The sequence below is a fragment of the Apodemus sylvaticus genome, chromosome 4 (genome assembly GCF_947179515.1).
Source record: "Apodemus sylvaticus chromosome 4, mApoSyl1.1, whole genome shotgun sequence".
NCBI classification, from domain to species: Eukaryota; Metazoa; Chordata; class Mammalia; order Rodentia; family Muridae; genus Apodemus; species Apodemus sylvaticus.
Window position 1 is genome coordinate 86,138,658 of NC_067475.1, and position 144,179 is coordinate 86,282,836.

Below are 144,179 nucleotides of genomic sequence, written 5' to 3' on the forward strand. Positions count from 1 at the left end.
ATTAATATGATTTACTATAACCTACTTCTAGAAGGAACAGTATGTGCCAAATAAATTCTAAAAAATAATCTTGAATCCCTTTATGTAATTCCTTTTAAAATGGAATTTTGCTACTTTCTTTAACAAGGAATACAGGGCACTCACTGACCCTTTAAATTTGATCTGATCACATGAGTTGTTTTAACCAATGAGTTAGCAAGAAGCTTAAACAGAGAGGGCTTGATAAATGTTTGTATAATATACCAATTTTAAGGCCATTCTTGTAAGCCAACTAACACATGACAAAATTCAAACTAACCTATTGGAAAATAAGAAAATACTGAAGGCTGATGCATACTAGTAGGTGACCCCATCCATGTATCATGACCTTAAAGAAGATCTCCCTACTCAATAGCCTTCTGAATACAATGTCTTTGCACTATTGTGCAATTATGTTCACTATATGTGCATTAAGAAGAAAATCAAAAGTGAGATGTGCCTAGAAATTGCCAGAGACAGGACTAGATTATGCAGTGGATGAGGAACAAATGAATGGGAACAAGTAATTTGTCCTTAGCTATACTAGTTTGTGCCTTAGTGTGCAGATCAATTATTAGACTTTGAATTGTAAAGGAAGGTTAGAATTATTATAGGCAAAATCTCATTATAGATGAGGTTCATGTAGCAAGGCTAAAACTGACCCTTTCATGCTGTTCTGTCACTCTATTAAGGAACTAAACAGGAAGCATATGCCATGAGATTAATTTTCATAACTCTTACAGTATATAAGCTTTTTGAGGACACTAATGTACATCTATAATATGAGGTAAAGAGAAAGTCACTGCTTTATGGTATTCTTCACCCAATCCTATATCCTCGTCTAATTATCGTGCAAACAGAACTGAAGTATAGCTTCACAAAATGCATTAGAAATTGTCTTTAAACTGTCAAAGTCACAAAGTAAAAGGAAGGTCTAGGAAGTCATCACAGGTCAGAAATAATGAGATAGCAGGTATAATCTGAATCCTTGAATATGTCTACTGGAAAAGCAAATGAAATCCAAACAAAGTTTGCTATTAACTAATAACATTTCTGTGTTAGTTTAGGTTAGGCTTATGGAAAATGTGTAATGGTGTTGTAAAAAAATCTCAAAAGCTTCAAATCTATGAAGAATGAAATTAAAGAAGATCTCAGCACATAGAAAAATTACTGATGCTCATGGACTGGAAGGATTAATTTGGTAAAAATGGCCATCTTGCCAAAAACAATGTATAGATTCAATGCAATACCAATAAAACTTCTAACTCAATTCCTCATAGAGATAGAAAGAGAAATTTAGAAATATATTTGGAATAACAAAAAATCCAGTATGGAGAAAACTATTCTCAACAATAAAAATTTTTCTGGGGGGAATCACCATCCTTGAACTCAAGCTGTATTACAGAGGAATAGTGATAAAAAACCTGTTTGAAATTGATGCAAAGACAGCTAGATAGAGGAATAGAATAGAATTAAAGACCCAGAAAAGAACCCACACTCCTATGGACACTTGATTTTTGACAAATGAGCTAAAACTATCCAGTGGAAAAAAGACAGCATTTTCAACAAATGGTGCTAGTTCAACTGACAGCATGTACAAGAATGTAAATTGATCCATTCTTATCTCCTTGTACAAAGCTCAAGTCCAAGTGGATCAAGGACCTCCACAAAAACCAGATACATTGAAACTAAGAAAAGAGAGAGTGGGGAAGAACCTCAAACACATGGGCACAGGAAATTTTCCTGTACAGAACACCAATGGGTTATGCTCTAATATCACGAACTGATAAAGGGTACCTCATAAAATTGCAAAGCTTCTGTAAGGCAAATGACACTGTCAAAAGGACAAAATGGGAAACAATATATTGGGAAAAGATCTTTACCAGTTCTACATCTGATAGAGGGCTAATATCTAATATATTAAAAAACTCAAGGTTAGACTCCAGAGAATCAAATAACTCTATTAAAAATGGGGTACAGTGCTAAACAATGAATTCTCAATCGAGGAATATTGAATGGCAGAGAAGAACCTAAAGAAATATTAAACATCCTTAGTCTTAAGGGAAATGCAAATCAAAACAACCCTGAGATTCCACCTCACAGAAATCAGAATGGCTAAGATCAAAAAGGCCGATGATAGCAGATGCTGGAGAGGATGTACAGAAAAAGGAACACTCCTCCATTGTTGGTGAGATTGCAAGTTGGTACAACCACTCTTGAAATCAGTCTGGTGGTTCTTCAGAAAATAGGAAATAGTATTACCTGAGGACCCAGGAATACCACTCCTGGGATATATACCCAAAAGTTGCGCCAACAAGGACACATGCTCCACTATATTTATAGCAGCCTTATTTATAATAGACAGAAGCTGGAAAGAACCCAGATGTCCTTCAACAGAGGAACAGATACAGAAAATGTGGTATATTTACACAATGGAGTACTACTCAGCTATTAAAACAATGACTACATGAAATTCTTAGGCAAATATATGGATCTAGAAAATGTCATCTTGAGTGAGGCAACCCAATCACAAAATTACACACGTGGTATGCCCTTACTGATAAGAGGATATCAGCCTGAAAGCTTGGAATATCCAAGATTCATAGACCACATGAAGCTCAAGAAGAAGGAAGACCAAAGGAAAGGGATGCTTTTGTCTTTCTTAGAAGGGGGAACAAAATACTCAAGGGAGGAAATACGGAGGAAACCGTGTGGAACAGAGACTGGAGGAAAGACCATCCAAAGACTCCCCCACCTGGGGATCTATCTCAAATACAGTCACCAAGTGCAGACACTATTGTGGATGTAAAGAAGTGCTTGCTGACAGGAGCCTGATATAGCTGTCTCCTGAGAGGCTCTGCCAGAGCTTGACAAATACAGAGGTGGATGCTCACAACCAACCATTGCACTGAGCACAGGGTCCCAAATGGAGGAATTAGAAAAAAACACTGAAGGAGCTGAAGGGGTTTACAACCCAATTGGAAGAACAAAAATATCAACCAACCAGACTATCCAGAGCTTCCAGGTACTAAATGATCAATAAAATAGTACATATGGAGGGATTCATGGCCCCAGCTGCGTATGTAGCAGAGGATGGCCTTGTTGGGCATCAACAGGAGAAGTCCTTGGTCCTGTGAAGGCTCGATTCCCCACTGTTGGGGGATTGCCAAGTCAGGGAGGCAGGAGTGTGTGTGTGTGTGTGTGTGTGTGTGTGTGTGTGTGTGTGTGTGTGGCGGGGAGAATAGCCTTATAGATGCAGAAGGAGGGTGGATAGGATAGGGGGTTTCCTAGGCGAAAGCCAGGAAAGGATATAATATTTGAAATGTGAATAAAGAAAATATGCAGTAATTTAAAAAAAAAAAAAACCTCATATAACTCTTGAAATTTCTTACCAGACTATATTCATGTATAGAAGACCAGCATAGAGGGAGACAAGTCAGTAGACGTCACTGCTTTATGTGTTCCAAACCATTGCAAGAGTGCATGTGAGCAATTGGCATACAAGGAGATCCCAGAGTTACCACCCACACTCAGTTCTCTGATTCCAGCATGCTGAAGAGAATGGTGGCTATTAGAGAAATAGTTAATTTTATAAGAAAATCATCTACAGATTCAGCCATTTCAAATTATTAAAGGGTACTTTTCTTTTGTGTGACTTCCAATGCCATCCTCAAAAATAACTAATATATGGCATGCAATCCTGCAATGTAAAAATCATAGGTGTAACTTAGTTGGTAAAGTGCCTGAGAACGTGGGAAATTTTCCCACACTGGAAAACAAACAGATAAACAAAAAGCATACAAACATGTAGGCACTCGAGGGACATTTTTGCTAAGCAGCAGACTTTCATGAATTACACTAAAAAGAAAAAAAGGATCTATTTGCATTGTTTTACATGTTGGCATCCATTTGACCAGCAACAACTGTTGAAGCTATCTTTCTTCCAGTGTGTTTTGTCTTCTTTATCAATAATCGGGTGTTCATATGTGTTCATTTATGTCTGTGTCTTCAATTTGGTTCCATTGATCAGCATGTATTTTTATGCCAATGCCATATGGATTTTTACTACTATAGCTCTGTATTACAACTTGAAATCAGGAATGGTATGGCATCCAGAAGTTCTTTTATTGTTTTGAATTGTTGTGCTATCCTGAATTTTTTGTGTTTCCATAAGAAGTTAATAAGCTTCGTTTCAAGGTCTGTAAATAATTGTCTCAGTATTTTCATAAGGTTACATTGAATATGTATTTTGCTTTTGGTAGATGTCCATTTTTAGTATGTTAATCCTACCAATTCATGAGCATGGGAGATCTTCCCATCTTCTAATATCTTCATCAATTTCTTTCTTTAAAGACTTTAAAAAAAAACTTTCACTTTTAAAAGTCTTAAAAAAGTCTTTCACTTTTTTAAAAAAGTGAAAGTGTTTCATTAGAATTTTTATGTTGTTTTATATTATTTGGGGACTATTGTAAACGGCCCCATTTCTTTCTCAGTTCAAGCTTCATTTGTATATACAAATTTTTCTAATTTTTTGCTGTTATCAATCTTATATTCAGCTACTTTGCTGAACATGTTTATCAGCTGTAGGAAATCTCTGGTGGAAATTTTGTGCTCATGTATACAAATAATTACATCATATTTGCATATGTCATATGCAAAGATTGATACGTTGGCTTCTTCCTTTCCAATGTGGATTCATTTGATCTTTCTTAGTTTTCTTACTGCTCTAGTTAAAACTTCAACTATTATATTGAGTTGGACTGGCGAGAGTGAACAGTTTTGTCTTGTTCCTGAGTTTAGTAGAATTAGTTTGAGTTTCTCCCCACTTAATATGATGTTGGCTACAGTTTGCTGTGAAGTGATAATTTCTATCATACTGATTTCTTTATATTGAACCATCCATGCACTTCTGGGATGACACCTACTTAAGCATAGTGCATGATGTTTTTGGTCTTGGATTTGCAAGTACTTTTTTGAGCATTAATTTGTATCTGTGTTCACAACAGAAATTAGTCTGTAGCCCTTATCCTTTGAGTATCAGAGTAACTCTCATAAAATGAAATGGACAATATTACTTCTGTTTCTATTTTCTGGAAACTTGAGTGTTGGCATTAACTATTTTTTGAAAGTCTAGTAAGATATGCTAAAACCATCTGGACCTAAGGTTTTTTTCAAGTTGGGAAACTTCTAATGACTGCTTCTGTTTCACAAGGGGTTATAGATACATTAAATTGTTTATAAATTATCGATTTCTATTAGATTTTCCTAGTTGTTGGAGTCCAAGTTTATAAAGTATATCCTTGCAGTTCTCTGAATTTACTTTTTGTTTGCTGTTATATCCATCATTTTGTTCCTGATTTTCTTAATTTGGATAGTCTTTCCTCTGCCTTTAAGTTAGTTTGGATAAGGGTTTGTCTACCTTTCTGATTTTCTCAAAGAACCAACTTTTTGTTTCATTCATTCTTTGTATGGTTCTCTTTGTTTCTATTTTATTGGTCACAGCTCCCCATTTTATTGTTTCTTGCCATCTACTTCTGTAGGGTATGATTAATTCTTTTTCTTCTAGAGCTTTCTGGGGTCTTTTTAAGTTGCTAATATGAGTTCTATCTATTTGCAATGTAGATACTTAGCACTATAAATTTAGAAGCATATTTATCATGGTGCACAAAACTGAAGTCTAAGTGGATCAAAACCTTAACAAAAAACACAGGTACATTGAACCCGATAGAAAAGAAAGTGTGAATTATAACCGGAAATATATTGGTACAGTAGAGTACTTTCTTAACAGAACAACAATAGCACAGACACTAAGAACAACAATTAATGAATGTGGCCTCATGAAGCTAAAAGCTTCTGTAAAGCAAAGGACACTATCAGTAGGACAAAACTGTAGCCAAGAGAATGTGAAGATCTTTTCACCAACTACAAATCTAAAAGAGGGCTAATATCCAAAATATAAAATTAACTCAAGGTTTCTAGAAATCAATAAGCCAAACAATCCAATTTTAAAAATGGGATAAAGATCTAAATAGAGACTTCTCAATGAAGGAATCTTAAACGCCTGAGAAACAGCTAAAGAATATTCAACATTCCCCATCAGGGAAATGAGAATCAAAACTACTTTGGAATTCTATCTTATATTTGGCATAAAGGCTAAGAAAAAAAGCAATACGTGTTGGCAAGGATGTGGAGCAAGGGGACCACTCCTTCATTGCTGGTGGAAATACAATCCTCTATACCCACTATAGAAATCAATATGATAGCTCCTCAGGAAATTGGGAATTGATCTACCTCAAGACCCATATATACCACTCTTGGGCACATAACTCAAAGGATTGCTCTATCTTACCATCAGAAAACTTGCTCAAACATATCCATTGCAGCTTAATTTATAATAGCCAGAAACTGAAAACAACCTACTTGTCCCTCAAAAAAAGAATGGATAAAGGAAATGTGTTAATTGTTAATTGTGAATAATCTGAGTATTCAGAGCTTCTGGGCTAATTAATATCCACTTATTAGTGACTGCATTCCATGTGTATTCTTTTTGATTGGATTACCTCACTTAGATGATATTTTCCAGTTCCAACCACTTGCCTAAAAATTTCATGAATTCATTGTTTTTAATTGCTAAATAGTATTCCATTGTGTAAATATACCACATTTTCTGTATCCATTCCTCCACTGAAGGAAATCTGGTTTCTTTCCAGCTTCTGGCTATTATAAATAAAGCTGCTATGAACATAGGGAATGGGTGGAAAGAAGAGGGCTTAACGGACTTATGGGGAGGGGAGAACTGGGAAAGGGGAAAACATTTGGAATGTAAACAAAGAATATAGAAAAAAGAAAATGTGTTACTTTTACATAATGGAGCTACACATTTATTCAGCTGCTAAATAAAATGACATAATAAATTTTATAGTCAAATGGATGCAACTAGCAAAGTTAAATCAACTTGAATGAAGTAACCCAGACCCTGGGAGATAAATATGGTAGGTATTCATTTCTTTTGCCATTAAGTAAATAACACCAAACTATAATCTGTAGAGCCAGAGCCATTAGTTGAAGAGAAAGGGTTTAATCCAGATCATGTATCTTCCATATTTGGGAAAGTAGAATTGATTTTTTTTTGATACACTGGGGATAGGTAGGGACAGGAGTAGAATATCAGAGTAGGAGAGATGTGGGTAGAAAGAGTGAGTGAGTAGAGGGACAAGACAGCTAGCTGAAAATGCAGATATTTGGAAGATGGTATGGAAATTTAATGCAGTGGAAACTTCCAGAAATTTAAGAAGGTAATTCTAATGATGACCCCTAGGATTTGGAATACAAAGTCTCTTTCTTACAGCAAGAGGAGGCTTCCACTGGTGGTACTATATTACCTTCAATTGATTTGTTGGCCCAAAGTATTCAATGCAAATCCTCAAACAACCCAAGTTGTTCCTAAAACAAAAATCTGTTCTTCACAAACTGACAGTGGGGGCTACGTTGCTGAGAACAACACCCACACAACTAACTAAACCCGGAAAAGTTGAAATGATGCCCAAATGTGTCAGGAATGACATGATTGCCAACCCAGCAGTATGACACAGTTTTGGCTGTGGGAGAAATGTCAACCTGAAGAATGCTACTCTGGCTTTCTCAAATACAGATGGCACTGCTGTTTCTTGTCTGTTTTGTTGTACCAGGAAATATTTGAAGCAAGAAATGTTTTTGGGAAACCTGAAGTTCTATTAGTTAAGAGAATTGAACAACCCAAGGAAAAGGAATAATGGATCTGGGTCATTAATTACAAGGATCTCCATAGAAAATACAAGGGTCAAGATGGAGGAAAAAATATTTAGGTCTACTGGATTGGTGAGGAATGGGGAGAACCCCCATGAGAGGAGGGAGATTTCTAATAATAGAAAAAAATTTCCAGAAATATTACTGTAGAAAATTGTGATATATATGTATAATAAAAGAGATAAAGGAGAGAGAGAGAGAGAGAGAGAGAGAGAGAGAGAGAGAGAGAGAGAGAGAGAGAGAGAGAGAGAGCGCCTGAAAGCACAGCTTCAGAATAGTGAGTCACCTGTCAGCTTGCATCTGCATCATTGCCTGAGATTCTGATAATGCGTTAATCCAATATTCCCATTCTTGTGAACTCCAAAATGACTGAAGCTTGTCCTCAACATACCTGGAGCTCTTACCTCTAACTTCCAGTCTCTTTGGTGTGGAGAGTTACTCTGCAGTCTACCCAAAGACAAATGTGGCCATCAACTCAGCCATCAAAACTTTGACCTAAAAATCTGTCCTGCTTCTAATATATACTAGAGCAATGATGCCACAGAGCACATAGGAATAGTTAAGAAATATTTGGTTTAATCTAAGACTCACTTGACAAGAAGGAACCAATATAGCTTGGGTAAATGAGGGACAAAACCTAGATAGCCTAGAGATTCATGGTAAAGCCAAACACTACTGGTTAAATAAAAGTTCAATAAAACGATTCCTAAAAATATTCTCCTCTACTCATAGATTGCTGTGTTATATATTCATCCTCACATTAGATTCTTCCAGCTAGGAAGAGATATTCACAGGCAGACATTATGTGAAAAGAGTCTAAATTGAAGGTCTCCATCGAATTCCTTCTCTCAGAGCTCAAGGAATACAATGAAAGAGGAGATGGATTCTAAGAGGCAGAGGCATAGGGGTCAGCCTTAGTACATGGCCTTCTGAATCAACAAAGCAAAGTACAAATGAGCTCAGAGAGACTGAAGCAGGAAGCATAGGGTCTACAATGGTCTTTGCCAGGTCTTCCGAGTACACATTTTAGCTCTTAGTTTAGATTTTTATGGGCATCCTGACTGTGAGAATAAGTGGGTCTCTGACTCTTCTGCCTGTTTTCAGTATTCTTTTCCTCCTGTTGGATTACCTTATCCAACTTCAATGTGTTTTATTTCATCTTATTATATTTTATTTTGTTATGTTTGGCTGTTGTCTCTTAGAAACCTGTTCTTTTCCAAAGAGAGACAGAAAGGGAGAAGATACACTAGAAGGACAAGATGGGAAAGTTCTGGGAGGAGTATAGGTTGGGGAACTATAAATAGGATATAGTTCATGAGGAAAGAATCTATTTCCAATAAAAGAAAAAACAAGGTCTGGGAGGGGGAAGAAGTTAGAAAAATAGGTATATATCAGATCACTGAGAGAATGAATGCATGTGGTACTGAAGCCTGCTCACCTGAGTTTAATTTTGAAAACCATACAAAAATGGAAAGAAATACTTGATTCCACAATTTTGTTGATGGATCTCCATGGTGGACCATGGCACAAACACATACATACACACATATGTACTCATATACCTACAATGAATATATGCACACATACGCAACAATAATGGTAAAAATAATATGAAGAATGAAATGGACTTTTTAAAAAAAGCAAACATTAAAAATGTTAATAATGATTGTATTATAAATTGCGAAGCTTATGTGCAAATAAATTAAGTATGCTTAATGAAAATAATTTAACTGTACCACAGTGGCCTTGTCTTATTCTTAAAACAGATATCATGGAGGAAGCAGCATTTTTGACCTTCCATAGCCAGTAAAGAGGGGAAACTGTTAACTTTATTTATTACTATTTAGTAGGATTTTAATATTAGATTTTATTTTCACTTTAACTTGGTATAATTCTACTAGTGTAATTTCAAACTTTTGAGCATCATAAATTCCAGAAATCATTCCACTTCTGTGAACTTTGGAATAACACTAATGATAATAATAATAATAATAATAATAATAATAATAATAATAATAATAATATAGACACATTCCATTATACTACCTAAAGGAAGATTTAGGATAGCCAGTTCAAGTTAAAATTTGTATTACATTAAAAAAATGAAAGGCCAGTTTGAGAAAAAATATCAAAAGCTTTTTTACTATTTTTAAATTTATTTTTAAATTGTGTGTGTATGTGTGTGTGTGTGTGTGCGTGCGTGTGCGTGTGCGTGTGCATGTGTATGTGTGTGTGCAGGTGGCCACAAAGTCCTGAGAAGCTGAGTGGCAGCCCTGAAACTAGTTACAGATCATCGTCAGCCAACCAACATAGGTGCCAGAAAACAGACTTGAATCCTCTATAAAAGCAATGTATGTTCTAAACTTTTAATCCATTGAGCCACCCTGCCCCAGTTATGAAGACTTTCAATATCAGTAATTAGCTAACTAGTAGAATTTCCATTTATTTATTGGGACACTACTTAAAATATATTTATAGTTTGATTTATATTTTAAACTTTGTATTCAGTATCTTTATTATATATGGGTCTTACAGATCATTTTGCAATAATAAATTCTGCTAAAGCTAGTCCTCATAATTCTGTAAATATAAAACTCTATGGTCTTCAAAACACATTAAGTAAATGTGGGCTTTCCAATGCATGGTTGTTGAACATGAATATGTTCTTTGCCAATTACATCATTCAACAACAATTTGGCAATTTTGCTCTACAAGCATTATATCAGAAACAGTGTTGAAAAGAACATACTGGTGTTTAGGTAAAAGGACAGCATTCATTTTTTAATATATATTTTAAATAAAATATAATGAAAGATTTTAATTCAAATTTTAATTTATTATTCATTTATTTTTAATAAATAACTATGGAAATTATAGTTAAGGAAGTTATCATAAGTAAGATTTACATTTCTGTATCATCACAGGTTTTAAACATTTTTGTTTAAACCACTGTGCGCACAGTTGCTTGAGACTCAGCTATTTGTCAATTTACAAAGATGTTTCAAGGCTTCAGTTCTGTTCCTCCCCCCCAATACCTGGTCATGTTTCCCCTTTCCCCTCCATGACTCCTCTCCCACCCAGGTTCCTCCCTCCCTCTGCCCCTCATGACTGCTTCCTTCTCCCTCCTAAGTGGGACTGAGGCATCCTCAATTGGGTATTTTGGCATATTAACCTTCTTGAGTTCTGTGGGTTGTGTCCTGGGTATTATGTACTTTTTTTTGGCTAATATCTACATATTACTGTGTATATACCATGAATGTACTTTTGGGTCTGAATTACTTCAATCAGGATGATATTTTCTAGTTCCACTCATTTTCCTGCAAAACTCACAATGTCCTTATTCTTAATAGCTGAATAATATTCCATTGTGCAAATGACAAACATTTTTTGTTTCCATTTATCCATTTTGGGACATCTGGATTGTTTTCAGCTTCTGTCTATCACAGATAAGGCCACACTGAACATAGTGGAACATGTACCCCTTGGCATGGTGGGACATCTTTTAGATATATGTCCAAGAGTAGTATAGCTGGGTGTCCTGAGAGCCATCAGGAAGAATGGAAACCTGCAACCTCTGAAGGTAGGAGGTGGGGATGGATCCTGTAGAAAGTACTGGAGACCTTGGAGGTGAGAGACTCTCAGGACTCAAAGGGAGGGACCTTGAATAAAGTGCTCTACAATGGGAAGGGGGAACTTGCAGAATCCACTTCCAGTGTAGAGACAGGGCATCAAGTTGGGGGACAGAGTTGCCATTCCACAGTCAAAAACTCTGAACCTAGCATTAATCCTTTCTGAAAGAACTGCAGAGTCAAAAATGGAGACGAGCATGAGGGAAAGAAGGTCCAGTGACCAGCCCAAATTGGGATCCAGCTCAAAGGGAGGTCTGGGGCCCTGTCACTGTTACTGATGCTGTGGTGTGCTTGCAGACAGGAGCCTAGCAGGCCTGTCCTCTGAAAGGCCCAACATGAAGCTGAAAGAGTCAGATATACATGCTTGGAACCCATGATGTTGGGTTGGGGAAAAACTGAAAGAAGATACGGAGGAGGGTGGCCCCATGGGAAGAATAGAAGTCTCAACTGATCTGGAGCCCAGAGATCTCTCAGACACTGAGCCACCAACCAGGCAGCATACACTAGCTATGAGGTCCCCCAATACATATGCAGCAGAGGATTGCCTGATCTGGCCTCAGTGAGAGAAGATGCACCTAACCCTTAAGAGACCTGAGGCTCCAGAAAGTGGGGGATACCTAGTGGGATAGGGGTAGAGGTGGAGACATCCTCTTGGAGATGGGGTTGGGGGGGGCAGGTATGGAATGTGGAGCAGTCAGAGGGGGAGCAGACCAGGACAAGGATGAAGTCTGGATTATAAAAAGGATTAAAGAATAAAAATAAATATATTTTTTTAAAAAAATTATAAAGACAAAATAAAAAAAAGATGGTTCAAATAAAAAGCAGTTGGAAAAATTACAAAGAAAAAGAATCCGTGAAAAAAAATACTCAAGAAGCTGCAATCTGTTAGGAAATAGTCTATTGACAAGATGAAGTCCTGAAATATAAGGTCATTTGCTAATATTGGTAGGTCAAACTTTTATATAATCCCAAAAGGTAGAAATGCTTTATCCAAGTAAGATGACCAAATCTGCAGGCCAACACATTATTAATGGATTATGTTTTAGTGACCTAAATAAGATTTTTAAAAATTTTGATAGTTCTTTCTTTTTTACAGTGACCCTTTTATTCACTCAGATAAAGTCTTTTTATTTTTGCTCACAATGGACTCTTGGACTCCAGGGATCCTTCTGTTTTGGATAACTGAGAGTCTGGGACTATTGGCATCAACATATTCTATCATGCCCACATTGCTTTAAAAACATCATTTTCTTTTATGTTTTGAAATTGTTTTATGATTACATCATCTCTCCTTTCTTTTCCTCTCCTAAGCCCTCTTACATACCTGACCTCGCACATCTCAATTTAATGGCTCTGTTTCTTTCTTTTACTCCACTAAATGTTGTTGCACACACACACACACACACACACACACACACCACACACACACACACACATATTCTCTCTCTTTATCTCCCTCTCTCCCCACTCTCTCTAAGTCTCTGACTCTCTTTCCTTAATACAACAGCTGTTTAAAAGCAAACCAGAAAAAATAATGGAATAAATTTCTCATTGTCTTCAAAAGTGCTGTCAGTTCACTCGGTTGCTTGAAATAGGACTTAGGAAACTAGCTTCACTTTTCCTTATTGCTAGACTGATTCAGGCTTAAAGAGTAGAAAATGAAGTTTATTTTAAATAAACATTTTATTTACTGCTTAGTAATCGTTAAATTTAGTTCAGAACATCCCTACATGCAAAATACACTCAAAGTCAATGCAGTGGAGATTTCTACAAACTTCAGTAATTTACTTTGTGCTGATAGAAGATACCCAATGTAAAAATCTGAGGCAGAGAAAGAGTTATAACTACAGTTTGCCAGTGTGCCAATGATTACAAAGGATAAGAAATAGCTGTCGGTAGTTGAGTCAGCCTGGGAATCAGGTAGGCCATCTTCACTATCCTTCCAATCCATTCCGCACACTCATCCCTAGCCCTGTACCATAACTCTTGAAGGTACCTGATCTCCCTTTCTGCCTTCTTTCTCTGGGGACTCCTCCCTTCCTGCTTACTACTCTCTCTAGTCCTTTTTTCATTATTTCAGCACCCAATACCTAAAAATACTGGCAGGGACTTAAGTAGGCAATCACATCCTCCCTTCCCACCCTTATGATCTCACCAGTCTTCCGCATTGCTAGGTCACAAACTGCTTACAAGTGCCTTTGTTCTCACCTCAGTTTCATTCACTGTAGACTCAAATTCTTGTTTCAGATACAGAGTTCCCCAAACTCTTCCATCTCTGTCTTTCCAGGTAACATTTGCCTTATTTCATCCTACTCACAGGAGCTCTTCTGCCCACCACAGCTCTAGTTCACTGTGAACCACACTTCTAGGTATACACCCAGGCTCCGCTTAGATCTTTCTTGAAGGACCTCTTTTTCCTTCTTCTAGGACACCTCTATTGCCTTCTGGCAACCACCATCATGTAGAAGCACACTCTACCAGACAATCCACATCAACCATATACTCCTAATATGTAGAGAGTGCAATGGAAAACAAGGAACAGAACACCCACTCAACAGAGCAAGGCCTAAATATCAACATTAGCATAAAATCATCTGAATCTCAGATATCTAGACAACAGTATAAAAACACAACCAGTATCCATAAAGACAAGCTAATATGTCTATACCAGTGCACAGTAACACTACTCCAGTAGAATCTGAGAAATTTAGCATAGTAAAAGCCCAAGACAAGAAGTTCAATGTACTTGTTATGAATATGTTCAAGGACCTTGAAGAAGTTAATGAAGTCTGTGAAGTAACAACAAAAGAAAATAAAACAGCAAACAACAGTAAGGTGAAAGAAATTAAATACATGAAAGTAGAAGTAGATTCACTAAAGAGGACAGGCTAAGATAAAACTGGAACTGAAAAATTAGAAGTGATGACAAAATGAGGTAAGATTTAACAAAAGAATAAAAGACATGGGAAAAGAATGCCATGCACTGAAGAAAAGATAGAAGAAATGAATACAGCAGTAAAATAATATGCTACATATAAAAATTCTAGTCATAAAATATACAGGAAATCTGGGACAGTATGAAAAGACCAAATCTATGAATAAAAGAATAGAAGGAGAAGGAGGAGAAGGAGGAGGAAGAGGAAAGGGGGAGGGAAAGGGGGAGAAGAAGGAGGAGGAAGAGGAAAAGGAGGAGGAGGAGGAAGAAGAGGAGGAGGAGGAGGAGGAGGAGGAGGAGGAGGAGGAGGAGGAGGAGGAGGAGGAGGAGGAGGAGGAGGAGAAATAATCCAGGCCAAGGCACAAAAATTATTTTTAACAAAATTATAAAAGTAAATTTCTCTAACCTTAAAAAGGTACCTATCAAGGTACAAGAAGCATACAAAACACTGAATAGACTAAACCAAAAAATAAATTCACACAACATGTAATACTTAAAACACTAAATACATAAAATAATGAAAGAATATTAAAAGGTACAAGAGAAAAGGGTGAAACATCATATAAAGTCAGATCCATTAGAATAACAACTGACAATTAAATGGAGACTCAAAAAGCCAGGTCTAGAATGAGTGGTCTACAAACTCTAAGAGACCAAACACACAAATCCAAAGCACTATCCTCAGCAAAACTGTTAATCACAATAGACAGGGAAAGAAAAACATCAATGATAAAGCTTAATTAAGTATATCTAGCTACAAATTCATCTGTGCTGAAGAAGCTAGAGCAATAATTTCAACTTGAAGAGGTTAATTACAGTCAGAACACACATGAAATAAATAATCCCAGACCAACAAATCAAAAGATGAGGCAAACAACAATAATAACAGATGAAAACCACACACACACAAGCACGCACACACACACACACACACACACATAAACACAAACACACCATAATATCTAAATAACAGGAATCAACACACACTGTTCATTGGTAACCTCATAGACTCAATTCCCCAGTAAAAAGGCATAGATTAACAAATTATATTATAAAACAAGATCTACCTTTCTATTGCATCCAAGAAATATAACTTCTAAAAATTTTCCATCAAGGATACACAATACCACAAGGAAAGAAAGAAAAATTAGGATCAGATATTCCAAGTAAACCCATAAAACAATCTTAGTTGTTTTAATGTATAAAAAATAGATTTTATACCAAAAGTAATCAGAAGAGGTAGGGAAAGGCAACACATAATAGAAATGAACTGAAGAAGTTATTAGAAGACAGATAATCTCCTATCTTAATGGATCAGAACAATTAATATAGTAAAAATGCTTATCCTAACAAAATGAACCTTTAGACTCAACACAATCATGTGATGGCTAACAATTTTACTTTTTAGCTAGGATCTTCAGTCCAGACTACATATTCAACTAACAGAACATATTAAAGGCCTAATGCCTATCTAGGCTCAGACCATTCATAAGGAAGTCTTTGGAGATGGAAATTCAACATTCATTTTTTAAAGTACTTTGTGGGATTTTAATATTCAAACAGGGCAGCAGCAAGTCATTTGCCTAAGCAGTGAGCTAAAGTTTCAGGATGTCTTGTCATCCGGCTTCTCAACTGGGAACAATTGTGCTTCTTTGGAAAATACTTAGCTCAGCCTGGAGATGTGTCCCATGTCACGCTTTGAGCATGCCTGGGTTAGTCGGAGGATGTTGTTAAGCAGTTTTCAATTCACTGCTTACCACAGAAGGAAATATTTGTACCCAAATGTCAGTGGTGCCAAGAAAGACAGAATTTTTTGACATACAGTTCCCTAAAGCTCAAATTCCAGGAAACTGAAATCATGCCCATTTTCATATACTCATTTGTAAAGTGTTTGCCACTTTATAGACTAAGGAGCACTTGAAGGATCTCCCTTGCCCTTGCTATTTTTTTCTGTTTCCAAGGCTATATCTTCCCTATTGCCAGTTTGCAAATAGATAAATAAGATAAGTGTTCAGGCAATTAATTAGCTAATTGAACAACTACTTTTTTGTATTTAAAATTTATTTTGAGTTGCCAATGCAACTGGATTATTATAGTAAATAATAACTTCCTGTTAAAGGAGAATGCAAGGCAGTCAGTAACCTATGATATGGACAACTGAATCCACAAAGACCAAGTGCTTGCTTATCTCTTCTAACTTGATTTTAATTTTATTTAATTGGTCAATTTGAACAGGAAAGTCCAATTCTATACTGAAACAGCTGCATAATTATTTAAACATAGAAATCTTTAAACTAATAAGCCTAAGAAAACTTAATTTTCAAGACATCTTTGGGAACTGCAGCTGATGAGAGATTTGGGGTTTGAAGGAACAGTAAAAGTTAGAAGAAGTTGGGCACACTTCTCCTTGTGGGAAAGAATGGTTGCCTCTCAAGTGTTCCTACTGAAAACAGCCCAAACAAGAGTACAAAGCTGGATACTGGAACTCTGCTAACAAAATAAGTAGGATGTGATAAAGAAACTGAGGATTAAATCCCAAAGTAAATACAAAAGTAGTTTTACACCTCCTGCTATTATAGTTAACTTGGCTGAGTGTATGTACTCCTTAGTAATCAAAGGATTTGTTTCACAGGAAGATAAAGGGGCAGCTTTAGATGTTGGTATATTTATTTTATTCCTGATTGATTGTAGGTGCATTTCCAAGTCTTTATCAAATATCTGTTTGGTTAAGACAATCTTGTTCCACTTCTTTCAGAAAAACAAACTGTAGATGTGAAGTTCATATGGTTGCTTAGAAGCTCTTGGTAATTCAGGTTGCCCAGAACTCCATGAAGTCAAGGAGATGTGCATAAAAGTTTAGACTAGCATCAGCTTACCATCCACACCCATTCAGTGAGCCCAGACCCACTGGGGACATTTAACTGGTGCCTAGCTGTGTTTAACACAAACTCCAGAGACAGCTTCTTTTCATAAATATTTTGTTTTACATAATTATTGCCCAATTCTCATAACTGCTTTTGCCTTGCACTTTTGATTTGAACTTTGCTGAGGCTGGAGACCTGCCCTGAACTCTCGCCCAAAATAGTTTTTGCCAGCTCCCTGATCCTCAGCTTCTGGTCTCTGAAGACTCCAGCTGAGCAGAGCTAGGTAAATGGAAAGGTTCAGAATCAACATATGCTTCCCAAGTGAGTGTGTGAGAGTTAGAGTGAAATCTAAAGAGGAATCTATGTGGTGTAGTGAAGAGTGGATACTGACTGAAAACCACCTTCTCTGGATCACAAAATAACAAGTCAACTTTCATGGTTTAATCCTAAATGAACAAAAAAACAAAAACAGAAGTAAAGCATTCACAGTGATGCAAGCTGGCATCGAAGTCAGGAAGGTTTTGGCTTGCTCCATTTCCCAAATTGGCACACTTTTTGGAAACGATGTTCAAGGCAACTCACAGAGGAATGGGAAATGCAGCTCCCCCTTCTCTGAAAGAATATACTACCAGGCTTCCATGTCAGGCATGTGCTCACTCTTCCCCTTCTGGAGGGCGATGTACAGAAAGATAAATATGTCCTCCATTCTAATTTGTTACTTCATCATTTTGAGGTGACAGAGCAGTCTGCAACAATGAATTCCAAAGGATCTGATAACACAAGCTGTGTCTGACTCATGAGGTACTCAGCTGGCTCTGTGAAATATAAAGGTATCCAACGGATGTTGAATAAAATAATCTTCATTTTATGCTTCCAGGTTATTTACTATCAAGATACCTAGTTTTATAGAACCAAGCAGAAGAAATGAGGTGGGCTTTTGGTGCAAATCTATGTCCTCTTCCAAAGACTGTGGAGCAATGGTTCATAAAATCATACTGCCCATAAACAAACTTGGTATTAGAAAATAGAATGTTAGAGATGATCCTTCTGTAGCCACACTGGAAAAGATGCTCATGTAGACTTAAGTAGTTAATGAGAGGAGAGACTTCACAGTGGAAAATTTGGAGACAGCATTATCGCTCAATAATGGTGAGCCTGATTCAGGAGGAGAGAACTGAGTTCCAAGGACCGAATTTCATAGGAAATCCAGCTAATGTTTAGAGAATTATTGTTGTCATGGAGCAATGGACTCTGCCAGCTCCTTACTGCCATCTTTTACACTTCTGGGTTTCTGGTTTTATTCCACTTACTACTCCATAATGCTTTCAAATGTCGTGTCTTAGTGTTTAGTAATCCCTGCTGAAAGGGAATATCCTTACGGTAAGTAGCATAATTATTAGAATTCTATTTACATACAAATTTATCATGTAACATTTTACACAGATTTATACTTTGACCACTTCTAAATAAAATCAATTTCTTTTAAGATTCCTGCATTTTACAAAATAAGCTGCTGAGTTCATCTCTTGCACAATCTTCATTCCCGAATATAGTTAGTCAATCAGTGCCTTCTCCTAAAAGTTCTCTTTGATGTAACCATTTCTGGGAGTCTATTGTAGACGGGTAACTTTCTACAGGAACACATGGTGGGGAGGACAGCAAATGAAAACATGATTTAAGAAAATTATGTCTGAGAAAAGCACAGCATCATGAACGCCAGACCATGTATTTTTTGAATGTATTACGAAGGTTTAGATAGAATCACACTTCACCCTGAGGTAAATGAGAATTGGCTCAAGTGCAATACAACTAAAACTCAGGACACATGATGCAATGGCATATGAACAGACAAACAACCAGTACGTACCAAGTTTATTTTTCCTTTCTTCTTGTTGAAATAGGTTTACACTAGCCAGACACAGTTATTCCCCTCTCGAGTCATGCTGCACAGAGTAATGCCAATATAAGAGAGTATAAACAAGAGAAACAGACCTTGATCAGGCAATGGAATTGACATAGTAATGAAAGTGTCTTTGAGTAAAGCTTGAGTCCAGATGGGCACGCTGCTGTGTTCTCCCCACATCAAAGATGGACTGAAACCAATGCTTTTGAAACTATGTGAAAAAATATAATGGGAAGAAATGTTACCAAACTATGAAGGAAGTGTTACTTTCATAACAAAACTAGATAGTGGCACAACTGAGAAAGAAAATCATAAGCTGATGATCATGAATCCAAAAATCAGTATTTCTCAATAAAACACTGGCAAGCTAAATTTCACAATACGTCATAAAAAGATCATTAACCATGGCCAGCTTGCCTCCATTCCAGGGGTTCAAGGATGTTTAAAAAGCTCCAAATCAATAATTGTAGCCCCACACACACCGCAAACTCAAGAATACATGTCCTATGATCATGTCTGAGGCTACAGGAATGAGCTTTGACTCAGTCCAGCAACACTCTTTACAGAAACCCTGAAAAGGGTTGGAGCAATGGCCAACTGTTAAGAATGTGTATGGTTCTTTGTGAAATGGCATTTGGTCTGCAGCATCCATATTAAGCAGTTTATAAACTATAACTCCTACCCTAGATTATCTGATGCCCTTTCAGGCTTCTATAGATATCTGCTCATATGCTTATACCTATATACATCTTCTCATGAATACACATACACATAGTAAGTTTGTTTTAATTAAATATACCTTTAAAACAAAAACCTAAAGAAACTAGGAACAACCAGAACATACATCAATATAATAGAGACTATATTAATAATAAACCTATAACCAGCATTAACTACAGCAATAAAAAATATACTTTTAAAATCAAGAATGAAATAAGAATGTCTATTTTCCTCATCCTTTCAGGTAGATTAGAAAATTTTCACTCTTAATGGTAAAAGATATTTTATTTTTAATAAAATATACATAACCTTTTAATAAAAAGATATAATTTTTAATATAATGTCTTTGTATGTGGATGCAAACATTTTTTCCAGAACAGAATAAAGAGCCATCTTAGCTGAATTCATTTTTGTTAAAAAATGCTACTAGAAATTTTATGTAAACTATTTTCCTCTTCCCTTTTTTGTCTCTTCCATTGTCTATTTTATAGAACATGATAGTTTGATTTTATTTTATGATTTATATTATTTTTCATTTTAATATTTATATCTTTGTTCTTCTTTCTAATGATGCTCTGTCAGTGATTCAAGACTAATAGTCTGGAATTAGTCCGGAACCACTGACAGAGCATAATTATTGATATATTTTGAATATATATGAATATCTATATACATATATGAATATATATGAATACCTATCTATATATGAATATGTATCTATATCTACCTCTATCTCAATATCTATATCTAATGTTTCCATACATCACTACATTTATATTTCTGTGGCAGTATTTTTCATAGGGTTTGTTTACTGATGGCTATTTCTCAGTTGTTTATTCTTTTTTTTTTATTCGATATAATTTATTTACATTTCAAATGATTTCCCCTTTTCTAGCCCCCCACTCCCTGAAAGTCCCATAAGCCCCCTTCCCTCCCCGTTTTCCCACCCAACCCTTCCCACTTCCCTGTTCTGGTTTTACCCTATAGTGCTTCACTGAGTCTTTCCAGAACCAGGGGCCACTCCTCCTTTCTTCTTGTACCTCATTTGATGTGTGGATTATGTTTTTGGTATTCCAGTTTTCTAGGTTAATATCCACTTATTAGTGAGTGCATACCATGATTCACCTTTTGAGTCTGGGTCACCTCACTTAATATGATGTTCTCCAGCTCTATCCATTTGCCTAAGAATTTAATGAATTCATTGTTTCTAATGGCTGAATAGTACTCCATTGTGTAGATATACCACATTTTTTGCATCCACTCTTCTGTTGAGGGATACCTGGGTTCTTTCCAGCTTCTGGCAATTATAAATAGGGCTGCTATGAACCTAGTGGAACATGTATCTTTATTAAATGCTGGGGAACCTTCTGGGTATATGCCCAGGAGCGGTATAGCAGGATCTTCTGGAAGTGAGGTACCCAGTTCTCGGAGGAACTGCCAGACTGATTTCCAGAGTGGTTGTTGTTCTTTTACCATATGCTCCTTTAGCCCTTTGATAACATTTCACAGTCTAATACTAGGATTCTGTTATGTCTCAGTATTTTTCTCTGTGAAACATAAAATTCTTTAGCATGGCAGTGCTATCCGATGACTTATAACATTTAAACTTGTCTAAATATTTCTGAAAATAACTCCACAGAATCAAAGCATAATTTCTTAGATGGTAAATCTGAAATCATTCTTTTCAATGGACTCTTCGCTATGACATACTATGCTTAATTAAATAAATTTCTCAGGAGATGGAAAGGTCTGGTAAGCTGAAAACAAACACTACTAATAAAATTAGGGATAATATTGTCAGTACTCCATTTAATATTAAAATTTGTAAATTTTCAGCCCATATTTTTTAGATTACTTTGTGTGCACCTCTTAGATAAATATGAAGCAAAATTTATAAATGTTTCTGTTCAGTTATAGTTATTGTAGGCTCTTTGTCAACATAAATTCTGAAAATAAAGACACAATAATCATACTCTAGCACAAGGTAAGATACAAAGATACAAACAAGAAACTCACCAAAGAACACTTTTCACAATATGGGTATTCTAAATTCATAATATTGCAAAAATAAAATTTTAAGCTCATCTGTAGCTCATAGTTATATTGTTGATTCTATTCTTATATTTTGCAGGAGTATACATTAGTGAATTCCAGTTTGGTTTTCAATAATTATCCGTACTTGGAAGCTAAGTACTTCCAATATCTGGTTGATTAATGACATACAGTAAGCCGAATTATTTACTGATGTGGGTCAGATAACTTTCTTTAACAGCAACTGTATTGCAGATATTTTATGAATATAAAAATATTCATTGCAAATACAGTAATGAATTTCTTCTATCTATCTATCATCCATCTATCTATCTGCATGTTTTATATTCCTTTTGCATTTATCTTATTTTGAGAAATTTGTATGCAAGTACTGAATTTATAGCATTTCCACTCCAGCTCTTTGATGTCTTCCCTACTCTCTCTCAAATTCATGACTTCTTTAATCATTACTGTTACATATGTATTTATACATGTGTATATCTGTACATAGGTGTATATAAATACAACTTGCTGAGCCTATATATTGTGTATGTGTGTGCATGTGTATTTGTGCATGCTCTCATGTGTGCATGCATACAGGCATAATCACTTTGGGTTAGATAAAGTGTCAGGTATCTGATACCTGGAGAATACAGATATACTGATTCCTCCTCCCTTAAAAACCATTCATTGTTGAAGATAGTTGAGGACTTCATAGTCAGTTATTTTTCTATATTCTTTGTTTGCATTCCAAATGCTTTCCCCTTTCCCGGTTCCCCCCTCTCCATATGTCCTCTGTCCTGGTATACCCCCACAATGTTGGATCAAGCCTTTCCAGGTCCAGGGCCCTCTCCTTCCTTCTTCTTGGGAATCTGGAATAACAGAAACCCAGGATAGCTAAAACTATTCTGCAATAGTAAAAGAATTTCTGGAGGAATCAGTATCCCAGACTTCAAGCAATACTACAGAGCAATAGTGTTAAAAACAGCGTGGTATTGGTACGGTGACAGGCAAGTGGATCAATGGAATAGGATCGAAGACCCAGATATGAACCCACACACCTATGGTCACTTGATCTTTAACAAAGGAGCAGAAAACATCCAGTAGAAAAAAGGTAGCCTTTTCAACAAATGGAGCTGGTTCAATTGGTGGTCAGCATGCAGAAGAATGCGAATTGATCCATTCTTATCTCCTCTTACTAAGCTCAACTCCAAGTGGATCAAGGACCACCACATAAAACCTGACACACTGACACTAATAGAAAAGAAACTGGGGAAGACCCTTGAGGACATGGGCACAGGGGAAAAGTTCCTGAACAGAACACCAATAACTTATGCTCTAAGATCAAGAATTGATAAATGGCACCTCATAAAATTACAAAGTTTCTGCAAGGCAAAGGACACTGTCAATAGGACAAAATGGCAACTAACAAATTGGGAAAAGATCTTCACCAACCATACATCTGACAGAGGGCTAATATCCAATATATTCAAAGAACTCAAGAAGTTAGACCCCAGAGAACCAAATAACCCTATTTAAAATGGGGTACAGAGCTAAACAAAGAATTTTCACCTGAAGAAATTTGGATGGTTGAGGAGCACCTTAAGAAATGTTCATCATTAGTCATTAGGGGAATGCAAATCAAAACAACCCTGATATTTTGCCTCACACCAGTCATAATGGCTAAGGTTAAAAACTCAGGAGACAGCAGGTGTTGGCAAGGATGTGGGGAAAGAGGAACACTCCTCCACTACTGGTGGGATTGCAAGATGGTGCAACCACTCTGGAAATCAGTCTGGCGATTCCTCAAAACTGGGCATGACACCTGCTATACTGCTCCTGGGCATATACCCAGATGATTCCCCCCCCCCATGCAACAAGGACACATGTTGCACTATGTTCATATCAGCCTTATTTGTGATAGTCAGAAGCTTGAAAGAACCCAGATGTCCCTCAGTGGAGGAATGGATACAGAAAATGTGGTATATTTATACAATGGAATACTACTCAGCAATTAAAAACAATGAATTCATGAAATTCTTAGGGAAATGGTTAGAACTGGAAAATATCCTAAGTGAGGTAACCCAATCACAAAAGAATACACATGGAATGTGTATTGATAAGTGGATATTAATTACTGCAGAAGCTCTGAATACTCAAGACACAATTAGCATAGTCAGTTTTTAATACGCATTTGACCACATGTGCATTTCTGTAATGGTCTCACTATGCTCCCAAAATAAGCTTCTTTAATGAAGGGTTAGAGCCATGTTTTCTTGTGGATATTAAGATAGATAAATACAGTTGCAAATTATACTGCTTTAGGAAAGTGATAGTAGCATGTTAAGGGTTAATAAGGTTACTAGCTTTAGGTAGTTGGTTAGATTTTCAGTATCACAGAAGGCATGAATCTTTTCGAGTGAGCCCAAATCCAATTGGATTGTTCCTGGTTATCTCCAAGATAGATAGGCCATTATTATGCCCTTGGTTATAAAATGTCACTCTGCCCCTGGTTCTGCAAAGACTCAGTGCAAGAGTATAGGGGAATTCCAGAACAGGGAAATGGGAAGGGGTGGATGGAAGAACAGGGGGACGGAAGAGGGCTTATGGGACTTGCGGGGAGTGGGGACCCAGAAAAAGGGAAATCATTTGAAATGTAAATAAAAATATATCAATAAAAAATAAATAAAATGCCACTCTGTCCATTGTGTGGTTCACAGGCGTTTCACCTGGGTAAGATTTTTAATTGCCTTCCTCCCTTGGTAGGAGGAAATCTGAATACCATGCAAGTGAGCTAGTTCTTAGAAAGAAGGCTTTCTGTTCAGTTCCAGCTCAGTTCTTCCACCTTGTAAGCATGGTGTCTTCAGCATTAAGGATTTACTTTCAAGTTTTGGGAAGCAATCAAGGGGAATGTCAATAACCTATATTATCTTTGAACTCTCTCTGATTCCCTTGACTGACAACTCAAAGGGAACTTTCCTATGCCACTGACCGGGCTCGGTTATATAGTGTATAGCTTTGGAGTGAGCATCATTAACCCAAGTGACATAACTTCATTAAAAAATATAATTATATATACTAATTATATTCCCAGAGATTTTTCAATCATCTTTAATGTTCTTTATTTTAATTGGCATGTAGTAATTAACACATGATCAAAGTTGAGAATAATTAAAAATATATATTTGTTGCTGTCTCCCAGGAAGAAGGCTGATTAGAGGTGTGGTGACATGGTTCCTCTAGCTTTCTGTGCAGTCTCTGGTGTCTCTGGAGAGGTAGACGAGCTGTTTGACATGAAGAATGCTTTCTACATAGGCAGCTACCAGCAGTGCATCGACAAGGCACAGCACATGAACCCGTACAGTCCTAAGAGAGAAGTAGAGATCAGGACGTCTTCCTGTACAGAGCATACCTCACTCAGAGGAAGTGTGGTGTGGACCTAGATGAAATTAAGCCCCCCTCTGTCCTAGAACTCCAGGCTGTCCACATGTTTGCTGAGTACCTTGCCAGTGAGAACCAGAGGGACAGCATCCTGTTGGACCTGGATCATGAGATGAGCAGGACTGTGGATGTGACCAGTACCACTTTCCTGCTCATGGCTGCCTCGGTCTACTTTCATGACCAGAACCCGGATGCAGCCCTGCGCACCCTGCACCAGGGCAACAGCCTTATGTGCATGGTCATGACGATTCAGATCCTCCTCAAGCTGGACAGGTTGGACCTAACCCATAAGGAGCTGAACCAAGATGAGGATGCCACCCTCACCCAACTAGCCACTGCATGGGTCAACCTGGCTGTGGGTGCTGAGAAACTACAAGAAGCCTACTACATACATATTCCAGGAACTGACCTACAAGTACTCACTCACACTGCTGCTATTCAACGGCCAGGCAGCACAGGGCAGCTGGGAGATTACAGAGGGTGTGCTGCAAGAGGCACTGGACAACAACAGTGGTCACCCTGAGATCCTCATCAACCTCATTGGACTGTCACAGTACCTGGGTAAGCCCCTGATGTGACAATCAAATATTTGTCACAGCTGAAGGATGCACACAGGACCTACCCCTTCATCAAGGATTACCAGGCCAAGGAGAAAGCTTTTGCTCACCTGGCACTGCAGTATGTGCCCAGTGCCTAGGTTGGGGATGCCCCCTGCTGAGCCCAATTGTGTGCCGTGGGATGCTGTTCTCCCTTCTTTGTCTGCCAATAAAGTCTGTCCATCATCAAAAAATAAAATACGTCTTTATGATATGCAGTGGTCTGAAAAAGGTAGCTAGCCTGCCTTCCTCCTTATTATTTCTTCATGTCTATACACAGTGAACTCTCTTCTAGTTCTAATTTAAATATGCAATAATATTGCTGTAAACTCATATCATCGCACTGCATTGTAGGAAGCCACAACCTATTACTCCTATCCAAATATATCATTGTACCTATTATTTAACTTCTTTAGATCCTCATAGACTCTATTTACAACTAGAGTTGAGATCAGGTTTTTGCACTCACAAAAGAATAAGAACATGTTATATGTTTGTTTTGATGCCACTTTTTAAAAATTAATTAGACGTGTTTGTTTCTATGATGTTTGTGCTCCCAAGAAATCCATAGGCTCATCTTACAAGAAAATGTAATAGTCCATGTTTGATCCATCACTCACTTCACTACACTGTTGAGATGTCAAAAGCTTCTATCAATGCAATTTAAAATCAAACAATTTTAGGGATAAACTGATTTCTTCCAGTTCAGGCATCTGATAATAATGATATACACTGCTATCTTATACATTTTTGAAACTCTTTGTTAATTTAGCTAACTCATCTCCTATTATCCTGTCTTGTTTCATAAAAGCTGGCCAAACTTCAAATGAAAAATGAGATGATTCAAATTAGAATAGACAGTTCTTTTGCTGTACTGTATACTGCAGCCTGAGTCACACACACACACACACACACACACACACACACACACACACACACACACAGGAGGTATCTCTGCATCCCTCGGTTTCCTATCTGGACACTGACATTTGAAGGAGTAAGGTGCTCAGAGGTTTTCAGCAGAACTATGTCTTTGATTTTGCTGTGGTCAGTGGCAGGGCCTCCATAAAGGATGTAAAAAATTAACAAATAATTTTGCAGGTTGCAAATTCAGCCTCAACTTTCTGAAGAACTGCAAATTCAGTACTAACACTGTGTTCTTACACTTGCAGTTTAGCATTTGAGGTCATGACCATGAGCATGCTTATTATACTAAATTTTACTTCCTGCACAGTAAAAAGCACATGGAATTATGGTACATGGAGGATAGAGGAAAACTCTAAACAACATGCAATCCTTCAGATAGAATCCAACCTTCCTCTGACCATGCATTTCAAATTTCAAGAAATAAAAAATGAGGGAACTGACTCCCACATCTAAAGTTCCCATCAAATACTGTTTTGCTTGGGGCCCTAACTCTTAAAACTCGTCTTTTAAAACCCAAACAAGGCAGTGACAAGAACAAAAACCTCTGGGAAATCTGCCCAGGAGCTATTGCGTATCCAGAAAAGTGAGAGTACTGAGATTTAATGTCCCTAGTGACAGTGTATAACCTCAGCATGGCAAAGTGCGCTTATTAGGAAGCTAAATGCTCTTTCTCCTTCTCTGGTTCCGGTGCCCACCTTGAATTGTCTAATATATACATGGGTTAAGGTCTCAAGCAATTTTATTATTGTTATGGTAACCTGTTGCATTTTCAAAATGGAAGTTTGAATCACAAGAATAATTTTTAAAAGAACTCTGATTTTCCTCACATTTTCTTCAGGATCTACTATGCAGAAATGTGAACATAGGCATTTTCTGAGCTCTAAAAATACCATCAATTTTTTCATTGTTCTCCTCAAAGCAAAACGGTCAGTGATACAAAAGGTAAATCAGAGTCTAAATCTTATGTCTTCTATTTATTTCCTATAATACCTATTTGCTCTATATTGTATTTAGAGCAATAGTTATGACGTTTTCTTCAAAAATCTAGCAATCGTTTTAAAGGGGAAATAATCATTTTGTGATGAATGTTAATGTAGAAAAATGATTATATTTGGTATTTATTTATTAATAATTAACAAAGTAATTCAATCTAGAGCAGGGCCATGCTTATCAACTCTTTAGGTTTCTCTCAGTTTCATACCACACATGCCTATACAAGTAGCAACTTAATCCATGTGAAACTCATTTGAATTATTTTTGATCCAACAAAATAACATTTAACCAAGTTCAAAAAATCTTATAAAGATAGATCTTATAAATAAATATAGACTTTTTTCTTTGTTTGTTTTGGTTTTTCAAGACAGGGTTTCTCTGTATAGTCTTGGCTGTCCTGGAATGCACTTTGTAGACCAGGCTGGCCTCGAACTCAGAAATCTGCCTGCCTAGATTTTATAGACTATTTTTATTAAACAAAAGTTGTTATACTTCTCTAGTATATAAATTATGTATGTATATATACATACGCACACGCATTTATATATGTGTATACATATATAAATGCGTGTGTGTGCCTTTCCGTGTGTGTGTGTGTGTGTGTGTGTGTGGGAATGTGTATTCGGGAAACACAAGGAACATTCTGAACAAAATGAAACCCTTCAGATGGAATTCTGTCCTCCCCTGACCATGCATCTTTTTAATTTCAAGACATACAATGAAGAAACTGATTCCCACACCTAATGTTCCTATCAAATACTGTCTTGCTTGGAGCCCTAATTCTAAAAACCTTTCTTTAAAAGTCCAACAATAGGTCTTGGAAAGATGGCTCATTAGTTAAGAGCACTGACTGCTCTTCCAGAGGTCCTGAGTTCAATTCCCAGTAACCACATGGTGGCTCACAACCATCTGTCATGGGATCTGATGCCCTCTTCTGGTGTGTCTGAAGATAGATACAGTGTACTCATCATATAAATAAAAAAATAATAATAATAAAAAAATAAAAGTCCATACAAAAAAGGAACAGGAGCAAAAGCCTCTGAGAAACACACCTATATCCAATCCATACGTGTGCGTGTCTGTGTTTGTGTGTGTACATGCATATGAATGTATATTTGCATTTGTGTATATGATATATATATGAATATGCATGTGTATTTGCATGTGTATATGATATATATGAGTGTGCAAGTGTATTTACATGTGTGTATGATATATGCATTTAATTGTGCAAGCATACATATGCTTCATACTGAAGTTCAAATATTATGTAGTATTTTTTAAGTTTACGAAAATTTAAAAATCCTGCTCAATGTCTCTAAACACTGATAACATTTTCACTTATTCATTTGAGTGAATGTCTTGTCTTTAGTCCATGTTGCCATATTAATAATAAATATTTTTGTAATGGTTTACATTTAGGCAATGCCACACTAATCTCTGTAGCAAATTTCTTCAAGAACCACATAATTTACTGAGGAAGTGTCTAAAATTCAGGAAATCTGAAAGAGTTTTTCATATTTCTGAAACAAAAGATCACTTCAAAATAATAGAAATGAACAAAAAAATTGAAAATTTGAAATACCATCAAATGAAGTTACATGCATGTGTAGAGGTCATTCCCGTGGAATATAGCTATCATTATTCATAAACTTAGCAAACTGTCATTAATTGGATTAGTCGCCATCACTGCTATTTATGTCTGTAATTAAAAATATTTCTAATTGGATATTTTGTTTACATTTCAAATGTTACACCCTTTGCCAGTTTTTTCTCTGCAAACATTTTTCATTAATCATTTTATTTGTTTGCATTTCTAATTATATTGTCCTTCCTGGTTTCCCCTCCACAATCTCCTGTTCCAATAGCCTCTCCCCCTTCCCCTTTGCCTCTCTGAGAGTGCTCCTCCACATACCCACCCACTCACACCTCACAGCTCTAGCATCCCCCTATGCTGGGCATCAAGTCTCCACGGACAGACTAAGAGCCTGCCCTCCCATTGATGCCATATAAGACCATCCTCTGCCACATATGCAGCTGGAGCTGTGGGTCCCTCCATGTATACTCTTTGGTTGGTGATTTAGTTCCTGGGAGCTCTGAGTGGTCTAGTTGGTTGATATTGTTCTTCCATGGGGTTGCAATCCCCTTTCAGTTCCCTCAGTCCTTCCGGTAGCTTTTTAGTTGGGGTCCTCAGGCTCAGTTGGATGGTTGTCTCTGAGTATCTGCATGTGTATTACTCAGGTGCTGGCAGAACCTCTTGGGTAAAAGTCATACAATGCTCCTGTCAGCAAGTGTTTCTTGGTGACAATAGTGTTGGGGTTTGGTGTCTGCAGATGGGATGGAGCCCTAGGTGGGGTGGTCTCTACATGGCCTTTCAGTGTCTTTTCCATTTTTTGTCCCTGTCTTTCCTTTGGGAAGGAACACTTCTGGGTTAAAAATTTTATTCTGCTTCTCTCTCTCTCTCTCTCTCTCTCTCTCTCTCTCTCTCTCTCTCTCTCTCTCTGTGTGTGTGTGTGTGTGTGTGTGTGTGTGTGTGTGTATGTGCGTGTACATGTGATTCAGTGTGTGTTTGTGGGTCTGCATCTCTGTGCCCATTTGTTTGTGTGCATACATACAACACGGAACACAACTGGAAATCAGAGTTCAACTTATGCGTGTTATGCCTTTCCTTCCACTCTCTGGTTTTTACAATTAACCTTGAGTCCACAGGATTGGCAGCAAGTGCCATTATGTGCTGAGCCCCTTTGTCTCTCCTCTAGGTGTTACTTTTTTTACTAACAATTTGCATATTAATTTTCCATAAATATCTGATGTTCCCATTAATATCAGTAAGATAGACTTTGTCCTAGATTCTTGAAGGACTCCTTTTATCTCTTGGCTGTTTTCTCCTGGGAGAATCATGTAAATGTTTTCACATTACTAGTTTTAATACCTCACCTAGTATGAATGAGACGAATGTGTGTCAGGAGTTTGTGTCTTATGATTCACAGGACATCACTGTATATTTATACGTTATGCCATGTCACCTGTTCTGCTACCCTGGCTTTGTTCATTTTTATCAATGATATTATAATTTAAACTGTATATATTGTCACATGGATATTGTTGACTGCTCCTTAGCTGATGCATTTAATTTTCTACCTTAGTTAATGACTATGTAAAATTACACATCTATACTTTATGTCCTTTTCTCCTTGGAGCCCATGACATGTGTAAATGTTCACCATGAGGACTGGAAATAGAAACTGTAATGACGATGAAGAGCTGAGGTGACCAGCTCACTAACAGACTAAATCTGTGCTCTGCTTCATTAGTACCAGGCTCACAGTGAGCAAGTTAATCACTGGTGGACTGACTACTTGCAGAGCATGTGATTACCCTCAAAGGTTTCTCCTAATTTTGAACTGTGCATGACTAGGCAAGGGCCCACCCACTTAAGGTATTTAAAGTATAATATGCAGTATTAAATAACTAAAAATGTTGTTGTTCTCAAGTGCCCATTTCCCAGATTTTCCAAATGTCAACATCTATTAAAATTATTTGTAGTGTTTAAGTTTGAATATGCTCATTACTTGGAAACCCCTTGGGGTAAGACACTCAATAAGTCTTCTTGTTGGATTTAAATAAAGTTGGTTATAAATAACCAGGCTTAAGATATTACTAAAATAGCACCGCCAGAATTAAATATTTTTTCTGCATGTATTTTATTTTTGGTGACTCAAATGGTCCTAAAGTGTACGCATATGATAATTTTGTACCAAATTTACTTATATTATTTACTTATATGATGACATTTACTTATATGATGAGAAAATGTCATACTGTAATTAGAGAAGAGAGTTCATTTTTTAAAAGAAAATCCCTTTGTATGGTTATATATGCACATGTGTGATCAGATGCTTGCATTTCTAGGGAAATATTTTGAATTTTTATGTAATGATAAGTTGAAAGAGACTAGAGCCAAGCCTTAGTTGTGTAGGGTAGGCATTCATTGCCCTGAGAAGTAACCATAGTGCCAGCAGACTATTGACCTTGATTGAAGTGCAACTATCATGTCTTCCAGGCATACAGAAGTGCTGAGGAGCGGTGCCATGCTCTCTCAGCTGGTGTAGAGGAAAAGGAGCCCTTCTCTTTTTGAACGATTTGTAAGGCAAAAGCCATTTCATTTCTACCACTCTCCAAGTGGTATCTGTCTACAAACATTCAGAAACAACACATTCCCTCATTTGTTGAAGCTTCATTTGTAGGCCAAGCTCCAATTCCTTTTTACCTTATAGGCAGAGTATAATCAAAAAACGGGTTTGAAAATTACCAATAATTTTCAAATGAATAAACTGAAATGCACAAAGGTTAAATTGCACATATATTGCTTGTTTTGTCTTCAAATTTTGTCTAAATCTCTAAAGGGTTATGATTTTGGACATGTGGAATATGTGTGTGTGTGAATTTAGCATATCCTACAGTGTGTGTATATGGGGTGCATGTGACAATCAGAGGTTGGGAGTCAGATCTCTCTCCATGGTTGAATTTGGGTATCACATACATGATGTCAGGCTTTCCTGGCAAGCTCTTGCAAAGCCGTCTCGCAGGTCCAAACTGTTTCTTCTTATTTGGAATATTTACCATACTGCAGATATCTTTTCAATCAGGCTTTGGTAATTCTATTGAAAGCAGATGGGAAAACTCCCTCTCCATAGGTGTAGGTACTGCAATGGAAACTGGGCAATGAATTTTCCACAAATAATAATAAGATTCAGAGTTTGGCCAAAATCCATTCCTGGTTCCACTGTGACTTAGTCATCCATGGGCCAGCTACTCTGGTAGTTGGTACTTTCCTTCTTTTGGCTGAATTAAAGGTTATCCAGAGACTCCATAAGCTGATATTCATCTGGTGAACTCATTCTGTGTTGACTTTATTTTATATAGCTTTGGTTTAAATAGAAAAAGAAAAGGTATAAGATAGCATAGGAAACAGTAATACATAAAAGAAAAACCCAAAGCTGGGACTGACTGTTGAGCTATGAGCCCTTGAGACCTCTGACTCAAGGGACCCCAGTTGATAGCCACCAAATCTATCTGTGATTATGCAATGGCCACTTGTAGTCAATGACCAGCATGAGTGATGCATACCATTCAGATCTTTGTCAGCTATGTCATAACAACTGCTGATTACTTTTAGTATGACCACTCAGTATTAGACTCCATTACAGGATGGATAAAATGATTGCAGAATATATTACAGAATGCCTCTAAGTAATAATATATCTCTGACCTGTATGTAGATAAAATCATATTCAAGCTCCAGAGAACATCATTAGAAAGGAATCTACTCAATAACATTTGTTCATGTGAGGGAAATAATTGAAAAGAACAACCAAGAGTATTGTTCATCACAGTTCACATCTTCTTTATTCTTATAGGGATAGTTGTAGTACTATGTTACAATCTTCTAAAAACATTAAAGACTTCCATTACTGTCAGCCATATTCTCTTTGAAGTAGAATGAGGGTTGAAATTTTGGGTGAGCATCCACAAGCAACTCTCTTCAATCACACCAAATCCTTACATTAGTAGAACACACTCTTAGCTTTTCCTGGGAAGCTGAGGTGAGAAAGCTGCTGATAGCAGCTGCAAACTTGTCTTAGATATCTCAGGCTGAGATTTCTCAATCTGTTCTCCATGAGTCCCTCCCAGGTGGGGTCCACATTGCTAATGAATTGTGCCTGACTTCACTAAGCTACTCCTGTGTGATTCAGGGAGGACAGACATTATTTCTCATTTGCACAATTGTTCTGATGACAACCATAGAACGTGGAATCAGCTTTATCCTGGGCTGTGTCTGCAAACACTATGTTCTTATAATGCAGCCAATTCTGTTAAAAAACAAAGCATTTTGTTTCATTTAGAGCTGTTTTTGTATGCAGCAATTTTTAATGCCCTTTCAGGGCCTTTATCCGGGAGAACTCAACACTATGTGCACGGTAGTTTACAGCTTCATTTTCATCTCTGTGGTTTTGCAATGCCTGTTTGTTCTCTGACTCTCCTTCTGGCTCTCAAAGCTTAAAGAAAATCACAAGGAGGAAAACAGCCACATCCTTTGATGACTCTCCAACAGTCTCCAGAACCATCACTTCTTTCACCTCACTTTCTTTTAATTTAGTTCCTTGACTGTCATAAACTGACAATTAAGCATTCAAACTTGAAAATGGAACCAAAACTTTTAATTAAACAAGAAATACAAAGATTTATTCCAGGAAAGAGTTTTCAAGATTTCATAACAGTTATACATGTAAGATGTAATCTGTGTTTTACAAAACTATGCACACACACACATATATGGGCAAATAATTTCTTTGGTGAGCTTTTAGGCTGTCTTGATAACTCATAGAGATTTAATTCTGTATACTATAATTAAGAATACTGTCTCCCAAATTGCCTCAGTATTTGAATTCCTATTTTTTAATAAAGACAAATTATTCATAATATTACCAGTTAGAGAACTTTAATTAAAAAGCAATCCAATTAGCACAAGGCATTGTATGTTTGTCTCAGTGAAAAAAAAAACTATACAATCTATAGTACAAGGAGCACAGGGAATCACCATATACTCTAAAGATTACCTTGCTTGTTCTCTTATAATGAATAATTGAAGTTATCAATAAAAATTGTACTTCTATTAGTTTCAGTGTAAGACAGGGAAACAGGAGTTGGTGGGTTGGTGAGCTCAGGGAGGGGGAATGGGATAGGGGGTTTTCAGAGGAGAAATGAGGAAAGGGGATAACATTTGAAACATAAATAAAGAAAATATCTAATAAAAAGAAATATCTACTCTTGAAAAAATAGTACTTCTAGAAAATTATTGATACTAACTTGTTACTGTGACTTTTTCATTAATAGAGTGTTTAAATTATATACACAATTTCTTGGTGTTACTGTGTAGAACCCATTCTGAGTTATAATACAGGAAAGATGTCTCCCTTAAATGATAAAATATAAAACATATTTTCTCGAGTAGCCATTATATTATTATGCTTAACTTTTCTGTTCTGTTGTTGTTCTTTTATATCTTGAATTTCTAAGTTTTTAAGTGAGAAATCTATCCTTTATAACTAAATGACTATTAAAAAGACAGATGTGGTTATGTCTGTTTTAGAAATACTTTTACAAATAGTGTTTAATATGCTTAATTAATATTCCCTTATTAATGAAATATTCAGGTTGTCAAAATATAGGTGAATATTAAAATTTATACTAAGTAATATGCACATTGATTAAATAATTATTTTCTAACATAATTGAATATTTTCAGGCACCAGAAGTATTCAATTACCCATATTACCATTTCTTAAATTGTATTACTTCATAATGTCAAATAAATGGGCTTCCTAATAGCTTGCTATATAGCTGCACATTGCTATAATTTGTTTTCCTGACATACAGTTCAGATAAACTCTCAATCACCATTATAAGCCTAAACCATGTTGCTAAGATAAAATGTGGATTATTAAGTCAGTCTCATAACTTAGAAATAAAGTAGTAAATATAAAACCCTTAATCCTATACAGCTTATGATGCCTCAAAAAAGGATTCCTTCATATTTGTTTTTGCAATAAAAGTCAGAAATTGTTAAACTGCTCTTAAAACAAAAATCTAATGTCTTTATATAGTACATAAAATTTTGGGTGTTTCATTGAGATGCTAATATTTATTTTAATAACCTAAATAAAAATGTTACTCTGAGTGTTAAAAAAAATAATTTGAATTATAAGAATATGTGGATTCTTATTCTGCTGAATGGGCATAGTATTAAACTATTCCTAACTATTTATCTTACATATATATATATAGATAGATAGATAGATAGATAGATAGATAGATATAGATATAGATATAGATATAGATATAGATATAGATATAGATATAGATATAGATATAAAATATCGAGTCTCTCAAACTTCAATGTATAAGTGGCTTATTTAGGTAGATGGAAATAAGTACAGAAACTCAAAATCACTCAAGATGCATTGAATAATAGATGGTGGAGCTGTAACTATAGAGATATCTCAGTTGTTTTTGAAGAGTCTTTGATGCTCTTCCAGAAGATAATCATTTGATTGCCAGCACCAATGTCACTACCACATGTAAATAAAGCTCCAGGAAATCTGATGCCTTCTTTTGGATTCCAAATGCACTTTAACACACATGGAAGACAATAATAACACAGACATATATGTCTATACTTAAATAAAACCCAATAACTCTTTTTTAATAAAGAGACTGTAAAATGCACCTCCATTAATGGAGTATCCATATCCACATCACACTTATGTCGTGAGAGCTCAGGCTTCCTTAATAAAGGCTGAAAGGATTGCTAGAGCCAGAGGCAGTGAATGACTGCACCAAAATTGTGATTGTCAGACAGGGAGGGCCACAACACACATGAACTCACATTAGCTGTGATCGCATACATAACATCTGAACATAAGCCCATCCAAATCCTAGCATGAACAGGAGAGGGGCAAATAGCTATTGGGAAGGCTAAAGTCAGTTGTCGTCTGGTACACAGCTCTTGAGAATCTTCCCTGTCCCTTTAACTCAAACTACTCTGTTCCAAAAACTTTCCAGCTTCACAGTAGTCTGGAAAAAATATGTTTATGACTGTGCTGGCTGTGCAAAGTGGCAGTTAAGCCTTCCCAAAGCACAAAGGATGCACTTGGAATGCCTCGGACTTTCCACTCCTCCTGCTTTGTCACTGACTGAACTTTGTAGGACTTTAAAACTCCTACTGGAATTAGCTTAAACTGATTTGATCTTGATAGAGAAGAAAAAGGCTAGTTCAAGGGCATTTGTCAAAAGTAGACAGTGATAATCTTAACATGACATCTACTGAGGTAGAAACAGCACTAGATGGAGAAAACAGGGTTTGGCCAAAAATGGAATGAGATATAGGAAAATGAGCAATTCACAATGACTATGGAAAGTTGTGATGCCCATCTGAAAATGTGCACAGGTAGGGGTGTTTGATGCACAGGAAATATGTTAAGGCCTCTAACTTTTCACCTCTGAGTTGTCTATGATATGAAGTTAAAACTAATCATGCATTTCCTAAGCAACGAGACTCCACTCTGCTCTCTCTGTCTTTGTCTCTGTCTCTGTCTCCATTCTCTCTCTCTCTCTCTCTCTCTCTCTCTCTCTCTCTCTCTCTCTCTCTCTCTCTCTCGTGCGCGCGTGCGCGCGCGCGCTCTCTCTCTCTCTCTGCAAACACAGCCAAATATATTTTTGAGATAAAAAACTTTTTCGCTATAATCACAAGGATTGTGCCTCCAACAGACATACACTTACCACACACACACACACACACACAGACACACACAATCACACAACTCACTACTCACAACACTCATATACAGATACACACACTCACTCAGATTTTCACACTAGTTTCAAGGTATGGAAGGTAATATCTTTAATGTCATGAGTAAAGCACATGGGGTCTTCACTGAATTCATATCTAAGAAGAAGAAAGCATGATAATTCCTTTGACAGAAGGATACAGAACAAGTAAGAGAATGTCACAAATAGTAGCTGTCTGACAACAAAATAACAATAAACTGGAGGGGCAGGAAAATACTGGTTTACTGAATTTCTATGTATGTTAAATGTTTCCTTTTCACAAATTAATATGTTTAGCTATATGAAGACTATATTAAAACATAATATGTTGAAACACAAAAGCAATGAAAAACTAGTGAATAAAACTAATCAAATCACAGAGAAAATACATAGGTTCTAAAAAATTCAATCAAGGTAAATTCTGTATGAAGGAAACAAACATTAGCTATAGCATATATTAGTCATAACTTAAAATAATTTAATAATATAATGACATAGTACCCAAAACTTAAGAAAATGAAGATGGTGTCTCACTAAATCAAACAATATAAATTTCAAAATGAAATCTGTAATGAAGATTAAATCGAAATTGTAATATCAACTGAAATGAAAAATCCATTGGAAGAGCTCTACAATGTATTAGATGTGGCAGAAAATTGATGAAATTTATTTTAACTTTGAAAATATGTCAGGAACATTATCAATCACTCAGATAAACAGAAAGAAAAAGTTAAGAAAAATGTTCACACATACAAAAACTACTGCTCCACCACAGTATACTAGCAAACACAGAAGATGGACATGTCAAAAAGAAGACAAAGACAAAGATACAGAAAAGCACTTGAAGACAAGATGAATAAAATTTCTGATGTTGATAAAGTTAATTCCTAAAACTAGTAAACCTTATAAATTCAAACTGTGATAAATTTAAAAATAGGACTGTCATGTGTGTGCCTGCACACTCATAATTTACACCTATATGCACATAGCACACACACATGCAAATGATTATTTAAATTGAAATATATATGACTCAAATCACATCCAAAACATGAGAGGCTGAATTCATAGCAACCAAATAATTATTAATATAGCACTGATAATAGCGAAAGCAAATGATATGTAATAATTATAAAATTACTACTCAGAACAATGAAATTGTTTTAAAAAGCATATAGCTAAAATAGAGAAACAAAACACAGTAGATGTCCATATATCTAGGCACACATGCACAGTACTAATTAGAATAGGTGATGAGGAAAAAGACTAGGATGAGGAAGGAGGGACAAGGGGAACGAGAAGGAAACAGAAGGGAAAGAGGATGAGGAGGAGGAGGAAGAGGGGAAAGGGAGAGAGAAAGAGGAGGAAAAAGTAATGGAGCTGGAGATAAAGTCTTGAGAGATACATCCATCTTCTATGAGTAAACTATTTTCCTTTTGAGAAATAGTTTCTGGCTTGCTACTGAGCATTAGTAAATACAGAATACTTGGTTGTGGTTGTGATTTGCCACGTTACCTTGTACTCTGAATTACTCACGAAAGATTGGATGGTACCTGCTTGTGTGGGACTTTCCTGGGTTAAAAATTCTTATTTTTGATACAGTTGCATTTCCTATCCACAGTGATTCTGCTGAAACCCACTCCTATTTCCTAAGAGGTAGCTTACAATAGCATCATTTTATTCCATGAACACTGTTTAGACCAAGGAACTCATAATGCAACAAACAAATTGAGATATTTTTAAAATTAGTAAGAAAGTTAGCAATTGATTCTACGTTTAGTTCTATGAATATATACAATTATTACTAAATGTTAAAATATGCATTAACGTCAATATACCTGCATTTCATAGTTCTGCTGTAAAATTGTAAGGATACTTGTATTTTTATTGAACTGCAAATGTATTATTGATTTCTATCAGTACCCAAGAATAGATAAGCTGTATTCTCTGCCTTAAAAAGCATAAAGAAACCCAAATATCAATTACAGGAGGTAACAGAAATCATATGCAAATTTTTATAAGTAAAGAGATTTATGCTATTTATACAACACATAGTATTCTATTATTTCAGCATGCCTTAACAGACAAATACTGCTTTAAGCATATTAAAATACATTTCCTGGAAGAAACAGGCTTCTGTCAACACTGTAACTTTATATCCTCAATTGAAACTTCACTTTTGAATGTAATTTGATTACAAAACTTATAAGCACTTATTTAAAATTATTTTACTCATAACTTTTAAAAAGAGTAACATTTGTTGATACTATAAAGAGGTTTAGACTCCTGTGGATTAGGCTTTCAGTCTTGAATCAGTTGGTGTGACTGAAGGAGTTCTGAATAGCCTTGAGTAAAATGCCTTTTATTACATTCTGTTCTATAGCCAACACCAAGATTGCATAAGAGAAAACAATAGAAGAAGAGAGGCGAGCCAATGGCTGCAACACAGTCTTAGAGGTAAGAAAGAAGGAAGCTTTCAGCATTTGTCTCATCTTGAGAGTCACTGAATATAAAACTTAAATTTATACTCTAATATAATTGTGTCTCATCCTCAGAAGATTTTTTTGTCTAGTATTTTGTTACCCATATATTTAGATTGCTAAAAATTAATCCATTATATCCTGCAAATGAGAGAATCCTACAGATACCAGTAACAGTATCCCTGGCCCCCTCTTCTTCGCGTATTTCCTAGTCAAATGGCCTGGTACCTGGCACATTTCTTTGTTAGACTAGAGGCACAGAGTAGCCCAGAATGAGCAAACACCAAGTAATGCTGCACTCTACTTTTTGAGGAGAGAAAAGTAGAATTGACATAAACACAGAGCTGACAGGATCTTAGCAGCTGAACTAATGAATATTTAAATAATATTAGCCTGTCAGAGTTCCAATCGCAGCAAGCTCTTTATTACCAACCAGGTGATGCTAAGCAAAGGAGAAATGTCTCTATGTCTTCACCATTTCAGAATCTCCCTAAAGTTGCATCGTAAATATTCCTGAGACATAACAAAAGCACATTACAAGTTCTGGTAAGAGCAAGGAAATATAATATTGCTGGGGAAAACAGCCACATGCATTTGTCATCTTTATTTCTAAGGTTAGATTGGATACATTTTTTGGTTATAATACTCTATTTTAATTTAAATTAAAATGTTAGAAAACACAACTACAGTTGAATAAAATTAAGTGCCAAGAATATCAAGTGTATATTGTTACTTGTAGGACAACTGGTAAATGTTGGTTAATGGCAAAGATGTGGAAATGAAAGATGCTTTAAATGATGCTAACTAGTAGATTATTAAGGACTTTCTCCTGCAGGGTTATTATGGATGTGATGAAGTACCACCATCAATAATTTCCCAAGGTTGAAATGGTTTCTTTGGATTATGCTTCCATATCATTTTGTTCATCACTGAAGGATATCAAGACAGGAACTGACTATATACTAACCGTAAAATCAAGGTTCTGAAGGACTTATCAAAGTATAAAGCAATTTGTAATGGTTTTCCCATTAAAATAGTTTTTTTGGTTTTTATACTCAGCTTCAGTAAAAACTTATGCATGTCACACCTTTCCTATCTACCATGATACTATACCATTGTACATATGCATCTATCTATGTATCTATCTATGGTCTGTCTATATATCTATATATTTCTATCTCTATCTCTATCTCTATGTCTATGTCTACATATCTCTGTCTCTATCTATCTATCTATCTATCTATCTATCTATCTATCTATCTATCTATCTATCTCTCTCTCTCTATCTATCTATCATCTAGCTAGCTATCTCTTTACCTTTATCTTTATTCTTATCTTTATCTCTATCTTTGCATCTATATCTTTATCTATATCTATACACATATAACTCTGGAATACTACCTTACTCTCTCTTGTCATTCAACTGTTTTCTACTTTATGAAAAGATATATTACAGGGACAGAAATGAACCCCATGACATTTTGCTGTTAATTATAAGGCATTAAATATTTTATTTTAATATGTAAATAAAATTTTAATCATCTATTTCGATGTTAAATGTAGAAAACAAAATGATTTCAAGTTAAACATAGAATTAGTATAAAAAGTATAACCAAAGAATATTATACATAGAAGTATTATAAAAAAGCATAATTGAAGACTATTATAGTCCTATAAACCCTTCACAGATGATAATCCTTTTCCCTTTTCACACAAAATCAATCATTTCTTGATGACTGCATATTTACTAACTTTTAGAGCAATTAATTAAGAAATGGCCCTTGCATCAAAGTTGTTTTGATAGCCTGAATTTATCTTAAAGCCTTTGAATTCTTCATAAAGACTATATGTCCTTGCAAGGGCTATTGCTCTTTAATATCATCATGATCATCATAATCATCATGGAGTTTAAACATTTTTTGAAGTAAGTTCAGACTTACAAAAAGTTTCAAATAGGTGATAAATATTTCCCATATGACTTTCACCCTGATGCCTCAGAAAACATGTTATAAACCAACAATGATATTTTTGCTAATCTACATAGTGAGGAACTAGAGGTCAGACTGATCTCTGGGTGGTAGACTCCACATAAGTTAATGAACTTTCCATTAAATTATCTATCCTTCTATTTTCTCTGCTATATGACAAAGGCTCGGTGGTCTTCTTTTCGCCGTTGCAGGGATCTGTCAAGCCAGGATTCCAAACCTCCCCCTGGAAGGCTCCTGTGGCGTAAACCACTGTACAGGATCCGTTCTTTGCTCAGGCTAGCTCATCCATTGCAATAAGCCACTGCCGCCACTTCTGATGGGAAAAAGGGACCTCATCTCACTCCCAAACAGATAAAAGCACAGACGGACTCAGGCACAATGTCTTGGCCCACTCCTAGTGTCCATCTCTTTTTGTGCCTTGCTCCTGCGTGCATGTGAGTGCATATACATGCTTTTACACAAAGTGAAACTTGGCTGAGAGCTGACACCTTGCTTTCCCTGCCTTTTCATTCTTTAAATCGGCAGAGAAAAATAACCTATTCCTGTATCACTAGGAAATATAATCCTGTCAGCATTAATATCCTATTCATGTTTCACCATTTATTTCACCCCTTTATGGTCCAAGATTTACTCCAATCTTATACATTGTACTTAAATAGCCATGCTCCTTTGCATACTTTAAATATGTGATAGTATATTGACTTTTTGATTTTTATAATATTGACCTTTTGAACTATAATTGATTCGTGGAATCCTGCAGAAAAGAGGAAGGTAGGATTACAGGAGAGAGAGGATCAAGAACACCACAAGAAAACTCATAGAATCAACTAACCTGGGTGTACAGAGGCTCACAGAGACTGAAGGAAGAATCACAGAGCCTATGTGGGACTGGCTTACGCCCTCTACACATATGTTAGTTGTGTAGCTTGGATTTCTTGTGAGACTCCAAACAGTAAGAGCAGCACTGTCTCCAACTGTTTCGCCTGCTTTGGGGACTCTTTCTCATACTGTATAATGTCATCTAGCCTCAATATGAGGGGAGGTGCCTAGTTTTACATCAATTTAATATGGATTTAGGTTCCTATCCATGAAAAGCTTGTCATTTTCTGAAGAAATATAGAAGAGAAAGGAATGGAAAGAGGAAGGAGAGGGAAACTGCAGTTGGGATGTTTGTATATATATGTGTGTGTGTGTGTGTGTGTGTGTGTGTGTATATATATTGTGTATATATATATATGTTGTGTATATATATGTTGTATATATATGTTGTGTATATATATGTTGCATATATATGATGTGTGTATAATAAATGTGTATATATGGTAAATATATCCATATATACTTAAATATGTGCATATGTAAAAATTAATAATTTTACATACTGTTCTCTATATTTGTCCTATCCTTCATTATATTTAGGTTAAACTACATAGTTTTATAGGTATCCCATAGTGCTTTTGTATGTTATTTCCATTGTATCACATGACAAGTAGAGATCTCATTACTGTTAAATTCTAGCGATACTTTGATCAAAATGATATCTGCAGCTGGTTTCCATATGAAGGAAACCCTAATCCCCAAAATCCAAAAGACAGTCCAAATATCCAGAAGTGAGATAATCTGAACTGTAGGAGAATTTCAGATGTTCACATAAAGAGCCAGTATTCCTCAGGAACTCGTGAAACTGAGTCCCACCTACCCAAAGGAGCAAATTCCATTATCTCTGACAGAAGAACATATGGTTATCTGTAGCTCCTTTCAGCTCATGCTGATTTAGGCTCCCTCAGTATCATAAGGAATCATTACATATTTCAAAATCCACTTTCACATCCTAACCCGTCTCAACTCTTCTTGCACCCTAAAGTCCCTCCAGTTTAGGAACAGGGCGCTACTACTTCCCCAGCTGCTGCTTCCTAAAATCCTGCTATGCTTGCTATGCTCTCATGTTCTCCCCTGACACACTTCTCTGTTCCTGCTTCTCTTACCATTTCCTAGCTCCCGATATTCTCGTCTTTTGTGCAGATAGCCCAGGCCACGTCCAGTCTGATGGATGTACAGTCTGCACCTTTCTCGGCTCTCCATTCTTCCACATAGCCTCATCAGTTCTCTCTGTCATATGCACAATACAATCTTTCCTCTTAGACAAATTATGGAGCAGTCATGTCATCATTTCCTACAACTGATTTGTCAGGATAGTGATGTGTTTTTAAAAAATGAAAGAGAAAAGAGGGACGGGGTGTAGTCAGGTATGGAAGAAGGGAGCGTCTCAATAGGCCAATACCAAGGCATCCCTTTCCTTCTGAAGGACCAGCCACACAATGGTATAGTATAAAAAAGAGTTTATTCAGGGTGTGTGGAGGGGAGTTAAGAGAGTAGCAGAGACAGAAAAAGGCAGAGAGACAGACGGTAGAGAAGTAAAGGCAGGCCATGAGCACTTGGAGAGAGAGGGGGAAAGGGAAAGGGGAGAGAGTGGGGAGGGAGGATCAAGGAAGCAAGAGCTCAAAAGAGCAAGGAAGGAACAACAGAGAGAGGAGGGGGCAAGCATCCCCTGTTGCCAGCTGTCAGGTGGAGTTCAGACAGAATGCTAACAAATAGTGCCGTGGAAATATCCTGCCTTTCATTATGTCTACGCCTGCAGTTTATTTTTGAGACAGTCTTGCTGCTTGAACTTCTGATCCTTTTGCTTCAGCTTTCTGAGTGCTGGGATTACAAGCATGCATCCTCTTCCAGAGCATGAGATAGTTCATCCCTAATGAAGTTATTTACCTAATAAAATGATACTCTGTCCCTAGTATTATGTTATTCATAAAAATACTAATGAAAACTACTAAATTTTGTTTGATAGCCATAATTAACTTCCGAGTTGACAAAAAATTTGACTTTCAAACGTTTTTCCACTGTACCTCCCTCAGGGTGGGATTGGTTGTGTTACTAAGATTCTCTTATTGAGGTATTTTGTAGGGAAATAGTAAGGATGCTATCTTATTTCTATCTCTCTTTGCTAGTTCTGTAGACTTGGTTTTATGAACCATTTTTTCTTCTGTTTCCCCCATTCTTTGTTTTACTTCATTGTTTCTCTCAGACTGAAGGTATTTACCATATTATAGAGGGGTTTCTTATGATACCATCTATTAAAATACTAACTAATTAGTGAGATTTTTGGTTAAATTTCCAAAGGCAAAAAAAAAAAAAAAAAAAAAAAAAAAAAAACGAAAAACAAAACCCCCAAAGCTATCACATCAGGAATGTGAAGGAGGGCTACCAGATGAAGCCAGAGGCTCCCTGATTTGTTTCTCTTTGCTGGCTTCAGTCCCTTGGAAGAGAAGGGAAACAAGTCACATAAACTGGAGGTTGGTAGGAAAAAAAGTGAACCAAACATGTTCTGAACAGAAAGAAACTGTTCCCTGAAGGGTTTTGAAAGAAGAATTTTAACTGCGTCTTGAAATAAATGCTTCTGACATTGAACAAAAGGAGACTCAGCCCTCTGGCCACACAGCAACGCTTGGGCTACTGGGATGTGTCACTCTGGAATGTCACAAGCTAGAGCAAAGCAAGGAGGCCATAAAGATGAATGGCTGTCTGATTGCTGGGATCAAAGGAGGGGGCTTGTTAAAGGACTGTTTCCATTCCAAATCTGAAAGTCCTCTAAATTCAGTTTATTTTAATCTGGAGAAGATTTAAGCCCGCATGTTACATGATAGCACATCCACATTTAAGGTTCATGTCCAGGAAGAACAAGAACCTCTTTAGAAAGCAGTAATTCTAGGCTGTCATTTTACTGTGAGCGCATAATAGGAAAATTTATGTTGTAATCTCCCTGATAAAGTTCAATAGCCCAATAAACTGAGTCAACACTAAACCTTGGCCCAGTCCTTAACCTTTACATACCTCTACCCCTTCATCTGCACAGTCTAAACAACAGGCGAATTGCACATTAACTACTCTATGTCTACACTGTGCTGCAGACTCAGGAGATAAAGCTTATTCCAACTCTAGGTACTGCGATCCATAGGAAGTCACAGTCAGGTTATCTGCTATTGATATGGCCTTGAGGCCATGCGGCTCTTAGCATCCTAGAGAGCAGCAGTCACTAGGAACAAGGAAGGGAGCTTTGCATGATGCTTCTAAACCACTGCAGACACAAAATCAACTCCCAGAATGCTTTCTCCCACTTCCTAAATATCTCCACCATACACTATACACCATACATAATTCCTAAATCATTTATCTTGTATTATATTCCATTATCCTATCCATAAGGGCACTAACAAGCCTGCAACAAACTCATGTATAGCTCTGACAAGACACAGGTTGTTCCTTTGATTGACAAACCTAAAACTAGCTAATATTTGTCACAGCTCCTTATGTGCAGTCATTTTGCATATCATCTGAGATACCTCATATATTCATTGCTTAAAATCTCACGACATAGATGGGGTCATCATTCCATTTTTCTAGCAAAGTACAAATGTTAAGCAATTTTCTCTAAGCTATGCAAGTAATATGGGCTCTAGAATGTGGGGAATCAGGTGGGCATCAGTGACCACTAACCCAATTACAGTACTGTAAAGGTTTTGATTTATATTCAAAATACTTTCTCTACCTTGTGGGATCTTTCACTAAAGAGAAAGAAAAAAACAAATGTTCATTTCCATGTTTCTTTAAAACTTTCTTTCTGAGCTGGGCAGTGGTAGCACATGTCTTTAATCCCAGCACTTGGGAGGCAGAAGCAGGCAGATTTCTGAGTTCAAGGCCAGCCTGGACTACAGAGTGAGTTCCAGAACAGCCAGAGCTATACAAAGAAATCCTTTCTCAAAACAAAACAAAACAAAACAAAACAAAACAAAACAAAAAACAAACAAATAGCCATTCTTTCTGTAGTTGTTTAAACTTATATTCATGGAAAACAACTTTGATGGTATGTTTTTTCTAAATCAAGAAAGAACATGTCACTTAGTAAGCAGACCATGAAGGCTGAGAGGGGCACAGTGCTGAGTTGTGAGGGTGGGCCCAGAAAAGGGGTGGAACTATGTGCACTGCTGGCTACTGGCATGTATGTAGTATAGTAACACCATCCACAATGTGCCTGACTGGTTAACGAAGAAACTAAACTCCTCTGGGATATTCTTTTTATCTTTGACTTCTGACCTTCCAGGATCCTCTTAAAACACTCTCTAATTGTATTTTATACCATGATAAAGTACAATGGCTTGGGCTCTGAGTAGAGCTTAGGGCCGCAAATGTCTTTACATTCCTTTGTTACGGGCATCTGAGAGAAGGGGTTGTGCTGTGCCATTTAATAGATGAGTTGTGCCTAAGAGTTGCTTGTAGGACAAACTGTCCCAGATAAATGGATGGCAGGGAAAGTGGGAAGAGTTCTTCGCTCTAGGGAATGTGTGTCTGTCAAGTGTTTGTACCACCTGTAGATACTGATTGATTGGGATGCTTGGTAAAATCTCTTTGAGGAGATGAGAAATATCTACTCAAAGTATCATAGGCTAGTACATGCCAGTTTTTTTTTATTAAATATATTTTTTATTTACATTTCAAATGATTTCCCCTTTTCTAGCTCCCCACTCCCCGAAAGTCCCATAAGCCCCCTTCTTCTCTGGACATGCCAGATTTTTTATTTCCACTGCGAGGGAAGCAGCAGATGAGCATGGGTGGTACAGCCCCTAACCAAACCTCATGATATGCATGTGGTAGCAGAAACTGCTTGAAAAAGAAAGACAACGTGTAAGGAAAGATGATAAATACATATTTTTGGCAGTGCAACTTAGGAAATATAAAGAGCAACTTAAAGTTACAAAATCAGTTGAAAAATGGGATACTATGATTCAATGTTATGGCACTCCCCCAACATTACATTTTTTTTCTTTTCTTTTTTTTAATTAGATATATTTTTTATTTACATTTCACATGATTTCCCTTTTTCTGGCTCCCCACTCGCTGAAAGTCCCATAAGCCCTCTTCCCTCCCCCTATTCCTTCATCCACCCCTTCCCACTTTCCTGTTCTGGTATTCCCCTATACTGCTGCACCGAGTCTTTCCAGAACCAGGGGCCACTCCTCCATTCCTCTTGGACATCATATAATATGTGGATTAAGTCTTGTGTATTCCATGTTTCTAGGCTAATATCCACTTATCAGTGAGTGCATACCATGATTGATCTTTTGAGATTGGGTTGCCTCACTTAGTATGATGTTCTCCAGATCCATCCATTTGTCTAAGAATTTCATGAATTCATTGTTTCTGATGGCTGAATAGTACTCCATTGTGTAAATGTAATACATTTTTTTATCCATTCCTCCATTGAGGGACACCTGGGTTCTTTCCAGCTTCTGGCTATTACAAACAGGGCTGCTATGAACATAGTAGAGCATGTGTTCTTATTGCATGCCGAGGAATCCTCTGGGTATATGCCCAGGAGTGGTATAGCAGGGTCCTCCAGAAGTGTCATGCCCAGATTTCTGAGGAACCGCCAGACTGATTTTCAAAGCAGTTTGCACCATCTTGCAATCCCACCAGCAGTGGAGGAGTGTTCCTTTTTCTCCACATCCTCTCCAACACCTGCTGGCTCCTGAGTTTTTAACTTTAGCCATTCTGACTGGTGTGAGGTGAAATCGCAGGATTGTTTTGATTTGCATTTTCCTAATGACTAATGATGTTGAACATTTCTTAAGGTGCTTCTCAGCCATCTGAAGCTCTTGATGTGAAAATTCTTTGTTTAGCTCCGTACCCCACTTTGTAATAGGGTTATTTGGTTCTCTGGTGTCTACCTTCTTGAGTTCTTTGTATATATTACATATTAGCCCTCTGTCAAATTTAGGGCTGGTGAGGATCCCTTCCCAAGCTGTTGGTGGATGTTTTGTCCGTTTGACAGTGTCCTTTGCCTTACAGAAACATTGTAATTTTATGAGGTCCCATTTGTCAATTCTTGGTCTTAGAGCATAACCTATTGGTGTTCTGTTCAGGAACTTTTCTCCTGTGCCCATGTCCTCAAAGGTCTTCCCCAGTTTCTTTTCAGTTTCAGTGTGTCCGGATTTATGTGGAGGTCCTTGATCCACTTGGAGTTGAGCTTAATACAAGGAGATAAGAATGGATCAATTCGCATTCTTCTGCTGTTAATGTATTTAATTCAGAATTCTGAATGGCAAGAAAACAGACAGTATCCTTTCAGAGACAAAGAGTCTATGCCACGTTAAGTCTAATACGGTTGGGTCATATCTTTTCACAGTCTGACATCCAGAATAGTCTATGTCATAGCACTTCAAATGACAGGAAAGGTTGGGGGTGCTATAAAGCAGAGCATATGGACCATCTGACAGTCTGCCACACCCTTAAGAGTCCCTGAGGTGCTATATCAGGGGAGGAAGCAATGGTCGACAAGTCCCACACGACATGCATAACACAGAACTATATGTAAGGACCAAGACAGATGTCTTCTTCATCCACAACAGTTAGAAAATTTCTATGGCAAAAATCTTAGAAGATTCCTTGATCTTGATTGCTCTCTATGTGTTGAATTATTTTTACAAACGTAGTCTGCATTTTCCTTCTTTCTTTTTCTTGTAGTTTTTCCTCTAAAAGCTTTAAGAGTGGAATTGGTTCTGGCTTCAGGACCAGCCCATGTAAGGTTAGTGTAACTTCAGACTCAGACTTAAAATTCAGGAGACAGCAGATGTTGGAGAGGATGTGGAGAAAGAGGAACACTCCTCCACTTCTGGTGGGGTTGCAAATTGGTACAACCACTCTGGAAATCAGTCTGGCGGTTCCTCCGAAAACTGGGCACTTCACTTCCAGAAGATCCTGCTATACCACTCCTGGGCATATACCCAGAGGATTCCCCACTATGTAATAAGGATACATGCTCTACTATGTTCATAGCAGCCCTATTTATAATTGCCAGATGCTGGAAAGAACCCAGGTATCCCTCAACAGAAGAGTGGATGCAAAAAATGTGGTATATCTACACAATGGAGTACTATTCAGCCATTAGAAACAATGAATTCATGAAATTCTTAGGCAAATGGATGGAGCTAGAAAACATCATACTAAGTGAGGTAACCCAGACTCAAAAGGTGACTCATGGTATGCACTCACTAATAAGTGGATATTAACCTAGAAAACTGGAATACCCCAAACATAATCCATACATCAAATGAGGTACAAGAAGAAAGGAGGAGTGGCCCCTTGTTCTAGAAAGACTCAGTGAAGAAGTATAGGGCAAAACCAGAACGGGGAAGTGGGAAGGGGTGGGTGGGAGGACAGGGGGAGAAAAGGGGACTTATGGGACTTTCGGGGAGTGGGGGGCTAGAAAAGGAGAAATCATTTGAAATGTAAATAAAAAATATATCGAATAAAAAAAGACAAAAAAATTCAAAAAAAATTTTTGACTGTGATAATAAAAATTTCATGCTGTGGCTAAAGCTGTATTTCTATTATGTATTTAACTGTATGCCTGTGGTCACAGTTGTATTTCTATTAGACAACCCTTCACCTTATTATCATTGCATTTGCTTTTTAGACCATGTAATTTTTCCAAAGTTCTTTTTGTCTTCTTTTGTATTTATTGTTCCTTAAAATATTCTTTTAATAATTTCACAGATGTAATGTACTTTTATCATATATTCCACATTATTCTTTTTTTTAATCTTGTGCTATTCTTCCCAACAAAATCCCCTTCCTACTCTGATGCCTTTTTGTTTTTGTCTATAACCAACTTCATTCACTTAGAATTGCCTGTCTGAGTATAGATAAATTATTTACTTCAGCCAGGATAACTTACCAGTGACTACTACATCAGTGGTTATATTAGACCACCCTCCCCTTCTAGACACCACTCAGTGCCTATTCTTCCCCAGGGAGAAGTGTGGCCTTCTGAGCCATCCCCATCTATGATGAGATGTTCATAGGTCAGTCTTACACAGGTCATATACAGGTTGCCTCTGCTGCTGTGAGCTCCAGCTGTTACAGGGTACAACAGCCCTTGGCATATCCAGAATCACAGCCCCTTCCTCAATGTCTGTCACTTATATTCTTTCCACCCTCCCTTTCATGATTTTGCCTGAACATTGGGGTAGTTGACTACGACCATTTCCAGACCCATCAATTTCTTGTTGACATATGTGCTGTCTTTTAATTGGGAAGGCTTTATATGGTGTTTGTTACTTCATCTTGCTTCTTTGAGACACCTCCCTTTCTTCTTCCTTTAGAGACTGATAATAGTACCTTCCTTATGTATTTGGTTCACTTAAATGTCAAGGATGACCTTGGGTTTTTTGTACCTGGGTATTTGTATCATTTCTTGGGTTTGATGAGTTAGTTTTCTGTTATTATCTTTCTGAAAAAAAAACGTTCTTCCCTATTTATCCTTTTTGCCATTCTAAAATTCTGCTGAATTCATACTTGCTCTTTTAATGCTGTCACAAATCCCCATGATTTTTCTTCTTTGTCTCCATTTTCTTTTCTCTACTTTTCATTGTGTGCATTTTCAAATAGTCTTGAAGTCACTAAGGTTTTCTTTGATGTATCTTTTGACAAGCATCTTTTATCACATTTTAAATCTTGTTCAATGTGTTTTATTTCACAGTTAAAGGCTTTCTCTTTGCTTCTTAAAAAAAATGCTTCTATCCAAATTTTGTGGAAATATTAAACCACCTTTTTGTATTTTCTGGAAGTGTATTAGTTTTCCCCTAAGAATATATTTTAAATTCTCTGCCACACCAGAATTTACATATATTGGTCTTTTCCTGTTGCCTTCCTGGTGGTGATGTTCTAGTTTTTGGGAGCTCCTGATGATTTCTATTGAAATACTTGTGTATTTATAAAAAAAAAATAGGTATTTATTATAGTCTGCTATTTTGTTATGTGACTGTTTTTTCAAAATACATTGCATATTAGTCTTAAAATAGATTGCATATTTCCTGTAAACTTATATTTACTTTTACTCCTTCAGCTTTAGATGGTGGAGTAAATCCAGTTCTGTGGTGAATTTGCTGTTACATGCTATTCCTATTTCAGCCCTAGAGGGCAAGCCAAGCCAAGGTTTATTTCAAATCTGCTGTCCATGTCCTTATCAGCAGAACTGAAGGAGCACCTCAAAAGATTGCATCCCATCAATGTCCTTCCTAGACATTGTACAAATCCAGATGGCTTTTCCATAATTTCTAGCCACTGAGCAGCTTCTGTGGCATTCTTCTTGGTTCTTAGAGAGTCAAACATGACAGATCAGTAGCAGGCTTCTGTCACCAATGCTGCAACCCTGTGCCACAAGGTGAGTCTACCACCATCACAAACATAGTAGTACTAGGATTGGACTAGGGATCCCACTTTAGGGTATGCTTACAACTTAGGTGGACTTGTGGCCTGAAATTGCTACAATTAGCTATGAGTGATGCTATTTAAGTTAGAAGTCCAAAAAATTGTATTTACCTGCCAGTCTCCATGTGTTGCCAAGACTGTTAAAAAGGCTCCAGTTGTGGACACCACCCTAACTGATAGAAGTCATTAAAATCTTCCAGTGCTACTTTTCATTACCTCAACAAGTTCAAAGATAAAGTCTTGTACCTAATATACATTTGTTTCTCCACTGAACTAAGCAGGGTTCCGTTCTATCGTACCCAGGCAGCTATATAACGTCCAAAATCATGCAGCCACAAAATCCCACAGATATTCACCTAGCCTAGTCCTTCCACCAAGCAGAGGACTTGTTCTCAGAGCAGTACTATTTAAACTAAGGTAACCATGGCAATTCATTTTCCCTGTCTTCTTCAGAGCATTTTTCCTTTTTATTTTATTAAAATTGGGATATGTGATCTGTAATCTGAGTTTGTAGCTGCAAAGATGGCAATTTGTTGTGTGAATGGTTCTTCAACCTGTAGTGTCTGCAAGGAACGTCTACTCTACCATTACCCTATCACTCTGACATTTCTCTTTGTTCTGTGCTCACTGATTAGCTCAGGCTGGCCTTGAACTCTTGGTCATCCTGCATCATAGTTTGAGTATGAGGGCTAAGGCCCTGTTACTTGCTATCACATGCAGGTGGGACTTCTTTTTATAAAGCAAATACGAATTTTTAAAAGTATAAAAAAATCTTCCAAGGTCCTCGGCAACAGTGAGGAAGAAATCTATCTTTATAGTACTTCTGTTGCTATGGAAACTTGCAGTTATCACTTGTTGATCCATGGTAAACACTTAGAAACATTTCAACTTGATGGCCAATCTGTTTATATATTTTATCTGAGATTTTAAAGGGACTTGAAGATTCTTCATATTATTTACCTTTCCTAAATAACTTCTTAGGTGTTTATTATCACAAAATGGGAAGATAGAAATGTTGCTCTTCAGTAACTCAAGATCAGTCTGAGCTTTGGTGTGGGAAACAGTTCAGTGGTGAAGTTCTTAATTAGCACGTATGAGGCCTTACTTCAGCTCAAGTTTCAGCATTAATAATACACATAATACACACACACACACACACACACATATACTTTTATACTTATATACTAAAAATAGAAGGTGGAATATAAGAAAAAATGAAGTTTATGCTAAATTCAGTTTTCATGGTCAAAGAGAAAAGCTAAATGCTGCTTTATTTTTACATTTTTAAATTAAATTATTTTATTTATTTACATTCCAAACATTGCCCTCCTTTCCAGTCCTCCCTACCAGAGGTTTTTTTTTTTACCCCATTTACCCTCTCATTTGCCCTTGAGAGGTTGCTCATCAACCTTCCCACCTGTACCTTACCCCACAAAATCCCCCTTCCCTAGGGCATCAAGTCTCCATAGGATTAGGCAAATCCTGTCCCACTAAGGCCAGACAAGGCAATCCTCTACTTCATGTGCCAGGGACCACAGACCAGCTCATGTATGCCCTTTGGTTGAAGTCACTGGGAGCTCTGAAAGGTCAGCTTAGTTAACCCTGCTGTTCTTGCTATGGGGTGGCAATGCCCATCTGCTCCTTCAGTCCTTCACCTGACTCTTCCATAGGAGCCTCAGACCTCAGTCAAATGGTTGGTTGTAAGTACCTGCATCTGTCTCAGTCAGCAGCTGGTAGGGCCTCTTAAAGGACAGCCATTCTAGGCTCCTCTCTGCAAGCACAACATGGCTTCAGTAGCAGTGTCAGACTTTGGTGCCTGGCATGAGATAGATGCCAAGTTAGCTGGTTACTGGATTGCCTTTATGAAGGCTACCTTAATTTTTACTGGATTTGTTGAAAAAACTTTGCCAATGTAGGCTTATCTGGCACTCCTTAAAAGATATTCCAATTTATATATAGCTTCTATAAATACAATTTTTAAGTAAAATGATATTAGGATAATTGGAACCTACTTTCTTCTAATCATTTGTAATGCCTACACAGAATTAATACATAGCATTACAACAAATTGAATTTGATAACATAATCTTTTTTCTACTTTAACAGATTTTATGATAATTCAAATATACCGTTAGTGTGTGGAAAGATTGAGTTCTGGAGGGTACCTAATAATGAGAGTCATTATAAGAAACTACAAGAGCAAACACAGATGAAATTATCAACAGAGTTGGCAGAGGCATTCAGCAATAGAGTGGCCAACAACAGTATGATGCTATTCCGAACACAAGAAGAAGTCTGACAATAAATCACAAGGTACGTGTTGAATCCAGTAACTTAGAAACAATGCTCTGGAACCCAATGGTCACACTTGAACTTCATCATTTTCAATACATAAAAATAAGTTTATGGATATGTGTGTGGTGAGTGTGTGTGTGTGTGTTTGTGTGTGTGTGTGGTGAGTGTGTGTGTGTGTGTGTGTGTGTGTGTGTGTGTCTGAACAGATGTCTTTAGGATACATATGCAGGTCAGAGGGCAATAGATAAGAGGCAATTCTCTCCTTCCTCTATATGAATCCTGTGAAATGACTCGGATCACTAGCCGTAGCTCTGTGCCCTTTTGCCTAATGAGCCTTCTCTCCCTTGGTCCTGAAACTGTCACCTTTTAAAGAGTAAGTACTAATAACCTTTAGAAATACACAATATTCAATATAATAATGAAAACCAAGAAAAGAAAAACACCATTCCTTTACTTATGATAGCAATACCAATTAAATGAGAATTTGATTTAAAAATGAAGAAACCATGGGGCAAGGACAAATTTTAAGTTTCTAATATATTGTGTTAGCTCTAATAATGTCTACCTCATAAAGGTTTACTTTCTTAGCTTGTAGAATCTTTGTTAAATCAAGTAATCAAGAGGCTAAGAAATGAAAACTTGACATTTTCCTGCTAAGATGCACAAAATGACAAAGGGAAATAATTGACTTTGTATCACAAATTAAAGAACAGCACAGGTAATGCTAAAGATTTAATGAATACCTGTTTTACTGAAATATAAAACAACATCATAATTATTCTTCAATTAAAATGTCTGTAAGTGGGGATATTATTAACATTATATTGTAACTTTGATAACATATTCCAGAGACGCTGACAGAGAGGAAGGGAGGGAGGGAAGAAGGGAGGGAGGCAGAGAGAGAGAGAGAGAGAGAGAGAGAGAGAGAGAGAGAGAGAGAGAGAGAGAACCATTACCTAGGCCCTTTATTCATAAAACAGGAAGAAATTGGACTAAACCTATATGCTGTTGATAGCCTTAGCAAAGTAACATCCAAGGAAATAACACACATGAAAGCATTTGGTTTCCTCCAGTTTTACACTTATTTTCAAATTCAGACCACAAACAGAAAACTAACATGATTACTAGTGACACTGTGTGCTAGCCACACTGCCTAAAATGGCTGTCAGTTTCATTAAATGTCCCAGTCTTGATCTTTTTAAAATTCAAATTTCTAAATTGCTCCTTTGAGGGAATCAGGAAGAACTATAGGATGCTAGTAGCACTTTTGCAAATGCACCTACTAACACATGCTGCTCTGCAATTGCAACCTGCAAAGCACAAATAAAAATTCCAGAAGAGAATAGTCTTCCAACTCTCATCATATAATAATCTGGTTACCAGCTCTAAAATGAAATGCACATTATGCAGTCACTTATACATAGATATTAGCCATAAAATACAGGTAGCATGCTGTATTCCGAAGACCCAAAGAAACTAAACAAAACGGAAGACTCAAGCAAGGAATATCGAGTTTCACTTAGAAGAAAGAATAAAATAGTCATAAGAGCCAGCTAGAGGGAGGGAACTTGGAGGGAAGGGGAAGGGGATGGGAATGGGGGAGGTCAGGATCAGGTGTGGGAAGGAGCTTGATGGCCATGGGAATGAATGGAAATCTGCAACTAACAGTAGTGAGGAGGTAGGGGGCATCTTCAGGATCAAACAGAGACCTAAGATAAAGGTGGCACCCAGGAATCAATGGGGTGATCTTAGCTATGGCTCACAGCACTGAGAATATGAAACTCAAAGAAGCCACTTCCAATAGCCAGGCAGGAACCCCAGTGAAAGAGAAACCAAACTACCAACAAAACTTTCAACCCAAAATTTATCCTATCTACAAGAAATGTAGGCAAGGGGGATGGAACAGACACTGAAGAAATGGCCAGTCAACAACCTGCCTGACTTGAGACCCATCTCATGGACAAGCACCAATCCCTAAAACTATTAATGATACTGTTATGATTGCAGACAGGAGACTAGTATGGCTGTCCTCTGAGAGGCTCCATCAGCAGCTGACTCAGAAAGATACAGACACCCTCAGCCAAACAGTGGGTAGAGCTTGGGAACTGTTATGGAAGAGTAGAATGAAGGATTGTGGGCCCCAAAGGGGATAGAAACTCCACAGGAAAACTAACAGAGTCGACTCACCTGGCTTCTTGGGGCTCTCAGACTCTGAACCACCAACCAAAGAACATACATGGGCTGAACCTAGGCCTCCTCGCAAATGCACATATGTAGCAGATGTGAAGCTGTGTCTTCATGTGGGCTCTGAACAACTGGAATAGGGACCATCCCCAAAGCTATTGGCTGTAAGAAGGATATGTTATTCCAGCTGTGCTGCCTGGGCTGGCATCAGGAGAAGAAACGCCTAGATTCTAAGAGACTTGAAGTGCCCGGGTGGGGAATTATACAGAAGGGCCTCACCCACTCAGAGAAGAAGAGGAAGGGAATGGTAAAAGGATTATTGGAGGGGTTGACCAGAAGAGGGGGGAGTGAGTGGAATGTAAATTGAATAAGTAAAGAAAAAATTAATTTAATTTAAAAATCCAATAATCTGGTTATAATGGTTCATGGTCATTTTTGATACTATAAATAATTCTGTAGAAAATTAAGGGCCATTCTATTGTCTTTCTCATATATATGTGTATATATATATATATATATATATATATATATATATATATAGAGAGAGAGAGAGAGAGAGAGAGAGAGAGAGAGAGAAAACTTATGAGATACACAGATACACAGATACACATATGCATATATACACATATACCTACATGCCTACATACCTACATACCTACCTACATACATACATGCATATATACATATATACATATATAAAAGAAAAACAATAGAATATATGTATATTGGTTTCTTCAAGGAAGTATTTAAAATCTTTGCTCATTTTCTCATCTAGAACAAACTGACACCAAACTGGATTTGTGAAATATGTTTGAGAATTTAAGGAGATTTTGTTCCTAATTTTTCTTCTAATAACATTATTCCTAAATGGACTTATTTGAAATTATTAGGAGAATCTGAAGTTAGATTATTTGAATTACTTTTGAGTATTCTCCATATATCTAGGTTGTGTGGGTTATTTGAATGAAGTGTACCCCAGTTTCCCCATTTGTACACGAATAGAGTCTGGAGTCAGACTACCTACTCCTGCACAGACAAGCTTCGCACCTGGAACAATGCATATATGATCACTTCTAAGCTGAGAAAAGATGTGATGTTTGCCTGATGTTACAGACAGTGCATATGATTTTATGGGAAAATGTGTGGGATCTACTAACTCAGGGATTGGGGTGACTGTGTCCTCTCGTAGTTTAAGGCCGGAATCTGCATCTTTAGTCTTTCATCTGTCAGGTGGCACCTCATTTCTCTATCTCTGGTCCCCTCATCCCCCTCCAACGATCAGAGCATCTTCTCTTCTGTTTCATAGTTCTCTTAGTTTCCTAGATACGTTGCTTCCACGCCTTGGAGAATGTGTGTGTGCTCACCCAGCTCAGCACTGTAATCTTTCTTCTGTTACCCACATATTTACATGGATCACCAAAACATCACCAAACCAACAACAGGAGCTGCAATGAACACAAAGTAAATAAAATCCTAGTGTTCTGTTACAGAAGGAAATCCATGTAAGCCTGGCAGCATGGGGGAGACACTGAGTGGGCAGTGTGCAGAACCTCAGATTCTTGGAGGATCTCCACTGCAGTTTACCTTCTACATGTTTGCTGCTTCCTTGGATTCAATGTTTGATGAGAAACTTCCTTAATATAATGCATTATAAAGAACTTATTTCAGAAACAGTACAATTTCATTACCTCCTAATAGTTACATTATTTAGATATTATGAATGGCATGGAGGCAAGTTTGGTTATATGTAAACACAGATTTATTCAGGGAAGGAACTGTGCATTTAGACATTCCCATTAGGAAGGGTTCTCTAGACTCACAGAACTTATGGAATGTCTCTATACAATAAGGGAATTTATTATAACGGCTTATGGTCTGTAGTGAAACTAACCAACAATGAGCAGCTGGAAATGGGAAGTCCAAAAATCCAGTAGTTGCTTAGACAATGGGGCAGGTTGTTTCACCTGGTCTTCTGTAGAAGCTGGAGTCTTGAAGAGCAAAGTTTCAACAGTTGTAGTGGTAGGTAAGTGCAAGCCGGTGAAGAAGAGTGATTCTTCCTTCTTTCAGTGTTTTTACATAGGTGTCCAGCAGAAGGCTAAGCTGAGGTGGCTCTTATTATCAGTGTGCACTGTACCCTTGGATCTGGAACTTGCTTTGTCCCAGGCTGACCTTGAACTCAGAGATCTGCTTACCTCAGTCTCTGGGATTAAAGGCATGCACTACCTTGTCTGGACCTAAGCTTTTCATGACCACTACACCTCAAAATCTCTATGTCAAGATTCAGGTCAGAAGCCTGTGTCTTCCAGTCTCAAGATCTGGATCATAGGTGTGCCCTCCAATTCTGGGTTGTAGTTCATTCCAGAAGCAGACTTATAATAATCATGGGGCCTCCTGAATCATAGGCCACCTAGGCTTCCCTCCTAACTTATCTATTCAAACAATATACTTGTCGTATTCTAAATTTCTTATTGTCTGTGTCACCAAAACTGTAGAAAGTTTTTAGAGGTTGAAGTTTGTGTTATTTTTCAATCGCTAAATGATTCTCACCTCAGTAGCAAAGACAATGTATTTCCAGTGCTCAGAACACACCCAAAATCTTTTGAACAATTTTCTCATAACAAAATGGTATGTTTCTATCAGTTAAGTAAAACCCATTTACTCAGTAAATTATGTAAGTTCCAGGTCAAAGAAAAAGGAATGTACCTCAGTTGCAGAGGAAACAATGGGATTAAAGAGATGTAAGTGGAGTACCGTATCTTAGATATGTCCACAGGATCTGCAGAGCTTACATCAGGGAAAACATACCTAGATTCACAAATATTTACACATTATATAGTTGAAAAAAAGAATCATGTTTTTTTTAAGTTGAATTTTTTAAAACATGAAATCACCTTGTTCTGATTAACTCACAAATAAATCATCACATAGCTTATAAAGGAAGTCACTCCAGTACTTCCAATTTTAAAATAATTAAGTGTAATCAACCATCTTACATAATCACTTTTAATTTAATCCTTTCTGAAATATTTGTAAGCTATCAGAAAGCACAATTTTCTGTGATAACAACCCTAGAAAAATGTTAAGGGCTAAATATGCCAAAGAAGGGGAGAAGGAATACTGAGGAGCTGCTCACTCAGTCCTTGGAGTAGGGGGCTGAAGCAAAATTACAACAAGAGATGATTAAATAGTATCATATAAATCATTGTATTATGACTTAGTTTTCCTTAAATCTGTTGGTTGTAGAGAACTCCAGTTACCGTGTGTTGTTGCATAGCAGATCTTCCTCTTTTTAAGCACAGAAACACAGTATGGGAAAGGAAGCTGCATTCTGAATTACTTCCCTATTAGTATGCAGATTCTCTCAGGTGTTCATGACCAATTCTGCTGGGGAATTTTATATGCCATATGTGTAGTCAATAGAAAAGGCTCTGAGCTTTCTGCAGGATTGTGTTCTGGATGGAAGGTCTGTGATCTGATCATAAAGGCTTTACTTAGGGGTTTATTTGGTATGTACATTTAGTAGAATGTGCTATCTAGAGTAAATGAAGACTAAACTTTGAATTATTTAGCACTTAGTGACCTGTATTGACCCCAGAAAATTAGACTATAATAACCATAATTGATGCATGAAGAATATAAACTATGTACAATCTAGGCAATAACATTTTATAGGTTAAATTACTACACTAATTAAGCATTGTAACTATATCACACATTTTATGTAGCCTTTAAGTATCAATCATTTCCCACTTCCTTCTGTGAACGAAGATATTTTTTTCAGGGAAAATGTATTTGTTATTTCTTTCCTTGCATCATTGACTTACTCCAAAATGTTGTTATTACCACCAGCCATGATCATTCAATTTTTCACCTTCAAATTAGTCTCTTTTTTCAGATTAGCCTTATAGTCACACATCAAAAAATGATTTTGCATTCTATCTTAACATCACTAATGACCTAAAACTTGCTTTCTGAGCAAAAGTATAAGGGTCTTTATCCTGTGAGTATACAAAAGAGTCAAAGCCAGAAGCATGTGACCTCAAAACAAAGGGAGAGAAATATTAGAGTGTTTAAGGGGTAACTACTGAAGGAGCTTCACTTGTGTCATTACAAGATATTTCTTATATGATGCCAATAAAAATATTTTCTAACAGCAATTTAACGTTTTTCAAAATTATTGCTCTCTTTCATTAACTTAACCTTCTATTTGTGATATACATAATTATTTGCCCATATACTATGATCATTATATAATTACTCCCAAAAGGTTGGTGCTTATCTTATTCTCTTTTCCTGTTGCTTTGATTAAAAGCAACTTAAAGGAAGAGGGGGCTAATAGTTCAAGGGACAGGAGCTTGAAACAGCTGGCCACATGACACCAGTCAGAAGAGAGTAATGAATATGAGCTTGCTGTCCAGATCCCTTTCTCCACATACACAGTCCAGGATCCCAGTCAGGGAATGGCTTCCCCAACACAGGAAAGTACAAAATATAATAAAGTAATCAGTGAAGATAGACAGCCCCTGATTTGTAATATCATTTTCCACTAAACCCAGTCAGGCCTTCTGAGAACTGACTGATGAAGAGTTTGGAGAGGGTGGGTACATGATGATCTCAGAGTGTTTCACTATTCTTCAAAGAAAAAGGTTATTTAAAAATTATATCACAAGGATACAAATTTCAGCAATTTTCTATTGCCCAATTAATAAAGAAATAATAATTATAGATCACTAAAATGTAGAAATTAATATATGTTTACTTACAAAAGTAGGAAAAGAAATAAGAGACTGGACAGAAGGGAAAAAGGGAAGAGGTGATGCTTTCTCTCACAGTTGGGTACCAAGAATGAGAGAAAAATAGGAATGCAGCATCTAGAAGAAGTGAAAATTCTGGCTGCTCAGTCTCTCTCAATCAATACAGTAAGATTTGATAAGGTTTCATCAGCAGATAACTCTTCATGGAAGTTTTGATGGGAACATAATTTCAAGGAGGTTTTGAAGTTGACCTTACAGTCTGCATGTTTATTATAATGGAGAAAGAGGATTGGCAGTGAACAGGCTTGGGGAATAATCAACAACATGTTGACCAAGTAGTGAACTTCTATCAACAGCTAAAGACACCATGAAAACGTGTTTCTAAATGGGTAGGATCAACCCAGTCTTATGAAGATAACACAAAATATGATTGTATTTAAATATAAAAGATTAGAGCAGCATCATTCTTGAAAAAAAATGTTAATGTCATGAGGACCAAAGTCAAGCATGGAGGTTTGTGTGCATAATTCCAGAACTTGGGGGATAGAGGCAAAAAAGAGTTCAGAGTTCCAGGTTCCATTAGCTACACACTACATTCAATGTCAGCCTGGGCTATATGAGTCCATGTCTCAGAAAGAGAAATAGAGTGATTAAAGAAAATAAAAAGTTACCACAGGCAGTTGTTCTGTGTCACATGCCTTGACTTGACTGACTTTGGTTGGATCTTACAAAGGAACAGAAGTGATATGAAATGGCATTTGGGGCTTGATTCGATCTACTGCAAAGGATAAAATGTTGTAGACAGCCAATTGCATAAAAGTGTTGTTGTATCATTGTGAACTTGTGAAGCTAGTCCTTGGGTTCTAGTCTAGAGTTCTGCCAGACTTTCACACACAGAGGTGTAAAGGCCAAAAGATAATTTACCTTCAATACAGCTTTGTGTTTTCAATATATTCTAACCGATTAAAAAACATGGGAGCATTTCTTACTTTTTCTCATCAATCTCACCTAACATTTCACCTCTATTCAGATAATTTTCATTATTTTTCTTTTGGAAAAAGTATTTAAATGTTCAGAACCTAATATTAAGTCATAAGAAAGTGGGAATATTATATGCCTCAAAATATATTGACAACACACACAAAAAAATGAAGTGATGTGTATGAAGAATTTTAATGGTTCCCAACAAATAGTATTCTTACAATTCCTTTATTTATTTTCCAGTTTTGCTTCCTTTTTATCTAAACAATCCTCAAATCAATAAACTGAAGATCAAAAGAGAGGATTTCTCTTTCCACAAGTGCTTAAATGTATCCACTGAAAAGAGTAAAAGTAAACCTAAAAAGAGTTCATGTTAAATTAGATTTGGAAAAGTACATAGACAGGAAAGCTTTCTTAAAAGGTCAGAAGGATTCAGCAATCAGACTGCTTCCTGAATGTCTTTGATTCTTGCTTACTTTAAAAAATACAGAATTTAAAAATCATAATGATGTAAGGCAGGTATGATTCATAGACAAACTGCAAAAACAAGCAAATAAATCAAGAAAAGCTACTGTAAAATCAGAAGGCAGGCAAATTGGTCTACAGTTGTATATTTTATACGTTACTAGAATTTATTTTATTTTTATTTGTATCAATTTATTTGCTTATTCACTGTACATGCCAATATCAGTCCTCCTTTCTTTCTGTTAACCCCTTACACAGATTCTTCTGTTCTTTTTCCCTCCCTTTCTCCTCTGAGAAAGTGGAGGGCGCCTGGATCTTCTTACCCACCCCTGCACATGAAGTTACTGCAGGTCTAGGCACATCCCCTCCTACTGAGGCCAAAAGAGGTAGCCCAGCTAGTGGAATGGGATCCACAGGCAGGCATCGGATTCAGGGACAGACCCTGCTTTAGTTTCACATGAAGACCAGGCTACACATATTCAGGGGGCCTTGGTCCAGCCTATGCATGCTCTTTGGTTGGAAGTTCAGTCTGTGGGAGTCCAAAAGCGTCCAGGTTAATTGACTCTGTTGATCTTTCTGTGGAGTCCCTGTCCTCCTCATCAGGTCCCTCAGTTTTCCCCACAAATCTTCCACAGAACTCCCTGATATCTAGCTAAAGTTTTGCTCTAGTTCTATGTATCTGTTTCCGTTGGCTGCTGGGTAGAGTCTCTCATAGGACAGTTATGCTAGGCTCCAGTCTGCAAGCATAACAGCGTATTATTAATAGTGTCAGGGGTTGGTTCTTGACCATGAGGTTGGTGTTGATGACAGTATCCCTCCTCTGGGAGTCCTTCCTAGGTACAGGAAGTGGCCATATCAGGATCCATATCCCCCAATGCTTAAATCACACATCAAACCTCACGCATTAATAGTGGGAAACTTCAACACTCCACACTCACCAATGAATAGATCATTGATAAAGAAACTAAACAGGTAAATAATTAAATTAACAAAAGTGACGATTCAAATAGACCTAAAAATAATCTATAGAACATTTTAGCCATATGCAATAGAATATAACTTCTTCTAAGCACCTCAGGGAACCATCACTAAAACTGACCATAAAATCAATCACAAAACAAGCCTCAACAGATACAACAAGATAGAAATAATCCTTTTCATCTTATTAGATTACCATGGGTTAAAACTGAACTTCAACAATGACAGAAACCACAGAAAACTTACATACCCATGGAAACTCAGATCACTACTCACTGGGTCAGAGAAGTAAAGAAATAAATTAAAGACATTCAAGAATTCAATAACAATGAGAGCACAACATAACCAAACTTATGGGACACAATGAAAGCACTGTGAATGGGAAAGTTCCTGGCACTAAGTGCCTTCATAAAGAAATTGGAGAGTTCTCATACTAATGATTTAAAAGTATGTATGAATACTCTAAAATAGATGAAGAAGGAGGAGGAGGAGGAAAAGTAGAAGGAGGAGAAGGAGGAAAACAAGAACAACAATAACAACAAATACAAGACCAAGAACATGAAGAAGAACAAGAACAAAACAAGGACAAGGACAAGGACAAGGACAAGAGCAAGAGCAAGAACAAGAGCAAGAGCAAGAGCAAGAGCAAGAGCAAGAGCAAGAGCAAGAGCAAGAGCAAGAGCAAGAGCAAGAGCAAGAGCAAGAGCAAGAACAAGAACAAGAACAAGAACAAGAGCAAGAAGAAGCAGCAAACACACCCAGAAGAGTAGACTACAGGAAATAATGAAAATCAGGACTGAAAACAACCAAGTAGAAACAAAAAGAACTATACAAAGAAACAACAAAACCAGGAGCCGATTCTTTGAGAAAATCAACAAGATGGGTAAACCCTTAGGAAGACCATCCAGAGGGCACAGAGACAGTATCCAAATTACCAAAATCTGAAATGACAAGACAGACATACAGCAGACATTGAGGAAATTTAAAGAATCATTAGATCTTCCTTCAAAATCCTGTTCTTAGCAAAATTGTGATTGGTAAAATGCAAATGTAGATATTTTCTGTGACTCTCATCATTGTGGATGTCTGAAATCACTCAGGATTTCATTAGCCTAGATCCCTCTTTAAAAAAAAAAAAAGAAGCCTAAAGTAAGACATAGTTTTTTCCATTAATGGGAGAATCAGCAAAATGTTTTAGAAAACTGATATTAAAAGATTTTTGCCTTGCCTTATCGTAGTTTAGTTTTTCCTGTTTGATTATTGTCTATTGGAGAGCTGCTCATTTCTGAAAGAAAACTGCTGAGCAGTGGATCTGGGGGAGAGGAGAGGTAGGGGAAGCTGCAAGAAATGGGGGAAGGGAACTATGGTCAGGATGTATTATATAAGAGAAGAATCAATATTTAAATAAATAAACAAATAAATAAATACACTATAAAGTATTTAGCACACTTTCAACATTTCTAGGCATCTCTTCTAGAAAAATACATATTTCAGTTCAGGAGAAAGTCATCCATGTAAAAATGCTTTAAATCAATTTCTTATAAAACAATAGATTTACAGAATTAGGCGATAGCATTTTCTCTCTCTCTCGTTTCCTCTCTCCCTCTCTCCTCTTTCACTATCTTCTTTGTCCTCTTTCATACCTCCTTCTCATACACTAATATTTGATGATTCATCTACATGTTCACATTCTGTAAACATAGTGAAGTACATGAAACATTCAGCATCAAAGAAACATGCTTTAAGCATTGTCATAATATAGACTACAGTAGAACTTTGTGTACAGAAGATGACTTCAATAAATTTCAGAAAGAGAAACTATGCCAAATCATATATTTTTATGACTTTTGCAGAATTAATGGTGGGACTTTAAATTTACCTTTATATAGTTTCATCCATTCCAAATCTTATGGGTATATAATATTTGGGTGGTAGTTTTTGTTTAATATTTTTATGAATTATTTGAGAATATGATATGCATCTTTATCATATTCACCCATTTTCCAGCTTTTCCCAGATTCTCCACTTTCCTCCCCTGCCACCTTTATGTCCTTAAGTGTCTTAAAAATTCTACCAAGTGCAATCTGTGGTGGCTGTGAACTCTTGGGTACATTGATATCCACTGGAGCCTGATCTTTGAGAGCCACAACGTTAAAGAAAACTGACTCTTTCCCAACAGCTGCCACTTCCCAATAACTTCTTATATATGGGTTGAATTTTGTGCTTTGTTTCCCACTCTGTGCTGGGATGTTGTCTGTCCTAAGATTACACAGGTCTTGTGCATCCTCTACCAACCACTGTGAGTTAATATGTGTGACTGCCCTGCTTTGCATGGGAAACCGTTGCTCTATTGTAAACATCTACTGCCTCTTACTCTTAAGATCTTTTCCCCCTTCTTCCTCTATGATCCCAGAGCCTAATGCAGAGTAAGTATAAAATAGATAACTGGCTAGAGATAAGTATTCCACAATCATATTCTCTGATTTTTGGTCAGTTATGAGACTAATTATAATCATTATCTACTGCAAAAGAAGTTTTTCTGTTCAAAGTAATTTATGGGCATGATGATAAATTATTAGTAGTAATTTTAATGCTATTTCTACTTAGCAAAATAATTCTAATAGCAGGTTATTACTAAAAACATATGATTTTTAAAGACATAAGTCCTTAGCCCACATAATTTCATCTTCAGAAGGGATTAAATATAATCAAAAGTAGGTGTTTACTACCAGTACACATATCTTGTTAGGCCATCCAGTTGCTATTGTAGATTTCAGGATTCACTGTTAGAGAAAATTGATTCTTATTTTTCTATCAAGTGACCTTCATAATACCTTCCAACACAATGAAAATTATGCAGTAATGATAAACTTTCATACCAGTGCAAATTTGACTTCACCACATTCTTGTGCTCAAGTATGGAGAACATCAAGTTCTAGGACTTCAGCAACAAAAATACCATCAAGTTCTAGAGGGTAACAAAGATTAAAGCAATGGCTTGTAATATTTCAGGGTCTATGAGAGTTCATTGACAAATAATTCCAAAAAATAAAAGCTATTTCTGACAATGGACCTTTTATTTGATAGTCTGTCATGTCGAGGAAGGGCATTATCACTACTTTTAAAGGCTAACTCCAAGAATACTCTTTTTTTTTTTTTGGCGGATTTTTTTTTTATTCGATATAATTTATTTACATTTCAAATGATTTCCCCTTTTCTAGCCCCCCCACTCCCCGATAGTCCCGTAAGCCCCCTTCTCTTCCCCTGTCCTCCCTCCTACCCCTTCCCACTTCCCCGTTCTGGTTTTGCCGAATACTGTTTCACTGAGTCTTTCCAGAACCAGGGGCCACTCCTCCTTTCTTCTTGTATGTCATTTGATGTGTGGATTATGTTTTGGGTATTCCAGTTTTCTAGGTTAATAACCACTTATTAGTGAGTGCATACCATGATTCACCTTTTGAGTCTGGGTTACCTCACTTAGTATGATGTTCTCTAGCTCCATTCATTTGCCTAAGAATTTCATGAATTCATTGTTTCTAATGGCTGAATAGTACTCCATTGTGTAGATATACCACATTTTTTGCATCCACTCTTCTGTTGAGGGATACCAGGGTTCTTTCCAGCATCTGGCAATTATAAATAGGGCTGCTATGAACATAGTAGAGCATGTATCCTTATTACATGGTGGGGAATCCTCTGGATATATGCCCAGGAGTGGTATAGCAGGATCTTCTGGAAGTGAGGTGCCCAGTTTTCGGAGGAACCGCCAGACTGATTTCCAGAGTGGTTGTACCAATTTGCAACCCCACCAGCAATGGAGGAGTGTTCCTCTTTCTCCACACCCTCTCCAACACCTGCTGTCTCCTGAATTTTTAATCTTAGCCATCCTGACTGGTGTAAGATGAAATCTTAGGGTTGTTTTGATTTGCATTTCCCTAATGACTAATGAAGTTGAGCATTTTTTAAGATGCTTCTCTGCCATCCGAAATTCTTCAGGTGAGAATTCTTTGTTTAACTCTGTACCCCATTTTTTAATAGGGTTGTTCGGTTTTCTGGAGTCTAACTTCTTGAGTTCTTTATATATATTGGATATTAGCCCTCTATCTGATGTAGGATTGGTGAAGATCTTTTCCCAATTTGTTGGTTGCCGATCTGTCCTCTTGATGGTGTCCTTTGCCTTACAGAAACTCTGTAACCTTATGAGGTCCCATTTGTCAATTCTTGCTCTTAGAGCATAAGCTATTGGTGTTCTGTTCAGAAACTTTCTCCCTGTACCGATGCCCTCAAGGGTCTTCCCCAGTTTCTTTTCTATTAGCTTCAGAGTGTCTGGCTTTATGTGGAGGTCCTTGATCCATTTGGATTTGAGCTTAGTACAAGGAGACAAGGATGGATCAATTCACATTCTTCTGCATGCTGACCTCCAGTTGAACCAGCACCATTTGTTGAAAAGGCTATCTTTTTTCCATTGGATGTTTTCAGCCTCTTTGTCGAGGATCAAGTGGCCATAGGTGTGTGGGTTCATTTCTGGATCTTCAATCCTGTTCCATTGATCCTCCTGCCTGTCACTGTACCAATACCATGCAGTTTTTAACACTATTGCTCTGTAGTATTGCTTGAGGTCAGGGATACTGATTCCCCCAGATTTTCTTTTGTTGCTGAGAATAGTTTTAGCTATCCTGGGTTTTTTGTTGTTCCAGATGAATTTGATAATTGCTCTTTCTAACTCTGTGAAGAATTGTGTTGGGATTTTGATGGGTATTGCATTGAATCTGTATAGTGCTTTAGGCAAAATGGCCATTTTAACTATATTGATTCTACCGATCCATGAGCATGGGAGGTTTTCCCATTTTTTGAGGTCTTCTTCCATTTCCTTCTTCAGAGTCTTGAAGTTCTTGTCATACAGATCTTTCACATGTTTGGTAAGAGTCACCCCAAGATACTTTATACTTTTTGTGGCTATTGTGAAGGGGGTCATTTCCCTAATTTCTTTCTCAGCCTGCTTATCCTTTGAGTATAGGAAGGCCACTGATTTGCTGGAGTTGATTTTATAACCTGCCACTTTGCTGAAGTTGTTTATCAGCTGTAGGAGCTCTCTAGTGGAGTTCTTTGGGTCACTTAGGTAGACGATCATGTCGTCTGCAAATAATGATAGTTTGACTTCTTCCTTTCCAGTTTGTATCCCTTTGACCTCCTTATGTTGTCGAATTGCCCGAGCTAGTACCTCAAGTACAATATTGAAAAGATAAGGAGAAAGGGGGCAGCCTTGTCTGGTTCCTGATTTCAGTGGGATTGCTTCAAGTTTCTCTCCATTTAGTTTGATGCTGGCTACCGGTTTGCTGTATATTGCTTTTACTATGTTTAGGTATTGGCCTTGAATTCCTGTTCTCTCCAAGACTTTAAGCATGAAGGGATCTTGAATTTTGCCAAATGCTTTTTCAGCATCCAATGAAATGACCATGTGGTTTTGTTCTTTGAGTTTGTTTATGTAGTGGATTGTATTGATGGATTTCCGTATATTGAACCAACCCTGCATTCCCGGGATAAAGCCTACTTGATCGTGGTGGATGATCGTTTTGATGTGTTCTTGGATTCGGTTGGCAAGAATTTTATTGAGTATTTTTGCATCTATGTTCATAAGGGAAATTGGTCTGAAGTTCTCTTTCTTTGTTGGATCTTTGTGTGGCTTTGGTATCAGCGTAATTGTGGCTTCGTAGAAGGAATTGGGTAGTATTCCTTCTGTTTCTATTTTGTGGAATAGTTTGAAGAGTATTGGTGTTAACTCTTCTTTGAACGTCTGGTAGAATTCTGCACTGAAGCCATCTGGTCCTGTGCTTTTTTTGGTTGGAAGACTTTCTATGACTCCTTCAATTTCTTTAGGCATTATGGAACACATGAAGGACATACTTAAAGAAATTCAGGAGAAAATGGATCAAAAGTTAGAAGCCCTTGCAAGGGAAACACAAAAATCGTTGAAAGGAATCCAGGAGAATACAAAAGCCAACAAGGAGGAAATGCAAAAAACACTTAAAGAAATACAGGAGAGCTTTGGTCAACAGGCTGAGGTCATGAAAAACGAAACACAAAAATCTCTTAAAGAAATACAGGAGAACTTTGGTCAACAGGCTGAGGTCATGAAAAAGGAAACACAAAAAACTCTTAAAGAATTCCAGGAAAACACAAACATGCAAGTGAAGGAGCTAAACAAAACCATCCAGGATCTAAAATCAGAAGTAGAAACAACTAAGAAAACTCAAAGGGAGACAACTTTGGAGATAGAAAGCCTTGGGAAGAAATCGGGGGACAGAGATGCAAATTTCAACAACAGAATACAAGAGATAGAAGAAAGAATCTCAGATGCTGAAGATTCCATAGAAACCATGGACTCAACAGTTAAAGAAAATGCAAAATGCAAAAAGCTTGTAACCCAAAATATCCAGGAAATCCAGGACACAATGAGAAGACCAAACCTAAGGATTATAGGCATAGATGAGAGTGAAGATTTACAACTTAAAGGGCCAGCAAATATCTTCAATAAAATTATGGAAGAAAACTTCCCTAACCTAAAGAGAGAGATGCCCATGAATATACAAGAAGCCTACAGAACTCCAAACAGACTGGACCAGAACAGAAATACTTCCCGTCACATAATAATCAAAACACCAAATGTTCTAAACAAAGAAAGAATACTAAAGGCAGTAAGAGAAAAAGGCCAAGTAACATATAAAGGAAGACCTATCAGAATCACAGCAGACTTTTCACCTGAGACTATGAAGGCTAGAAGGTCCTGGGCAGATCTCATGCAGACTCTAAGAGAACACAAATGCCAAACAAAACTACTATATCCAGCAAAACTCTCAATCACCATAGATGGAGAAACTAAGATATTTCATGACAAAACCAAGTTTACCCAATATCTATCCACAAACCCGGCCCTAAAAAGGATAATAGGAGGACAACACCAATACAAGGAGGGAAACTTCACCCTGGAAAAAGCAAGATAGTAACCTTTCATCAAACCCAAAAGAAGATAAGCATTCAAATTTAAAAAATAACGTCAAAAATGATAGGAAGTAACAATCACTATTCCTTAGTATCTCTTAACATCAATGAACTTAATGCCCCAATAAAAAGACACAGACTAACTGACTGGATACGTAAACAGGACCCTACATTTTGCTGCTTACAGGAAACACACCTCAGGGTCAAAGACAAACACTACCTTAGAGTAAAAGGCTGGAAGACAATTTTACAAGCAAATGGTCTCAGAAACAAGCTGGAGTAGCCATTTTAATATCAGATAAAATTGACTTTCAACCCAAAGTCATCAAAAGGGACCCTGAGGGACACTTCTTGCTGGTCAAAGGAAAAATACAAAAAGAAGAACTGTCAATCCTGAACATCTATGCCCCAAATGCAAGGGCACCCTCTTTCGTAAAAGAAACTTTATTAAAACTAAAAGCATACATTGCACCTAACACAATAATTGTGGGTGACTTCAACACTGCACTTTCCTCAATGGACTGATCAGGAAAACAGAAACTAAACAGGGACACAATGAAACTAATTGAAGCTTTGGACCAATTAGATTTAACAGATATATATAGAACATTCTATCCTAAAACAAAAGAATATACCTTTTTCTCAGCACCTCATGGTACCTTCTCCAAAATCGACCATATAATTGGTCACAAGACAGACCTCAACAAATATAAGAAGATCGAACTAATCCCATGCCTCCTATCTGATCACTATGGAGTAAAAGTGGTCTTCAATAGCAACAGAAACAACAGAAAACCCACATACACGTGGAAACTGAACAATACTCTACTCAATGATACCTTGGTCAAGGAAGAAATAAAGAAAGAAATTAAAGACTTTTTAGAACATAATGAAAATGAAAACACAACATACCCAAATCTATGGGACACAATGAAAGCAGTGCTAAGAGGAAAACTCATAGCCCTGAGTGCCTCCAAAAAGAAAATGGAGAGAGCATACATTACCAGCTTAATGACACACCTGAAAGCCCTAGAACAAAAAGAAGCTATTTCGCCCAGGAGGAGTAGAAGGCAGGAAATCATCAAACTCAGGGCTGAAATCAATCAAGTAGAAACAAAGAGAACCATACAAAAAAATCAACAAAACCAGGAGCTGGTTCTTTGAGAAAATCAACAAGATAGATAAACCCTTAGCCAGACTGACCAAAGGACACAGAGAAAGTATCCAAATTAACAAACTTAGAAATGAAAAGGGAGATATAACAACCGAAACTGAGGAAATCCAAAAAATCATCAGATCCTACTACAAGAGCCTGTACTCAACACAACTGGAGAATCTGGAGGAAATGGACAATTTCCTTGGCAGATACCAAATACCAAAATTAAATCAGGACCAACTAGACCATCTAAACAGTCCCATAATGCCTAAAGAATACTCTTCTAATGTATGTATAAGTATATACATTTAAGGAGGCATCAAAAGTAATATATCTCCCTATGACTTTTTCAAAAGGTTAGCTATTCCTTCCTCTATTCCTTTCCTCTACCCTACCATCCCCTATCCCATTAACAGTTCATGTTTTATTATTCCCATAGCTCCTTTAGACCAGTCTGTTCTATCTCCCCACACTTTAAAGTCCCTTTATATTACCTCTGTAGGTATTGCATATGAAACCAATACATCCAAAGATTCAAAGGTAACTCACAAATGAGAGAAAATATGTGCTATTTTGCTTTCTGGGTCTGCATTACATCATTCAGAATAATTGTTTCCAGTTCTATCCAAACTACATGAAAAATAATGTATTTTGTAATTTCTGCTGAGTGATTGACAATTTAACTTTTCTTCATATAATTTTATTATTTTTAAATTCAATAAGTTTTTAGTATTTCAATCAGGAAAGCTAAATAGTGCTATTTAACTATAAAATATTCTAAAAACTATTTGTATAGCTTTATTCAGTCCTTAAATAAATATTTTGTATGTTTTAAAATTTCATTCACTTTTAGAAATTTTGAATGCATAGCAGATATTGTTCAAAGTCACCATATGACTTTGTGTCTTAAGATACAATTAAAATATTCTAGAATATATTCATATCACATTATTTTATCCAAATGGGATACAAATATTAAAAACAAAGTAGCATTAAAATATGTCTTTAATGACAAATATAATTTTAATATGAAGCCAAAACAAATATTTTATCTTTTATAAAGATATATTTTATTTTTTATATTATTTTAATGGTTTGATGTCTACAGTCTTTTAATTAAAGATTATGATTCTAAGATATTATTTTGAAAATCATGGTTTATCCATGTATATAACTTTGCACTCTGTCATTGCCTGTGTAGAAGAGATGGGGGAGATTTGGCCTGCTGAAAGTTCTCTCAGCTGCTTGACCTTAACCCCTAAAGTAAAAAGCATCTTCCACTTCTTGTGATCTCAGTTTTCAGATGCTCTAGCTTCTATGGGAATTAGACTTATTCTTTTCAATAAGATTTTCAAGCTCTCAGGAGCTCTCCTTTTGGACTTTAATTCTCTAAGTTCTCTCCAACAGTTTTATTTTGTTTTGCTTTCCTTCTAAAGAGAGACCATACTTCCCTCCTTATTTCCCCTGTCATTGAAATAGCTTTGCAGTCTAGCCACTAGATGGTAGGTCTGGAGGACTTACCATATGTTTCATATAAAGTTGCCAGACTCCTCTGGTGTTATGTGACAGCTTCCTTGAGAGCTAAAGACAAGGGGCATGCACTCTTTAAAAAGAAGAAGACATCTGAACTAATGCAAATTTACAGTGGCCAAGGAAGGGGACAGCATAATAGAGAACTCTGTAAGCCCCAGCTGAGTAACAGTTATAAAGGGAAAATGTTCAAGGCAGAGATGGTTTAACTTGTTTAACAAGGCATAAGAGCCTGCCACCAGGGAGTCTTCAGAAGGAATAGAAAAGACCAGGAAATTGAAGTGGTTTAAATTTTGCACTGCCCTCCATAGGCAAATCAAATTAAAAATAATCTTAATGTCTCAGTAAGCAAAATAGAATCACACTCTTCAGAGAGAAGTGATTCTCTACCAGAAAGGCTTCCTTTAGCTCAATAACTTTTATGTGAAATCTTTACATTTTGCTCTCTACAGAATTAGCTATTTCTTGCCTGTTTCCAGGGTGTGTCCTTTCTTTTATAAGCTCATCACACGTGAAAAGTCCAGCATGACAGAGAAGATTCAGAAGATGGAATGGCTGGAAAGGAAACAGATAAATTACGCCTTAATATCTCATTGAATTCATTAATATTCCCTTTCGTTATAGTTCATGAAAATGTGCATGGAAAAAAATCATTAAGGAAACACAGAGGAGAGGAGAGTGTGGGAGTACTGGATGCAGACAGGAGGAGCTGAATCAGAAGTTGGGAGGCTGAATTGTGGCAGAGAGCTCAAAATTTCCATCTTCAAGAGGCAGTATTCCCCAAGAATAGACAATGGTGTTAAGGAGAATTTTAATAATTCTAAAAGAATGTTAACATCAGGATATATTTTTAAAATGTATTGCTGGAGCTTTTCAATAAGTTTATTGTCCAGATACACAAGACAAAGGAACTTTCGAAGTTTAAATATGACCTGATGAACATTTTAAAACCAATATTCAAACAACCCTTTAGTGAAATAACACAGCTCCAGGATAGTATGGCCTCCATAATTCACTGCTTCAAAACTGTTTGTACACAAGACAAACACAGGTCAAGGATACTGTACATGTTTGGTTATCACTGTAGGTACCTTGTAGGAAAAGCTGTAACTTTTTCATGAATCTGGAAGTCTTGACCCAAAGCTTCAATTTCTAACATCAGAGTTGTAGGAAGGCCAGTAACCATGAAAAATTTTACCCCTTGAAAAATAACATAAAAAAACATGGTACTTATCCAAAGAGAAAGAAAATCTAGAAAAGTTTGATAAGAAAATGGAATTTAAATGCTGTGTGTTCTGAATGGATTACCCAGCTCAGAATATTAATTCAGTGTAACAATACCACAAATGAAATCAAAGCAAATTTGTCACATTACTTACAGATATACACAGTCAAAACTACTAAATTATGGACAGAAATCACAGTAAAATTAAAACATAAATATTGAAATTTACAAATATATCAGATTTAGACCTGATCATCTTAGGGTATGGAGAATTAGAGTGAGATGCTATTACCAAAGCCAAAGGTTCAGCACCTGTGTGTTTCATTATTATCATTGTTTCCTGGGGTAGACCATTTTAGTGGATGCCTTTCCTTTACCTCTCTTTATATATCAAAGATCAAACAGGCAGATAGGTAGGTAGACTGATAGATATAGATATGAATGTATACGTAGATATAGATATTATAGATGTATCCTTAGTCATTTGTACCTCACTTTCCTCTCTTTTACTGCTTGATTTTTCTCAATAATTCACTATTTTTGGATACCAGGAAGGGCTCCTTAGCACATTTCTATCTTGCTCTTTTTTCCTTGAACTCTCAGCTCAGAAAAATAAGTCAGCCAACACCTTCACCTCATCTTCCTCTATTTTCCACCTTTTCTGCCAGATCGGAGACTAGTATAGCAGACAGCATCCATGTATCTTGTTTTCCATTGTAATTCTTCCCATATGTGGGAATATGTCCTATTTTAGGTTTCCTATTGCTGTGATAAAACACCATGACCAATTTGAGGAGGAACGGGTTTATTTGGCTTATACTTCTATATTGCTGTTTAGCACCAAAGGACATTAATACAGGAACTCAAGCAGGGCATGAATTTGGATGCAGGTGCTGATATAGACAGAGGCCATGGAGGGGTGCTGGTTACTGGCTTACTTCCCCTGACTTGCTCAGGCTTTCTCATACAACTCAGGATTAGCAGTCCAGTGATGGCACCACCCACAAAGGGGTAGCTGTCTCCTATCACTAATTAATAAAATGACTTACAGCTAGACCTTATGGAGTTATTTTCTAAATTGAGGTATCCCCTTTAGGATAACTCTAGTTTGCATGCCAAGCTGACATAAGACTAGCCAGCATAACAAGTTTAAGTTCCTTCTCAGAAGACAGTTGATTGTCAATTGAATGTCTTATGCACAAAAATAAGGTACTCATACTGTAGTATGAATAACTCTAGTTATGACTTACTTCATACCTGATATTTTCAGTATCTAGTCCATCATCAGTTTGGATGACATCCCCATGAACACATAATGAACCACATTCATCAAGGAGGCACACTACCTACCCCCTACCAAATCAGAGGACTACCTTGGGGACTATGCCCAAGAATATTTCACTGTCAGGTGACCTGGCTTTGTTTGCATATTCTGTTATTTATCTCTGTAGGCATACCTATCACTGCAGAAATGAGGTTCATCATCTAATACCTCATGGAATGTCCAGACTCTCAGGACAGTCAATGGGGGTCCCAGGGACACCTAGGAGAGAATGGGAGACAAGAGATGCAAAGAACCAACAGCAAGACAGTAATTCTGATCAAGCTGCAATTTTTATTTTTCTAACACTGGAATATAAAAGGGAACAAGCACGATATAGGGAGGGAGTAGACAATATCTCAGGAGACACACTGCAATATAGACGGGAGTAAGCAGTGTGTAGACATTATCTCAGGAGACATACTGCAATATAGAGGGGAGCTAGCTAGATGTAGATGTTATCTCAGGAGACTTGCTTTGACTTGTTCTCAGGACCTTAGAGTGAAGTTGGCCGCCACTGCAGGATATTGATTAGCTAAAAATCAAAGGAAGGTGAGTGCAGGCTATGTTGCTAGGCTACCACCCAACCATGGTTTGTTCTAACTTACTTACTTCGGTTAGCTAATTTGGCTAAATCAAGAGCTAGTATATTTTCAACTTAAATGAGTCTAAATAGCTGAGCCCACCAGTAACAATGAAAGGCGGCTGAAGATCAAAGTGAGAGTGGCTCCTGGCAATGGAAAAGGTTGCCATCATCAGGATTACCCACTAAGATGCTCCACCCTCACACTTAGACTGACTTGCATGCCTCAGCATTCATGGCAGCTGTCAAGCAACCACTCCAACTTACCTTTGGTTTTGCCAGTCCCTGATTGGGCACCAACTGTGTTATGTGATTCTTCCTGGGGAGACATGACTAAACATCTGGTGACTTCATCTAAGGCATTGAAAACAGACCAACTAATTGCAGCTAGAGTGATATAGTGGGAGTAGTAGCGGGTGTATTGGTTTGGGATTGCTTACAGAACCATCATATGTCAAAAACAACTGTATCACCCCAGCATGTCCAGTATAGCTCATATGATGACTCACATAAGCTTCATCCAATGGAGCTTCTTGCATGACTTGAACAGAGATCAACCAATTGGAGAGTATTTGAAACCCAGGAATTGTTATTGCTTTTATAACCTTGAATAGGAGCCTTGTGAAATGTCCAGGTTTCAGGAGATTTCCTATTATTGTTTACTTTATGAACCTTGCATGTTGTATGTCTTCTTGAACTTTAACATTCCATTTCAAAAGAGAATTCCATACTTAAGAAGGAATAATCATAGGAAATAATCCATGGAAGGTGTCCTTCGCAAGTGAACTGTTTGCAGAGGTGTGATATTAAAGGATCTCAAAAGAGTTTCTAAGAAGTTCAGGAACTCAGAGCAGCTAAGTACAAGAGCATGAATCCTGCAATAGCAAGAAACAAATTGGTAGGCTTGGCTTAAAGACTAAAGGGTCCCCAGGCCAGTGTCCTACAAGTTTGGATTGAAGACCAGAAGAGAAACAGAGCAGCATCCACCTGATCCTTTATTGCCCATTTCTTAATGTCAAATAGTGTAGAAACTAGTGCTAAACTCAGCTGCCCCATACAAAGTGAGGATGGAGAAAGACTGAAGGGGGCAGGTTAAGATACCCATGGTAAATAGATAGCACCAAGATAGCATCAGAATCTTGAAGGGCTTTTTTAAAAAGCAGCAAAATACAAGTACTGAGTAAATGAAATATGACTTGAAGGTATAAACCAAGCCAAAACTGATGAGAATTCAATATCATACATAGACAGAGAATATGGTGACATAATGATGATGATAGTAAATAGTCATAACAATAAAAAACAAAAAAGTGAGAGAAATCAATCCCATCAAACTCCAAAATATCATCTTGTAGGTTAAAATGTTATCCTTATTAAGTTAATCAAAAAGTAAACATAATTAAGAGTTGAAAAGTAGGGAACTGACATTTTAAAAGAAATAATTGCAACACATAAATGAGTTAGTAGCATATAATGGTTATCCTAAATGATTGAATGCCTTACTTTGATACAGTGGTTTCTATAGTCTGCGAAGTTTTACAATCTCACTCCCTGTTGTTCTAGAACCATTCTGCTATCAACTTCTGTATTAGGCAGGGTTCTATAGAAGAACAGAACTGACACATTTGTTTATACATTATATTAATTATGTAAATTTATTATATAAGATAACTATACACACCATAAAAAAGTATGTGTACACACACACAAGCATATATATATTTGATTTATTAGAGTAGCTTACAAGCTGTGGCTCAGATAGTCCAACAATAGCTCTCTACCAATAAAAAGTCCAAGAATCCAGTATTTGTTCAGTTCAGCAGGCTGCATGATGCAGATGGCCTTCAGCATAGGCTGGAATCCTGAATAATGAGGTTGTAATACCAGCGAGAGAATGCAGTTACCAGTGAGAATAAGCAGAAAAAGAGCAAACTCTTCCTTCTCCCAAATCCTTCAACTATTAGGTGTGGTCCAGATGAAGAGTTCACCTTCCCACTTCAAATTTCCTGTTTGAAGGTAGGCTTTCCTTCTTCAAATGATGATTTGATAAAGAAAAATCTCTCACAGGTGTGCCCACAGGCTAGGATTTTAGTAGAATCAAGCTATGGTCCAGTTGACAAGCAAGAACAGCTATCAACAACATATTACTTTTCTATATTTGACACCCTTCACCTCTGATCATTTCTAGAGTCATTAAAAGACCATTTCCCCTCCTCTCATTCTCCAGCCATCCCAGAGAACTAAATCATTCATTTGAATTATTTTCCACACTAGCTGAATGTCTCAAGCACAGTAGAGAATATAAAAACTAAATTTCTTTCATAAGTGGACACATTATGACCTAAAATATATAAACCCCAAACAAATTTTATGATGTTTCATAAAAATTTCCTTGTCCTTTGCACTGTTTTCTCATATCCTGACTTTGTCTCTCCTTGTCACTTATGGTAGTCATCTAAGGTCATTTAAGGTGCAAGCGCTGAGCAGCAGTTGAAGATTCAAATGTCTGCTACTTGAGGTCCACTCAAGCAAGATACAAAGGAGTGACAAGAGCATCTTGCCCAGTACTCACTGTGGGAAAGGAAGCAGCTCTCACCTGCCTAACATCTAACAATGTTCCTCTCTGTGGTTAGTTCCCAGTTCTGAGTTGTTTCAGTTGTTAGATCTTATGTTTCAATACTTAGAATATGTTTTTTAAAATAAACAACAATGTAAAAAATTCAGAAGACATAATAGCTTTTATGGAAGATTTGTTTCTTTGTAGAAAGAAATAAACTGGATCAATTAACTCCAAGTCTCAACAAACAAACAAAATTCTTAATCATTTCTGCTTCACTAGGTGACATACATACATAGGTAATTTCCTCACATATGTGTACATTCAAGATCAATGTCCCAAACATAAAAAGGTAATTATGCTATTCATTATGATAATGATGGTTACTTGACATTTATATTGTGATAACTGACAGGTATCTGATACACAGTTTGTGCTGACTAATAGCCGACAATTTAAGTGTTGTGTTGACTTCTATCTTATGTGTCACAGTGTTGGGCCTCAAGACCTTCCATGGAGAAATGAGTTGATGACTATCTTGATCTCAGGCCCCTGCTATCCTATGCAAAAACAGTTCCTTGTAATTTCATTTCTGAATTCAGTGTTAACACCTTTATTTTCTCCACCTGAGCCATAACCTCTGCTTCAATTTATACCACCATTAGCTCGTAGAAAGAGGAGTGCCTCCATTATTTTATGCTTGTCTTTCCTCAATCCTTTTCTTGTTGTTAAAAGCTGAAACCAATTAAGCTTTAGTCAGAACATGTGATTCCATTATTTGAAACCATTCAATCATTTCCAATTACCTTGACATTATACTTTTAAAACATTCCTTTATAATTCACTCAGCCCCTTCAGGAGCTGAAGGGGTTTACAGCCCCATAGAAGGAACAACAGTATGAACCAACCAGTACTTCCAAAGCTCCCAGGGATGTAACCATCAACCAAAGAGTAATCATGGAGGGACCCATGGCTCCAGCCACATGGTTAGCAGAGGGTGGCCTGGTAGGATATCAATGAGAGGAGAGGCCCTTGGTTCCATGAAGGCTCATTACCCCAGGGTAGGGGAATTCCAGGTCAGGGTGGGTTAGTGAGCAAGGGAAGGAGGAATAGGATAGGGCATTTTCAGAGGGGAAAGGAGGAAAGAGGATAACATTTGAAATGTAAATAAAGAAAATATCTAATAAAAAAATAAGGTTGGTCACCATAAAAATGTTTCAATTCTTCAAGCAATTGTGGTATCTTAGTAAAAATAAATACAAAAATTAAAAAAATTCACTCAGTCTGTTAAAACAAAATGCAAGTTGAACATCCCATCCTTGAGATGCCAAAATTGGAAAAGCTACAAGATCTGAAATATTATGAATTGACCAAGCCTGCTCAGTGAGTCAACAGGTTCTCCAGTGCAGAAGTGAGGATTGAAAAGAAAGAGACAATGAGACAAAACTGCAGCATGACCCCAGTCAATTCTGAGACTGAAGGGAGGGTTTAATAATTCTCAAGCCATTTCTATATCGATTTAATTACATGCAGGAATTAAGGTCAAAAGTAGTTCAATGAGGAATAAGCAAGACAGTAAACACAAAATTGTCAAGGCAGTAAGCAAAGTCCCACATCACTTCAGTGACAGTTATTTCCAAAGGTGTGTAAGGATGACCAAAATACCTGAGCCTGCTTCCTTGTTTAAGCCCCAAATCTTGCCTGAAGCTTGCTTCTGCTGTAACCGACTTCCTTATTATGCCTTAATGTCAGATTCCTGCTGGAGCCCTTGTCCTTGCTCAATGTCAGGCTACTGCCCGGCAGCACGCCACCCCAATAAGGCTCTCCACAATGAACCCCAACGTGATGCACAAGGGAACATTGCATGTTTGACCTAAAATGATGAATTTTAATTGTTGTGTGAATCTTTCTATAGTGAGTACTCTGACACCAATGAGAGTAGAAGGGAGGAGATGTCACCGGTGGACCAAAATCGGGCCAGCTTTTGAAAGGCTTCCATTTCAGTTGCTTTAGGCCAGTCTTGTTGGTATTTTCATTTTATTTTCTAAAACCACAAGGTGGGGTGGAGAAGCAAGCAAGGTTTTACAGAACATAGATGATAGTCTGCAGGTTGTTAAGGGCAATGATCCATTGTCTCAGCTATTTCTCCAGGTCATTCTGTTCCAGGTGGCAAGTTAATTCATGCTTGGCAAATAGATATGTAAGCAATGCTTTAAGTAAACCACTAACAGAACCAATAAATCAGTATCTTGTTTCCTACCATTTTCTACTACATGCTTTCCTCTCCACCTTCATTAATAGATTATGAGTCTGTCCTGAAGGAACGTGTTGATACTCCTGGAGGATTATCTACATTGTATTCCTTTAGCTCTCATTCATAGATTTAGCCATAATCATTTTTAATAACATTTTAGCATTTTGTACTATTAGTATAAAATAACATTTATCTTTTAAAACCATGTATTTGTCTTTCTTTTCTCTGATAATCAAGTCTAGGATTTTAGAGGTCCATTGCTACTAGTGAATCTGTGTCATTATAAAGAGTCATTATTTCTGGATCTTCAATCCTGTTCCATTGATCTGCCTGCCTGTCACTGTACCAATACCATGTAGTTTTTAACACTATTACTCTGTAGTATTGCTTGAGGTCAGGGATACTGAAACCCCCAGAATTTCTTTTATTGTTGAGAATAGTTTTAGCTATCTTGGGTTTTTTGTTATTCCAGATGAATTTGAGGATTGCTCGTTCTAACTCTGTGAAGAATTGAGGTGGGATTTTGATGGGTATTGCATTGAATCTGTATATTGTTTTTGGCAAAATGGCCATTTTAACTATATTAATCCTGCCGATCCATGAGCATGGGAGGTTTTTCCATTTTTTGAGGTCTTCTTCCATTTCCTTCTTTATAGTCTTGAAGTTCTTGTCATACAGATCTTTCACATGTTTGGTTAAGAGTCACCCCAAGGTACTTTATACTGTTTGTGGCTATTGTGAAGGGGGTCATTTCCCTAATTTCTTTCTCAGCCTGCTTATCCTTTGAGTATAGGAAGGCTACTGATTTGCTTGAGTTGATTTTATAACCTGCCACTTTGCTGAAGTTGTTTATCAGCTGTAGGAGTTCTCTAGTGGAGTTTTTTGGGTTACTTAGGTAGACTATCATATCATCTGCAAATAATAATAGTTTGACTTCTTCCTTTCCAATTTGTATCCCTTTGACCTCCTTATGTTGTCTAATTGCCCGAGCTAGTACCTCAAGTACAATATTGAAAAGATAAGGAGAAAGGGGGCAACCCTGTCTAGTCCCTGATTTTAGTGGGATGGCTTCAAGTTTCTCTCCATTTAGTTTGATGCTGGCTACCGGTTTGCTGTATATTTCTTTTACTATGTTTAGGTATGGGCCTTGAATTTCTGTTCTTTCCAAAACTTTAAGCGTAAAAGGATGCTGAATTTTGTCAAATGCTTTTTCAGCATCCAATGAAATGACTATGTGGTTTTTTTCTTTGAGTTTGTTTATGCATTGGATTGTATTGATGGGTTTCCGTATAATGAACCAAACCTGCATCCCTGGGGTAAAGCCTACTTGATCATGGTGGATGATCGTTTTTGATATGTTCTTGGATTCGGTTGGTAAGAATTTTATTGAGTATTTTTGCATCGATGTTCATAAGGGAAATTGGTCTGAAGTTCTCTTTCTTTGTTGGAGTTTTGTGTGGTTTTGGTATCAGTGTAATTGTGGCTTCGTAGAAGGAATTGGGTAGGGTTCCTTCTGTTTCTATTTTGTGGAATAGTTTGAAGAGTATTGGTGTTAGGTCTTCTTTGAAGGTCTGATAGAATTCTGCATTGAAACCATCTGGTCCTGTGCTTTTATGTGTTGGAAGACTTTCTATGGCCCCTTCTATTTCTTTACGGGTTATGGGACTGTTTAGATGATCTATTTGGTCCTGATTTAATTTTGATATTTGGTATCTGTCAATGGCCACTTGATCCTCGACAAAGGGGCTGAAAACATCCAATGGAAAAAAGATAGCCTTTTCAACAAATAGTGCTGGTTCAACTGGAGGTCAGCATGCAGAAGAATGGGAATTGATCCATGCTTGTCTCCTTGTACTAAGCTAAAATCCAAATGGATCAAGGACCTCCACATAACGCCAGACACTCTGAAGCTAATAGAAAAGAAACTGGGGAAGACCCTTGAGGACATCGGTACAGGGGGAAGTTTCTGAAGAGATCACCAATAGCATATGCTCTAAGATCAAGAATTGACAAATGGGACCTCATAAAATTACAAAGTTTCTGTAAGGCAAAGGACACCATCAAAAGGAAATTCGGCAACCAACAAATTGGGAAAAGATCTTCACCAACCCTACATCAGATAGAGGGCTAATATCCAATATATATAAAGAACTCAAGAAGTTAGACTCCAGAAAACCAAATAACCCTATTTAAAAATGGAGTACAGAGTGAAACAAAGAATTCTCACCTGAAGAACTTCGGATGGCGGAGAAGCATCTTAAAAAATGATCAACTTCATTAGTCATTAGGGAAATGCAAATCAAAACACCCTGAGATTTCACCTTACACCAGTCAGAATGGCTAAGATTAAAAATTCAGGAGACAGCAGATGTTGGCGAGGATGTGGAGAAAGAGGAACACTCCTCCACTGCTGGTGGGGTTGCAAATTGGAACATCTACTCTGGAAATCAGTCTGGCAGTTCCTCAGAAAACTGGGCACCTCACTTCCAGAAGATCCTGCTATACCACTCCTGGGCATATACCCAGAAGATTCCCCAACATGTAATAAGGATACATGTTCTACTACGTTCATAGCAGCCCTATTTATAATTGCCAGAAGCTGGAAAGAACCCAGGTATCCCTCAACAGAAGAGTGGATGCAAAAAATGTGGTATATCTATACAATGGAGTACTATTTAGCCATTAGAAACAATGAATTCATGAAATTCTTAGGCAAATGGATGGAGCTGGAGAACATAATACTAAGTGAGATAACCCAGACTCAAAAGATCAATCATGGATATTAACCTAGAAAACTGGACTACCCAAAACATAATCCACACATCAAATGAGGTACAAGAAGAACAGAGGAGTGGCCCTTGTTCTGGAAAGACTCAGTGAAGCAGTATAGGGCAAAACCAGAACAGGGAAGTGGGAAGGGTTGGGTGGGAAAACAGGGGGAAGGAAGGGGGCTGATGGGACTTTCAGGGAGTGGGGGTCTAGAAAAGGGGAAATCATTTGAAATGTAAATAAAATATATATCGAATAAAAAAAAGAAAAAAATTGCATGGTATTGGTACAGTGACAGGCAGGTGGATCAATGGAATAGGATTGAAGACCCAGAAATGAACCCACACACCTATGGTCACTTGATATTCGACAAAGGAACTGAAAACATCCAGTGGAAAAAAGATAGCATTTACAACAAATGTGCTGGTTCAACTGGAGGTCAGCATGCAGAAGAATGCAATTTGATTCTAAGTGAAGTAACCCAATCAGAAAATAATGCACATGGAATCCAATCACTGATAAGTGGATATTAGTTAGCCCAGAAGCTCTGAATACCCAAGACACAATTAGTATATCAAATGATTCCCAAGAAGAAGGAAGGAGAGGGCCATGGTCCTGGAAAGGATTGATCCAGCATCTTATAGGAATACCAGGACAGAGAAATGGGAGGGGGTGAATCGGGAATAGGTGGAGAGAAGAGGGCTTATGGGACAATGGGGAGGGAGGAATGGGGAAAGAGGAAAGCATTTGGAATGTAAACAAATAATATAGAAAATAAAAAAATCTACATGAAAAAAAGAGTCATTATGCTTCCCTAAACAAGAGTTAAGTTTTCTTGATCTGAGTAGAGAGAGCTGGCTATCGTGAACTGTTGGACGCTTATCACAGAGGCATTGGTGGCCCTGGACCTTGTCATGGTCATTCTTAGCACAACTAGTGAAACTGGAGTATGGAAGAGTTTTTTGTTTTGGTTGGTTTTGTTTTTTGTTTTGTTTTGTTTTGTTTTCCACAAATCTAAGAGCTATACATATTGCTGGATCTTCCATCCTGGGAGCATATCTAAGTCACTGGAGACTGTCTCCTGTGTAGGCATGTGTAATTATCCTTGGGACAGGAGATGTATATACTATTAGGTGCTACTTTTCCTTACCAATAACTATTTGTGGTCTGGTACAGTCCTTTTCTTTTTCCACACACTGGGCCTTTACTATGACCTCATCATATTATCTAGCTAAATATGTCCCCTTTTTGTTGTTAATTAGATTTTGGTTATTCATCCCGAATCCAGTATAAATAACTTTGCTTGCATTTCTAGCAATCTTGGCCTAGATAAGCCTTGTCTTTCCCAGTTGTAAGGCTGCTTATGGTCAGATCCTGCATTCTTCCTCTCTATTATTCTAACCCCAACCAAAGGCCCACTATGGCCCTAATTCCATGTGACTTTGTGGGAGTTCCTTTTTCAGGCCCCCTTTGTGGCAAATGGCACCCATGACTACTATTTAAGACAAGAGCAATTGTATTGCCAAGAACCCACAGTCATCCTTTTGTTCTATGGCCACTCAGCCATAAGCTGCCATCTTCGAAAGAAATCACAGTTTGTTTTACCACTCTTTCCCATTTCATCACAACAACATGAACCCTGAGGGATACTCAATAGCTGGCCTATTTCTCAGTACAAGCACCTCATGAAGGAGATAAGGTGGAACCTATCCTGAGTACAGTTATTAATATTAATGGACATCTAGGAATTGGAGTTGCCTTGGATTTCAGGTTGCTCTCCAGATTAAATTATGTGGCAGAGTCAGAGACTGTGTATAGAACCTGGCAGAGCTGGCCAGTCAGATAAAGATGATGATCCTTGCTTTAGGATAGATGGTACTGGAGTAGTAGAATCAAATGGTCATGAGAATTCCTCAGATTGCCGGTAGGGAAGAAACATGATGGGCAAAACTGCAGTACAGGGGCACTATGTATCTTATGATCACCTTCAGGTGATGTGTACACTATATATATATATATATGAAACATAAATGATTTTTTGTTTAGACTTGCATCCTATCCTGTATTTTACTATGTATGTGCTTAAGTTATTTAATTTTGAAAAAAAATGATTTTAAATCTGAAAGAATTTTAGTCCTAAACTTTCAGATGAAATATGAATATCCTATAATATAAAGCTTGTATTTATAAGCCCCAGGAACCCCTTTCACAGGAGGGCTGGGGATTCTGAGGTAGAGACACAATTAGACCTAACATTTTCATTTAGAATTTCTCTACACTGATCTTTGATTTGTTTCACTATTCTTTATCTTCTTTAGCATAAAAATTAATCCTTAGGACTTTGGTCATATCTTATTCTCAACACTTCTTCTCCTCTCTCTATGGATATCTCTACGTCATGAACTTGTTGTGGTTGGGTCTTTCTCCTCATGCCCACATTTTGATGTTGTAGCCTCTGTCCTCTGTGATCTTCTTTGGAAAGAGGATGGCCACAGATTTTCAGTAAGTTAAAAAAAATGTGCATGCAGGGTTCTTCTAAGAAAAAGGTCCAATAAAGTGTATAAATAATTATAAAAGGTAATTCTGTTGGTGTGGCTCATATAAATATAAAATGGTGCCACTGTAGCTACCTACATGTTGAAAAAAACAAAAGACCAAATAACTGCTCAGCTCAAGAAAATGGATCACTGAAGAAGGGAAACTGAAGGACTAGATATGTCCTAGAAAGGTATTGATAGCAGTCCAGATTTAAAGTTTCAAGGAAAGGTCCTCCTGGGTAGCAGGGTAGCATAAATCATACCTGCTCAAGAAAGACCATTGGTGGTAAAGGGCCCAACCTGACACTACAAACATCATTTTATGATTAATTTGCCCTCTGAATAAACCCAGTTATTGAAAAAACCCCAACTTGTTCCAGAAGCCATGCCACTCTAGTAACAATAATAACGCCCCTTGGCAAATAGCCACTCCACTCCTAGCAACGACCAAGTAGATTGATTAAGCTAGAAACCATTGTTCATAGCAAGTTGAACCAATACTCACCATACCATTACTCGCCAATAGAAGTCACCAAGCAAATATCAACCAGTCATGTCATTGTCAATTTGGAAAGTCCCTCATGCTGATACCATGATAAAAGACAATTACCAATTCAGCACTTTCCACACATTCCACTGTACTGGACAGGTTGGGGGTTCTGAGATCACACTTGAATAAAGACTTTGCTTTTGCATGTGTTAGACTCTTGATGTTCTCTGGTGGTCTGTGGGGACTTTGAGATCAGGACAAAACAGTGGTCTATGGATGAACATTTCCATGCTGATTTTTTACTCAGTCTTGGCTTTCAGCACAGGATGGTGTCACTGTGGTCATGGGCTCTTTGCACTAAGTTCACTGACATACATGGCAGTCATCTCTACAAAATCTCAAAGATTTATCCAGAAATAGATCTTACCAATTTTCTATTTCTCAATCAAATCAAGATGAAAATCCATATGGTCATCACACAATGTGTCCTTGAATTCCAGTATGGCTGGCATTCTTGTAAAAATCATGAAGCACCATGCAATAACAGAGGTACACAGCAGAGTATCAAAGATGTCCTACATCATTTATAGGTATTCTAGTCTTGTTCCAGAAGGCAACAGAGGTATCCAGTGTTTCCAAAGCCCAGTGGTCATGGGTGGAAACGTACAGACAGAGCTATAGGCACCTAAGGAATGCTGAGAGTAACATCTGATGGAGACTTTCAGGTTACATGATGGATTGGAATGGCTTTGTAAGACCAAGAGACCTTGACTGAGCAGCCTTAATATTAGGAACTCATTCCTATGAAAGTCTACATCATCCAGGATGATCCATGCTAAAAGGCAGAGTCCTTGTCACATAATCATAACTTACATGAATACCTTTTCTTTAATGATATTGACTTTCAGCTTGAGTTCTAGAGGATGTATTATATCTCTATTACAGCTTGGTTCTGAAAACCTGACTAGGAGAAGAGAATGAAGAATGGACAGACACAGAAACAAATGGACAGAAAAACTGTGATTAAGTAGGCCAAGATCATGCTGATGGTGTGCAGAAAAGGTATTATCTAGTCTCAGAGCAGGAATTCTGATCAGTTTTTAAACTAGAATTTAATTATTCAAGCATATTTCTCTGTTTCTTTTTGGGGGGAGTTGGTTGCTTTTATGTTTTTCCATTTGTTTTCTCAAGAGTATGTGGGAAGGATCTGGGAGGAATTGGAGAAAAGGGAATAGTAACAGAATATATTGTATGAAATGTTTATTCAAATAAAATATTTTACATATTTTCAAATGCTATAAAAATTCCTCATAAAATACACATTCCTTTCCTCATTTTTGTAAATACTAATTATGATGAAAATATGTGGGGTGAAATAATACATTATATCAGTAAGTAGTGGTTACTGGGCTATGCTCAATCAGTATGTTTTAAAATATGAATTTCAAGTGTCCTACTAGTAAAACGAAGGAAAGAAGTGCAAAACAAGGAAGATGAAATCTCATGAGGTCAGAGGGAGCTCATGCAGTGAAGAATCAAACAATTTCTGACACATCAGTATTTTCCTGACGTGTCCCTCTGAGAACTCTTTCTCCTGATTATCTAGTAATCTTCCAAAAAAAAACAAAAAAAACAAAAAAAAAAAAAACATGTAGGCGATAGGCGATTCAGCCAACCAATCCATGTTTCTTCGCAAAAGTCCCAAACCCTAGTTCTGTGCATCCAGAAATCAGTATGAGGAATAGAGTTGTATGGAGATGGGCTTGCAAAAAGAAAGCTTCCCTCTACCTTGCAAACATCACTCACATCTCTATTGTGGGACCAATGAAGAGCTGTATATAAACGCCAGTTAGAATGCCATCAATGCCAGCTAAAACTGCCTTTCTATAAAGTATCTAAACTCACTTGATAAGTGACCCATTTGGAGAGGAACAACCAAACTGCCTTACACTTTGCCAGTACCACTCACATCTCTCCTCTGGGATCACTGAAGAATTATGTGTAAACATCAGTCTGAATGCCATCAATACAAAATAACTTTCTTTGAATTGCCTAAGCTACCTTGAGGAGGGCTCAATTTTTAGGAGCACAAGAAACACAATTTCACATTTAGTAACTGATGATATCAAGCATTACAGTAGTTTTCCATGCTGAACCATGTCTAGAATAACTTTTCTAGTTAATTTTATTTTATATGGTATTCTGAAGCATTGAATATGTACCACTAATTGGTTTTGATGTTTATTATATTTACACTTTTCAGGCACTTGAGATATTAGAGAAGGTATAGAGGTCTTTGTCCTCATAGACATATACTAGAGGCACCTAGAATGTTAAGCACACCAGATTCAGATTCAGTCCTTCAAGGAACTAAATATCTGTTTTTCTCCCAGAAGGCTAGTATGACCATGTTTTCCAGCCTGGTGACCTTTGTACTCAAGCCCCTGTGGCCTAAGACTTTCTGGTTACCAACCATCCTCCAGATCCTGCTCATAAAATTGTTTGGTTATTTTCCAGTCAGTCAATAGAACCTGTCTGTATATAAGGTGTCATGTGTAATTTACAGTTTCTATGTAATAATAACTGATCTGTTCTTTTAGTTGACTTTGGTCCACAAAAGAATTCAGGTATGCTTTGTTGTTCTCATGCAATTGAGTTAGTTATGCCAAGAATAAATTTCACCAGATCATGCTGTGGTTAAATATGCCTTAAATAAACAACTCAGATGCCAACTCTTCCAGTTTAAACCAGCATTGGATGTGGAGGTGGTCCTGGGGCAAGATCAGCCTTCTTGCTCCCTAAGCCTCATTGATCTGTACCTGCGAAATTTGCAGAGACTCTTGCAGGTTGTAGTTCTGTGGGATATAGAAAACATCTAAATCAGCTAAGGTTCTGTTTGTTGAACTTTGTTTTTAAAAAATTAGAGCCAGGAGTTGTGGTACATTCCCATAATTGCAGCATTTGGAAGGAGTGAGGAAGAATTAGAGTTTCCAAGCCAGACTTAGATGCATAGAATTTCAGGCCAGCCTGAATGACATAAAGAAGTATGTCTCAAAATGAATAAACCCTAAAAGCAAATATACAAATCAAACCAATCAACCAATGAATAAATAAATGAATAAATAAATAAATAATAAAAAAGAAGAGACAAAGAAAGAAAAAAGGAAGGAAAGGAAAACAGACAGAAGAAAGAAAGAAAGAAAGAAAGAAAGAAAGAAAGAAAGAAAGAAAGAAAGAAAGAAAGAAAGAAAGAAAGAAAGAAAGAAAGAAAGAAAGAACTGGGCTGGTAACAAAACAGAGGGGGTAGGGAATTACAATAGTGAAGAGCACAATGGTGCTCATCGAGGACTAGAATTCTATTCTCAACATCTGTCAAGTAGTTCACTACAACATGTAATTCTTATTCCAGGGGTTATAAAGTCTAAAGTAGCATGGCATACATGGGTACCTGTATGCACATACCTGCATGCATACATACAAACAAACATACATACATACATCTAAACAAATAAATAATAAATCTAGAAAAGATGAAAGGCAGGCAGGGAAGGAGAGGAAAAGGAAGGGAAGAAAGAAAGAAAGAAAGAAAGAAAGAAAGAAAGAAAGAAAGAAAGAAAGAAAGAAAGAAAGAAAGAAAGAAAGAAAGAGAAGAGAAGAAAGAAGAAAGAAAGAAGAAAGAAGAAAGAAAGAAAGAAAGAGAAGAAAGAAGAAAGAAAGAAAGAAAGAAAGAAAGAAAGAAAGAAAGAAAGAAAGAAAGAAAGAAAGAAAGAAAGAAAGAAAGAAAAGAACAAATCTGCATACTTAAAATTTAGCAGTGAACTTTTCGTTTTAATTAAGGTAGTCCTGATTGCTAGGATGATCTCAACCCCACATGTCAAACCACTATGTTAAAGATGAGGAGTAGAAACCAATCATAGAGTTCAGCATGTCAGGGTAATAATTTGTTCCTCGTTAGTTTCCTATAAAGCAATACATTTTGAAAGAAAGATGCCTTTAAAAGAACTACTCTCGTGACATAAATGGTTTATGTTTACAGCATGAACAAGTTGTTTTCATGGCCCCCGACTTTAATTTACTTGCCTGCCTGTGGAGTTTCAATAATTTTTATCTTTTGGAAAAACATATTTAGAAGACAAATCTGGAAACTGTGAAAACAGATTAGCTTATTATTTATTTTGAAATTTTAATTTTAGTTTTAAAAGTAAGGCTTCCATTAGTTTAGTGTCTAATAAATGTTTACTAAGTTTTTATTAGCAAAGATGACTGAAGCCACGTGCAGGCACTGCAATATCATAGTATTAGGATAAAGACTAGAAAATAGACATGGGTGCAGCTTTCAACTTCATTCTTGTCCGAAAGAGGGTCTTGTGTCACCACCAGGCTAGTTATCCCTGGAGATTCCAGAAATTTTTCTGTCCTTATCTTCCTTCTGGTTCTGTGAGCCTGTGAATACAGGAACATGACACCTTGCCCAGCTTCATGGGCGTTCTGGATATTTGAACTCATGTTCACATGCTTGCCAGGCACGTACTTTGATGAACTGCTTATGAACCCATCTCTCCAGCCCTTTGCATTTATTCTGTGTTGCTAAGACTGACTATGAACTAACTTCATGAAAGCCTTTAATTGTCAACTCTGAGACCTCAGAATCTCTAGCATCTTGAATTAGAGACCTGAATCATTAGGAAAAACAATTCTTTTCTTTCTCTTTCTTTCTTTCTTTCTTTCTTTCTTTCTTTCTTTCTTTCTTTCTTTCTTTCTTTCTTTCTTTCTTCCTTCCTTCCTTCCTTCCTTCCTTCCTTCCTTCCTTCCTTTCTTTCTTTCTTTCTTTCTTTCCTACTTTCTTTCTTTCTTTCTTTCTTTCTTTCTTTCTTTCTTTCTTTCTTTCTTTCTTTCTTTCTTTCTTTCTTTCTTTCTTTCTTTCTTGTTTTTCTTCAAGACAGGGTTTCTCTGTGTAGCCCTGGCTGTCCTGGAACTTGCTCTGTAGGCCAGGCTGGCCTCAAACTCAGAAATCTGCCTGCCTCTGCCTCCCAAGTCTCCCAAGTGCTAAGATTAAAGGCATGTGCCACCACTGCCTGGCTGGAAAGACAGTTCTTATTTAGTGAATAAATCATTGTGCTTAAAACACACTGTGAGTTTTGTACACAATTTTCTTTAAATAAGTAAGTTTGTCCTCGATTTCATTTTAAAACTTTACTTCTTTTATTTTTGTCTATTCTCCGTGGTATAATTTGACAAACTAGAAATTAGAAGCATCAATATATTTCTGAACATAATTGTTTTCATGTGAAGTCACATTAAATCTCAAAGAACTGATCTATATTGTACTTATTAATTCCTAAAATACACACATATGTATACACAGAAGGAGTTCAAGTGGAGGTACCCTACCTAAAATAGGTTGTCAATACCTCTTTGGGTACCAAGTCTATCAAATAATAATATTCAATGTCTGAGAGGGGTGTGCTTCTTTTTGTTTTATCCTTTTATTGAAAAGGGAATTTATTCCTCAGTGTTATCTCCCAATTATATCTCCCCTACATTTACTACTCTCAGGATCTCCAAACATCCCCTCCTACCCAGATCTATCTTCTCTTTCTCTAGAAAATGAAGTCTTCTAAGGGGTAGTGATATTGAGATATGATATGATATGATGTGATGTGATGTGATGTGATGTGATGTGATGTGATGTGATATGATATGATATGACTAAAACAAACAAACTGGAATACCACAAAACAAACCAACACAAGGAAAAGAATCCATGGAAAAAACACAGAAAAGAAAGACCTACTCATTCCCTCACACAGGAATCCACAAAAACCACTAAACCAGAAGGCATAATTATACCCAAAGGACCTGTGTGGTAAAAAGAAAACATGAACATTAAAATTAAGATTAAGATTTTCTTCCAAGTCCTGACATGATATAGCATGTCAGAGAGCCTTCAAAGTCACCCCTGAGGTTGTTCTCCATCAGCCTTCTCCTACTGGCCTTGCAGCTTACTCTGAAAGAGGAGTTGGTTTTCCGAGAAAGACTCCCTTGATGGAACAAAATTTTTATTTGCCAGTGATTATCAACTGGAGATAGTTTCTGAATTGAGGACGGGGCATATGTCTTCTTCTCCTTTCTGTTCTAGGGCCCTATGTGGTGCAGACCCATGTGCAGGCCCTGTGCATGTTTCCTCAGTCTCTGTGAATGCATAGCCTGTTGATTTGTAGGGCATTTGTTTCCTTGGTGATCTTTCATCCTTTCTGCCTATTATACTTTTTCCATCTCCTCTTTCAAAGGGTTCCCTGAGCCTGACTAGTGGGATTTAGTTGAGTTACCCCTAAAGAGGTTTAAGGGTAAGTGTTCAAAATCCAACACTCTCTAGTTAATGTCTCACTATGGGTCTCTGCATTTGTCTGCAGCTGCTACAGGAGGAAGCTTCTCTGATGATAAGTAAGACACTGAGGTGCAAGTACAGTAGGATACCATTAGGAGTCATTTTATTGCTATTGCATTTTAATAGAACAGTAGTATTTAGTTTAACTCTATCAGATTATTTAGTCTCAGATTATTCATCCCTCAGCAGTGATGGGCATGGTTTCCATCTGGTGGAGTGGGCCATAGGTAAAATCAGATATTGGTTTGTTACTACCACATGCTTGGTGCCCCCATTGCACTTACATATCTTGTAGGCAGGAGACCACTGTAGATCAAAGAATTTGTGTCTGTGTTAGTATTTACATTTTTCCTTCGACAGCATGCAAAGTACCTTCCTATCACAAATACTCTAGAAAGTAGGGGCAAAGTCTTTTTGTAGACACCAGCTTGCCTTCTTCAAGTTTAATGACTTGAATGTTATGAAGGGTACTTGCTGATTCCTGGTTTTGAAAGGAATGCATACCTGGAACCTTTAACTGGCCCAAACCTTGTGGTTTCCAAAGTCAAAGTGTGTGTAGGGGGGGTACCTAATACTTTCATTCTAATAACTGGATATAGAAACAAGTAGGTCACCAAGTTCCTATCATTATTCCCATAGCATAAGCATCTTTCAAACCTCATCAGAGAATCTTTTCTATAGTAGAATGGCAATTAATATAGAAACTCACAATTGGTCAGGAAATGTGCAGAGAATAAGACTGTGAAGTACACAGGTCTGTGTGTGACATCTGTATCACACCCCTGTATCAAGACTCAGGGATCACCAAGAAAGACGGAACTGAAAGAAAGTAAGAACCAGAGGGAATAGACTTCCACAATGAACGAATAGTGAAGGTGACAGGATGTTTGCACACATTAAGTTATAGAAGCTGTGACAACATGGCTCTTGAAAGCTTATTCCAAGCAGTGGAGCCAGTGGCAGTGGATAGTGCATGTCAGTCTTCATCAGGGATGTGTTCCTAGAGAGGACACATGTTTTCCAATCCTTGGTCCAACACCTATGTCTATAAAGGCAGCACTCAGTAGGCTCAGGGTATTAAAAAATGAAGTTCATGAAGTCAGGAAGGGAAAGTAGCTGTAGTGGAAAAAGAATTGGGAAGGGGGGTTGGTGGAGGGTTTTGATTAAAACACATCATGTACATGTATAAAATTCTCATACAATCAAAAATTAAAGAGCTATGTTATCATATTATCATGATATTTACATTTTAATAACATCAATATGTATGAGCTATTCATCCAAATACAGAGGATGCCATTAGTCCATGTCCTGAACAGGTAATAGTATAGTTTCAGAAATCAGAAAAGCACAAGAATTGATTAGATTGCATTAACACAGACCAAACTAAAAACAAGCATGGGTGTATTTCAAATTTATCCTTAAGTCAGTTCCATATGTAATAAACTACAATTTATTTACAAGTCCTAGGTCCTTGTAGAGTCATATTAAACATACTGTCATCTGAAACAATTATTCTGTGCAGAGAATCACAGCAACTGAAATTAGGGAATTTGGAAACCTGAAGCAAAGCCGTTAACCTCAATAAAGTCCCAATAATTATAATGAGCAGTTGGCAGTCGAGCCTGGCTCATTATATTATAGATAAGGCTAAAGAAAACTACAACTTTTTAATGGGATTAATTTGCCTCTGGTTAAAAGCCATATTTCAAACCTCACTTTAAGAGTGAAAATTTGGCTTTCACTGCTGTAGCATTTGGAACAGTTGGGATTCAATAAAGGACCTTGAATGTGAGTTGTCAGTGGCTGGTAAGGGGGGCTCCCGTCATACCAAACCTAATGGAGCTCCAGTGCTCACCAGGAGCATAAGTGATCAAGTGTCATGTTTTGCTTCTTAATCCCTCTTCCTCAATGGTGCTCTCTTTAGTGAGGGTCCTCATGTCACAGGCACTTGCCTTGTGCATATTTGTAGTTTGGAGATTTGTTCATGTGCTTCTAACCTGACACTATAGGAATCATGCTTCCTTTCCTAGATTTTGTTTTTTGTGATCATTAAGAACTATAATGAAAGACTATAATGGATGGTTGGGTTCCTTGCATAGTTGAGTCAACATAAAGATCCTGAGATGTGATGAGAAGAATGAAAGGTTGGGTCTAACAGTACATGGACTATGCATGTTTCTGTTCTCAATACAAACAGCCCAGATTCATTTCACACTATTGTTAACTGAGACAACAAAATGTCCAACAAAGCATTGAGAGCTAATGGTGCCAACTTGTGCCTCCTTATCCTTTCTCTCTCCGCAGTGGTGCTGTTTTCATTTTGTTTAAATATTTTATCAGCACAGTGGTAGAAAAGTGAGCTCTAAAATTTAAATACTTAACCAACTTTTACATATTCCACGATACAAATCCTTTAGATAGGATCTTGGTTTTCATTAAAAGTATGATTAAAGAGAAATACATTTAAAGTTAAAGCAAGTAGTGGAATTTTTTTTTAGCACTCTCACATATAGATGACATACCCAGGGGCTAGATTTAAAGTATTTGCTGCAAAAAGAAAGGAGCAGAGCTGTAGCATCTAAACTTTGGCGCGGTATTCTTTCTTCTTGGGTTTCATATGGTCTGTGAGTTGTATGATGGGTATTCCAAGCTTCTTTTTGGCTAATATCCACTTATCAGAGCACATACACGTTAGTGCATGCGTGCGTGTGTGTGTGTGTGTGTGTGTGTGTGTGTGTGTGTGTATGTGTGTTTTGTGACCGGATTACCTTATTCAGGATGATAATTTCTAGTTCCATCCATTGGCCTGTGAATTTTATGAAGTCATTTTTTTTAAATATCTGTGTAGTATTCCATTGTGTATATATACCACATTTTCTGTATACATTCCTCCATTGAGGGACATCTGTGTTGTTTCCAGCATCTGGCTGTGATAAATAAGGCTACTATGAACACAGTGGAGCATGAGTCCTTGTTATATGTTAGAGCATTATTTTGGGAATATGTCCTGGAGTGGTATAGCTGGGTCCTCAGGTAAAACTATTTCCAATTTTCTGAGGAATGATCAGACCGATTTCCAGAGTGGTTGTACTCTGGAAACTCAGAGTTTTCAATCCCACCAGCAAGGGAGGAAAGCTCCTCTTTTTCCACATCCAGAATCTGCTGTCACCTGTGGTTTTGATCTTAGCCATTCTGATTGATATAACGTAGAATATCCGGGTCTTTTTGATATGCATTTCCCTGATGACTAAGGATGTTGAAGATTTCTTTAAGTGCCATTTCTTAGCCATTCAAGGTTTCTCAGCTGAGAATTCTCTATTTAGATCTGTACCCCATTTTTAATAGAGTTATGTGGTTCTCTAGAGTCAAAATTCTTGAGTTATTTGTATATTTTAGATCTTAGCCCTCTATCAGATGTAGGGTTGGTAAAGAACTTTTTCCCAATCTGTGGGTTACTGTTTTGTTGTTGACAGTGTGCTTTACCTTACAGAAGCTTTTCAATTTTATGAGATCCCATTTGTCAATTTTTGATCTTAGACCATGAGCCATTAGTGTTCTGTTCAGAAAATGTTCCCCTAAGCCAATATTTTTTAGTTTTTTTTCCCAATTTCTCTTGTATTAGATTCATTATATCTGGTTTTATGTGGAGGTTCTAGATCCACTTGCACTTGAGCTTTGTAAAAGGAGATAAGAATGAGTCAATTTGCATTCTTTTACACGCTGACCACCAGTTGAACCAGTATAATTTATTAAAAATTCTGTCTTTTTTCCACTGGATGATTTTGGCTCCTTTGTCAAAAATCAAGTGACCAAAGGTGTGTGGGTTCATTTCTGGGTCTTCAATCCTATTTTGTTGTTCTATTGCTTGTCACTGTACCAAAACCATGTTGTTTTTATCACTTTTGCTCTGGAGTATAGGTGGAGGTAAGGAAAGGTACAACCACTCTGGAAATCAAACTAGTGGTTCCTCAGAAACTAAGAAATAGCTCCACCTAAGGCACAACTATACCACTCCTAGACATATACTCCAAACAATACTCCACCATAGCACAAGACGTACATACTCCACTATGTCAATAGCAGCCTTATTTGTAACAGAAAAAGCTGGAAACATCTCAACTGTTTCTAAACTAGAAAGTGGAAACAAATGAATTTGCAGATTTCTCTTTCTGTCTCTATGAAGAATTGATGTGGAATTTTGATGGGGATCGCATTGAATCTGTAGATTGATTTCAGCAAGATGGCCATTTTTATTACATTAATCCTGCCAATTCAGGAACATGGGAGATCTTTCCATCTTCTGAGATCTTTTTCGATTTCCTTCTTCAGAGCCTTTATGTTCTCATCATACAGATCGTTCACTTGCTTGGTTAGAGTCACTCCAATGTATGTAATATTATTTGTGACTATTGTGAAGGGTGTTATTTCCCTAATTTCTTTCCCAGCTTGTTTATCCTTTGAGTATAGGAAGGCTACTGATTTGTTTGAGTTAATTTTATATCCAGACACTTTTCTGAAGTTGTTTATCAGCTTTAGGAGTTCTCTGGTGGAATTTTTGAAGTCACTTAAGTATACTATCATATCATCTGCAAATAGTGATATTTTGACTTCTTCCTTTTCAATTTGTATACCTTTGACCTCCTTTTGTTGTCTAATTGCTCTGGCTAGGACTTCAAGTACTATATTGAATAGACAGGGAGAGAGTGTGCAGACTTTTCTGGTCCCTGATTTTAGTGGGATCGCTTCAAGTTTCTCTCCTTTTAGTTTGATGTTGGATTCCTGTTTTCAGTATATTGCTTTCACTATGTTTAGGTATGGGCCTTGAATTCCTAATCTCTCCAAGACTTTTATCATGAAGGGATGCTAATTTTTTTTCAAAAGTATTTTCAGCATCTAATAAAATGCAGATGTGGGTTTTTTTTTTTTTTTTTTTTTTTTTTTTTGGATATCTGAAACTATTCTCCACAACAAAAGATCTCCTGGGGAAAATCACCATCCTTGACCTCAAGCTCCACTACAGAGCAATAGTGATAAAAACTGTATAGTATTGGTACTGAGACAGGCAGGAAGATCAATGGAATAAAATTGAAGACTCAAAAATGAACCCATACATTGAAAGGCACTTGATATTTGACAAAGGAGCAAAAAACATCCAGTAAAAAAAAAGACAGCATTTTTAACAAATGGTGCTGGATCAACTGGAGGTCCAAATGCAGAAAAATGCGAAGCGAACCATCGTTATCTCCTTGTACAAAGCTCAAGTCCACGTGGATCAAGGACCTCCACATAAAACCAGTTACATTGAAGCTTATAGAGGAGAAACTGGGGAAGAACCTTGAACACATGGGTGCAGAGGAAAATTTCCTGAATAGAAAAACAATGGCTTATGCTCTAAGAACAATAATTAATAAATTGGACCTCAGAACTGCAAAACTTCGATAAGGCAAAGAACAACCTATTAACCCTATTATAAATGGGGTACAGGGAATTCTCAACTGAGGAAACTCGAATGGCTCTGAAGGAACTAAAGAAATTTTCAGCATCCCTAGTTATCAGGGAAATGAAAATCAAAACAATCCTGAGATTCCACCTCATACCAGTCAGAATGGCTAAGATGAAAAACTCAGGGGACAGCAGATGCTGGAGAGGGTGTAGAGAAAGAGGAACACTCCTCCATTGCTGGTGGGTGTACAAGCAGGTAAAACCACTCTAGAAATCAGTTTGTTGGTTGCTCAGAAAATTGGACATATTACTACCTGAGAACCCAGCTATATCACTCCTGGGCATATACCCAGAAGATGTTCCAACATGTAATACAGACACATGCTCCACTATGTTCATAGCAGTCTTATTTATAGTAGTTAGAAGCTGGGAAAAACCCAGATGTCCTTTAACAGAGCAATGGATACAGAAATTGTGGTGTATATACAAAATGGAGTACTATTCAGCTATTAAAAGCAATGCATTTATGAAATTCTTAAGGAAATAAATGGAACTAGAAAGTGTCATCCTGAGTAAGGTTAACCAATCACAAAAGAACAAACAATAAGTGAATATTAGCCCAAAAGCTCAAAATAAACAAGTTACAATTCACAGACCACAGGAAGTTCAAGAAGAAGGAAAACCAAAGTAGGGGTGCTTTGGTTCCTCTGAGAAAGGGAACAAAATACTCACAGGAGCAGCTATGGAGATAAAGTATGTAGCAGAGACTGAAGGAAAGGACACACACAGATTGTCCCACATGGGGATTCATCCTATAAAGAGTCACCAAACCACGACACTATTATGGATAACAAGAAGTGCTTGCTGAAAGGACTTCAGCATGGTTGTCTCTGGAGGAGCCCTGCCAGAGCCTTACAGATACACAGGCAGATGCTTTCAGCCAACCATTGGATTGAGCACAGTGTCCCCAATGGAGGAGTTGGAGGGAGGACTGGAGGAGCTGAAAGGGTTTGCAGTCCCATGGGAAGAATGACAATGTCGGCCAATCAGAGGCCCCAGGGCCCCCAGGGACTATGCCATCAACCAAAGGGTGCACATGGTTCCAGCAAAAAGTGTGGCAAAGAAATGCCTTGTGGGAGGAGAGGTCCTTGGTCCTATGAAGGCTCAAAAGATGCCCCTAGTGGGGAAATTGAGGGGAGGGGTAGGTGGGAGTTGGTTGGGTGGAGAGGCATATTCTTGGAAGCAGGAGGTGATAGGTTGTGTTGGGAGTTTTTGAGGAGGGGGAAACCAGGAAAGGGTACAACATTTGAAATGTAAATGAAGCATATATTCAATAAAAAAAGAAAATAGATTCTAAAAATGTGGTTCATTTGCACAATGGAATACTATTGAGCTATTATAAACCAACAAAGTGGAAATAGAACCTGTAGAGAACATATCCAGCAAACAGGCATTTCCCCAGATTGAGGGATGAGTCCACCAACACAGCTCAAAAATATTAATACAGAATTTCTCTTGTCAAAAGGAAATGCAGGGACAAAGAGTGGCGCAGAGACTGAAGGAAAGGCCATCCAGAGACCGCCTCACTTTGGGATCCATCCTATCTGCAGACACCAAACTCACTCACTATTACTGATGCCAAGAAGTGCTTGCTGACAGGAGCCTGGTATAGTTGTCTCCTGAGAGACTCTGTCAGAGCCTGGACCAACACAGATGCAGATACATGCAGCCAAACATCAGACTGAGCATGGGGACCCCAATGGAGAAGTTAGGACAAGGGCTAAAGGAGCTGAAGGGATTTGCAACCCTAGAGGAAGAACAATATCAACCAATCAGACCCCTAAAGTTCCCAGGGATTAAACCATCAACCAAAGAGTACATTTGGAGGGACCCTTGGCTCCAGCTGGAAATGGAGCAGAAGATGGCCTTGTTGGGCATCCCTGTGAGGGAAGTCCCTTGATCCAGTGGAGGCTTGGTGCCCTAGGGTAGGGGAATGCTAGGGCTCTGAGGCAAGAGTCGGTGGGCTGATGGGGTAGAACCCTCATAGAGGCAGGGGTAGTGGTGAGGGGATATGAGATTTGTGGAGGGGAAACTTGGGAGATGGATAACATTTGAAATGTCAATAAATAAAATAAGCAAGTTTATTAGAAAGAAAGGAGCAAGGAAAGGTTGTGCAGGGAATTTAGCATAATTAGGAAGCTCCTTGTAGTCAATATTTCAGAAACTCCCTAACTTACCCCATGTCTCTCCTACCTCTCTGATTTGTGAGTCCTGGGAGTAACTTTTAAAAGAGACTTTTCTTTCCTCTACTTCAATATTTTATGATGTATTTAAAGAAGTGTCATGAGTAATATGCATAAAAGATGGGTAACAAAATTCTGTTATATTTAAGCCATAAAGTATGCATTTAAGCCATAAAGGAATTGGATCAAAAGCAGTTTTATGTAAAACACACATAAACTGAATGTAAGAGTTTGTGCAAAGCCTGGGTCCTCATTATTTTATTTATCTTGTATGGATAATTTGGGACAAACTCACCAATATACCTATTCTTCTCTGGCTGCCGTTTTGAGCCCCTAAGACCCACTCTTTATGAGCATTCACATGAAAATGTGAACAGGTGAAAATTAAATGGCAAAAATCATTTAAGCAAATTAAAATTCACATATGATAGAGTTTGACATCACAATGACTCATTGTCTATTGAGCTGCACAGAAGGTAATTCAATGACTGTTCAGAAATTCACTGGTATTTGCAATGAACCAAAATTCAAGGGAGGTATGTGTGAACCAGTCCTGAAGGACAATAAGATTGATTTTTCACAGACAGATGAGAGAGGGTTGAAATGTTAGCCAGGCAATACTGCACTTCCTGGCAGCAAAACATTTTCTTCTCTTTTTAATAACAGAGGCAATATTTCAAATGTTCCAATATTCAAGGTCTGAATTTATAATTATTAAATACTACCATTATATTAGGAGTCCTGGAAATCAAGCAATAGATTTTAAAGCCTAAGCCTTTATGGCAGAGTTTATTGCAAGCATTTGATTAGCAAGAAGATGAAGGAAAGTCTTAACCTTCCCTGACCTTCAGTTCTCATAAGTATATAAGAGCTACTCTCTATGTACAACTGTAGAGATGAACATGTACTTGGTGTTGATTGGTGGTCTGAGCTCTTTGTGTCACATTTTGTGGCACCGATTATAACGTGAGTTGGAAAGGATTTCTCTTCCAGAAAGAGGAGAGATTTCAACTCACATTATAATCTGTGCCACGTATTATGACATACTTTGATACAGTTCCCAACTCCTATCTTAAGCAAGAATATTTGCTACTATTAATCCTATTCCATCCATTCTAATTACTAAATTTATTTTGTCTATAAGCTATACTTAAACAGCAATTTTTTAAGGACCCTTTTCCCATAAGAACAGAGGGGATCATGACATGACAGTTCTGCTATTGATATATCCAGCCACAGGGTGTCATGCTAACAGTACTGACTAGCCTGTCCAGAAGCAGTACTATGGCTGTGGCAATCAAGCAGTGTCATAAGCAGTGCAGAATAAATAATGAAAGCTCTGACTCTTTTCCAAGCTTAATGTTTTATTTGTTTCCTTAGCAAAATGTATTAGTATTTTACAAGATATACATTGTAATGTTTTAGAATGCCCTCCAAATAAAAATATAAAACCTCCTAACCTAAAATATCAGGAGTTGGCTCAGTCTTTCTAAGTTTACCAGTCATTGCCTGCCTTGGGACAATAGAAGAATAGCCAATACTTGCTACTTTCCTATGTCCAGTTTTAAAGACGAATAAGATAGTTGAAAGTTATATTTATAGAACTTACTTCCTCCTAAAATTCTAATTCCATATATTTAATCAGACTATTAGACAATCTTTTACCAGTTTCAGTGAGAATTATGCATGATGTACAGAACTGACGTTGAATCTGGAAACCATTTCAGCTTTGAGTTAACAGCCTGAAAACCCCATTTGAATTCAGTCTCTCTAAACAGAGCATAGAGCAACCTGCCTTCTTTCTGATTAGGTCTAACACATTCATCTGAAGAAGGGAAGCTTTAACTGTTATAGGAAAATAGGTTGCAAATGACTCAGAAGCACACCTTGCATTCTCATATTGGCAAGACAAGGTTAATATGAGGTGACAGACATTTTCAATCTGTCTTTGGAGACAGGAACTCTCTCTTTATGTACTTTGATATGGGAACTTTCTTCTGCTTAATTACAAAGCTTGTTCATCCAATCACATGCAGAAAACAAACCAGCAAATCTGTCTGAGAAAACTAGACTTGATCATCATCACTTGCACAACTTATTTTCCAGTGAGTGAGAATCATGAATCATATGACCACAGGAGTGAGACATAAAGTTCTGATGTGATTTCAGAAACAAAGACAAAGAATTACACCATGGGGCACCACATATTCTGATGGTATGTTATCTAATCCCAGAGATCAGAGAAAGATTTCCTGAATAAGCCATTACAAATGTAGAATGTGATCAGCGAGCAGTGGATGATCAATCAAGCAGAGAGCTGAAAGAGATCTCCTGAGCAGCCATACAAGAAGACACCAGGCAAAGCTCCAGACATGAAGAAGACCAGGCAGCAGGTCCTCAGGAAGGACAGTGAGGTGCAGGAGCATTGAGTTGGCAGTGCTCCTTAAAGATACAATTACAGTATTTTGGTCTTTGAATTTTGGTCTCCTAACATGAGAAAGCAAACAAATGTTCAGAGCAAGAACAAGTATTGGAAGAGAGAAAGAGGCCGATGTGTCGATGTGTCTAGATCCTATTGGCAGTTCAATGAACACTATGTGGAAGGCAAGGCTTTAATTTCAGCATCTTAGTGGATAATGAAAGTCTATCCAAAACAAACAAACAAACAAACAAACAAACAAGCATAGACAACAAGAAGAAACACTGCATCTTCATGAATCCAAGGCTTTAAGTAAAAATCAAGTGCAGGTGTTGTAGATTCCCTTGGTAGACCCAGAGGAGCCTGTGACCCAGTGCTCTCACTTGGCAAAGTGGACTTTTCAAATGTGGTTAGAGAAAGCATCTTGCAGTGCAGAAGTTATTGTGAATTATCCATAAAAATCCAAATGAATCCTTAGCATATTTCCAAGGACATGTGAAAATTATTCAAAGAATTCAAGGTGGTGGTGAAAGAAACTAGGAAAACTTGGAAGATGCTACATGACTTGTAGTGTAAATGTAGGCCATGGGCTAAAGAAGCTTGGTGGCACAAGGGGCTGGAAAAGGGACAGAAAGTCTTCGCCCCACATCTGAAAAGAAAACAGCGCTATCAGGTCATTGATTTGGTCCATTTTCTGTTCATCATTTCCAGAGCCATAAAATAAGAATAAACATCCATCATTTTACCTTCAATACCAATATCTCTTTCTTACGGTGACAATAGAAGATAAATGACAGAACTCTGAGTGTTCCCAGATTTTCTTGTGTAGCAAACCAGTAGAATGAAATCATCATATTGTCTATTTCTTTGCCTTACCTCTATTAAAGTAATCAATATTTGAAAATAACATAGCTACCATAAAGCAATTGAGAATTTTCATTATGCACAAACTGAAAGTGGAAAACAACCAGCTCTAATTTATTTTGTTCTGAACTTTCTTATTGAATACTCACTAACCATAAATTTTTCTGAAGGATTATGGATTTTTCATAATATTAGAAAAATGAGTTTTGTAAATAGAGCAGATTGGTATTTTGCTAAAGATAGATATATGCAACATAAATTACATCAATTTAGTTTGAACATTCACAAGATGTTTTGAAGTCAAAGGAGAAATACTAAAAATATCTTGTTTTGATGAGCATGTGTTTCATATCTGCATTAAAAGATTTATTTAAAGATTCTATTTCAGGAAGCATTTGGATCTTCTTTTATGCATTCATTTAAGTTTACAGACTTTAAAGACAGATTCAGAAAAGAATACTGAAGGCAAATCAGCTACCCTGTGGAGCTTTCTAATAAGACAGAAAAACAACAACATGGTACAAGCTATAATTATACAGCATTCAGAATATCTATTTTAAGAAGTCTAGAAGATTAATACTGAGACTAGGCCAGTGACTGTTGAGTTTGCTTCTTGTGTCAAGTTGCCTGGATATTCAAACTCATCAACTCACCTGGCATGTAAGACATGATCTAACAGTGCTATATTTATGTTATCTTGTGCTTCGTAACCTAAAATATTTTTTAAAAAGAACATGTTGTTAATAGCATTCTGTTTTTTATTGAAATGTACATGACCATTTTTCATGTGTGAATGAACATGTGTGTAACTATTGTATGTGAAGTACATGTAAGTGCGATGGAGGTCAGAGAGTAATTCTAGGTTTCATTTCTCAGGAGCTTTATCCTTTGTTTTTTGAGTCACTTTTTCCCCTTACCTGGAATTTGCCTGTCAACTTATCTGGAGAGTAAACTCCAAGACCTGTCTTGTCTCTCTTTGCCCATCTGGCTCTGGGACTGCAGGGTGCCATTATATTTTTTTTTTCTGAATGGACTCTTGACATCCAACTTAGGTCTTCATCCTTGCAAGTAGCTTGCTGAATGAGCTCTCTTCCTTGTCTGTTTATTAATATTAAGGAGTACATGTATGGTATCTATTTTTCTACTAAAATTTTATTTCTAATTTGAAACCTGAGGAACATTTTCATGCTATTATTAGTTTAGTGAATTAGTTTGCTTTTAGCTAATATTGATTGCTTTTCTATTGTATTAACCAAAATAATATATGCAGAATATTTTGTAAAACTACTATATAGACATTGGGCTAAGATAATTTAATGTTATTTAAATCATTTGACTAAGACATGAAGAAAGGAATGTTGGTATTCACCCAGTGTCCCTTTTCTTTCCTTGGTCTTTTTTCCCTGTATTATTCTAAACTATAATATATGAGAATTTATCTGAGACAGAAATCTTAAGTAGATCTCTATTGTAGCAACACATAGTACTTAGCTGTTTCTTCATTTGATTAAATAGAAAGGTATTTACTTTAAAATAAGAGTTTACCTGGATCAGCAATGGGACTACAGGTTATGCTGTATCACAATAAACATTTTTTCATGCTTCTTTATGCACAATCAATTCTACTCTTTTGTTAAAATTATAGTATGCTCCTCTGAATATTATGTTTTCTATATCATAATTTCAAGAGAAACAGGAGAGAGAGAGTGAGGCAACAGACACTCAGAGATAAATAGAATGTGTGTTTGCTAAAATATGTTGTGTGAGAAGACAGGACCGAAGACTTTAAAATGGAAGCTTAAAATCTATTAGTATAGAGTAGAGACTTGAAGTACATTGTTTCATAGCTGAGATCAAAGGCTGGGAATCAATAACAACAACAAAACCTATAAAAACAGTACAATTACAGACATAGGTATCTACAAACCTGTTATTTAAATCATGAAATAATGAATTGACTACTTTAGTCTGTTTCAATGACAAAATGTTTTAAGTGAAGCAACTTAAGGGAAAAGTTTTGGCTTATGGTTTAAGAAAAGGTGTAGTCCAAAATGGCAAGAAAGCATGACTGGCTTGATGTAAAACTGGCTTTCTAGATTCTTTCCTTTTTATTTAATCTGAAAATCTAGTCCCTGGTATTATGCTACTAACATTCAAGGTGGGTCTTTATTCATTACTCAAACTACTTACACAGAGGCCTAGAGGATATATTTTTTGGGAGATGAATAAGCAACAAAAAGATGTTAATAAAAAGTTATCCACTCTTTAAACAGGCATCTAATAGTGAAAAGACATGTGAAAGAAATGGGTTTGAGCTAATGAATAGTAGAATATTGAATTACTTGAATAAACTAGATTAGAGTTAAACAGGCAGCTTTTATTCAGACAGGGTAAGTGACTCTCTGGAAGCAGACCCCATGAAGTGTCTTTTGGTTATAAAAAAGAAAATGTAGAGTTGCTAGACTTTGGACCCGAACAATAATCTTTCATTCACATTTAATTATCATAAAAAGTGTTAATCTCATTTTTCTTGTATTACAACTGCTTTTTTTTTCTTTTCGTGGTATAATGGTTAAATAATATGTGGCTCACATTCATTTGATATTCTGAATCACAAGGACCTATATACTATAGAAACAATATGGAAATGAATTCAGAATTAAACTTTTTAAATCTAGTACATCCATAAAGTTTGTAAATGATTTATGCTTTCTTCCTTGGTGTTAAAATCCTCTTGTGTTTTCTTATAGTCAAAAGATTTCATGTGGAAAGATTTTCAAAATTGTAAGTTCAAAAAGCAAGCCAGGTTGGGAGTTTTGTTACATTCTTTTTTAGTCTCCAGTCTCTAATCCTTTTATTCACTGCAGGGAACAGATCGGAAAGAATTTGTGTTAAAAACATGTAGACTATAGAGCTCATGAAGACTGCAATCTTTTTTAAAGAAACAAATAAAACTATTAAAAATTAAGACATCACAATGTTCTTGATTGGTTAAGTACTTTTTAAAGTACAAAACACACACATCTCTGTTTATTATAATTAAGGATATCTTTAAAGATATTAAGTTTTTTCTTTTATTTTTGTTTTTATTTTGAGATTGTATTTTAATTACATTTTCTCATTCTCTTTCTTCTCTCCAAACTTCTCAAGGAGCCCTCTCTTCAAATTCATGACTTCTTTTTTGCATTAATTGTTTGCAGATATGTATTCCTAAATATAATCTTTGTGGTCTATAAAATGTTATGTGTCTATAAATATATGCATGCATTTATATGTACAAAAATGTCTATTTTATTGTAGAAGATAAGTGTGTATTGATCCATAAAGTTTTCTTGATGGAACAAAATATTTAACCCATATAAGTCATCTGATTGAATGACTCTTTGAGATGTGCATTAAGCAACAGGAGTACTGTGTGTGTGTGTTTATGTTTGGGTATGTGTGTGTGTGTATGTATGTGTGTGTGTGTGTGTGTGTGAGAGAGAGAGAGAGGGGGGTTCCTGGTCTTCTGGTTGTCATGCCATATTTTAAGGATTTTTGTTTTTGCTTTTATTTCAGCTATTATCCTGTATGTCCTCATTTGTTTTCTTTAACTGTGATAAAAGGTTGATCAAAACAAGAATGAGGAAGAAAGAATTTATTTGATTTACAAGTCACAATCTACCACTGAGTGAAGCCAACACAGGAACATGAGGCAGAACCTGAAGCAGAAACTATGAAGGAATGTTCCTTACTGGTTTGATTCCCCCGGCTTTCTCAGCTACCTTTCTTACATAGCTCATATTGACCTTTCTAAAGTACATAGCTCCAGGGTAAATAAAAGTCTACTCACTAGTAGGATAAACCAAAAGACCATGGATATAAAAAATCCTTTTTTTCTAATATAGTCTGGGTTAATAAATCAAGAAGGTTATTGGTTATTGGTATTACTGAGGCAATCATCAGTAAATGTAATGGAAATATAATTTATTAGCATTGGGCCCTCTATGGCATTAAAACTATCATCTAAGAACAATATAGCTATTCACAGATGCCCTCGTTTAAATTATAATTTTTACTGTTTGTCCCACATTATTTTACAAATGTATAAGACACTCAAGGTTTAGCATTATTTAGGGACACCTTCTTATAGATAATAGTAAGAACTCCTGTCATTTCCCATTTCAATATTCTGTTAAGGGTAAAGAGGATACTAAAGCAGTAGTGTTAGCAAGTTCTGTTTCAACAGAAAAGAACTCATCTTTATTTTATTTTCTTCTAGTGAGCAATGTTGCCTGTAGAAGCATGGATGGAAGACACTACATCATGTGTGTAAACACTACTCTATAATCCAAAGTCTTCTTCAGGAGTTCTCATCCTGAAACATGGATTTGTCCTTTGGCTGGGTTAAAGGTCACACCTAAGAGTTTCCTTGTTTTCCTCCTCTTTACTGTCTGATATTTTCTATGAACCCAGGTCTTTGGATCCTGGGAAGGAGAAGGGCTTATTAGCAGAGATGTGATTTTCACTCTTTCCTATGCATCCTGCCAGCTGTAAGAAAGGACACGCCAGCACCTCCATATATCTCCTTTTCCACTTTTTCTGCCAAGTCAAAGGCTAGTGTGTGGATAACTTCCATATGTCCTCTTTTCTATTGTAACCCCTACTTTAAATGGACCAGTTCTTTCTGGAAAGATAGCTGAGCCTCAGTTATCATACCAATTAAGTCCATACAACAGTCCTTTTCCATATGTACTATTGCCAGGGATAAGAGTAGATTCTCTTACCCATTTGTAAACTCACATGATGCACCAAAAGTGGGAAGTATCTGCATACCAAATAAAGGACTCCCTCAAGCCTAGAATCCCCTCTTATTGTGGGTCTTGTGGTATCCTACTTGAAGTCTAATTACAAATAAGCAGAAACATATGTACAGTATAAGGCTATTGGCCTGTTTGCTGGGATAGTCCCTCAACTAGCTCACCAGATTCAACACAACTTTCCTGACATCATGTCCCCATTGTCTCTCAATGTCTCTCTGTGTGTCTCTCTGTGTGTCTCTTTGTGTGTCTGTCTGTGTGTGTTCTCCTTCCCTACCCTGATCCCTTTCTGCTTCTCTACCTCTGCCTCTCTCTCTCTCTCTCTCTCTCTCTCTCTCTCTCTCTCTCTCTCTCTCTCTCTCTCTGTGTGTGTGTGTGTGTGTGTGTGTGTGTGTGTGTGTGTCCAGCCACCAGCTCACTTGTTTTTCATACAAAAAAGAAGCTATTAGCATAGTGGAAGAGACTCCGTAGTTATTCACTCTGAACCAATCAGCAGCTAGACTATGCTTCATAGTTTTGCTTTTTGGCCAGAGTGAGGGTTCTATGAACACCCCCTAACAGCTTGCATTTAACATGGTAATCTCAGAGAATCCACTCTCTGGGCAGGTAAGAAATTTAAAAAAACAAAACAAAAACAAAAACAAAAAACCCCCACATACCTGTTATTCCTGTCACAAAAATTAATAATTCAGAATACAAGGGTATAATATGTGGGAAAACACTGCTAATTAATGTCGAAGTCTACCACTGACTAGAAAACCTTCTGGGGCCTATTGCATTTATGGAGGACTCCCTTTTTTAGTAGAGTTTTTCCTTCTCTGATCAAGTCCAGGGAACTTAGCACCTACAACTCACCTCTAGCTGAGGAATCTCAGGGAGCCTAAATTAGTTTATAGAATCAATTTCCATTCTGACAACACCTGTTTATACAGCACCTGAGATTCCTGAAAATGCTTCCCCATGCTAGTGAGGCATTTCAGGTACCCTAAGTCCCAAGCCAATGAACTTTACCCATCCTTAATGTCCTTATCCTTAGTCTCCCAAAACTTTATAAACCTTCATTCACCTTAAGTAAATTGATCTACCTACTGATTGCGGGTCCCTGTGGGGTTTATTCAGGATACATACTCACAGTGCTCCTGAAACCCCTGTTCGATGTCTGCTCTGCTCCAACTACCTTCATGGATTATAGCAGCTGATGATCCAAGAAAACATCCCATAACATGTTCATAGCCAGTTAATATGATATATGTAGGGGTATGTTACACTGCATTGACTGTGTTTTCTAACAACAATCGCAATCACAAATCCATCTCTACAGCAAGGAGTCACATCATTCTATATTACATAGCTAAAGTTAGGCTGTAAAGATTGCTTACACAGCTGCTTCACTCTCACCCATACCAGTCTATGAACCTACCTTCTCCATCCTAAAGAGGATGAATAAATTAAAGTCACATAGCTATACAATGCCTAGCAAGGCTCCTAGAAATTGAATTTGTAAAAATTACATACAGCAAAATGTAGGGTACTGTTTCTAGAAAAACATACCAAGCATACACATAAATACAAATGTACACACATAAATTTATAAATGTAAAAAGTACTGTGCTCAAGTTTTACATCAAAGACAGACATATGCAAATGAAGAAACATAGTTATCTGTAAATCAATGTATAAAGACAATCTGAAGCACAGACTTGGAGATAGTGGGGAAGAGGAGAAACAAATAGATGTGACAGAAGAATGTCATGCCTTTGGTTCTATGATATACTTAGCTATGGATACTGCTTAGGAAATGAAGAAAGAATCAAAAGTTCTGATACTGTCTTTTGCTGATACACTTTCATATCAGTTCTACCAACTGTGATAACTGCTGTCAATTATAAAGTATGGAATGCCTAATATAAAATAATTGTACTGATGAGATGACTCGGTAGGTAAAGCAACTTTTCAGCGAGATTGATGATGACCTGAGTTCCATCTCAAGGATCCATATGATAGATAAAATCAACCCCTGCATGTTGTCTGCTAACATCCATATAGGACCAGATGAATGGACACACACACATGTAAATACATTTTTAAAAGTTAAATTAAATCATAAATATTTCATGCATATCCTATTGCTTCATATTTCACACTAGCTTCTTTGTGTGATATTTTGTTTGATTTTCTTAGGATCTATGTAGCTCAGGATAGTCTATATAGGCAAAGATGACCTTGACCTTCTGATCCTCTTGCTTCTAAAGTGTTGAAATTACAAGTGTGTACCCTCAGACCTAGCAGTGCTGTGGCTCAAATCTTGAGCTTCATGTGTTCTAGGCAAGCCTGCTACATACAACTAATTCACACCCTGAATATTTTATGTGGGGTTAAAAAATATTATGACTTCCAGACAATAACTTAATAGAACAAAAAGATTACAACAATGATCTTCAGTTCAAAGAGATGTGAATATAGCTTAAGAAAACAAAAATAAAGAATTGAATGTGAAACAGAAGCCAATACATATATGCAAACAGAATTCAATAAGGAGATAGAATTGACTAGCAAATACTAAACTGAAATACTGAAAGAAATGAACAACTCAATAAAACCAAATAAGAACCTCAATGGAAAGGCTTATGAGTAGCATGCGCCATGTACTAACCATAGTTTCAGGGCTGGAAGACAAAGTAGAGAAACCAGATAATTTAGTAAATGTCAATGATAAAATTTTTAAAAGATGATTGAAACATGAGAGAGCTATGGGATGAAATGAAAAGACCTGAGTCTTTGGAATATGGCCATAGAAGAAGGAGAACACTACACCAAAGGAATGGAAAATATTTTCAATAACCTCAAAGGAAAAGAATGTCATATATCCAAAGATATATATGGCCAACCTGGTACATGACAACAACAGACAAAGTCACGAAAGAAAGTTATTAAGTAATTCAATAGTTAAATATTGAACAGACAGAATAAGAAAGAGTACTAAAAGCTTCTAGAAGCATCTTACAAATGCAGGTCCATTAGAATAATTCCTTATTGCTCAAAAAAACTTTTAAAGCTAGAGAGAATGACAATACATATCTCCAGTTCTAAACGACAGCAGTTGTTAACTCAAACTGCTATACTAAGAAAAATATCAATTAATAATTAAAGAAGAAATTAAATCATTTCACAATGAAAACAAATTAAAGGAATTTATGACTACTTAGAAAGTTGTACAAGGCTATTATCTGCCAGCCCACTGAGCTTGGGGACCATGTCCTGCCCAGGAAGCTGTGGAAGGAAGGAAGTCCCACGGCCATACTCACTGCCTGCCGGGGCACAAAAGGATCACTAGGTACTGCATCACCCTGAGCTTTAGATTTCTGGTGGTGCAAACTGCCAGGGGTCTACCTGCATTCAGGAACTGAGCACGTAGGCGGCTTTTGTCTGCCAGCCCACCGGGCTTGGGGCCGTGTCCTGCCCAGGAAGCTGTGGAAGGAGAGAAGCCCTGCTGCCTGCCGGGACACAAAAGGATCACTAGGTACTGTATCACCCTGAGCTTTAGATTTCTGGTGGTGCAAACCACCAGGGGTCTGCCTGCACTCAGGAACTGAGCACATAGGTGGTTCATCTTCAAGCCAGTCCATCGCAGGACCTGTGTCCTATGTGAGAATCAACAGAGGGAGTGACCCCCACCACAACTTCTTCCCTCCATAATAGAGCAGACAGAGAATATCTGGTTGACCTTGACAACCTAAGTATAACATTGCTTGAGGCAAGACTGAGAAGGGCTCCAAAGGCACAAAAGAGGAAGGCAGCATATCAGTAATCTGTGCCAGAAGAAACCCAGTCATCCAGTGTTGCAGAGATAACCTTAAAGATCCACAGTAGGTTGAAGCACCAGCCAGTGACAATAAGACCATCTAACTCCTGGGAGAACTAGATGGCTAAAGGCAAACGTAGGAACATTACTAACAGAAACCAAGGCATTATGGCAGCATCTGATCCCAATTCTCCAACATTAGCAAGTCCTGGATACACCAACACACGAGAAAAACAAGATTTGGATTTAAAATCACTAGTCATGATGCTAGTACAGGAACACATGAAGGACATACTTAAAGAAATTCAGGAGAAAATGGATCAAAAATTAGAAGCCCTTTCAAGGGAAACACAAAAATCATTGAAAGAAATTCAGGAGAATACAAAAGCCAATAAGGAGGAAACGCAAAAATCACTTAAAGAAATACAGGAGAACCTTGATCAACAGGCAGAAGCCATGAAAGAGGAAACACAAAAATCACTTAAAGAATTAGAGGAAAACACAAACAAGCAAATGACAGAACTGAACAAAAATTTCCAGGATCTAAAAACAGAAGTAGAAACAACTAAGAAAGCACAAAGGGAGTCAACTTTGGAGATAGAGAAACTTGCGAAGAAATCAGGGACCATAGACGCAAATATCAATAACATAATACAAGAGATAGAAGAAAGAATCTCAGATGTCGAAGATACCATAGAAACCATGGACTCAACAGTTAAAGAAAATGCAAAATGCAAAAGGCTTGTAACCCAAAATATCCAGGAAATCCAGGACACAATGAGAAAGCCAAATCTAAGGATTATAGGCATAGATGAGAGTGAAGATTTACAACTTAAAGGGCCAGCAAATATCTTCAACAAAATTATGGAAGAAAACTTCCCTAACCTAGAGAGATGCCCATGAATATACAAGAAGCCTACAGAACTCCAAACAGACTGGACCAGAACAGAAATACCTCCTGTCACATAATAATCAAAACCCCAAATGTACTAAACAAAGAAAGAATACTTAGGGCAGTAAGAGAAAACGGGCAAGTAACATATAAAGGAAGACCTATCAGAATTACACCAGATTTCTCACCAGAGACCATGAAAGCTAGAAGATCCTGGGCAGAGCTCATGCAGACTCTAAGAGAACACAAATGCCAGCTGAGACTACTATATCCAGCGAAACTCTCAATTACTATAGATGGAGAAACCAAGATATTCCATGACAAAACCAAATTTACACAATATCTTTCTACAAACCCAGCTCTACAAAGAATAATAGGGGGAAAACACCATTACAATGAGGGAAACTATACCCTGGAAAGAGCAGGATATTAAGCTTCTTTCATCAAACCCAAAGAAGATAACTATACACGTATAAAATTATAATCAAAAATGATAGGAAGCAATAACTACTACTCCTTGATATCTCTTAACATCAATAGACTCAATTCCCCAATAAAAAGACATAGACTAACAGACTGGTTACGTAAATAGGACCCTACATTTTGCTGCATACAGGAAACACACCTCAATGTCAAAGACAAAAACTACCTTAGAGTAAAAGTATGGAAGACAATTCTACAAGCAAATGGTCCCAGGAAACAAGCCGGAGTTGCCATTCTAATTTCAGATAAAATTGACTTTGAACCTAATGTCATCAAAAGAGACATAGAAGGTCACTACTTTCTGGTCAAAGGAAAAATCCAACAAGAAGAACTCTCAATCCTGAACATCTATGCCCCAAATACAAGGGTGCCCTCATTCATAAAAGAAACTTTACTAAAGATCAAAGTACACATTGCACCTAACACAATAATTGTGGGTGACTTCAATACTCCACTTTCACCAATGGACTTATCAGGTAAACAGAAACTAAACAGGGAGACAATGAAACTAATTGAAGCTTTGAACCAATTGGAGTTAACAGATATATATAGAACTTTTTATCCCAAAGCAAAAGAATATTCCTTTTTCTCAGCACCTCATGGTACCTTCTCCAAAATAGATCATATAGTTGGTCACAAGACAGACCTCAGATCCTATCAGATCACTATGGAGTAAAAGTGGTCTTTAGTAACAATAAAAACAACAGAAAGCCCACATACACATGGAAACTGAACAATACTCTACACAATGATACGTTGGTCAAGGAAGAAATAAAGAACGAAATCAAAGATTTCCTAGAATTTAATGAAAATGAAGGCACAACAAAAACAAATCTATGGGACGCAATGAAAGCAGTGCTAAGAGGAAAACTCATAGCTTTGAGTGCCTCCAAAAAGAAATTTGAGAGAGCTTACACTAGAAGATTAACGGAACAACTGAAAACCCTGGAACAAGAAGAAGCTAATTCACCCAAGAGGAGAAGAAGACAGGAAATCGTCAAACTCAGGGCTGAATTCAATCAAGTAGAAACCAAGAGAACCATACAGAGAATCAACAAGACCAAAATCTGGTTCTTTGGAAAAATCAACAAGATGGATAAACCCTTAACCAGACTAACCAAAAGGCACAGAGAAAGTATCCAAATTAACAAAATTAGAAATGAAAACGGAGATATTACAACAGAAACTGAGGAAATTCAAAAAATCATCAGATCCTACTACAAAAACTTGTACTCAACACAACTGGAGAATCTGGAGGAAATGGACATTTTCTTAGACAGATACCAATTACCAAAATTAAACCAGGATCAAATAGACCATCTAAACAGACCCATAACCTCTAAAGAAATAGAAGGGATCATAGATAGGCTTCCGACCAGAAAAAGCACAGGGCCAGATGGTTTCAGTACAGAATTCTATCAGACCTTCAAAGAAGACTTAACACCAATACTTTTCAAACTTTTCCACCAAATAGAAACAGAAGGAACACTACCCAACTCCTTCTTCGAAGCCACTATTACGCTGATACCAAAACCACACAAAGATCCAACTAAGAAAGAGAATTTCAGGCCAATTTCCCTTATGAATATCGATGTAAAAATACTAAACAAAATTCTTGCCCACTGAATCCAAGAACATATCAAAATGATCATCCACCATGATCAAGTAGGCTTCATCCCAGGGATGCAGGGATGGTTCAATATAAGGAAACCCATAAATGCTATCCACTACATAAACAAACTCAAAGAAAAAAAACACATGATCATTTCATTAGATGCTGAAAAAGCATTTGACAAAATTCAGCATCCTTTCATGCTAAAACTCTTGGAAAGGACAGGAATTCAAGGCCCACATCTTAACCTAGTAAAAGCAACATACAGCAAACCAGTAGCCAACATCAAACTAAATTGAGAGAAATTTGAATCAATCCCGCTAAAATCAGGAACTAGACAAGGCTGCCCCCTCTCTTCATATCTTTTCAATATAGTTCTTGAAGTCCTAGCTAGAGCAATTAGACAACATAAGGAAGTCAAAGGGATACAAATTGGAAAGGAAGAAGCCAAACTATCACTATTTGCAGATGATATTATCGTATACTTAAGTGACCCTAAAAACTCTACTAGAGAACTCCTACAGCTGATAAACAACTTCAGCAAAGTGGCTGGCTACAAAATCAATGCAAGCAAATCAGTAGCCTTTATATATTCAAAGGATAAGCATACTGAGAAAGAAATTAGGGAAATGACCCCCTTCAAAATAGCTACAAACAGCATAAAGTATCTTGGGGTGACTCTAACCAAACAAGTGAAAGACCTATATGACAAGAACTTCAGATCTCTGAAGAAGGAAATCAAAGAAGATCTCAGAAAATGGAAAAACCTTACATGCTTGTGGATTGGCAGGATTAATATAGTTAAAATGGCCATCTTGCCAAAGGCAATCTACAGATTCAATGCTATTCCCATAAAAATCCCAACCCAGTTCTTCATAGAGCTAGAAAGAGCAATTCTCAAATTCATCTGGAATAAAAAAAAAAAAAAACCCAGGATAGCTAATACTATTCTCAACAGTAAAAGAACTTCAGGGGGATTCATTATCCCAGACTTTAAACTCTATTACAGAGCAATAGTGATAAAAACTGCATGGTATTGGTACAATATCAGGCCAGCAGACCAATGGATTGAAGACCCAGAAATGAACCAACACACCTATGGTCACTTGGTCTTCGACAAAGGAGCTGAAAGCATCCAGTGGAAAAAAGATAGTCTTTTCAACAAATGGTGCTGGTTCAATTGGAGGTCAGCATGCAGAAGAATTCGCATCGATCCATTCTTATCTCCTTATACCAAGCTCAACTCCAAATGGATCAAGGACCTCCACATAAAACCTGTCACACTGAAACTAATCGAAAAGAAACTGGGGAAGACCCTGGAGGACATGGGCACAGGGGAAAAGTTCCTGAATAGAACACCAATAGCTTATGCTCTAAGATCAAGAATTGACAAATGGGACCTCATAAAACTACAAAGTTTCTGTAAGACAAAGGACACCATCAAAAGGACAAAACATCAACTAACAGACTGGGAAAGGATCTTCACCAACCCTAAATCTGACAGAGGGCTAATATCTAATATACAAAGAACTCAAAAAAGTAGAACCCAGAGAACCAAATAACCCCATTAAAACGTGTGGTATGGAGCTAAACAAAGAATTTTCGCATGAAGAACTTTGGAGAGCTGAGAAACACCTTAAGAAATGTTCAACATCATTAATCATTAAGGAAATGCAAATCAAAACAACCCTGACATTTCACCTCACACCAGTCAGAATGGCTAAGGTCAGAAACTCAGGAGATAGCAGGTGTTGGAGAGGATGTAGAGAAAGAGGAACACTCCTCCACTGCTGGTGGGATTGTAAGATGGTGCAACCACTTTAGAAATCAGTCTGGCAGTTCCTCAGAAAACTGGGCATGTCACTTCCTGAGGACCCTGTTATACCACTACTGGGCATATATCCAGAGGATTCTTCAGCATGCAATAAGGACACATGCTCCACTATGTTCATAGCAGCCCTATTTGTAGTAGCCAGAAGCTGGAAAAAACTTAGGTATCCTTCAACGGAAGAATGGATACAAAAAAATGTGGTATATTTACACAATGGAGTACTATTCAGCCATTAGAAACAATGAATTCATGAAACTCTTAGACAAATGGATGGAGCTGGAGAACATCATACTAAGTGAGGTAACCCAGTCTCAAAAGATCAATCATGGTATGCACTCACTGATAAGTGGATATTAGCCTAGAAACTTTGAATACCCAGGACATAACCCACAAATTAAATGATGTCCAAAAAGAATGGAGGAGTGGCCCCTGGTTCTGAAAAGACTGAGTGCAAGAGTATAGGGGAATTCCAGAACAGGGAAGCGGGAAGGGGTAGATGGAAGAATAGGGGGATGGAAGAGGGCTTATGGGACTTGCCGGAAGTGGGGACCCAGAAAAGGGCAAATCATTTTCAATGTAAATAAATTGCGGGGAGTGGGGACCCAGAAAAGGGGAAATCATTTGCACTGTAAATAAAAAAATTAATAAAATCAAATAAAAAAATGAAAAAAAAATCAATAAAAAAAGAAAATTGTACAAAAGATACTGTAAGGAATATTCCAGTCTTAAAGAAAGATAAATACAACAGCAAGGTCTCATAGAACAAATAAATAAAACCAGGACTGCTAATTAAAAGAAACCCAAGAAAATAGAAAATCAATCAAATGACAAGAATTATACATATATGCTAATAATTATTCTTTATTAATAGTCTCAAATCCCACAGAAAGACACAGACTGGCAAATGATATTTAAAGACATATAATATCCTTCTTTTTTGGTGCTTTTAGAAAGCACACTTCACTGCTGACAATTGACATCACCTTAGAGTAAAATGATAGACAAAAGCTATTTCAACAAAATACAATGAAGATATGAGCCAGTATACTATAATACATGACAAAATAAACTTCAAAATAACTAGTCAGAATAGATAAGGAAGATAACTTATATACATCACAAGGGCCATTGACAAAGAGGATATTCCAATTCTGAATATATGCATCAAATTCAGACATAACAGATTTTAGAGTAGATTCATGGATGAAACAGAATGCTTGCTACTAAGTATGTTTACTATAACTTGTATACAAAACCAGGCTAATTTCATTGCATTAACTCAGTTATGTAATAATAAATATTGATTTATGCTTTCCTTTAAATTCCTTCTATAACAAGAAACATTCTCAGTAAGGTAGATATAGGATTTTTAACAAGAAAAAAAAGTAAAGGACACATAAATTCAAATGGGAACTATATGGGATTAAATGGTAATTAGAAATGTCACACTATAATGACATGCTCCCTTGAATGAAAGGATGATGTCTCCTCAATGACTATTTACCATGATCCTGACACCCATCTTCTTCCAAGATTTTGCTTGATTTTTCCAACTGTCTTGTAGGCAACCCTGGATGGCAGGTCTCTAGAAACATGACCCACCTAGGGAACTTGTTACCCACATACAAGCCAGTGATGTGATCTCAAACTAATATTTTTGGGCTTGGCCTCTAGGGACAGGCTGTCTCTATGGCAAGACTGTGAAAAGTTTGATATAGCGGCCCATTTGGGAAAAGACATTCTTATTTTCTCACCAAGATATTCTAATCCCTAGATTCCAGACCAACCCCTAGCTCAGACAGACTGCTGGAAAAGGTTATTGCAGTCAACCCTCCTGAGAGCACTTTGGCCTCACTTCCCAGTTTCCTAGCTCAGCACAAATAGATCTCAGACTGCACATCACCAGCTGCAGTTCCTTTTTTCATGTGAAGCCTAGAGATGGTGCCTTTTAATGAAAACTCTAGCCATAATGCATGCCCAGAGACCATAAGCAGACCCCACTGGCCTTGCCAAAGCTGGGTTTTCTGTGGTAAAACACTGTTCCTAATAAAGAATGTCAGTAGTAAATTTTATGAGATAATATTTTGTAATTAAAAACAGTTTTTAAATACAATATATTCTGATCAGAGTTTCCCTTCACTCATCTCCTCGTAGGTGTTCCTCACATCTGCAATCATACAACTTCATGCCTTCCTCTCCTCTCAGGTGTTCCTCACATCTGCATTCATACAACTCCATGCCTTCTTCTCCTCTCAGGTGTTCCTCACATCTGCATTCATACAACTCCATGCCTTCCTTGTCTCTTTAAAAAACAGGCGAATAATAAAAACCATAATAGAATGAACTAGACAAAAAAGAAAAAACAAAACAGAGAAAGAGAAGAAAAAGAGAGAATGAGATAGAGAGAGGTACATACAAAGGGAGGCACATAGAGACAGAGAAACACATAAAAACACAAAATCAAAAACTGTAATGTATAAGCGAAAGAGCACAATATTAAAAAGATGCCCAAAGCCAAAATCAATAAATCAAATTAAATAAAATCAATCAATCAATCAAATCTCTAAAAAATACCATTGCATTTGTTCTGAGTTTGCTATTGAATGCTGGACATGAGGCCTGCCTATCATTGTGGTTTAATTAGTTAGTGAGACTCCTTTAGTAAACTAATTTTTCATTTGTAATAAGTTATAAATTGGAAATAACTTCAAAGATAAGGATTGTCTGTATCCACTTTCCTCTTCAGTGCTGGAACCCCATGTGGCTTGAGCTTGGACAAACTCTGGCATGCAGACATAGTAGCTGTGAGTTCATGTGTGTGTCAATCTTGTGTGTAGAGGGCCATGTTTCCTCCACTTACATAATTCATCTGGCATGTAAGGTCTTTCTGCTTCCTCTTCCTCTGAGTTCCCTGATCCCTGAGAGGAGGGGTATTACAGAGACACCTTATTTATGACTGAGACTTACAAAACCATGCACTCTTTGCACACTGTGCAGAACTGGATCTCTGTATTGATAATCTTTATTACTTTTCCTCTGTCGATTTTTCAAATCACTTTCTATATCTTTTAGTTTTCTTGTGATTTCTTCTATAGATCTAAGACACATGGCACATGGTACAGTTTTGTCATCAGATTTCAATGACAGGTACAAGATCATAGGCATCCTTACCAGTCTTACTGACTATGAAAATGGAAATTTTCCTTTCAAATAATTATTTTTTAAATATTTTTATTTTCTATATTCTTTGTTTACATTCCAAATGATTTCTCCTTTCCCAGATACCCCCTCCCCATATGTCCCATAAACCTTCTTCTCTCCATCCATTCTCCAATTACCTCCCTCCTTTTTTTCTCTGTCCTTATATTCCCCTCCAATGCTAGATCAATACGGTTAGAATGCTTAAATCTGTAGTAAGCACATGGTTAACAAATAGAATATAATGGATGTGGAAATTGCCATCTTAGTTCTGGACATGGGAAACTTTAAATGGAACAAATGGTTTTAACACTCAAAGTTTCTGATCACTACAGACAAATGATCAAGATCAGGCAACAGCCTGGTTACCATGAAGAATTGCCAGGAAAAATTTGATGCTGTAAAGGAAGATGCTGATGAGTAAAGCCCAAACCCATTCAGTGAAATGAAGGGGTAGAGCTCACAGGAATGATGAAGCAGGCAGAGTAAACACCAACACAGAATTCAGAAGACAGACCAGTACACACCAATGTATTAAGGAATAGGATTCACGCCTTCCCCAGAACACAAAATACAGTGAATGCTTCCAAATATGAAGATAGGATAGTTGTGAATTTACAAAAAGTAATCAAAAGAACAAATGTGTTTCTCTACAGATATGTAAAGAAAAGATAGTAAATAGTATCTTTGTTATCTTCATCTTTGAAAAGATAAAGACACCTAGTGAGGGATGAAGAAGCTCAACAGTCATTCCTCAGAGAAAGTTTATTTCATTTGATAATTAGTAGATTTTTTAAAAATATTTTTATTTTCTATATTCTTTGTTTACATTCCAAATGATTTCCCCTTTCCTGGATCCCCCCTTCCCATATGTCCCATAAACCTTCTTCTCTCCATCCATTCTCCAGTCACCTCCCTCCTTTTTTTCTCTGTCCTTATATTCCCCTCCAATGCTAGATCAATCCTTTCCAGAATCAGGACCTTCTCCATACTTCTTCATGGGAGTCCTTTGTTATGTGATTTGTGCCTTGGGTATTAAGGGCTTCTGGGCTACTTAATATCCACTTATCAGAGATTGCATTCCATGTGTGTTCTTTTGTGACTGGGTTACCTCACTTAGGATGATATTTTCCAGATCAAAACATTTGCCTACAATTTTTGAGAATTCATTGTTTCTAATTGCTGAGTAGTATTCCATTGTGTAAATATACCACATTTTCTGTATCCATTCCTCCTTTGAGGGACATCTGGGTTCTTTCCAGCTTCTGGCTATTATAAATATGATCATCTCATTAGATGCAGAAAAAGCATTTGACAAAATCCAGCATCCTTTCATGCTAAAAGTATATGAAAGAACAGGAATTCAAGGCCCATAGCTAAACATCTTTAAAGCAATATACAGCAAACCGGTAGCCAACATCAAACTCAATGGAGAGAAACTTGAAGCAATCCCACTAAAATCAGAGACTAGACAAAGCTGTCCTGTCTCTCCATATCTTTTCAATATAGTACTTGAAGTTCTAGCAAGAGCAATTAGACAACATAAGGAGATCAAGGGGATACAAATTGGAAAGGAAGAAGTCAAATTATCACTATTTGCAGATGACACGATAGTCTACTTTACTGACCTGAAAACCTCCACCAGAGAACTCCTACAGCTGATAAACAACTTCAGCAAAGTGGCTGATTATAAAATCAACTCAAGCAAATCAGTTGCCTTCTTATACTCAAGGGATGAGCAGGCTGAGAAAGAAGTTAGGAAAACGACACCCTTCAAAATAGCCACAAAGAATATAAAGTATCTTGGTGTGACTCTAACGAAACAAGTGAAAGATCTATATGAAAAGAACTTTAGGTCTCTGAAGAAGGAAATCGAAGAAGACCTCAGAAAATGGAAAAATCTGCCATGCTCTTGGATTGGCAGGATTAATATAGTTAAAATGGCCATCTTGCCAAAAGCGATCTACAGATTCAATGCAATCCCCATCAAAATCCCAACTCAGTTCTTCACAGAGTTAGAAAAAGCAATTCTCAAATTCATCTGGAATAACAAGAAACCCAGGATAGCTAAAATTGTTCTCAACAACAAAAGAAATTCTGGGGGAATCAGTATCCCTGACTTCAAGCAATACTACAGAGCAATAGTGTTAAAAACTGCATGGTATTGGCACAGTGACAGACAAGTGGACCAATGGAATAGAATTGAGAAATCCAGAAATGAAGCCACACAACTATGGTCACTTGTTCTTCGACAAAGGAGCCAAAAACATCCAGTGGAAAAAAGATAGCCTTTTCAACAAATGGTGCTGGATCAATTGGAGTTCAGCATGCAGAAGAATGCACATTGATCCATTCTTATCTCCATGTACTAAACTTCACTCCAAGTGGATCAAGAACCTCCATGTAAAACCAGACACACTGAAACTAATAGAAAAGAAACTGGGGAAGACCCTTGAGGACATGGGCACAGGGGAAAAGTTCCTGAACAGATCACCAATAGCTTATGCTTTAAGATCAAGAATTGACAAATTACAAAATTTGTGTAAGGCAAAGGACACTGTTAAAAGGACAAAACAGCAACCATCAAATTGGGAAAGGATATTCACCAACCCCATATCTGATAGAGGGCTAATATCCAATATATACAAATAACTCAAGAAGTTAGACCCCAGGGAACCAAATAACCCTATTAAAAAATGGGGTACAGATCTTAACAAAGAATTTTCACCTGAAGAAATTCAGATGGCTGAGAGGCACCTTAAGAAGTGCTCAACATCATTAGTCATTAGGGAAATGCAGATCAAAACAACCCTGTGATTTCACCTTACACCAGTCAGAATGGCTAAGGTCAAAAACTCAGGAGACAGCAGGTGTTGGCTAGGATGTGGAGAAAGAGGAACACTCCTCCACTGCTGGTGGGGCTGTAAGATGGTATAACCACTGTGCAAATCAGTCTGGAGGTACCTCAGAAAACTGGACATGACACTTCCAGAGGACCCTGCTATACCTCTCCTGGGCATATACCCAAAAGATTACCCAGCATGCAATAAAGACACATGCTCCATTATGTTCATAGCAGCCATATTTATAATAGCCAGAAGCTGGAAAGAACCCAGATGCCCCTCAAAGGAGGAATGGATACAGAAATTGTGGTATATTTACACAATGGAATACTACTCAGCAATTAGAAACAATGAATTCACAAAATTTTTAGGCAAATGGTTTGATCTGGAAAATCATCCTAAGTGAGGTAACCCAATCACAAAATAATATACATGGAATGCAATCTCTGATAAGTGGATATTAATTAGCCCAGAAGGATATTAATTAGGCACAAATTGCATAACAAATGACTCCCATGAAGAAGTATGGAGAGGGTCCTGATCCTGGAAAGGATTGATCTAGCATGGGAAGGGAATATAAAGACAGAGAAAAAGGAGGGAGGTGATTGGAGAAGGGACGGAGAGAAGGTTTATGGGACATACGGGGAGGGGGGATCCAGGGAAGGGGAAATCATTTGGAATGTAAACAAAGAATATAGAAAATAAAAATATTAAAATAAATAAATAAATAAATAAATAAATAAATAAATAAAGCAAGCTGCTATGAACATAATGGAGCATGTGTCTGTATTGCATGCCGGGGAATCCTTTGGGTATATGCCCAGGAGAGGTATAGCAGGGTCCGTCGGAAGTGTCATGTCCAGTTTTCTGAGGAACTGCCAGACTGATTTCCAAAGTGGTTGTACCATCTTACTGCCCCACCAGCAGTGGAGGAGTGTTCCTCTTTCTCCACATCCTCGCCAACACCTGCTGTCTCCTGTCTTACTGACTATGAAAAGGGAAATTTTCCTTTCAAATAATTCTTATTAAGACACAAAATCTTTCAGTTTAAGAATATGTGAACAAACATCAATTTTATTTAGTTAAATTTCAAATCAATTTTGTTTTTTAAAACCGGACCATTAGACAAGTCTACATTTGGAAAGAACAGATGAATGTCACCAGTCACAGCATTGTGCAGTGAGCTCTTTATGTATGACATAATGACACTGCAGTGATTTTAGGGGATGCTAGGTTTACAGAGCACACACATTTGGACAGCTGTGGTAGTCCTTGCTGTTCCTATGTTCTGCCTGCTACCAACAATGTTCTCCAGATTCATCAAGGGTTGGGAGAAGAGATGCATAGACTCTGGCACAAAATGGTTATCATTTTTAAATTTCCATAAAGCACAGGTTAAGAGAATAATTCTAATACCGGAAAAATTCTAATGAGAAACTATATTATTTATGCCTTTGAAGATAATTGTATGGACTTTAATGTCCTAATATATGTAGTAGGATGTTGGAAAAAAGTAGAACTTAAGTAGAATAGTAGTGTTGTATCGTAAAATGTTTAGAATATGGGACTGTAGAGGGATATATAAATGTTCATTTTTTAACAAAAAAGAAGATTTTATGATTATATTTGTATTAGAAAACCTCAGGGTACTTGCAATGCAGAGTGATAATCACACCACAGGGAACATGGCAAACAGTATGAACAGGCTCTAAGCATTTTAGGTAAGGAATGTTAAAGTCACCAGTTTCCATCTGTGCCCTGGAGCTGACCCTGTGCCACAGATTTCCATACCCAAATTCCTTCCAGAGAGAACTGCTCTTCCAGGAGTGTTGGAATATAGGCTTATAGTAAGCAAAGGCCACAGTCAGAGACAGCAAGACCACCTCACACCAGAGGTAACCAGATGGTAAGAGGCAAAGGCAAGAACATAAGCAACAGAAACCAAGGCTACCTAGCATCATCAGAAACCATTTCTACCACCACAGCAAGCACTGGATACCCCAATACACTGGAAAAGCCTGACTCTGATTTTAAAATCACATCTCATGATGATGATAGAGGACTTTAATAAGGGCATAAATAACTCCATTAAAGAAATACAGGAGAACACAGGTAAGTAGGTAAAGTCCTTAAAGAGGAAACACAAAAATCCCTTAAAAAATTATAGGAAAACATAACCAAATAAGTGAAGTAATTAAACAAAAACATCCAGGATCTAAAAATGGAAATAGAAATAATAAAGAAAAAACAAAGGGAGACAATCCTGGAGATATCCTGGATAATCCTGGAGAAAAAGATCAGGAGTCATAGTTGCAAGCATCACCAGCAGGATACAAGAAATAGAAGAATGATTTGAGGTGTAGAAAGTAGCATAAAAAACAAATGCAAAATGCAAAAAAGCTCCTAACCCAAAGCATCCAGGAAATCCAGGACACAATGAGAAGAACAGATCTAAGGAAAATAGATATAAAAGTGAGTGAAGGTTTCCAACTTAAGGGGCCAGTAAATGTCTTCAAGAAAATTACAGAAGAAAACTTCCCTAACTTAAAGAAAGAGAAGCCCATGAACATACAAGAAGCCAACAAAACTCAAAATAGATTGAACCAGAAAACAAATTTCTTCCATCACATAATTGTCAAAACACCAAATGCACAAAACAAAGAAAGAATATTAAAAGTAGTAAGGGGGAAAGGTCAAGTAATATATAAAGGCACACCTATCAGAATTACACAAGACTTCTTGACAGAGACTCTAAAAGCCAGAAGATCCTGTGCAGATGCCATACAGACCCTAAGAGAACACAAATGCCAACCCAGGCTACTATACCCACCAAAACTTTTAATTACCATAGATGGAGAAACCAAGGTATTCCATGACAAAAAAAAAAAACCAAAATATATTTCCATAAATCTAGCCCTACAAAGGATAATAAATAGAAATCCCCAACACAAGGAGGGAAACTTCACCCTAGAAAAAGCAATAAAGTAATCTTCATTCGACAAACCCAAAAGAAGAGAGCCACAGAAACATATTCTATCTCTAACAACAAAAATGCCAGGAAGCAGCAATCACTCTTCCTTAATATTTTTTAACAACAATGGACTCAATTCCCCAATGAGAAGACATAGAGTAACAGACTGGTAACATAAACAGGACCCAGGATTTTTCTGAATTGAGAAAATGCACCTCAGTGACAAAGACAGACACTACCTCAGAATAAAAGGCTGGACAAAAAATTCCAATCAGCTGGTTCCAAGAACTAAGCTAATGTAGCCATTCTAATATCAAATAAAATTGTCTTTCAACCAAAAGTTATCAAAAAAGATAAGGATGGACACTTCATACTCAGAGGAAAAATCTACCAAGATAAACTCTCAATTCTGAACATATGTGCTCCAAATGCAAGGATACCCACATTCATAAAAGAAAGTTTACTAAAACTCAAAGCACACATTGTACCTCACACATAATAGTGGGAGACTTCAACACAACACTCTCATCAATGGACAGATCATCAAAACAGAAGCCCTACAAAGAAAAGATCAAAGTAAAAGAACTTATTATCAAATTAATTTAACAGATATCTATAGGACATTTCATCCTAAAACAAAAGAATACCCCTTCTTCTCAGCACCTCATGGTATCTTCTCCAAAATAGGCCTCAACAGGTACAAGAAAATTGAAATAATGCTGTGCATCCTGTCAGTTCACCACGGAAAAATGTTCGTTTTCAATAACAACAAAAACAATGAAAAGCCTACATACACATGGAAGCTGAACAATACTCTACTCAATGATACCATTGTCAAGGAAGAAACAAAGAAATTAAAAACTTTTTAGAATTTACTGAAAATGAAGGTACAACATACCCAAACGTATGGGACACAATGAAAGCAGTGCTGAGAAGAAAACTCATAACTCTGAGTACCACCAAAAAGAAACTGGAGAGAGCACATACTACCAGCTTAACAGCACACCATAAAGATCTAGAACAAAAAGAAGCAAATATACCCAAGAGACTCTTGGCAGGAAATAACAAACTCAGGGATGAAATTAACCAAATAGAAACAAAAAGAACTATACAAAGAATCAACCAAACCAGGACTAGTTCTTTGATAAAATCAACAGTATAGATAAACCCTTAGCAAGACTAACCAGCTGGTACAGAGACAGTATCCAAATTAACAAAATCAAAAATGAGAAAGTAGATATAGCAACACAAACTGAGGGAATTCAAAATATCTTCAGATCTTACTAAAAAAAAAGCTTATACTCAACACAATGGGATCATCTCTATGAAATGGACAATTTTCTAGACAGCCGGAACCAAAGTTAAATCAGGATAAGGTAAACCATTTAAATAGTCTCATAAACCCTAAATAAATAGATGCAGTCAATAAAAGTCTCCCCCACCAATAAAGTGGGATGCAGGAGCAGATGGTTTTAGTGCAGAATTCTCTCAGCCAGTCAAAGAAGAGCTAACACCAATACTCTTCAAACTATTCTACAAAAAAGAAACAGAAAGAATACTGACCAATTCATTCTATGAAGCTGCCATTTGTGCTTATACCTAAACCACACAGAGACCTTACAAAGAAAGCAAACTTTAGGCCATTTTCACTTAGGAACATTGATGCAAAAATACTCCACAAAATTCTCAAAAACTGAATCCAAGAACACATTAAAATGATCATTTACTACGGACAAGTAGCCTTCATCTCAGGTATGCACAATGGATACATAAATAGAAATCAATCAATATAATCCACTACATAAACAGACTCAAAGGAAAAAACACATGATCATTTCATTAGATGCTGAAAAAGCATTTTACAAAATTCAATATCCCTTCATGATAAAAGTCTTGGAATGATCAGGAATTCAAGGCCCATACCTAAATATAGCAAAAGAAATATACAGCAAACCAGTAGACAACATCAAACTAAAAGAAGAGAAACCTGAAGCATTCCCACTAAAAGCAGGGACTAGCAAGGCTGCCCACTCTCTTCCTATCTATTCAATATAGTATTTGAAGTCCTAGCCAGAGAAATTAGAGAACCAAAGGAGGTCAAAGGGATACCAATTTGAAAGTAAGAAGGCAAAATATGACAATTTGCAAATAATATGGTAGTATACTTAAGTGACCCCAAAAATTCCACCAAAGAACCCATATACCTGATAAACAACTTCAGCAAAGTGGCTGAATATAAAATTAACTCAAAAAATCAGCAACCTTCCTATACTTAAAGGATAAACAGGCTGAGAATGAAATTAGGGAAATGACTCCCTTCACAATAGTCACAAACACTATAAAATATCTTGGTGTAACTCTAACCAAGCAAGTGAAAGATCTGTATGACAAGATTTTCAAGTCTCTGAAGAAAGAAATCAAAGAAGATCTCATAAGGTGGAAAGACATCCCATGCCCTTGGATTGGCAGGATTAATATAGTAAAAAAGGCCATCTTGTTGAAAGCAATCTACAGATTCAATGCAATCCCCATCAAAATTCCAACTCAATTCTTCATAGAATTAGAAAGAGCAATTCTCAAATTCATTTGGAATAACTAAAATCCAGGATAACAAAAACTATTCTCAATAATAAAAGAATATCTGGGGAATTTGCCATCCCTGACTTAAACCTGTACTACAGAGCAATAATGATAAAAAAAAAATGTATGGTACTGGTACAGTGGCAGGCAGGAAGATCAGTGGAATAGAGTTGAAGACCCAGAAATGAACCCACACACCTATCATTACTTGATTTTTGACAAAGAAGCTAAAACCATATAGTAGAAAAAAGATAGCATTTTCAACAAATGGTGTTGGGTCAACTGGCAGTCAACATGTAGAAGAGGGTAAATTGCTTTCTTGTCTGCTTGTACAAATCTCAAGTCCAAGTGGATTAAGGACCTCCACATAAAACCAGATACACTAAAACTAAAAGAAGAGGAAGTGGGGAAAAGCTTCAAACACATGGGCACAGGGGAAAGTTTCCTCAGCAAAACACTAAGGACTTATGCTCTAAGACTAGCAATGGATAAATGGGATGTCATAAAATTGCAAAACTTCTGTAAGACATAGGATACTATCAATAGGACAAAACGGAAACCAACAGATTGGCAAAAGATCTTTACCTATCCTACATCTGATAGAGGGCTAATATCCAATATATACAAAGAACTCAAGAATTTAGACTCCAGAGAACCAAAAAACCCTATTAAAAATGGGGTACAGATCTAATTAGAGAATTTTCAACTAAGGAACCAAGAAGGGCTGAGAAACAAAGAGCTGAGGGGGCCTTATCTAGCTTCAGTGGGAGGGAAGGCCTTGGTCTGTGAAGGCTTAATGCCCCAGTGAGGAGGAATGCTGGGGGGCGAGGCAGGAATGAGTAGGTGGATTGGGGAGTACCCTCATAGGTGCAGGGTAAGGGCTGATGGGAAAGGGGATAACATTTGAAATGTAAATAAAATATCAAATTAAAAAAAAAGAATGCAGAAGTCAATGACAACTGGACCTCTCTCTCCTCATTAATCTATTGGTTACTGGTATCCATAAAATGTTCTTCCACTTAACAAATAAAATCGTGGCTAAGAACCCTTAGAAAATTTATAGTTTTAGGGACTCAAGTCTGTGATCCTCAGAACTAGTAAATAGAGTAAAAAACAAACTTTTTATTAAACAATTACATTAAATTGCATGAATTAATAATAAATATTAAAACAGAATATATCTCAAAAATTTAAAGGAACAAGGATGACTTCAAGGGAAGTTTTGCATGTTTATCATCCACACACAGTATCAAATATCATATATATTAGAAACTCAAAGTTGAAAGGGTACGAGTGCATTTGTAAATGATCTATGGAAGCATTTATTTTTCTACACTACCCCAGTTTTTGAAACACCATTACACCCAGTCATGCCTTTCATCTCTCAGAGCTATGAGGATACAGAGTATCCCTCACTTAAGATTATTATTGGGATGAAAGCTCGATTTCTGAATAGTTGGAAACAAATTTGTGCAAGGATTCCAAAGGTCAACCACAGAGGAGACAAACACTCTTTTCCACAGCCAAGTGCTTTCTGCACTATTTTCAGGAGAATTCTGACTCAGTGTCACAGCTCTGGATGATCTGGAACAGCTGTCAAAATTCCATGTAATTCTAACATCAGGTAAAAATAGAGGCTGACATTCACAGAATTGTCTTTGGGTTGTTAGAACTGTAACTTTGCCAAATACTCCACAACAACAAAGGCAAGCCACATGATGCTTGCCTGCTGTTCCAGCAGTTGGGAGGTAGAGGCAGGAGGTCAGGAGTTCAAGATCCTCCTCCTCTATGAAGTGTTTACAAAGCCAGCTATGGTACATGCATTCTTGTCCCAAATCATAACAAGTCAAGCAACAACTATAAAAATGATTTCTGCCATTTCCATTACTTGGTCATGTATAAAAGAAGTTTCTGAATTTTCAAATCATTGTGATATCAAAAAGGACATAAAGGGTAGTTTATTATATGTGGTTGCTGTCATGATTTTCAAAGTACCACAACTCTTAACCTTACATCATAGTACCGAAGCTGAGGCTCGGAAGGGTTAGTTTCATTTTGTCTCAGGAATAGCGTTAGTTAAGCACACATATTTCAGTTTCTCCTAACAAGAAAAGTCAACCACCCCCAAATTCAAACAATACATCATTGATTTTGACATTAATACCCATAGATGAAAGCATATAGATTTATTCATAGCATAAATGTTTATGAAAAATCCAGTCCTGTGATGGATAATGACAGAAATGGGAAATAAGAATTCTCTCTTTTTAAAAAGATGGTTTCAAATTCCTACTGCAGTATGGAATGCATGGCGTGTGTGTGTGTGTGTGTGTGTGTGTGTGTGTGTGTGTGTACCATTAGAGGATGATTTAGCTCAAACTGCTTCATCTTCAAACATTCTTCATGAACACAATCTTCACAATATTTGTTCCTCTAAAGTGAGTTGAAACATATTTTTCCACAATAGTTTCACCTTTCCCCTAAAAATTCTTGAGAAAATAACACTTTAGGATAATCTAAATTGACCCATATGTTTAAAATCTTCTATAATAAAATCATTAAGTAGGATTTAAAAGTAGCCTTTTCAACTTAATAGACATTTCAATGAATAGTCTGGAGAGAGTTAATTTACTCAGTTTCCTTTTGGGACAAATAATGGTATTTTCCACAAGAGCTTGGAGGAATTGTGTCTTGTGCATTTCACAAGTACATTTTGTTGTATTACAAATGAGTAACTTGGCTGACATTGACTTACTCTTAATACCATGAGGGGTTAATTTGTTTGTTTTCTTACAATCATTTTTAACCTTGGGACTGGCACAGTTATATAGTGCCCCAAAATAATATTTTCTAATTTCATACAGTTTGACACTCGATATTCATTTGTGTGTGTGTGTGTGTTGCCAAATATAATGTCATAATTTGAAGACTTGTTGGAACTCACTGTGAATAAATAACTCTACAGTGCATTAAGTTCTGATTTAGATATTATAATGTCCTGACCTCAACTGAACATTTTTGTTTTCTTGACCATGTCTTCAAATACTACTAGTCACACCACCATCTAGAGGGGCACTGTGTACTTGCTCACATATGTGCCGCCCATTCCTCACAAAGTGTCTAACCCCTTCTATACACTCAGTGGTCATATAATAAGTGATGCAGAGTGAAGAGCAACAAAGAAAATTCCTCCAGCCCAAAACACTTAATACATGGAAAGACTCCATTCATGAATATGTCATACACGTGGACTACAGGACATACAGAAATTCATTTTCAAACAACTCAGAAATATCCTTCCTTCTAGATCTTTACATTGTGCTAAAAGGTACTATTAAGGCTATTGGAGAGAAAATACATCAATGATCTTATGCAGTGATTGTTCCTGCAAGCTACAATATTGACTTTCAAGGCAAAATGAGCCCACTGGTACCACCGTGGCAGGACTGTTATCGGGTGACAGATTTCTGATTGGATTTGAGGTCTGATTTACATAACAGAATTTTATGTGTGACATTATGATATTTATCCAGAGCCCATGGCTATCAAGTTATAGGTCCTACGGTAGATACTGCTGTTGTTATTCTGCTAGTCATGGTGTGAAAATTGTCTTCTAAATATTTATGATTCTGCAAACACACCTGTTATGAAACCTGTGAAGAGGACTTTTTATTGTAATTCTCACAGCATTATATTTTAAGTAAACATAAGAGATATACCTTGTTATAATAATAATTATATATAAAACACATATATACTATATGTATATATCTATATACATACATATATTAGTATTGTAGTATGTATGTTACAACTCTACTCTGACACAAATCAAGTAGCTAATTGGTCTCATTTCACACTTGGCCATGGACCATTTGTTCACTGTGAATGGCTGAGGGATAACACTTGCATACTTGCTTTGGGACAGTATTAATTTCCAACACCTTAAGTGTTTGCTATGGGACTTGAACCTGGATTAAGATTGGTAATCTCTAAGGATGTGGATTTGGTTGTCTGATTAATCTTTGCCAGCAACGCCTAGCAGAAAAACTGTTTAGATGTTGCTACTATTATTTACACCTTGCTTTTTACTAAAATTGTAGGATATAAGAAGGACTATAATAGCCATAAAGCATCAGGAATGGAAATTATACTGACATGATGGAAGGGCAAGTATGTTTGTTGGAAGGGTATTAAGCTATTCTTTAAAATAGAGTGGCTACAATTAAAAGTACATACATATCTTAATTTACTGAAGAGTTCATAAACATGATAATTTTGAGCTCTAGTAATTAGACAAAAGATCTTTTCAAAAGATCTATGAAGCTGTGAAACACATTAAAACAAGAGCTGTTTTAAGTGGGCTATTACTGAGGAATCTAAACAGCACAGCTCTCCAGTTCCCTCATGTTTTCCCCTCAGTGTCTGCTAATATTCGAGGACCATGCTATGGCTCTTTTGACAACATGAATGTGCCACTGATATATTAAAAAGTGTGACCCTTTAAGGAGATCAAGGCTTAAGAAAGAACAGTCAATAGGCTAGCAGCAAAGAGACATAAACTCAATTAACATACTGCCTCTAAGGCTTTGACACTCCTAAGTACTTAGAAGTTCAGGGCAGATTGTCAAGGAGGGGCAAGAGCAAAGCAATGCATAACACTAACATTTAGTGGGGTCCTTAGCCTTTGCTCTACCATAATCCTGCCATTTTCTATTAGGATAATTTATAAAAATGTAAACAATTTTAAAAAATCGTGTTAATTTAGGTACAGTTAGTAAAATATATATGTATTTTGAAGGGTTGCGTTTTCTGAGACAAGGCCTTACTATGTGTACATTTGGGAAGCCTGGAACTCAATATGTAGATCAGATTGTCCTCAGTATCTTAGAAACCCTCATCCCTCACTACTGTTGGAACTAAAGGCATGTGCCAATTATACCCATCAGTAAAATATATTTTAAATTATGATATATATTTCTTTATTAAGTATTGCAATTTAAAAATATAGAAAATATCAAATAACTGCTGCAAGATTTTTATAGCAATAGTAAGTACAAAATCACATTGGGATATAACTATAGCATGGAGGAGAAGGATCTGCAACTTCACAGTAGACAAATACAGAGATACTACTGTTGTTATTATTAAGGATTTTAAGCTATTATTTATGCTAAAATATGTGATGTTTTTAACTCAAATGTTAGGAAAAATATGGATATGGCTTGTCCTTTATGTCATGGTTTGAATCTAGATACTACCACCTCCCTCACCATCAAAGGCTATGTGCTTGCAAGATTTTGGCCTTTGGGGAAGTCACTGAAGAAGAAGGCTTCTGAACTCCAATAGAATAATCCATCAATGATTTCATAATTTTAATGGGCTATGGGGAGGTAATGAAACTTTGGAATTGGAACCTCATTAAAAGGATTGGTTCCTAGGCGCATGCCCATGAGGCTTTTTCTCATTTCTATTGTATTCCTTCACTGTTTGCATCTTGCATATATAAGTTGAGTATCCTCCTTCCCTGACACACATGTCCCTCTAATCCTATTCTATCTCCCTTCATGCCCAGAACAATGGCAGCATTTGTAATGAGTTAGAACCTCAGGAACTGAAAGTCAAAATAATCATTCCTACCTTGCCTTAAAAGGATTTTCATATTTTTTTTTGTCATGGTAACAGAAAGTTGGTCAACATCATCTAGTACCCACATCCTCTGAGTTCTATATACTGGTACTCTGGAAATTAAAAATTGAAAATTAATACAATTCAAAGTATTCTTTATCAGGTTTGTGCTATGGAAATACAAAACTGATTGAGAAATTACCCTTGCTTCAGAAAATGTAATACCAGCTAAATATCCTAGACCACATATGGTATCATATGGTAATAATAGTAATACTGACTTCTTGTAAAATGAACAACAGGAAGTTGAAGTGCCCAAGGTTATATATTTAGATTTATATTTAAGACCTAAATCTATCATTTATTGTTACTAATGAAAATGATATTTTTACATGATAATAATAAATTGTTGAAGTCTAAGCAACGTGGTGCTTCATATATAAATGGGAAGAGTCACAAAAGTCAGATTTAACAACAAAATTAAGTATGTCAAAGAGCTCAATGCCATGGTATTAACTGAAATGATAATATTGGCATCAATGATTGTATCTACAACCAAGGTGATATGCATGCTTAGTATGATCACTGTGATTTGAATACAGTTTGAGTCCATCTCTCAAGGGTTATATGCTGATTTGGGACCCTTAGTCACACACGAGGCTATATGAAAGTATAGTAGGAGCTTTGTAAAAGCTGGGGTGTGATGAATTCCTATTTCTGACCCTTTTTCCTCATTCTAGCATCTTGGGTTCCTCTAGTAACTCTCTCAGATTTTCTATCATGGTATATCCTATCATGATATACAGAAAACTCCACCAGAGCTGGCTAAATGTTGTATGGAATACCAGCCTCAAAACCTCCAGCTTAAAAGAGCTCATGTTAGAGTAATTAGTCATAAGGATTTCATTGCAGTAATGAGAAATTAATCATTAGAAAATGGCACCAGGAATGAGGGAAGTATACCAATTAAATTAAAAAATATAGAAGCTTTTGCAACAGAGTGATGGGTGGAGGTCAGGGTTTTTTTAATTTTTTTCTATTGAATATCATCTTCATTTATATTGCCAATGTAAATGAAACCTTTCCTGATATCACCCCTCCCCTAAGACCCCCAGCCCCTCCCCTTCCACCTCCCCCTGCCTCCACATATATGCCTCTCCACCCAACACACTCCCTCCTCCCCCCTCCTCGGTTTCCCTATGTCCAGGCCTCAGTTGAGCCTTTACCTGACCAAGGACCATTCCTCCCACTGATGCCCAACAAGGCCTTCTTCTGCCACATATTTGGCTGGAACCATGTGTGCCTGTTGGTTGATAATTTCAGTACCTGGGAGTCTTGGGGCATCTGGGTGGCCGAAATCATTGTTCTTCCCATGAGGCTGTAAACCCCTTCAGCTCCTCTGGACCATCCTCCAGCTCCTCCACTGGGGACCCCATGCTCAGTCCAATAGTTGGCAGTTTGCATCTGCCTCTGTATTTGTAAGGCTCTGGCAGGGCTCTTCCAGAGACAACCGTGGCATGCTCCTTTTGGGACACACTTCTTGTAGTCCATAGTAATGTCAGTGTTTGTTGACTGTTTATAGGATGAATCCCTAGGTAGGGCAGTCTCTCTCTGGGTGGCCTTTACTTCAGTCTCTGCTCCACACATTGTCTCCCTTATTGCTCCTGTGGCTATTTTGTTCCCTTAGAGGAACTGAAGCACCCTCACTTGAGCTTGGTGAATTGTAACTTGTTTATTTTGAGCTTTTGGGCTAACATCAGCTTATTAGTGAGTGCACACCATGTGTGTTCTTTTGTGATTGGGTTGCCTCGCTGAGGATGACACTTTCTAGTTCCATCCATTTGCCTAAGAATTTCGCGAATTCATTATTTTTAATAGCTGAATAGAGGATCAGTGATTAAAAGAAGTACAATTATAATCTCTGATAAGTGGATATTAATTAGCCCAGAAGCTCTGAATACCTAAGGCAAAACAAATGACTCCCATGAAGAAGTAAGGAGAGGGCCCTGATCCTGGAAAGGCTTGATCTAGCTTTGTAGGGGATTTCCAGGACAGAGAAAAAGGAGAGAGGTGATTGGAGAATGCGTGGAGAGAAGGTTTATGGGCATATGGGGAGGGGAGAACTGGGAAAGGCGACATTTGGAATGTAAACAAAGAATATAGAAAAGAAAAAAATTAAAAACCTCTTGACACTTTAAGAGCTGAAATATTGTTGATGTTGGTAGGAACTTACATGTTATACTGGAAAATGGCATCTGGTAGAACTGAGGATATTGTCAAGCGTCATGATAGAGGTCAGTGATCCCTGTTATGTTGTGACAAATATCTTGACTGGTTTATGTCTGTATATTTAGCCATATGTATGTTCAACTTTAAAGCTGTCGTCTGGAGTGTTCTGCAGAAGATATCACTAAACATCAAATAATTGAGACTTTAACACTTATATCACTGAACAGGTTAACTTTGATTGACAATAAGACTCAGAAGTCAAGGCAACCACAGAAAGTCTGGAGTTGGAGAAGTAAAAGACAAAGCATATAAGGTTGTGGAGGGGCTTGCACTTGAACTTCAATGAAAGGGAGCCATCTGAGAGGCAGGGAGACAATTGTCTTTAGAGCAGTCTCAGAAAACTTTGAGGCAACCCGCCGTATTACAGATCCAAGGACTAGAAAACCAGAGATTTATTTATACAACCAATCCTGAGCTTCCTGCACTGATTCATCAAAAAAGAGCTGTTCAAGGGTGCTGGGAAGGCACTCTGTAGCAGTTCCAGTCACGGTGCAACTCGGTCTGTACACTCTTCTTTCCCTGGATAGACTCTTGTGCTTTTTTCTGGTTTCACCACTGCATAGAATTTAAGAGATGTGGAACTATCTTGGTCCCAAGGAGATCTGGAAGAAAGGTACAGAAAGCAAGGCAGACACTTGCTCCAGTCAAATCCTTCCAGATATGCTCTACTGGAAGAATTCTGGTGGAATTCTGGGACTAAAACTGCAAGGAGGATGCCAGGAAGCTGGAGTAACTGAGAGCACCAGACATCTACTCAGGATAAGTACAAAAATAAGCATGCAGAATGAGACAGCCATAACGTTATAAGAGCTAAGAAGAAGACAGGATGAAAGGGTTAGTTATTTTCAAAATATATGGTTTGAAAAAGAGAATAAAATTTACTCACCTTTTATTCTTCTCCATGATATATCTGGAGAATTAAAAATAAGAATTCATAACACCAGAGAATGTTGTCAATGGCAGCTAAGTCTTTGAATATTTCTAATACTCTTTCAAAATACAAGCATTAATTGTTTAAGGATTTATATAAAATAATGTGGACATAACTATAAATTGTTGATTTGTACAATAAAGTAAACAAAAATCATTTCCAAATTTATTATTTGCCAAAGAGGATTATCAGAACTTTAATACAAGGGAAAACATTTCAAAGAATGGACTGATGGAATAATGAAGCTCTTCCCTGCACAGCACAGACATTATCAGACCAGGAATCGCGCTTCTGTGGGTGGCATGGCCATCCTCACCCATGCAATTATGTGAAAGACCTTTCCATATTCTTCAGTTATTCCAGAGTCCCAAGTTAAAATCATTACATAGTAAAAACGTAGTTGATAAATAATACAAATAATTTCGAACAACAGAAGTATAGCTACTCTCCAGTACTGTAGTTGACTTTCTAGTTGGATCCTGAATTAGCCCCTGGAATCACTGACTAGAGGACTGACTGGAGAATCCATGCTTGCATTCAACCTGATAGCTGCCTGACTTAGTCAGCTGGTGAAACAGCTGAATCCTTGGGTCTTAAGGAAATTTACAGTTATGAGAACAAATGCCATTAAATTGCTCTCTTACATTTGTGTACCATTTCATATCTATGACCTTGTTAGCACTTCACTCATTTACAAGCATGGAATCTAGGCAGGTTCCAAAAAAAGTGTTCATGATGAGGCCAAAGAAATACGCATTTTAAAGTCAACATTGGCGACTGGATAAGAGGTCACCAACAAGGTCTTACTTTGTATTTCCATGTTAGTATATGAATTACTATGTGATGTTTTTATAAAAGAGAAGTGTAGGCTTAAATGTAATGTAGAAAAAATGAGAAATATCTATCCCATTACAAGGTATCAGAGAAGGTACAGACATCTGTGGTTGTTCTGAGATTTGGTGGTGACCTAGGATGACAGGTCACCTTACTCATCTGCTGAGCATAATGTGATGATTTGTGTTCTTCTGCTGCAAGAGGGCTGCCAGGAGGGCGAGCGGTCTGGACAAGTCAAGGCTTGTGCTTAGGATCCCTAGTCTTTCCCCCTTGTCGCTCATAGCTCCTTCCATTCTTCTCATTAAACATTTTCCAGGATAAAACATTTTCTTTTGCACACTTAAAATTTTAAACGGGCTTAAACTCTTTGATTAAAATGTATGAGAGTGAAAATAAGTTCACAGAGAATGAGAAACTTTTAAAAACCATAAAATTTAAAGAGAAAATGAATTATTTTAAAAGAATAAGCATGAGATATGTTTTTAAATTATATATAAATTTTCAGGTAAGTTGTCCTTAATAAGAGTTTTTAAAAGGTAAAGTTTTCTTTCCTTTAGATAAAAGTAAGGCATGAGAAGATTATATACATTTGCATATTTCTGAGCATATTTCATTGAACATCCGTATGGACTGTGACAGTCGAGAATTGTGTCCTTGGCTGCTCAATGAATCTTGTTCTTGTGATTCAAGATATGTTAAGAACAACAGGATTGAGTATGGACATTATATTATTCTTGAGGTAAAATGACATCTCTGCAAAGTCATAGAATTAGTAACAGAAAATATGGTTCTCTTAGCTTTTATCTTTTTTTCTTCCTATGAGGCATTGATTAATAAAAGTATATAAAATCTCATCCAAACTTCCTTGAATAACCCAAGGGATACATGAAGATAAGAATGGTCCAAATTCTGAGCAGAAAATCTATTGGCCATTGATAGCTACTGAGGGAGGTAGAGTCATTCTCCTTTAGGATGTGACCACTAGTGTGCTGCATATGTTCCAATGAATGGCCCCACATTCATGATGTGGACAGCTCTAATTTTGATAGTGCCCACGCTGCCACAGTACCAAGTATCAGGCATAGATAGGCCTGGGGAATTGACAGAAGACACAGACTCGGGTCATTCAGTAAGGAGAATGCCAAAGCTTTACTGAGGGACCAGCAATATATACTAGAGGCCAGGAAAAACAACAGGGAAAAACAATCATAGTCATAGGTCAAGCACCTGGGAAGTCCCTACTACACCTGGTGGAAAACAGGATCGAGCTAAGCCTCAGGATGTTCCACTCTCAGGAAAGCTGTGCAAACAGCTCAGCTGGGGGCCTTGAGCTTAGCTCACTTATGCTCAACAAATGTGACCAAGGAAGTTCTCTAATATATCAGGAAAATGAGGAGATGAGGCCAGATGGGGACAAGATGGAAGCTAGATAGAGACAGTGGCGGATAAATATGCTCAAAATACATTAATTTTTTTCTAAGAAACAAAAATTATTACACTCTATGTGTATTTTGTCAATACAAACTGCTTACTTTACCATTTTTAGAAGGTGTTTCTTTATATCTTATAACCACTGGAATCTACTAATATTTCACTGTCTATAACATAGATTTTTTTAAGGAATCTTTGTATACTTCAATATTATGAATCATTTTTAGACACTATAAAATAAGATTTAAGATAATTAACTCTATCCAGACATTTGAAGAAAATATTTTTACAACCTTCCTTACTAAAACCTTATCACATTTCATGATAAGGCCTTTCTAGGGAATATATTCAGATGGAAGTTAATAAAGTTCCTCGAAGTTAAGGTGTCCATGAGATAATCTTACTGTTACTGATGGCATACAATGACATTAGCTTCCAATACACAAAAACTGAAGAATTTATGTTTTTCCTGGGTTTACTTCAGAGGAGAATTGCATAAAGATGGTCATCTTATAAAATCTAATCTACCAATTATATTAGTTCTTTTGCTATAGGGATAGAAGGAGGGTGAAACAGATACTCTGTTTTAGTTAGTTAAGTAACTCATCTGTAAAAATGGAGAACCTTGAGCTGTTATTGTTTACTTCTCCTTAGCCCAAAATACAAGTGACTACTTTGATCATTGTCCCCAATAGCTGTCACTTCTTTAAATGAAATATCAAAATTTGAGGGTCTGTTTTATTTATATAGTTTATTTTTTAGGTATTTACTTTACTCATGGCTCCTCTCCTGGTCACCCCCTCCTACAATACTTTTCCTCATCCTCCCTCCTACTTTCCTCTGAGTGGTGGGAAACTCCCACCCTAGCATGTCAAGACTCTGTGAGGCTAGGCTCATCCTCTCCCACTGAGTCCAGGCAAGGCAGCCTAACTAGAAAAACATATGCCATGGCAGGCAACACCTTTTGGGATAGCCTATGCTCGACTTGTTCAGGACATACATGAAGACCAAACAGCGCATCTGCTACATATATGTGGGAAGGCCTAGGACCAGCCCAATTATCCACTTTTGTTGGTGAGTTGGTCTGAGAAAATGCTAAGGGTCCAAGTTAGTTGACTCTGTTGGTCTTCCTGTAGAGATTGTATCACTTTAGGGGCCACAATCCTTCCTCTTTTGTAAGAGTGCTCAAGTTCCATCCACTGTTTAGCTGTGGGTATCTGCATCTGTGTGAGATGTGTAAATCTTCAACTAAGAGGGGTCAGGAGGTAGGAAGTACATCTAAGAATAGACAAAGACCTGGGGGAAGGGAGTTGCCCTAGAATTAATAGGGGTACTCTTAGCTGAGGCTGACAGGAGTGTCTATTTTTAATCTTTACGATTTATATGAACTTCCTTTTAACCTACCCATCTACAAAGAAGGCATGGAAGATTTTAAAGGTTGTCTTATGGATAGGCCTAGAATCACAAGAGTAGATGATAGTGTTCTACCATATTACATCCATCCAAGCACTTATTATTCCACTTCAAGAATAACAGTGAATTGTAGTGTCCCCTATCCAGAGAAACTGAAGTCAACTGTATACTTGTAAACAATCATTTGTTCTCATCTTCACACTTTATATATTGAATTTGGAAAGTAGTCTCAAAGCATATGCAATTAAAGATCAAGAAAGAAAACAATCTTTAAAACTACTCATAGAATAAATCCTCTCATTAGAGAGACAGACAGAAAAACAGAGAGCCGGCAGCAAATTTAGATGTCTAAATTATTAAAACAAGATATACTTACAAGTGTCTTATAATTAATGATGGTAGTTTAGGTCATAGTAATTAAGTGATTTTGGATAAAAACATGAGTATGTGTAATTAATGACTATGATGTAAGCAACTGTTACAGATTTGAGAGATGTGATGCCCATGAATGGGCATGTATCTGATGTTATATTTAAGGGAATAATCATAAGATAGAACTGCTTTAATATTGGTAATATTTAGTCTAAGCCTTGTGAAAGTATACAAAGAACACCCAGAGCTGCCGAGTTCCTGCCTCAGCTTGCAAAAGGGTCCTGAGAAAGGGACATTTGGGAATGACTTGGAGCTAGTGACGGATGCAAGCTGACAGCTATATGATATGCTCAAGATAGCTCTCCCTTTCTGGCATTTTCTGATACCACGATAGCTCTCTCTCAGAGACCAAAGCCCAGTCTTTTATTTGCAAAAGCTACTTCCTTAGAAATTGCATATCAGTTTAATCATTTACCCCAGGTTGCCTTTTGATCATTTTATGAATCAGCACTTTATGACCTTAGTCCATTAACTCTTAGAAACTGAAACAGAGAAAACATTTGAGGCAAATGAGCCAGACAGCAAATAAAATTTTTTAAAACATATCAAGTCCTATACAGTTCACTGGACACAGCACTTGTGGTTGCCAAGTCTAAACATAGGGGCTATTTTTAGGTGAGAAAAGTAGTTTTAAGTATAATACATTTTGTAAATTTTTTGCAGTTTAGCAAGCTCTTATTTGTGCTGATGCAGACAGCATTGAATCTCATTTTTATAACTCTTAGCTACCTCAATATATTCTTTTAATCTTTGGGGTTTTTTTCTTGTTTATCTCAGCAAGTCCAAGACATATTATTCGAAAATATTAAGTGATCCCGTAAAGTAGGAATACCATTAAATCATCATCTTTTTTCTTGATAACAGACATTTTGTCTATTTCCAACCTCTAGTTAGATTGTCCATCTAACTACCTCCTTTAGAGAGCAGAATATTTAGATCAAATTTTAACTGTCCATGACTGAGAAGACCATCATTTTACCTTTAATATCATATAACCATCCATCTGAGCCTTGATTTTTAATTCCTCCTTTCTTTTTCGTGATTCAGGGTTTTCCTCTACTGACAAAATCATGTCTCACTTAATATCTTTCTAACTAGGCTGAGTCATTAGCGCAACTGCCTCTGTTTTTCAGGTTTGTGAAGCCCCTCATACAATTTATACTATATTCTTATATTTTAAATAGTTGAGAAATCCTGTAAGGAACAGTTCTTACACTGCTTTATGTATTTTTGAACTCATATTTTCAGAGGTCTTTCCCATAGCCTTACGGTCTATCCTGAAGGTCACAGCCACCAAATTGCTGAGGATCATGGGACTCATTGCTATCTTGCTAGCTCTGCATCGGGGTGGGAAGCATGTCACATCATTCCTTCCACAGCCACGGCAGACCTGGCACAGAACAAGCTGCAGTGAAACATGTTTAAGTTTAGCAGAACAAAATGAAAAGTAGCAAAGGAATTTTGCCAATTAATATGCATTTTTGTCTTTCACTAATGAAATTCAGAAAAAAATAACTTGATTACTTTTAAGTTGTGGAACAATCATGATCATGTATCATTAATGAAGTAGAAAAATAACTACAATCAAAGCCAAGGTCAAATGTATATTGTCAGTGTGACTCCAGATATACACTTCTTTCCTACAGTCTGGGGTATCACTTAGTAGTACTTATGCACGTACACACACACACACACACACACACACACACACAAACATATAAACACACAAACACACACATATGCATGT

The 144,179-nt window shown here is 37.1% G+C and overlaps 1 pseudogene; it reads left to right on the top strand.

Annotated features, from left to right (window-relative positions):
* The first annotated feature begins 25,115 nt into the window (after positions 1 to 25,115).
* LOC127683659 (coatomer subunit epsilon-like) lies at positions 25,116 to 26,023 on the top strand (annotated as a pseudogene).
* The last annotated feature ends 118,156 nt before the right edge of the window (positions 26,024 to 144,179 follow it).